General features: G+C 33.8%; 6 protein-coding genes and 1 long non-coding RNA gene across 14 annotated transcripts; 3 read left to right on the forward strand and 4 right to left on the reverse strand.

Annotated features, from left to right (window-relative positions):
* Positions 1 to 9,389: 9,389 nt before the first annotated feature.
* Positions 9,390 to 10,199, reverse strand: LOC114754708 (B3 domain-containing protein At2g31420-like). The gene has a single exon (XM_028943520.1). The coding sequence runs from the start codon at positions 10,197 to 10,199 to the stop codon at positions 9,390 to 9,392; it is 810 nt and encodes a 269-aa protein (XP_028799353.1).
* Positions 10,200 to 21,264: 11,065 nt separating this feature from the next.
* LOC114754706 (endoplasmic reticulum-Golgi intermediate compartment protein 3) lies at positions 21,265 to 62,333 on the forward strand. The gene is made up of 12 exons (XM_028943519.1): positions 21,265 to 21,346; positions 21,733 to 21,857; positions 22,117 to 22,199; positions 23,212 to 23,287; positions 23,414 to 23,481; positions 26,460 to 26,544; positions 47,050 to 47,171; positions 47,254 to 47,337; positions 58,792 to 58,938; positions 60,959 to 61,067; positions 61,147 to 61,266; positions 62,061 to 62,333. The coding sequence occupies exons 2-12, from the start codon at positions 21,770 to 21,772 to the stop codon at positions 62,132 to 62,134; spliced, it is 1,056 nt and encodes a 351-aa protein (XP_028799352.1). The 5' UTR covers positions 21,265 to 21,346; positions 21,733 to 21,769; the 3' UTR covers positions 62,135 to 62,333.
* LOC114754707 (uncharacterized) lies at positions 29,464 to 46,205 on the reverse strand. The gene is made up of 4 exons (XR_003741239.1): positions 46,195 to 46,205; positions 42,030 to 42,036; positions 35,999 to 36,001; positions 29,464 to 29,734 (listed from the first exon to the last, which is right to left on the reverse strand). It is a non-coding gene; the product is annotated as an uncharacterized LOC114754707 (long non-coding RNA).
* Positions 62,334 to 63,582: 1,249 nt separating the features above from the next.
* Positions 63,583 to 82,231, reverse strand: LOC114754712 (protein root UVB sensitive 4). 8 transcript variants are annotated; one of them, XM_028943524.1, is made up of 11 exons: positions 69,965 to 70,122; positions 69,770 to 69,875; positions 67,720 to 67,866; positions 67,338 to 67,484; positions 66,266 to 66,328; positions 66,072 to 66,148; positions 65,716 to 65,821; positions 65,050 to 65,152; positions 64,801 to 64,952; positions 64,627 to 64,692; positions 63,583 to 63,979 (listed from the first exon to the last, which is right to left on the reverse strand). In XM_028943524.1, the coding sequence occupies exons 1-11, from the start codon at positions 69,982 to 69,984 to the stop codon at positions 63,737 to 63,739; spliced, it is 1,230 nt and encodes a 409-aa protein (XP_028799357.1). In that variant the 5' UTR covers positions 69,985 to 70,122; the 3' UTR covers positions 63,583 to 63,736. The 8 variants fall into 8 exon arrangements, with proteins under 8 accessions (XP_028799357.1, XP_028799360.1, XP_028799356.1 ...); XM_028943527.1 differs by lacking the exons at positions 69,770 to 69,875; positions 69,965 to 70,122 and adding an exon at positions 82,220 to 82,231 and having other exon boundaries at positions 67,720 to 68,189; XM_028943523.1 differs by having other exon boundaries at positions 69,770 to 70,889.
* Positions 82,232 to 102,820: 20,589 nt separating this feature from the next.
* Positions 102,821 to 105,444, forward strand: LOC114754709 (uncharacterized). The gene is made up of 10 exons (XM_028943521.1): positions 102,821 to 102,967; positions 103,066 to 103,339; positions 103,434 to 103,545; positions 103,637 to 103,764; positions 103,874 to 103,958; positions 104,062 to 104,197; positions 104,307 to 104,464; positions 104,559 to 104,679; positions 104,817 to 104,990; positions 105,169 to 105,444. Exons 1-10 carry the CDS (start codon positions 102,821 to 102,823, stop codon positions 105,442 to 105,444), a joined length of 1,611 nt encoding a protein of 536 aa, XP_028799354.1.
* Positions 105,445 to 107,071: 1,627 nt separating this feature from the next.
* Positions 107,072 to 113,443, forward strand: LOC114754711 (uncharacterized). The gene is made up of 7 exons (XM_028943522.1): positions 107,072 to 107,201; positions 107,318 to 107,560; positions 108,523 to 108,627; positions 109,283 to 109,358; positions 109,454 to 110,379; positions 110,484 to 111,695; positions 111,786 to 113,443. The coding sequence occupies exons 1-7, from the start codon at positions 107,072 to 107,074 to the stop codon at positions 113,441 to 113,443; spliced, it is 4,350 nt and encodes a 1,449-aa protein (XP_028799355.1).
* Positions 113,444 to 124,631: 11,188 nt separating this feature from the next.
* LOC114754703 (VQ motif-containing protein 22-like) lies at positions 124,632 to 125,644 on the reverse strand. Its single transcript, XM_028943516.1, has one exon. It carries the CDS (start codon positions 125,570 to 125,572, stop codon positions 124,862 to 124,864), a length of 711 nt encoding a protein of 236 aa, XP_028799349.1. The 5' UTR covers positions 125,573 to 125,644; the 3' UTR covers positions 124,632 to 124,861.
* Positions 125,645 to 144,179: the final 18,535 nt, after the last annotated feature.

Raw genomic sequence — 144,179 nt, forward strand, 5'->3', positions numbered from 1 at the left:
TAATGTATCAAATCGTGAAGTTTGGATATACTAAAGATTTTGAGACAGTAATAATTATTTTAATTATATTATTTGATCTTTTCATTTGATTTGTTGTGTTTCTTTAGTTCTTTTATGCTAATAAATTTAAATTTTCTTATTTTTGAACTTACAAATTTTTGATGATGAATGCTCCTACACTGATGAGGAAATTGACATTACTTGAGATCGTTTGGCAGAACAATTTCTCCAAGAGTTTTATTCTCAGAATAATACATGAGGTTAAAAAAGCTTAGATATGTTAGGAACCTTTAATGCCATTAAAGATTTTTGTATAATGTGTTAGGGGATTCTTAAGATTTTATGGTTAGATAAGTTAGGATATTATATATTGAGATTTTATGTATATTACTAATTTGCTACTGTTGTTGTACTTTGTTTTAATTATATATGCGTTTTGAATTGTAAGCTAACAAAAACCGGCTATATTTGCAAATTTGTAAAATATTTTTTACAAAAAAACACAGATGCTCATCTGTTCTCCAGAACAGACGAATATGTTGACCATATATTCGTTTGTTCCAAAACAAACAAATATCTTATTATTATCTACGTCTCCTCAGTCTACGTCCCCCCTTAAACAAACAAATATGAAGCTCCAGAATAGATGAAAATGATTGTTGTTTTTTTTTAGTAGTGATACTTGCACTATCAAATAAGAGTTAAGATGCAAATTTTCCTCGGAAGCTTTCACTTAGGAGCGCTGGGCACCTAAAAAAGTTTTTTTGGGTTCAATATTGTGTTGGAAGTTTAAAATCATAGAAAATTTGCCCTTACCATTGAAAATAAAAAATCAACATCGGCCGTTAGTGATATTGACTATTAACATCTTTAATGTTAGAGAGTAAAATTGCTATGAATTTAAACTTCTAATGCAATATTTTCCAAAAAAAACTTTCAAGTTCTTAACACTTGTAAGTGAAAACTTTTGAGATAGATTTGCATCGTAACCCATTAAATAATTCTATCATGAGCTAATCACTTCTTGTTACTTTGCTTCTTATCTGGCACTTAGCATGGTAGTCAATCAGTATATATGACCAACTTTTCCTTTGATTTTTGTTCCTGGACTAAATGTCCTCCTCGGATTTGACTTTCTGGGAACAAGTGATCCATATGTGGTCATACAAATGGATTCTCAGACCGCAGAGGGTATGGTCCAATGGGATGAGTACTCATCATTATTACCTCAGGCTATTATTTTATAGCTCAAGATACTTTAAAATTTTCAATGTTCTTAGCCGTACATTTTGCTGGAGGATTTGTACGACTTTTACTCTTGTCACTTTTTAATAAGTTACCTTGTCCCATCAACCATTGCTAAAGTATCTTAAGCTTGGACTTTTTTAATGGTCATTGAGTGGCAAATGAGAAATAAGAATTTGTCAACGTAATCCATAACTAAATTGATATATTAAATGATCTTATCGTATATGACGCTTAATACTTAACGGTTAAAGAAAAAATATCAAATAAGTTGAGGTGGAGATTAAAAAATATATATTTTACCGTTATTATAAACAACCGTTAAATACTAGAGAAATAAATCTCATGGTTAAATATAATAACCATCAAATATTTATTATGAAAGATTAACATAAAATTTTGAAACATTTATTTCACGGTTGAATCAAATAACCGTCAAATAAATAAATGACTTTTTAAAACATATTTAACCCTTTCACTCAAAAACCATCATATTTACGCTTTCAGCCATCAGCCCTATCAATCGAATCTCATCCTCATCCTTGATGGTTCTACTCAAGTTGAAGCTCTTTGTCTCGGCCTCTCATCCACCCCCTTCCCTTTCCTTAAGAATCTAACACCGCACCAAGGAGGAGAGATGTTGGAATATTTTTAAAATGAAGAGATGTATTTTTGAAAAGTCAGATCCTTGTATAAATATATTAAATCAATAAATTTATATAAAGGTTGTGCTCTCATATAAATTAATATATTTATATGAAGGGTTGTGTCTTCATATAAGCTAATAAATTTATATGAAGGGTTATGTAGAAAGTTACAATACTAAAAAACCCTACATATTAAATATCTTTTATTTATTTAAATATGTTGGTTCATGAACCAACATATGGTTGTGTGACTTTTTAGTTAATGAGATATTATTTCAAAAGGCATTTCTTCAAGGTATCATTCCATGATTTATACAAACCCCTCACCATCACTTCATTTAGGCATAAAACAACACAAATATAAACATACTAAGACCAAACTCATTGCCTTTGTCTTTGAATTCACGCAGAGATATAGTCAAATTATCACTTTGTAAAGGTCATTATTGTCTTGGCTTGAATCCTAGAAGTGCAATTCATATTCAAGGGTCTTTATTGTATCTTGAAGGAAATTCGTCAATCAACCCAAGTTGTACCTTATAAGATAGGAATAGATGGGGGCGAATTAAGCCCAAAGGAAAGTGCTGCCCATGCATTAAAGACATCGTGCACCACTTTCTTTTTCATCTCTTCTTCTTGTACTCTTTAGAGAACTGTTCCACCTAATAATCTTTAGGCTTAGTCTTCACAATTATAAATTGCTTCTTTGGAGAAGTTGACTACAAATGTTGTGAAGTTGGAAAGATTTGAAGGAGGCAACTTTTTGATAAGATGGTATGATCTTGCTTGGTAGAAGAAATAGATGGTTAGATCCAAAGACTTTACAGAGAAGTCATCTCGCATAAATTCATATGGTCAATGGAAAAGGAGACAGATGTTTTGATTTGCCTCTATTTATTTCATATGGTTTGTAAATGAATATAATTTATAGATTCATGAAGTCTATTCTTGATCTAGTCTGATGCAATAATTTTGCCTTAAATCACATGGGTTTTGCATGTGAAATCATGCAATTTTAATCAGGATAAAGGAGCATAATAGATTTTGATTTTATTAAATTGGTGATTATCATAAAATTCTATTGTCAATTAGATGGGTTGGTAATTATTGTATTGTTTTCTAATTTGATTGGAATATTGGTGAAAATTTTATTGTAAAACATATATGCATGAAATTGAGCATGTTTTGATTAATTTTAAACAATATGCATATGGGAGAATCTATTATTATCTCATCAATCATTGACAAATTTCCTCCTTTACAAGGAGACTTTCAAAAGAGTCTCATAGCATTAAGGAAAGAAAAAGAAGATTCTCTCTTGAGCAATTAAGAAATTATCTTGTCAAAAAGATAGATTTGGTAAATGAGTTTACATGAAAAATACCAGCCAATGCTTATGAGAGAGTACAAGTGATGGAAGAAGGGTGGCACATAAGACCTTAGTAAATAGAGAAAAGGATAAAGATAAAATTCATATTTTATTTATGATGGGAAATTTAATAGAAAATGTGTCATGGTTTGTTTGTATATCCTTGACATGAGAATAATTTTGATTTTGTTATGTTTCTTCATTATTTGACTATGGTATGAAGTTTATACTAATTCTTATTCATTATGATAGTCAAATATCTGAGTTTATAATGTGAAGTTGTGACATATTAGATTAAGATATGGTTCTACGAAGTATGTAATAATAAATGGAGTCATTTCCATAAGTTATATAAGATCTGAATTAATTATTGCAAATTCTTTGACCAAAGGTCTAGCAAAGGAAATGATATTGAAAACATCAAAGGGGATGTGATTGAAGCCCTATAAACCTTGATCACCAATAGTGGAAACTCAACTCACACTTGACCTTCATATCAAGTCTTGAGTTCAATGGTGAAAGTATGCTATTAGAGTGATTGCAAGTGCTTGACATTTTTTATACATTGCAAGATTGAAAAGTACTTGGTAACTATGAGATTAAAAGGGAAAAGGTTGAGCTTTAATTTCACTCTTAATGGACCTATAAGCATATATTTTTTGAAGCATTAATCGTGGTAGTGTTCTTGACAGAGCCTACTTATATAAGAGTGAAGTGGGGCTGTTTCTAGGAGTTTAAGGGCTTAACTCTAAAAATTCTTCATGAAAAGGATACAGACACAAGGTTATAAATGTAACACCCCACATAATTTTATCAATATACGCAATAAAATATTTAATTTAAAAGTCCGTACATTTCTAATATTGCAAACAAGTCAAAATTTCAAAACATTTCTAACATAACTTAACAGCATAAACTATTAAAGTCTTATATTCATGGCAAATAAAAATATAACATAGCATGTGCTTGAGGAGCACAAAAGCCTTCACGGCTCACTCTATTGGTGCCTTCCCTTGATTCCTACTAGATCCTTCGCCTGAAAATTGTTAATATAGGGGGTGAGATCAAACGTCTCAGTAACAACTGAAATTCTAACCTATACAAGCAAATCATATATGATAAACCAAAAATCCGTTTATATGTGTATATAAATATATTAAAAATCACGGATTTGAGACATTCAATTCAATTTCATTTTTTTTTCAACAATATACCAATATCATTTTTCTAATATATCCAAAAATAATGTAATATGCTGCCTCCCTTATATCACCGTCCACCCTTATACCGCTGACTGGAGTCATAGGCTAACACATAGTCCGATAGGAATTAATCCATTTTATTGAATTATTCCAAGCTCACCGATACTAGAGATATATCCGGCCAAAGATATAGAGCTCAAGCTCGGACTATGGCTCCCTTCCTTTGTGAATAGGGAGGTGTCATATGTCCCACAGCTCCAACGAATTCCCGGCCAAAGGAAAACATGGAAGAAGGGGCCCTGACAAGTGCCATCCACTGTGCACCGAGTGATGGCATACCACGTGGTAATTTTATATCCATACAATCTCCTTCTATCCTTAACCCAACAATGCATGTCATATGCAAATAATAGTACATCATAAATATATTCTCAAATATATTATTAAAAATAAGATAGCAATAAAATTCATATATCTTTTAACAGTAACTCATGATAATTTCATAGCTATTAATATGTTTAAATATTGATCATAATTACTAGCAACAAATCTTAATAAAATCAGGTAACATACCAAAACATTTATTTTACAAAGAAAATCATAATATTATATTTCAGTAATATAATAATTAGTAAATCCACAATATAATCATACACAATTCACATGTACAAGAAAGAATTTTCAGAGTTACTTGATACTCTAGCTTACAAGTATTCACAAAGAGTACTCCAAAATTTTCAAGAGTCTACAAAATTGCACATTAATATTTATTAATATAAACTCAGAACTACTCCAAAACTACTCTAAAATTCTAGGACTACCCTCTAAACCAAAATTACATAAATATATTAACTCTCAAATCTAGGCATTTATAATAGATATAATATTATTTTGAAAAGTATAATTTTACATATAAGGCTATTTAAATTTAACAACTTTAAATATATTTTTATTACTCAAAATCTAAATATTTTATATTAGAATTCTGAATTATTTATTATAGTCTCCTTTAAAATTTTTCCTCAAACCAAACAACTTCTTTTTAAATTATAAACAAACTGTAGTTTTATCTAATTTTACAAAGTTCTCAATTTATAATTTTTCAAGCTTCCAAAATTCATTTCAAAAAAAATATATCTTTAATTTATTCAATATTTAAACCGATTAAAACCTCAATAATATATTAAATAACTGAAATAAATTATTTAACTTAAATTTATTCAGTAAAAATATTCTATATCTTCGAATAACAAATTTTGCAACTAAAATCTTAATTTAAAATTCTCAAAATAGTCATTGAGTAAATATAAACCGATTAAAATTTCTTAATAATGTATCTTTAAATTTATACAGTCATACATTGTCAAAACTCCATATTTACTCTATACCCAAACAGTAAAATTTTCTCTAAACATTATAATGATAATAATAATATGAAGCTATAAATATATAGGAAATATTCATAAAGAAAATTTGATAAAGAGAAGTATATTTGTATACCTAAATGATCCCCAAAACTTGTCCCAACTTTCCAATCACGTATTGCAGCTCAACTTCTCGCTCTCTTCTTCTCTTCTCTTCTCTCTCTCTCTCTTTCTCTTGTCTTTCGCTCTCTCTCTCTCTATCTCTTTTCTTCTGGCTTGAAAATATAACTGGTGAGGACGTTTAACACCCCCTCTCATTTATATCCCTCCATCGCTTCCTCCTAATTTTTCCACTTCCATCCGCTTCTTCCTTCCTTTTCCTTCTTCATTTAATACCCTTCTATTGTTTTTCAACCTTACCCCGTGTTTTTCTTTGTTCTTCATTAAATCTTCTTCCAAAATTCTTTCCTCATTAATGCAACCACTCTCCCTCCCCCATCTTTTCTACCGAATTCGGTGGAAAAGATGACTTTTTTTTAAAATAATAATATATTATTATATATATTTAATTACAATTTTTTTTATAGAAAAAAATAGTACGTTACAATAAACGTGTCATTTTGAGTGGCATATGGTGGTTCGAGAACCCATACGCGAGTCATGCACACCTATTCATATAGTATAATTGGTTCAAAGCTTAGTTTACAACATTATTTTATATGGGTGAAACCATGTCTTGCTTAGGTAAAGATTTAAATTTTTTAGATATCTATACTGAAAACATGATATTTCTGAAGTGATAAGAATTTGGGTTCATTTTAAAAATAGTAGAGGATTGCTAGAATATTTTTAAAATGAAGAGATGTGTTTTTGATAAGTCATGTCTTTGTACAAATTTATTAAATTAATAAATTTACATGAAGGATTGTGTTCTCATATAAATTAATATATTTATATGAGGGGTTATGTCTTCATATAAATTAACATATTTATATCAAGGTTTATGTACAATACTAAAAAATCCTACATATTAAATATCTTTTATTTATTCAAATATGATTATTCATGAACCAACATATGATTGTGACTTCTTAGTTAATAAAGTATTATTCCAAAAGGCATCTCTTCAAGGTATCATTCCATGGTCTATATAAACCCCTCACCATGATTTCATATGGACATAACACAACATAATCACAAACATACTAAGATTAAACTTATTACCTTTGTCTTTAAGTACACTCGAAAATATAGTCAAATTATCACTTTGTAAAAGCTATTATTGTATTGGTTTGAATCTTGGAAGTGTAATCCATATTCAAGGGTTTTCATTGTATGGGTCTTCATTGTATCTTGAAGGAAACTCGTCAATCAACCCAAGTTGCACCGTATAAGATAGAAATAGGTGGGGTGAATTAGGCCTAATAAAAGTGCTGCCCTCACCTTGAAGATATCGTGCACCACTTTCTTCTTCATCTCTTCAGAGAACCATTCCTGCTAACAAGAGAAATCAAAATTGACCTCTTCCTCGCCCTCGATCTCTCTATTGCTACTGAAGCACTCTCTCGTCCTCATCCTTCTTCCCTTCCTTTCCTTTGAGAACCTAACAACATGAAGGAAAGAGGTCCAAATTGAACTTGTGTTAGCTGTCGCTCTTGCTGTAGATTATATAGGGGGTTGGTTGATTTCATTCTCATGTGTTGCAAAGAATTTGAGGAAGAAGACTTTTGTGCTAGGGCATGTAATGCTTCTTTTGTCACTCACTTCGTTTCTCACTCTTTCCACTCTAAGGTATCATCTTCATCTTTTTTATATATTACATTGTAATTGTTCTCCCTATTTGGTTAGTCTTCTTCATATTTGTTGAGCAGTAGGAAATTGCAAAACAAGGGTATTCAAGGAAAATGAAGAGGGTTACTAGGCCTAGGAAGAAATTAAAGGCACTTTGATGCAATTATTTAGGAAACAAGGGTCGAATGTTGTTTGGATATGAGATTGTTGATTGTATCTAGCTGCAATACTTACGCCACTGTTTTTTGCCACTTTGTCTCTTTTGTAACATAAAAAAAAAAAAAATCATACCCAAAATCATAATTTTTTTCCTTTAAAAAGGAAAGGGGTCAGGATGGGACTAGACGCGGGATGAAAATCCCTTCCCGTCCCTGTTCACCCAGACAGGCATATCTCGGTCTCATCCCATCTCATGAACAGCTCTAATTTGCATATTGCATCCTGTTCTTGTTATGTGTGTTTGCATTTTTTTTTAGTCATTGATTAAATTTTTCTTCCTGGCTCTCTTTATCTTCTTTTTTCTTTTTTGGGTTTATTTTTTTTAATTGTAAAAGATTTAGACAGATATTACAAGTTTTGAATAGTTTAGAAAAAGACCAATTTAAATCTAGTACAATAGAACATCCTTCTTTTCTTATGCATTTTGCCTCTTTTAGGCAATTTGAGGCAATAGAAGCCATATTTCTTTACACATTGCATTCACTGCTTTTATATTAAATATTGCAACTATGGGTGCATATGTAAAGAATAGAGCTTGGACTACGATGTTTGTTCAAGAACTAATTTTTAGGAATTTTTAATTAACAGAATTTTATTTTAGAATTGGAAAGATTTATAAGAGAATGTTCTTTCGTATGACGAGTGCTCAAGTAATTGATTACTTTCAAACTACATGATGTTTACATATAATGTATTGGATTTTAAATTCTATAAATATAATTATTTATTTAATATTATTCTCTTGTTATTATTGAATGATTATATTGTATATTGTAATAAATATTAACAGTAAAAAAATAAATAGAAACAAATAATTTAAAATAATTATATAAAATTAAATAAAGCTACTTTATTTGATTCTTTTTTAACCTAACTTGATGGTTATTAATGAAGAACTGTCAAATAAGATGACCATATTTGATAGTTGTAAACAAAGAACTGTCAAATAAGGTTACATTATTTGATTGTTATTAACTAAGAAAATTTGATTCTTCAGAACTGCTAAATATTTGTTCTGAGAATATTTGATGTCCTCTTATTTGATGGTTCTAAATGGTCAAGTATTTTTAATTTTGTAGTAGTGATGTTGTGCCTCCTTTTTTCCCCCTCAAATTTTTCAAAGAGTGCATGTAACTTCTAGAATTCTATTAGCACATAAGATTCATTATTATGTTAAATTAAGTGAGGCAGGACGGAACAACTAGCAGAGAATGAAGAGTTTGCTTTTAATATAAAGCAGCCTCCAACTAAACATTCTCTTTCTCACACGCACACGCAAGAGAAGCCTTCTACATATTTGAAGTAACACACACACAGTACTCTTTATACCTGATTGATATGGAAAACTTGCATGCATAAAAAATACCCTTTTACGTGGTAATAGCATAGAGGAAATTGTACTCGTGTACATAAAAGCTAAAGTGGGCTGAAACCTAACTGTAAACAGAGAACATATCGAGTCCGAAAAGGAAAGGCTCTCGAGAAGTAAAAATGAAAATAAAAAAGTTTGCTTTAACTCTACTATCGTTTTGTTTGTTGTTCTAGATCTGGATCATTCCCGTTTGATGAGTGCCATGCAAAGCATGTCCTCGCTATCTCTGAATGCCCAAACATCAATTGTATGGCCCTTTTCGAGTTTGTCTTCAAAAACAATCCTGTTCCAACCACCATTCAATACATATTGATAGCTTATTTTTTGAGGGTCATTGTCACTTTTATGCAAATCCCATTGTTTGAAGGTCAATGTGGTCTCACTAAGAGGAGGAAGAGCCACTCCATTATCCTCCTCCTCCTCCTCCTTGGGTTTATGAATCAAAGGCACTTTAATATCTCCTCCTAGCCTAAGCCTTGTAATCTCATCATCTTTCATGAATTCAAAACTCTCTATCTTGTTACAACACATGGTGAGTCTCCCATGTTGTTTGTTCACATCTGTGCCATATAAAGTCTTTTGGTAGATGTGGATGATTTGATTTGGCCTCGTTCCGCCGCATTTCTCGATGATTCGTGCTTCAAATTCCTCCGGCAAGGGTGGCGCGTCCAGAATATCTTCCCTCCTCTTCTTTTCTGTGAATTTCCTTATCCATTCTTCAGAGGTAATCTCAAGATGATTTGTTTTTGAATTATTACCATTATTATGCGTGATGACAGAGGATTTTTTCCTCTTTTTCCGCGGTGGGACTGGTTGGGCATTATTTCCTTCAGCTAATGATGATGATGATGATGAGTAAGCCTCAGAATTTGCTTTGTTCCTGAGCTTTTGCCGAGCAACTTGTGCAACAACTACCAAAACTTCAAAGGGAGTTGCATTTGGATTCAATTTGATGTCTTTGAAATCTTCAAGAGTTAATTGATTAGACATTCTCACTTGAGCGTCACCTTTGTGTGTAAATTTCATAAAACAATAATTAGTGCTCTGATTCTAGTTAATCATAATTTAAGAAGATAATGTAAATTGTGTTATGAGCATATATAAATGCTCTAAACAATGATTATATATGTCATAAAATTTTTTTTGGCAACTCTTATATATGTCAAAAATGCACTGTACAGTGTCCAATGCAGCCACATATTTTTATGAAAACTAGACAACTTTCGCAAAATTATACAGAACAAATTAAAGTGAAACCTTTGACTCTAAAAAAAATGAAAAAGAAAAGACAGAGAGAGAGAGAGAATGAGGCAATAATTTTCGTAAAAAGAAAAAAAATATGCACTATGACAAAATTTAAACATCACTAAAATGAAATCTCTACTTTAAAAAAAAAAAGGAATAGGAAAACGCTGCGATTATCACAAAAAGAAAAGGCGTGTTCAATTTATATACTTCCATTATGAAGGTTTCTCATCGAAAAACTTTTTTCATATAGCGATTTAAAAAAATTAACATATTCAATCTCAAATTTTAAAAAATAAATATGAAACAAAGGCATATGAACACCCACATATAAAAGGTCAGTGTGATAATACCTCAAGACGAGATGAAAATGCCGATGCGCGCGAATTAGGACCGCAAATCTGGGAAGAGGAAAAAACTGAGTTAAAAAAAAAAAAGAAAGAAAAATTAAATACAACTTTAATTATTTGAATAAAATGAAAAGGGAAAAAAAAAAATCTAAGAGTACCTGTTTTCTTCAGAGATTACAAATGACTTCACTTCGATACTTGGTAGAGAAAGAGTGCTCGTGAATGACTGAAATACTAAAGGAGGTTTAAGAATAAATAGAAAAATTTAAAGAAGTTTCAATTGAAATAATACAATATGTGATAATTAATATTTATCTTTTTTCAACTAAGACGCAAATTAATATGTTATTTTAAACTTATCATATTTTATCTCATGATCTGTATTTAAGATCAACTAGGAATAGGATAGACTCGTTTTAAACGAAATAAAAATTATTAATGTTAAATTTATTATATTTTTATAGTAGACTGTATTTATTTATTTATTTATTCCAACAATTTATTTATTTTTAAATATAGGATAATCTAATTTTAATTGATTGTCAAAAAGATATGATATAGTGTGCAGAGAAAGTAAACCAAACCCAAAAGATCTAATGACATTTTTTTTTGGGGGTTCAAAAATGACCTCGGTTAAATAAACAGATGATATGAAAATATCTTTAAAAATTTTTAAAAAATTAAAATAATATTGTATATTTTATTTTAATAACTATTATATAGTTCAAAATGTCATCGTATGCTATGATAAATAACGTCAGTTTTATTTATATAAAAAATTTTAAATATATTGTTGGCAAAAAACACAATTTTTAAATATATGACAACTCTAAGACTCCCAGGACTTTAAATAAACTTAAAATTTACTATGAGCATATATACGAATTTTTGTTATATAGTTGATTATTAATATTGATAAATCAAGGATTATTCATTCCTATTTTTTAAATAAAAATATAGCTAATTATAACACCCAAGATCGATCTCCAATTTATTTTACAAAACAAATTAATCTATGCTCAGTTTATTTTCTAATTAATTTTGATTTAAAATAATGCTTGTTTATAGGAATAAACAATAATTAAATACACTGTACATGCAATAAATATTAAAAGAAATAAGGGAAGACAAAAAAAAAAGATACTCTTCCGGTCCTTAATATAAGATCCATATATCATATTTATTATTTTTTCTAAATTACCCCTATGGATACTCCCTCAACCATAATCAAGTAGAAGAGGGAGAGAGGGTATTAAAAAAGATGATTATGGTATTTTAGAAAAAATGTGTCATTTTTCTTATAATTAACTAACTTATCTAACTTCTTTAATCTAATCAAATTAGTTAAATGGGTATTATATTAAGGACCGGAGGAGTATATAATAAACAAGATTAAACCCTGAAAATATGAAACCTAGATATAGATGAATTTTCATTTTTAGAACAAGGATGCTTATTAATACTAACAAATTAAAATGACTGGAAAGATTAAAAAAAATTGAGTTGAAAAACCAAACTTAATTATTTGAATAAATACTAAAGGGAAAAAAGAAAATCAAAGTGCGCCATATACCTGTTTCCTTCAGAGATTGGAGATGACTTCTTCACTTAAATTAACTGCTTAATAAAGAAAGAATGCTCGTAAATGACTGAAGTAGTATTGCAGAAGATTTTAAGAACAAGTAAAAAAGATTTAAAGACATTTAAATTGAAATAAGATAATATGTGATAATTATTCTTTTTTTTAATAAGAGATATATCATTATATGGATTTAAGATCAAATAGGAATATGATGGGGTCATATTAAACGAACTAACAATTATTAATAAAGTGAAATCTGGTAGTAGAAAAGTGATAAAGAATGAACAGAACATTAGAACATCTTTCACAGTTTCAAGAATATATAAAAATAGTTATTATAATAAATTTCTTGCATGAACATGATTCATCACCTTCGTGTGCGTGGTTAAAGATTGATCACCAAGATTTGAATAATGCTTGTCTGTGTGTTTTCTGTCATCTCTTTTCATTTTCTTTGTGTTTTGATTATTAATTATTCGTTTTTTGTTTTCAAGAATGCATAAAGAAATTGATGAAGCTGATATGAAATAAGAGAGAAAGAAGAATTAAGAGAACAATGAAAAACTCACCGAGATCTCGGCGGTGATGGAACTTAGCAGACATGCAGCATTCTGCAGAAGAGAAGACCGAAGCGCATTACAATGGAAACTGAGAGGGAAATGAAATGCAGAAATTGAAAAGATGAAAATGGCAGAAGGAAGCAGGGAAAGACGAATACAGAAAGCAGAGAGCGTTTCATTTCTGGCAGCAAGAGCCTTGAAATCCCTTGAAATCTTCTTTATACTTGCAATTATAAAGAAAACACACACACGCACACACTTGTGAAGTACAACTTCTCATAAGGCCACTATGTTGGTTATTTTTTGACAAAAAAAACTCAGCTAGTATTAGTTATATGTAAAAAAATTCTTCCAATAATTTCAATAATTGCTCGGTGATTGGTATAGTAGTTAAGGTAAAAGTGCAATTTGGACGTTTTAATTCTATACAATATTTCTGTTATTAATTTCTTATTTTAAAAAAATATATATTTTCAGTTCTTTAGGTCTTATATAATGCTAGGTGGTGTGAAATAATGATTTTTTTAATATAAAAATCATTGTTACTTTTAAAAATTATACTCAATATGTTAGCATTTAAGAAAGTTTTGTCTAACGTTTAAAATTTCAATTTCTACATCTCTTTGTTAATGGCGTTTGCCTTAACGGTTAATATTAGTTAATTTTTTTAAAAAAAACTCTTATAATTTTCGAAAATTATTGTGTTATTGTTATGATCTAAGTAGTGTGCCCTTAATTCTTTATTTTCCTACAATGTTTCATTTTTACCCTTTAATTTATAAAGTGTCTTCTTATTCTTTTTACCTTAATGTTATGTGTGTGTATGTATGTTGAAATTTTAAATATTAACAAAACATTCTCAGATATTAATATATTAAATTTGGTTTTCAAAAGTAATAATGATTGGCATAAACAAATCGTTTAAGACTAAATGTTATTAGGGTTGAAGATTGAAATTAAAAAATAATTTATAAAATTGTGAGATAAATTAAAATTTTGGACAAAGTCAAAGGACAAAATGGACACTTTTTCACCTAATTTATTGTAGGATGTAAAAACCATTAGTTTAGTTAAGAGTGAAGAAGACAAAAAAAGGTTAAATTTAATTAAACAGTTTTATATTCAGACCCAAAAAATAGGATCTTATAAATAAAAGTGGAAGAATAATAAAAAAATTAAGGAAAAATTAATCTTTTGGTCCCTATAGTTTTCACTAATTTATAACTCAGTCCCTATACTTTGACTCGGTGCAATTCAGTCCCTCTAGTTTTGACGCGGTTGTAACTCAGTCTTTGAAATTTGACTCGCTGCAACTCGATCCCTATAGTTTTAACCATTTTATAATTTAATCCCTCTTTTTATTATATATATAATTTTATTTTTCAAAAACACAAGGACTAAATTATAAAATAGATAAAACTATAGGGACCGAGTTACAGCGAGTCAAATTTCAAAGACTGAGTTACAAACGAGTTAAAACTAGAGGGATTGAGTTACATCGAGTCAAAGTATAGGGACTGAGTTACAAATGAGTAAAAACTATAAGGACCAAAAGATTAATTTTCCCAAAAATTAATTTACTTTATACCCATTGCTACATTAACTACTGCGCATAATTGCGTGACTGCGGATGTTTGATCTGTGCTTCCTCCAATATAACTTTTTTACGTAGTTGGTTACCTATTCCATATCTATGCAACTCCTTTTGCTTTAACCCCTATTTGTGACATTAAAATTTGTGTGGAACCTATGCGATTTTTGTCTTCTTTTGAATATGAGTAAAGATTTTTAAACACCTAACACTACAAAACAACAGCTGATTAGTGACAGAATTTGCAACAGAATTTTTTTTGTTGGAAATTTTCGTCGGTAATTCCGTTACTAAATTGTTTGTCACAGAAGTTTTTGTCGCTAATCCGTCACTAATTTTAAATTTTATTATTTTAAATTATAACCTTACAAAAATTTATATAATAACAATTAAGAATATAATGATTTAAAAACATTTTTAATTATAAAATAAATTGATATATTTGTGAAGTTGTTGTTAATGAAGATATCGTCATCATTCATGTCATCATTATGTATATACTAAAAATAGAAAGACAATTTCTTAGAAAACTTGTTTATATTTTGTTAAAATAAATTCCTCTTGATTATTAATAATAATTAAAAAATACAATAACAATATTAATAACTTTCTTATGCAAACTGATATAAGAAAGAAATAATTTTATCATATGTATAATATATTGAAATATATAATATATGATAGAAATTCAAAACCAAAAAATAAATTTATATGAACACAAACTAATATTGAAGTAAATTTTGAATTTCAATCATTAAACAATAAAACTTAATCATGATATAATTAATACCCATGATATAGATTGATTTTGGTCTTCAATACAAAAATAAATTGGTATATACAAAGAATTTTAAGAAAATAAATTACATAGGATATATATACAAGTAAGATAATACTGTTTATTATAATATATCCAAATCATTTAATTTTTTATATAGAATACTTTATTAGATTTTATTATAGTAGTTATTTTTTGAATAACAAGATTTTTTGACTAATTGTAAATGATTTTCTTCAAATATATAAAACACATATAGATAATATAATGTAATATAATATAATACATATATAATTAAATTATATATCTTATCAATGTTAATTAAAAAATAAATTTATAAAATAAAAAAATTATTTATGATTTAAAATTCAAAATTAGTGTCGTTAAAATTAAAATTATATTAAAAATATTTTTTTAAAAATAAAACATTATAAAACAAATAGTAAAACAAATATTTAAAATTATTTTTTCATTAAAATGGTTATGATTAAAATTATCATATAGTATATTTTTAGTTTTTAATAATATATATGTATATATAATTGTTTGTGTAAAATAATATTATATATATTTAATTTTACCTAATAAGTCAACAGGTTCATTGCAGCTCAATTGGTAAAACTGCACGCACACACATGGGAGGTCTGGGTTTGAGCCATGGAGAAGTCACTTTGAGGAGGAAATTATGTGGTGGAGACACGTGGGAGGCAAAGGTGACATGTGATGTGGCAGACAGAGGTGAGGTGGCATTGCACGTGACAGGCAAAGGTGAGGTTGCAGCACACGTGGAGGTGGTCACCGGTGATGACATGACGATTGGTAGAAGTGCCACGTGGCATTTAAATTTTTTTTTCAAAAATCAGGTTAGTGACGGATTAGAGACAAAAATTTTTTGTCTATAATTAGCCACGAAATTTTCCGTCACTAATCTGTTTCTGTCGCTAATCCGTCGCTAAATTCTGTTGCTAAAAGTATGTTTTTTTTGTAGTGTAATGCTTTTGAGTAAAAACTTTCGGGACAAATTTACACATTAACATAAAAAAAGTGAAGTGCATGCCATGTGGGACTGCCAGCTTGTAACATTCTAGTTTATAACCATGCTAGCCTGTAACACCTTATTTTATAACCATATATGGAATCAAAACATGTCAAATGGAACCACATTACATGGCATTAGGCTTAAAAGACCAAATTTTGAAAAATAACTTTCTTGGGGTACTATTCATTTGGTAGCTCTAAAATTTTAGCAAACTTTGAAAATTCATAATTAATTCTAAAAAAATCAAAATGAGATGATTCCAAGTTTTATTTGAAACTCATTTATTTCTCTCCACTAAAAAAAATACTCACTTGTTAATTACATTTACTAATTGGGTGCCATTTTTCGTGTCAAAACCACAGTTCATTTGGTCAATTTTTTTTAGCTTTTTATCATAATTTCAAAAATTCATAACTTCTAACACATAGCTCCAAATTAGATGATCCACCACTCTATTTGAAGGTTGGGATGTGAACTTTAAGCTCACCAAATCTCACAGCTAGATTCCATCAGTTGTTCAGAAACGTCATCATTAAAACATCATGGTTTTCAAGTAACTCCAACCTTTTTAATTGCATTATCTAATCATATACTTAAGCACAATGATAGCTCTCAAAAGGTGGGAGCATTATCCCATACAAGTCTTTATCAAAGTTTACCTAAATTACAAATTCTACTCAAAGTTCATAATTACAAAACATAATCAAGCACAGTTTTACATGACAATTCATGCAAGTTTCCTCATGCTTTCATATTCTTTCTTTTATCCTTTGATAAGCCAGTCCCTATGGTGTCAATTAGTTATAAAATGGGGTGAGATTTTAAAGAAATCTTAGTAGCAAAGAACAACAATTATAATGCCAACAATGCAAGGTCATATAATGCTATATGTAAATCAACATTTTCATGCATTATCTTGCATTATCATGTCATGAAAAGAGAGCACATAAATATACCATTAGACAACTCAACTATACATATTGTCAAAGCATAAATGCAAGGAGTTAAGCACATTATAGCTAGTTCAACCACATCATGGCATAAAACACATAGCAAAATGACTAATGCAAGTTGACATTAAAATTGTAAGTTTTTGCTGTCTTGCTCACACCCTTGCCTTTTGTTTTCTTTTCTTTGTTCTTGAGTTTCCTTTTGCTCAAGATCAATGCCTAATAATCACACAATAAAGGCTTTTAAATTTCATCTCAAACAACTTCATTAAAAACTTAACCTAAAACTCTACTTCTTTATCTTTGATTTTAGGGTTTTTGCATCATCTTTTTTAATATTACGTATACATGCTTTTTCTACATGATTTTTCATATATAATTCATATTTAAACATATATTCATCAAAATCCAACTCTTTCCTCTAAATTCAAGCTTGGCCAAGACAAAGGGTCTTAGGATCCAAAAATTTCATTTTCAAGTCTAATACTTCCAAACACATTTTCACAACATAATCCTACACAATGTCATCTTTTAAACTCATGAGAAGCATCACATCAACTTGAATCAAATACTAGTCTCATAAACCTGACTGAAACATATATTCCAATATTACAAGTTGAAATTCTTTCATAAACCAAGTTACGACACAATTTTCTAATCATTGTCTATCCTCTAGTCCCTATGCCATCTTTTAACCATTCATATCAAGTTATATGGCATTTTAGGCAGCATGTTACCATAGGGTTTTTAGTCATTTTTCTTTATCCAAATCAAATATGAAACACACTAGTCAAGGTAACTAGATTCTTAAAAGAATCCTTAACTTACCTTGGATGATTGCTTGAAGTTAGCTTTCGTTTCCTTCAACTCAAGAGTAAAACCTTCCTTCTCTAGTTTTCCAAATTTTGGCCGAATTATCACTTATGGGCAATATTTATAGATAAATTTTTGGCCTTGAATTTCCTACTTTGCCCTTAGTAAAATGTTATAATTCCTTTGTCTATGATCTTTTCTTCCCCTTCCATGATCATGCCATATGTCATGCCACTTATTATCCATGTGATTATAAAACATTACTTTATTATAATTTAACCTTTTTCAATTATGCCCCTTAACAAATAGAACAATTTCATCCATGTCCTTTTCTTCAAAAATGGTGCCCAAAATGGTAGGAAAATGGGAGGAAAATTGTCCCACCAAACTTCTATTATTTTAAAATATAATTTCACCGTGTCAATTAAATTTTCCTTAATTCTATCCAATCTAATAGCTTTAAAAATTTATTTCTCTGTACCAATAACACCCTTTTATTGAGAGAAGTTTGTCAATTTTTTTAGGTCAAAATTCAACCCGTACCTCTTGTCATTCAAATTTTTTCGAAATCAGTTTTTTACCAATATAATTTAACTTTAAATATTTTAAAAACTAATCTTTGCATTTTTAGATGTTGAAAATAATTTTGAAATCTGTTATAAGCTCCAGCTAATTTTTTTCTCATTTTTTCTGAATGATTGAGGCCTTTGTATATTTAAAATAATTCACTTTGGCTAATGTTCTCCTAATCAGCTTAAAAAAACCAATAATTACAAAAAAATTCTGTCATAAATTATTTTTACCTTTTAGGCCTCAAATGCTATTCTAGATATTTTACTATATTTTTCATGAATTTTCATAAATTTTTAGAAATTTCGTGCATAATTTCCAATGCTGCCTTTCCTTAACCGGAATTTTTCAAAATGAGAGTCTGGTTTCTGTCTGGGTTTCACTTCAAGAGTTGTTCCATCTCTGTTTGTGCTAAATTGTCAAGCCCTCAGTTAATTTTAAATGCTCCATTTACCAGGTTAAAATTAACATAATATGACACAGCTTAGCATATTTGATTAAGTAACAGTCAAACTTAACCTAAATAACGATCATGGCGACATTGCTATAATTTGAAAACTTCATGGTAATATTGAGCCCCAAAAAAAAAAAGTTTTAGATACCCAATGCTCTTGAGTAAAAGCTTTTAAGATAAATTTACACTTTAACCCTTCTTTTTACTATGAGTTGGGTTAAACAGCATGGGTTACCATTAAGGCCAAAATAGTTAAATTTGTTATTACTAACTTACATTATAGAATCCTTAAAGCATTTTATCAACAAAAAAAAAAAGAATCCTTAAAGCAAAAAAAAACCCTCTTGGTTTGTGTAATAACTCCCCTCAAAGATAACATATTTAAACTTAGCCAAATACAACATATTAGACACAAATTAAGATAACCAAACAAAAACTCATGCAAGTGACAAGGCCAACACTATCTAATACACAACAATCACAATAAAGAAGGATACTAAATAATTTCTAATAATAATTATCATAAGAATAACCCTTTAATAACTATTCAACCATATTACCTCAAACATTCCAGACTATAGTTACATCCGCATGAAACATTCACCATTGGATTCACATAATCACATATGAAGTTGTTTGGGTCAACTTTATAAAAAAAAAGCTTTTATGCTTTATTAGATAAAAATCCTCATGTATTTATCTCATACAGGGTAAAATTAATTCTCCATTACTAATCCAAATTAGCACTTTAACTAAAATAAGTACAATCACATTATGTCTTGGCTAGTTACAAACATGTTGGTTTTAGACCTTTATAATATAATTAGTTAATTATTAATTAATAATTCATATTGGAATCAAACCAATTTGGCTTATACACTTTCTGTGTGTTGGGTCCCTGGCTCTCCAACAACCCCTTGGCATCTTGTAATTGGACAACCATTTCAGTACACCTCTTGCCATATGCTCACTAATAAAAATTTAACAAAATGATGGGTTTATTAAAGGAGGAAAAGCCTTTAAAATAATTGGGAGTTTATTGGTTCGTTTGGGGTGATTATTTACATTTTAGATAATCTTTCATGTATTGCAAATAGTTTGACTCCACCTTTTAAATATTTTTATTTCATACAAAACCCCGCAATCAAAATAACTTCTCTAATATCTAACATTTTACAATAAAGTTTATTGAATTGTGCCCTTGTATCAATAAAATTTCATATTATTAGTTTTTGTCATTATTTATCACAAAGTTTAAGAGATTTATCTGCACATGGCTTAAAGTTTTAGGAGTTATATGCATTAAAAAAAATAAAATTTAAGATATATAAAATTGATAGTTTGGGTTTATTTGTATAAATGTAAAAATTTATAGAAATTTATTGTAAAATTTCAAAAGTTATGAGAGCTATTTATATGTAATATTATCTCAAACTAATTTGAGTAGACTATAAAAAATAGTTACGTTAATCATTTATAACAAATATGAGTTAATTTTTTTAAAGTATCTTTTTTAATCATGACTATACTTGGATGAAAACCCCTTAATATGTGTAATTAATAGGATTGCTTTAAAGAATGAATTACAAATTTAAGGAATAAAATAGATTAATACTCCTCCGGTCCTTAATATAAGACCCATTTAACTAATTTAATTAGATTAAGGAAGTTAAGTAAGTTAGTTAATTATAAAAAATGTGACACATCTTTCTAAAACACCATAATCATCTTTCTTAATACCTCATTTCCTTCTTTTATTTGATTATAGTTGATGGACTATCTATAGGGGTAATTTAGAGAAAATTGATAAATATGAGAAATGGGTTTTATATTTAGGATCAAAACCAACTCAACAATTGGGTCCTATATTAAGGACCGGAGGAGTATCTTATATTTAGAATTAAATTTAATTGTCAATTAGCTTTTATATTAAATACTGGATGTGGTATTTTTATAGCAGTTTTCTATAATTTAATCTAATAATAATAATAATAATAATAATAATAATAGCAATAATAATCATAAAATAATTGCCATCATTATAAATTAATCTCTGAGAAGATCGGGAGGGTAGAAAATGTCCGTAAATAAAAAAAGGATGACAAACAGAAAAGGAAAAATAAAAGAAACATCATGGACCGGGGTCTTCAAAGGCAAAATTTTGTGTTGGCTGGTTCGGGCAGATTTTACCGGGCTCCGCTTCTGGTACTCTTCCTCCATTTGAATGATTCTACCAGATTCTTGTTTTGTTTGCCTTTTCAGTTCGTCGCAATTCGCAAATCATTTTTACGGATCATGTCCTTCACACCAGTTTTATGCCTCTTAGAAAACTTTCGTATTGGGTAGAATTCTTCACGCCACGATTCACTCGTGAATCACGTTTTTATAAGTAGGATGCAATTTCGCTGTAATCGCCGTATTTGCACCAAAGAAATCTCCAGTATTTTGGAATTGAGCGTTTCCCTTGTTTGCTTCTTTCACATTCAGAACAGAGTCCCCTTGTTATTGCGGATTGATTATTATTGCATGTGTGCCTAACTTTTTTGGTCAAATTTGATGACCTTATTCACATGCCGCATATGGTATCACAGGATTGAGCTTTGAATAGGGTTGTGTAGCAAGGTGAAGATGGGTGTGAGACAGGTCATTAAGAAACTGGACGCGTTTCCTCGCGCAGAAGAGCACTTGTTGCATAAAACTAAATCTGGGGCGCTTGGTATGATACAAGAACCTTTTCATGTTTTTCTCTTATCAGGCCCATCTATCTTTTTCAAAGCCGTAGCGAGGAGCTATATATCTTTGTGTTCGTTTTTCTCAATTTAATCTAGGAAGTCTTAGTTTATTGAAAATGGAAGATTTTTGGAGTTAGAACTATGTCAAAGATATGTAGCCTTAATGCTATTTATAAGGTCCATCAAATTAATAGTTTGCGGCTCTTTTTGTTGCTTCATCTTTTTCGCTTCCTCTTTCTGCAGTCTCTATAATTGGTCTAATCATAATGGCCACATTGTTTCTTCACGAACTGGGTTATTATCTTACAACATACACAGTCCATCAGGTTTGCATTCTTTCTTATTACTTTAATTTTTCCCCCAGGTTCTCTCTTCCAGACTTATTTTACATGGGGAAGGAGTTAAGTCAACACATCTCAATTTATGTTCATGCGCTTGTTAATAATAGACTTTTCTTGAAGCATTCAGCTCTTCTAAATTTTCAAAATTAAACACTCTGTAAAGTTTCAAACTTCTAATAACTTATATGCTCCTGTCTAGGAAGTAAAGTGACAAAAGGTGCTAGGACATTCTAAACAGTGGCAAATTTTGAGGATTGAAATTTCGTAACTCTTTCCTATCTAAGTTTTCTGCATTGAATAGTAAGTAAATAATGACTAGTAAGAACTGCTCATTGAATGTTGTGTGGGAAGCTCCAGCAGGCTTGATATAATCTAGGATGGAAAGCCTTGATACCCAGCTGCAAGGTTAATGCTAATATTTTTATATGCTTTTGGAAATTCTTTGCTAGTTCCATGCTAGTGCTTTGCTGGATCGAAGTATATGGAATACAGTATTTGGCATCTCTAATAGCAGTGCGTTTGGATGGTAAACTTTAGATATTTGTTTTACCTATTAACTTCAAGGGTTCTGGGAGCGTTAAGACATGTGAAACCCTTTTGTAGTTCTCTGGTTTTGAAGGCATGTCTTTTGTCTTTGGTTAGAATAGCATGCAGGAGTCTCTAAAAGGATTTTGACAACAAATTTTCTTTGGAAATGACTATTTTCTTCGCCTTCCTGGGAGCTTTCAGCTAGTTATTTGATTACTTTGAGATGATTACATGTGTCCCCTATTGAGGTATTATGTTTTCTTCTCTTCGGCCAAAACTTTCCATAGAGCCCATGACGATAGCCTAGTCCTACCTGTCTGTTGAACCTCTTTGTTTGTTGGGGTAGTTTTCACTTGGTTGATCACTCAAGTTATATACATATACACATATATATATATATTTTGCTTTTGAACAAAGACCACTCAAGTTATATGAAAATAACCTTTTCAATTATTATCATCTTTTGCAGATGTCAGTAGACCTGAAGCGTGGGGAAACTCTTCCAATTCACATAAATATGACATTTCCTTCTTTACCTTGTGATGGTTAGCATGGTCCTTTATTCTTCTTGAAGTTCCCACGTGTTTCTTTTTGATCTGTGTTTTATACATAATGTCTTATTCCTTTATCATAGTGAAGATTCTGAACATATTTTTTATTACTGTGGGCAGTCTTGAGTGTAGATGCCATTGATATGTCAGGCAAGCATGAAGTGGATCTGGACACAAATATATGGAAAGTAAGGCAGTCTGTTGGTCATAACATGTCGTTTTTAATACATCATCAATTCCTTGAATCAGGTTCATTGTTTTATTTGGTCAAATTCTTTCCATGTTGAGGAATTATGGACTCCCTGAGTCCCTCTATGACATAATGAATAGGTCAAACAGATGCATTGCTATTGATGATTTTGTTTGGTGAAATACCAGAGAGTTGACTATCTCTGTTCTTCTCTTATGTCTTTCAATTTTCTAGAATTCAAGAAATAAATAGAGATACAAGGCTTATGGAATTGGATTATAATCCCAAAGATATAGGACCATGATGCAAAACAGAATAACAATACGCAGAAAATGATAACAAAGATATTTCAATAACCTTAGTAACAGAACATCTTTTAGAATTTTATCATGTGATGCCTAACATCACTCCCTTTCAAGCAGGATAGTGATGTTTAGCATTCTCAGCTTGTCTCTCTAATCTTCAAACTTCACTCTAGATAAAGCTTTGTGAGGATATCTGCTACTTGGCATTGGGTAGGTGTTGAGGCAGGCCAATGATTCCAGAATCAAGCCTCTGATCAAGTCCTGGTCTAATTCCTTCTGTTTAGACATGATGATGATTAAGATTTGTCAATGTAGAGTTTTCCATTATTAGCTAACAAGATGATGCAGATTATATAAACTTTTGCCGCCAGCCTAATACCCCAATGACTCTAATAATGCGTCACTTTTTGTTTATTTATTATGCATTCAGTTTCACCCCAATGATACCCCAAATCTGAAATATCTTTTTCATTTGGGATATCTCATTAATTGTTAATCTGATACTTCCAACTTTATTGTGAAAGCCAAACACTATATGAATGAAAAATGCATTATCATGCTGGAAATAAAATTATCAATATGAAGTTATCGCTAGGTTAGATTGAAGAAGAGGGACATACTATTTTTCCCGTCATGAGTGAGATAATTTCTCATCTGATAAGCCTGTTTCAAATCGGAAACAGTGTAAATGTGAAATAGCATTATGTTCTTTTCCAAATATTGTATTTACTAAATGTAGATTTAAGTTCATCAGAATCAAGTGGAATTGCCTAATAAGCTGTTTTCATAAGATTGTCTAACCATACATTGGTAAGCTCTTGTTCTGCTGGACTACTGCTGATAAGGAAAAAATATGACTATCCATGGAGAATCACATGCTTCACGTATGCATGTAACTATCAAGTATTCCACTGTGGACAGTGGTGAATCAAGTTCAAAATGGTAAGAAAATCAGAGAGAACTAGGTTCAACAAATGGAAACCTTGGTTTATAAAATATGTTGCTGGAACTGTAGATGAAATTGCAGTGCTTAATAAGAAATACTGTTGAAGAATATTCAGACCTATTCCTTTGGTGATTATATAGGTTCGTTTAGCTGATCCCAATCATTTGAAATTTAATATTTTTGTTCAAATTCATCATCATAGTTTGGGGATATCTGAACACAGATGATAATTGTAAATAAGTAACATTTTGCAATGCATAATCAACCAACATAATAATTTGATTGCACCGACATAAATGTATTGCTCATCTAGGTTCTTATAATGTAGGAATGGAAATACTAAAACAAGGATATTGTTGAGTTAAATAAAAAGGAATATTCAAAATTATAATATCTAACAAATATTATTGATTCAGCTATAACTATAGCAATTATCCCTTCCCTTTAAAGGAAAACTATTGTGATTATCACTAGCATGAGACAATTTATGACCCCTCTTTTTTCTTCTGTTTTTGGGTGAACATTGACTCTAAATATTATATAATTTAAAATTAAAATATGAGGTCTGCATCAAAATCACCTTAATCGGTCAAAGTCCCTCAATATGCCTATTAATCAGCTCCCAAATACACCATATAAGGGCACTCACCAACTCTTCAACTAAACAGAAAGTTAGCCACCATTATAGTGAGAAAATTTTGACAGGAAGTGTGATATTTAGAAAGAAGGCACTGTGAACCTTCAATGGTTAACTGGATAAGTGAACAACAAAGTGATGGTCTTGCCAAAGAAGAAAAGACAGAACTTTAGAGGGAACAAAATGCAGAAACAGAGGATTAAATGAAGGTGAACGATAAAAACTAGTGGTCTTGGAAACTGATGCGTATGGGTTATGTATTTGGTGGAACTCACTGTTTTATTACCGAATAACTAGGATTCAACAGTACAGCCCCCTTAATGAGGTAAGGAAGAGGGAAAAAATGTGACAATGGACTGGAGTTCCAAGCTACTATTTTGGGAAAATAGGAATGACCGCAAACAGTGATAAAAGACTATATGATTGATAAACAGTAAAGGTAAGGTCTCCCCTGAAATTCTTGAGGTCAGCAGCCCTCCTAACCCATCCACATGCTGCTTGTCTGCCTCCCTTACGCACCCAACCCTAGAAAAGTAATTGGGATGATCATTGGGCTGGGTCTGAGCTGCCTTTGGGCCCAATGTGGCTGGTTGCTCTGGCTTGGTTTGGGCCTCCTTCTACCATACACTGCCCTCATCTTAGTTCTAGGCTCATCAGTATTTCACCATGCTTAATTTACTCCCCTACTCCTTGACTTTTGGAAGGCCTTTGCTTCATAGCTTAATTGTTTACATGGTGTTAAAAACTGAGAAACAACTACCTAGCCACTTGATGTTGGTTATGAACTTCTTACTATGAACGGTTTTAGAGTGTGTAATGATGATTACAGCCGTTTCAGGTGCTCAAACTCTCTTAGTTGTTAAGTATAATTATTAATAATTACTTATGTTTTGGGTTTCAGTTTCTTTAGATGAATTATGGCAGGACTGGAGTCTTGTTAAACTTTGTTTTTCCCCCTTGTCTTCTTTTCTTTATTTTTGTGGTTGTCTTGTTGGGATTTCTTATCCTCTGTTTTTATCTTCATCATCTTTCTTCCCCCAAACGTCTTTTCACTTATCATTGCATTAACTAGTTTGGAGTTGCTGCAGCTTCGCCTGAACAGTCATGGCCATATAATTGGCACTGAATATTTATCAGACCTTGTGGAGAAGGAGCATGCAGCACACAAGCATGGTAATTTGTTATTTCTCTATTTATGTAAAGAATTTTTAACTCGTTGAAAATTGCCATGCACTTTTTGTTCTTTGTTGTATTCAATTCTGGGTTGTCAGATTGCTGATACTGAAAAAATGCACAGACAATAAATGCTTATGCCTATCTGACAAGCAATACTTTTGTTGAAATAGCTAACCATAAATTTCTGAAGAAAAAGGGCTGATGTGTGAGAGTCTATTTACTTTTGGAGTTACCTATTTGATATATTTATTAAAGGTGAAGAAATTAAAGAGAAGAATTGGCTGAGTAATTGATGCTTAGCTTCATAGTTTATTCAATGAGATTGTCCAATACATATAGAAAAGCAAAGGATAAAATCTAATATCTTGAAATTTAAATTGAGATAAAATTAAATCCTATCAAATCTAACTAATTCTAATCTAAATAAAACATTAATAACAAACACTGAATAATAATCTAACTAATCTGGGCTCCTCTAAGTGGGCTTGGGCTTTGTCTTTTAACACTTTCCCTCAAGTTGGCAAATAGATGTTTATCATTCTCAACTTGTAAGTGAAGCCTTCAAACTTTGCAGTTCATAGAGCTTTAGTGCAACTTGTTGACTCGACTAATGTGTATGACATTAATAGTCTCCTTTTCAATCCTCTTTGATAAAATGTCGATCTATCTCAACATGTTTCATCTTGTCATGATGAACTGAATTATTTACAATCTTTATAGTAGCTGTATTATCACAAAACACTTTCATTGGGCCATCATGAGCAATTTTTAGCTTCTTAAGAACCCTTTCAAGCCACATGCCCTCACATATTCCTTGAGCCATTCTTAATTCAGCTTTTGCACTGCTTCGTGAAACAACTAATTGTTTCTTGCTTCTCCATGTGACTAAGTTTCCCTAAACAAATGAATAGTAACCTGTGGTAAATCTCCTATCTACTATTGATCTGGTCTAGTCAGCATCTGAGTAGATCTCTATTCCTCTATGATTTGTTTTCCCAAAGAATAGCCCTTTCCTAGTGTGGACTTTAGATGATGTAATATTTTATAGATTGCTGTCATATGATCCTTATTAGGATTGTTTGAGAATTGACTTACCATTCACTCATATTGCATATGAAATATTTGGCCTTATGCGAGTTAAGTAAATGAACTTACCAACTAAACGTTGGTACCTCCCCTTATCAACAAGATGATAATTTGGCCTTATTCCTAGCTTGAGATTAGTTTCAATAGGTGCAGATGCTAGCCGGCTTCCTGTCATACTTGTTTCCTTCAACAAGTCAAGTGTATACTTTGGGAAACAACAATACCATTCTTGGATCTTGCAACTTCCATACCTATAACGTATTGCAATGAACCAGGTCTTTTGCCTCAAATTCCCTAGCTAGTAGTTTCTTTAAGCTTTCTAGCTCATAAGCATCATCACCTGTGATAATAATATCATCAACACAAACTATTAGAATAGCCAATTTTCCATTGTTATGTTTGACAACGAGGGTATGATTTGCTAGACACTGATTATAACCTTTCTTCTTAACAACACTTGTAAAACTATTTAAAACAAGCTCATGGAACTTGTTTAAGACCATAGAGTTTGAATCCTAGAGAAATGTCCATGCAGCTTTCGTTCTCAAGATCACCATTAGGGAAGGTATTTTTCACATCAAGTTTATTTAGTGACCAACCACAGTTAGTTGCTAGTGAGAGGAGCACCTTGATAGTATTGAACTTTGCTATTGGGGGCAAAGGTTTTGTGATAATCAATTCTATATTACTGAATAAATCCCTTGGCCACCAATCTAGCCTTGTATCTGTTCAGAGTTCCATTAAGGTGATACTTCTTAGTTAATATCTATTTACATCCTATCATAAATTTACTTTTGAGAAGCTTGTTTAACTCCCATGTGTCATTCTTTGCTAGTGCATTCCTTTCTTCATGAATGGCTTTCCTCCATTTAGGAAATTCCAAAGCTTCATTAACAGTTGTTGGAATATCATCATATGAGATTCTAGTTGAAAAAGCCTTTAAAAGAGGATGCTTAAGAGTAAAGGATCTGACCCCTTTTCGCAAGGCAATAGGCCAACGAAGGTCATCATGTGTAGAATTTGAGGCTGGGTTGGATGATTGGCATGAAATATTTGATTCTTCATCTCTGGATTCTCGATCTGTTTGTTGTTCTTTCATATTTGGATTTTGATCCTCAGGTGCATCATTAACATTCAACTCATTTTCCCATTAGTAGCAACCTGTTCTGGGTTAATTTTCAAGGTTTTTGGTACAATGAGTGGTTTAAAAAATGATGACTTAACATAGGGTTGGCCAGTGATGATTCGGTTGTTATCGAAACCTCATCAAATGGCCATTCGTGATTACAACTGCTAAGATCCTTGAATGGGAATTTGGGGAAGGCAATATTGCTTCTCATTAAAAGAAACATCGAAGAGACAAGATATTTGTGTGTAGGGGGATGATGGCATCGATAACTCTGTTGAGTGAGAGAATAACCCAGAAAGATACACTTCAAGGTGAGTTTGGTTTCATAATGAGAACACCATGAAACCATGTTTGCCCAGATCAAGGTAAACATGGGCTCCAAATCAAGGTAAACATGTCCAAAAATGCTATAGATGGTGTGGGGGAACTTTTCTTAATTCTGTTGGTTCTTGCTGCTTGCCTACTTCATTAATCGCTTTTGATGTAATAAACTGCTCATAATTAAGTGCTATTTTTTTGACCTGAAGTTAAGTGTTTATTATATTATATAATATAATTTTTTTTTTTAAAGTGAAGCTACTTATAAACCATGAACAATGCAGCTCATCACTGAAATATGATGAGTGAGAAGAATGGCACAAACACGTTTTTGGTGGTAGACCTTTCCTTCTCTACTTATAGTTTTGGAAAAATAGTGAAGAATCTAATGATTCTGAAGCTGTACTTTATTCGAATAGAATAGTAGACTTAAATAGATACAATTCCCTCAACGAATAAGGTGATTAGGCCGAGATTTTAGGGATTAGGCGAGATACTAGGATCAGGCTGAGATTCTAGGAGTCTAAATCAAATCCTAAGATATATCAGGAAAGGAATCATGATCTCTCTAATAAACAGAAATTTAAAAGAAAGAATCACACAGATTTGCACATCTGCACGGCCCATGGCCCAATAGAGACTGAATAACCAACACTCCCCCTCAAGCTGGAATGCAGATGTCAAACATTCCCAGCTTGTCTCTAAATTTTTCGAACTTGCCTCGATCTAGTGGCTTTGTAAGGATTATGAGATAGGTCAATGATTTTTGATGCTGATCAATATCAACATGCTTTGTTCTATCGTGGTGCACAGGGTTATGAACCATTTGTAGTGCTGACATGCTGTCACACCATAACTTAATTGGTGTATTAACACCGATTCTGATTTCTTTTAGGACATAGTATGATCCACATTCCTTTACAAACACCATTAGCTAGTGCCCTTAACTCAGCTTCTGCACTGCTTCTAGAAACCATAGTTTACTTTTTGCTCCTCCAAGTTACCAAATTACACCAAAAAAATGTAAAGTACGCCCCTGTTGACCTTCTATCAACAAGGGATCTTCCATGGTCTGCATCTGTATATACTATTATGTCTTTTGACGCTCCCTTTTTGAAGAAAACTCCTCTTCTAGGTGTCATTTTCAAGTATCTAAGGATATTATATATTGCTCCTACTGCATAGCTAATATCTGGTCTTGTATGTGATAGGTAGATAAGTTTTCCTACCAATCGTTTGTACCTTTCTGCATCAACTGGTACACCATCCTTTTTGTATTCAAGGTTGACAAAGGGATCCATAGGTGTTGATGATGGTTTAGCTCCCAACATGCCATTTTTTTTTAAGTAGGTCTAGCGTGTACTTTCTTTGTAACACTGAGATCCCTTTGTTTGATCTGGCAATCTCCATTCCAAGAAAATACCTTAGACTCCCCAAGTCTTTCACCTCAAATTCTGTTGCCAAAATCTTCTTTAATCTTGCTATTTCGTCGCTGTCATTTCCGGTTATAACAATGTCATCTATATACACAATTAGGATAGACACTTTTTATTGGAATGGGCCGGACGAGAGCCCACTTAGTTTTACCATTCAGTTTTACTTCATTATCCAGTTGTTTCTTTAGTTCCTAAGATCTCGGCTCATATCTTTAGAATTTATCTGATTATTATCTTTCATTATCCTTTTTCGATTCTTTGTATCCGAACTAGTCAAGGATCAGTGCCTATAAATGTACAGCGATGGTTTCATGAATAATATATATAATTTCCGCACTAAAACACCTACATGGTATCAGAGCGGTGGTACCCACGATGATTCGATTCGGCTACGGGTTGGATCCACCGATCCAAGGCGCGTCGCTCTCTTCGGCGCTAAATTCATCAACGACAGGGAATTCGACGACGAACCATCAAGTGTCACCGGAAACCCAGACCTCGGCGATAACCATTCATCGCCTCAATGGCCAGAATTATTTACAGTGGGCCAACGGTGTTCGACTATATGTCACCGGAAAAGGAAAACTGGACTTCTTGACCGGGAAACAAACCAGACCGCCAATATCAGATGAGAAAAGATACGCCGAATGGGAGGCAGAGAACTCTATGGTTCAGTGCTGGCTCGTGAATTCCATGACTACAGAGATAAGCGCCAGCTTCTCGTTATTTCAATCTGCCAAAGAAGTCTGGGACGCGGCTCGAGATATGTTTGCCTCTATGAATAATCGAGCCGCAATCCTTGAGATAGAGACTAATCTTGATAATCTCAAGCTCGGCAACCTTACCGTTACGGAATACTGGACCAACCTTCTAGTTCTATGGCAGCAATTGGACTCATACGAGGTATATGATTGGTCATGCTCTACCGACGCTACTCTGTACGCCAAGATAAAAGAAGAAAAAAGAATCTACAGGTTCTTACTTGGCCTTAACTCCTCGTTTGATGCAGCTCGTGGACGAATTATGAGCCAAGAGCCCCTCCCAAGCATCCGAGAGGTATTCTTTATGATAAAACAGGAAGAAACAAGGCAGAAGCTCTCCTCTCCAAAGATGCCTACCTTAAACGATGGGGAACCTGGAGCCTTTTTCTCCAAAGGGGGAACCCCTGGAGAGAATAAGAATAAGAAGAGTGGTCGGTGGTGTGATCACTGTCAGAGGTCGGGACATACGAAAGACATTTGCTGGAAGCTCCATGGCAAGCCACCGAATGTAAAGGGCAGAGGAAAGCAAGAAAACAGGGCCTACACAACTAACAGAGAATCAAAAATCGAATGTGATGACAAATTGAGCAGGGAAGAAATTGACTTTCTTCGGAAATTACTAGACAAGCACGAGACTCACAATGCCTTGGTAGCAACGGGTAATATAGCCTATACAGGTAATGCTGTCTTGGCACTTAAAAACTCGGTTCATAAAAGGGATATGTGGATAGTTGATTCAGGAGCCACTGATCATATGACTGGTAATATCCATTTAATCCACAACCTACAACCGTGTCAAGTGCCTATGTTCATTAAGGTTGCTGATGAAAAATTTATTAAAGTACATGGAATAGGAGAAACTTGTCTATTTGGTTGTCTGGTTCTTGAAAGAGTATTATATGCCCCTGATTTAATGTGTAGTCTTATTTCTGTCAGCAAAACTACCCTCACACAATGCTGCCATGTTAACTTCTCTGCTACTATTTGTGTATTTCAGGACTTGGAGTTGGGGAAGATGATTGGCAAAGCTAAAATACTAGAGGGGCTGTACTGTGTTCAAGAAGGAGCATGGAAAGAAAAAAGGGCACTTCAATCTACCACTCATAACCTGCCTGTTAAAATTCCCAAGGAAGAATTGTTGTTATGGCACTATAGGTTAGGCCATCCAAATTTTCAATACATGTCAAGATTGTTTCCTGAATTAAGAAATAAAATTTCTACTTCTATTTCCTGTGAAATTTGCCAGTTGTCAAAACATACAAGAAGTGTTTACTCTCCTCATTCACATGAATATTCCCAGCCTTTTTCACTCATACACAGTGACTTATGGGGACCTTCACGAATTTCAAATTTGACCCAAACAAAGTGGTTTGTCACATTTATAGATGATCACACACGAATGACATGGGTATACTTACTCAAGGAAAAATCAGACCTAACCCAAACGTTCCAAAGCTTTCATAAAATGATACAGAATCAATTTAATGCCTCCATGAAAATTCTACGTAGTGATAATGGCACAGAATACACCAATTCTATCCTTAGATCATATCTTGAGCAACATGGCATTATTCACCAAACTAGCTGTGTATACTCCCCACAACAAAATGGGACAGCTGAAAGAAAAAATAGGCACCTCTTAGAGGTCACTAGAGCCATTATGCTCACCACAAATGTTCCAACATTCTACTGGGGAGAAGCCATTCTTGCAGCAGCCTACTTGATTAATCGGCTACCTTCACGAACCTTGGGTTTTAAAACTCCAATCCAATTTTTCACCGAAACCTACCCCACACCTCACCTATTTCATTCCCTTCCACAGAAAATATTTGGTTGTGTTGCCTATGTTCATAATATAGGAGGTGGAAAGTTAGAACCTAGAGCCCACAAATGCATCTTCTTAGGGTACTCAAACTCCAAAAAGGGGTATAAATGCTACTCTCCAACCCAGAAAAAATTCTATGTCACCATGGATGTTACCTTTGCTGAGCACCAAAACTACTACCCTAAAACACCCATTCAGGGGGAGAAAGGACAAGAATGGGAGTTTGTTGAGTCAGTTATGACACCGGTACTTCAATCTGAATCCAATAACCAACCTGTCATCCCAGAACATGAACCTGAACCTGTTATTTCAGATCAGACTCCCAACTCTACCCTTCAACCTATACCCGATTTAAACATGGAAACAGAAACAGAAAATGAACAGGAAACTCAGGAGGAAAGAATACAGGACAATGAAGAACGTGAGCATGTCAACACCTCTAGTATTGAGCAACGTCACTCTTCAACCTCAGCTCCAAATCCTGATGATCTTGGGTGGCCCATTGCCTTGAGAAAAGGGGTAAGAAGGTGCACTAAGCATTCCATTAGCTATTTTGTATCTTATGAAAAATTATCTACTACGTTACAAAGCTTTGTTACTAGATTGGATAATGAACAGCTACCAACCGACTTTGATAATGCAATCTGTGATCCCCATTGGAAAAAGGCTATTGAAGAAGAACTAAATGCACTATATAAAAACCAGACATGGCAGGTCACTGAGTTGCCTAGCGGTAAGAAGACAGTGGGATGTAAATGGGTCTTTACAAAGAAGTACAATCCAGATGGCTCAATTAACAAATACAAGGCTAGACTTGTGGCGAAAGGGTACTCTCAGACTTATGGCATAGACTACCAAGAAACATTTGCTCCTGTTGCTAAACTCAATACCATTCGAGTACTTTTATCATTAGCAGCCAATTTGGATTGGCCTCTCCATCAACTCGACGTGAAGAATGCCTTCTTGAATGGTGACTTAGAAGAGGAAGTTTATATGGAAGTTCCGCAAGGACTGCCGGATAGGGGAAAGCCAGGAATGGCTTGTAGACTTCACAAATCACTTTATGGTTTAAAACAATCACCAAGGGCATGGTTTGAGAAATTCACCAGAGCAGTAAAAGGAGTTGGATTTACTCAGTGTCAAGCGGATCATACACTATTTGTCAAACATTCAAGAGGTAAAATGGCCATCTTAATTGTATATGTTGATGATATCATCTTAACAGGTGATGACGCATTGGAAATAACAAAGCTCAAGAAGTCTCTTGAGAGGGAATTTGAAGTAAAAGACCTAGGAGGATTGAGATACTTCCTAGGTATGGAGGTAGCCCGTTCAAAGAAAGGTATAGTAGTCTCTCAATGAAAGTACACTCTAGATTTGCTAAAAGAAACTGGTATGACGGGTGCAAAACCAGTAGACACACCAATGGAACCAACCAAAAGATTGGATAATAAAGAAGAAGAGGAAGAAATCTCTCGTGACAAGGAAAAAGAGAGAAAAGCCAAACCAAAGAGGGACCAAACACCTGTGGATGCTGAAAGGTACAAACGGTTAGTAGGTAAACTACTATATCTTTCCCACACTCGCCCAGACATAAGCTATGCGGTAGGAGTAGTAAGCCGGTTCACCAATGAACCCTTGGAAGAACATATGAATGCTGTGTATAGAATATTGCACTATCTCAAAATGACTCCTGGTCGAGGATTGTTCTTTGCCAAAGGAGAATCCAGAGAGATTATTGTATATATAGATGCAGATCATGGAGGTTTTCTACCGGACAGAAGGTCAACCTCAGGGTATTGCACTATGGTCTGGGGGAATCTTGTGACTTGGAGGAGCAAAAAGCAAACAGTGGTATCCAGGAGCAGTGCAGAAGCCGAACTGAGAGCAATAGCTCATGGCGTGTGTGAAGGTCTCTGGATAATACGAGTTCTAAAGGAACTGAGACTTACTCCAACTAGCCCTATACAACTAAAGAGTGATAGTTTGTCAGCCATTGGGATGGTAAGAAATCCTATTCATCATGAAAGGACGAAGCATGTAGACATTGACAAGCATTTTATCAAAGAGAAAGAAGATTCAGGGATCATAGAGATTTCCCATGTGCCTTCTCACTGTCAAGTGGGAGATCTGTTTACCAAAGCATTGCCAAGACCATTGTTCGAAGCATTCAGAGGCAAGTTGGGAATGATAGACATCTATTCGCCAACTTGAGGGGGAGTATTGGAATGGGCCGGACAAGAGCCCACTTAGTTTTACCATTCAGTTTTACTTCATTATCCAGTTGTTTCTTTAGTTCCTAAGATCTCGGCTCATATCTTTAGAATTTATCTGATTATTATCTTTCATTATCCTTTTTCGATTCTTTGTATCCGAACTAGTCAAGGATCAGTGCCTATAAATGTACAGCGATGGTTTCATGAATAATATATATAATTTCCGCACTAAAACACCTACACTTTTCTTTCTGAATGTTGGACAAATAATATATGATCTGACTGGCACTGCATATAACCATATTTCTTCACTACTTTGGTGAATCTTTCGAACCATGCCCTTGGAGACTGTTTGAGACCGTAAAGGGATTTATACAGTCTGCATGCAGCTTTCAGGTTTCCATGTTCTGCTAGTCCTCAGGAACTCTCATATACACTTCTTTCTTGAGATCCCCATTTAGGAAAGCATTCTTAACATCAAGTTGGTGAAGGGGCCAATCAAGGTTGGCTGCTAAGGACAACATTATTCTTATAGTGTTTAGTTTCGCCACTAGTGCAAATGTTTCTTGATAATCAATCCCCTCTATTTGAGAAAAACCTTTAGCCACTAGTCAAGCTTTAAACTTGCTTATAGACCCATTTGGGTTATATTTAATAGTGAAGACCCATTTGCACTCCACTGTCTTCTTTCCATGTGGGAGGCTGACAATCTTCCAAGTCTGATTTTTATCAAGTGCTCGCAGCTCCTCATCTATAGCTGCCTTCCACCTAGGATCCCTAGCAGCTTCATCAAAAGTTCTGGGTCCCTGTCAATGCTAGTAACAAAATTCCTCATGCATGATGATAGCTTATCATAGGATACAAAATGGCTAATAGGGTGTTGAGTACACTTCCTTACCTCTTTTCTAAGTGCAATGGGCCATCTAAGATCATCAGGTTGGGTTGATTCTTGGCTTTGCCCAGAACCTCAAGAGCCTCTACTGTTTGCCTTATTCTCCTTATCAAAATCTGCATCTGTTTGGTCATCATCACTGTCCCGTACTGCATTGTTAGGCATCATGCTAGGGTTAAGTGTATTTAGGTTGGTTTTGGGTGGAGTAGAACCAGTGTTAAAGTCTGTTTCTGGACATACAGAATGCTGTTGAGGATCAGGTACAGGTGTAGGAGGTGCTGTTAGGGGCATTTCGGGTTCTGTTGTGGGTGTGTCAAGTGTAGGAACTTCTGGTTCTGGTGTGGAAGTGTCTATTTCTAGTGTTGCAGCACTGGTAGGTATGGTAGGTTGGGTGTGTTGTGGGTGTAAAAGCTCCCATTCTCTGAAAGTCTCCCCCTGAATGGGAGATTTTGGATAGTAGGCTTGGGTCTCATCAAATTGAACATCCATAGTGACAAGGAACTTACGCAGGGATGGAGAGTAGCATTTATACCCCTGCTGGGTAGAAGAATAGCCTAAAAAGATGCACTTTAGGGCTTTTGGGTCAAGTTTACTTCCATGGTTGTGATAAATATATGCTACACATCCAAAAACTCGCAGGGGAAGGTCACGGGTAAGGGAGTTGGGGGGATAGGCTTTGGTGAGAAGGTTTATTGGGGTTTGGAAACCAAGGGTTTTGGATGGGAGTCAGTTGATCAAATGAACAGCAGTGAGGAGAGCTTCTCCCTAATACTGTTTAGGGACATTATGTGTAAACATAAGAGATCTGGTAACCTCTAATAAGTGACAGTTCTTGCGTTCAGCAGTCCCATTCTGCTTTGGGGTGTCAACACAACTAGTTTGATGAATAATCTCGTGTTCCTGAAGGTATTTCTATAGGGTTTGGCACATGTACTCTCGTCCATTATCACTTCTCAGGATAAGAATTTGAGTTTGAAATTAAGTTAGGATCATTCTGTGAAATTTGATGAAAGTAGCAAGTAGGTCAGATTTTTCTTTCATTAGGAACCCCGAGGTAAGTCGTGTGTGATCATCAATGAATGTAACAAACCATTTAGCATGAGTGAGAGAAGGTAGGCGAGATGGCCCCCATATGTCACTGTGAATGAGATTAACAGGCTTTGTGTATTGATGTGAGCGAGGTTTATAAGTTGCTTTGGTTTGTTTTGAGAGCTGACAGACTTCACACATGAAGGATAAATCATTCTTATTTGAAAATTGAGGAAATAACTTGGACAAATAATGAAAATGAGGATGCCCTAGTCTATAATGCCATAACAAAGCATTTTATTTTCTAAAGTAGCGGAAAAAACAGAGGAATGTGTCACAGAATTGATGATATTTCCTTTGTGTTGATTCTCTTGAACTTCCAAACAGTAGAGGTTTTCTAGGATCTTAGCTGTGCTAATCATCTCCCCTCGCTTCAGATCCTGAAACACACATTGAGTAGCAGTGAAATGAACATCACAGTTCTGATTTTGAGTAATAGTAATTATAGAAAGTAGATTGCATTTCAATCCAGGGGTATAAAAGACATTATGTAGAATTATTTCTGGGGTTATATATGCAATTCCAAGGCCCTCAACCTTTAGGGCTTTACCATCAGCTACTTTTACATAGATATTTATGGTACGTGGTCTTATTTTGGTCAAAAGTTCTCTGTTCCCAATCATATGATCTGTTGCACCTGAATCCACAATCCAGAGTCTTGAATGATGTATGTCAGCTTTTAGTGCTAATATAGTTTTACCTGTGTGGGCAACATAACTTGCAACAAGGATTGTTCCCCGGGCATCATCTTTTTCCAGGAATTTTCTGAGTAGATTCAGTTCTTTGTTGAATTCTGGTTCATTCTTGTTATCAGTTGTTCCAACAAAGCCTCGGCCATCCTGTCTCCCCCTTTTTAAAGGTTTCCCATGTAGTTTCTAACACACCTCTCTAGTGTGGCCTCTTTTTCTGCAATGGTCACACCACTTGCTCTGTTTTCTGGAGTCATCTTGAGGACCCCCTTTTGACATAGGCATTCGGTTGACTTGGTTCATTCCTCAATTCAGTGGAAGTAAGTCTTTTTCTGCTTTCTTCATTCCTAACAGTGAAGAATACTTCCCTTAGAGATGGCAATGTGTCGAGTCCCATTATTCTTCCTCAGACTTCTTCAAAGCTGTCATCCAATCCGAGTAAAAACTTAAAGACCCTTTTCTATTCTTTTATCTTTGCATAGAGAGCTGCATCTCCTGTACACTTCCAATCATAGGATTCATACATGTCCAGTTATTGCCATTGAATGACTAGCCAACTAGGTTAGTGTAGTACTGAGTTATAGAAAGACTTCCCTTTTTGAAATCATGAAGAAATCTTCTTTCTATTTCCAGAATGACAGTTTTGTTCTTCAGTGCAACGAACATGTCCCTTGCAGCATCCCAAACTTCTTTTGCAGTCTGGAAAATGTGAAGTGAGCATTGATTTCAATTGTCATGGAGTTTATCAACCAGGCTTGCTCCATGGAATTTTCAGCTTCCCAAGTAGGATACTTTTAATCACCTTTAGCTGGATTCTGGACAGAACCAATGAAGTATCCATATTTGCCTTTGCCCATAATATATAACCGAACACTAGATGACCATTGCATATAATTTTCACAGTTGAGTTGATGAATTGTGATAGATGTAGGGCTTGACTCGGTTGTGTTTTGGTGGCTGGTAGAACCAGTTGCTGTTGCCATCAATCTGATTGAATTCTGGTGGCTGGTAGAACCAGTCGCTGTTGCCATTGGCCCTGCTTGGCTGCTTACGGAAACCCTAGGGTTGTTTTGGCTATCATTGTTGAAGCCCATTCCAAACTGGATCATTTCTGCTCTGATACCATGAAGAATCTAATGATTTTGAAGCTGTACTTTATTCGAATAGAATAGCAGACTTAAATAGACACAATTCCCTCAATGAATGAGGTGATTAGGCTGAGATTTTAGGGATTAGGCCAGATACTAGGATCAGGCCGAGATTCTAGGAGTCTAAATCAAATCCTAAGATATATCAGAAAAGGAATCATGATCTCTCTAATAAATAGAAATTTAAAAGAAAGAATCACATAGATGTGCACATATGCACGGCCCATGGCTGAGACTAAATAGCTAACAAATAGAAATTAAGTTTGAGATAAACTCTTAATGAGAGAAGATAGTTCTATGACTTGATAAAATCCGCAACTTGCACAAACATCTCATGATGAACACTATGCAACCTTGTTACAAACAAATCCAAATTGGAGAACAACAAATTAAGATAAAAAGAAGTCACTCTTGGAAATTAAGCAGCATTCTTCTTTTAAAAGTTGGTGTTTTTGATGTACCAGACACTTTGGGCACTAGCTATCCCTTTCTTAGGTGACTCTTTCCTCTCTTTGGGTGCCAGTTTGGCTTGTTTTCTGTTTTCACTTTGGAGTCTAGTGGTCTTTGATCCTTTGGGAAATCAAGCAACATTTAATTTAGTTAACTTTCAATTGAATAATAATCACAAAGGTTAATTTAAAGTTGAAACGGTCACAAAATTTTGATTGCACTTGCTTCATCCAGCAATTTACATATTTTGAAGTAAAAAATTACCCACAAAGATAAATCAGCTGATGATGAGTTTAGCTATCAATTAAATTTAGTGAAATTGCGTAACTGAAAATCATCAAATAAACTTAGATATTAAAGTTTGGGAAGATTCATGAGAAATTTGGAATAATTAGAATTAGAGAGAAAAGCAGGGACTAAAATGAAAGTATGTAGGGACCAAATTTCAAAGAATTTTAAAATTTTGGAGCTTTAGGGTAATGACAAAAAATTGAGGGGACTAGTGAAACGAATTCATTATTTGAAGATGGTCACAACATTGGCAAAGTTTGTTTCCATGGTTAAACATTCGTAATTGGATCTGTGTCCATGGTTCAGATGTTGGACCATCACTTTGATGATGAAGATAAGGTCGAAATACCTTGGATTGTTGCAAAGATGAGATTGTCAAAAAATTAAAATTGCCTATAAGTTTCTATATTTAAATATTTGTGATGTATTGATCCTTTTAGAAAGCAAGATTTGGCCATTTTGTAACCCAAAATTTTCTTTGTCACTTAGAAGAAAGAAGAGAGGAAGTAGCAGTAGTGTTACCAGAAGGAAGAGAAGAAGAAAATACTAAGGATTTGAGATAATTTTCTATACTGTTAGCATTTTACAAGATGATCTGATTTCCATATTAAAATCCATGGCTTAAGGTAAGTCATTGGAATTGAAGGTATTGATGGAGAGAAATTGTAATTTTCTGAATAGTACGCTATATATTTCACTGAAGTTTGAACAAGGGTTTACGTGATATATAGGATTTCACTGAGTGAGGGTTTACATGAGATATAGGATAAAGAGAATAAACATAATTAATGTAAATCTGATCACATCCCCTAAATTCCTCCTAAAGATAAGGAAATAATGATAAGAGTCAGATTTTGTCATAATCTGACCGTTACAAAAGATACACCTATTTAATTCTAGGAGATTAGGTTAAAACTGATTTGTGGGCTTTTTGGCAGCAGGCCCACTTTCCCACAGAAAACAAACTAATTAAACAAAAGTCGTGAGTCCTCTATTCATTCTCCTATCAGTTTAGTTTGCAAGAATTCCATAATTAGCTAGAATATGAGCCAGATTTATCTGGTCATGATTGATAACGAAGGGTGATGTTCTTGAGATTCTTGGTAATAAAACTTGCATGGGAATGAATAGGAGACTCATTTCTTTTGTTCAATTGGGTTGCTTTCTCCCAACCAATAACTTAAATCATGAAGAATTGTCTCAAACATTGGATTTTTAATATGCAAATCAGATCCTCTTACAAATCTTAGTAAAGAAATGACGTCTTGATATCTTGGCAAAAAGCTAATGATATAGAAAACTTACTCAGATCTGCAGTATTTTCTTCCCCCTTCTCCTAGTAATGTTATTGCTGCTTCCTCTCTTCTATCTTTTAGGTGTAAAAGGCTAGGGTTGGGAGTGGATATAGATAAGTATAGGCAATTTAATATTTTATGAATCTCTTTGGCCTTATTTATCTATTTTAATGCTCTGGGGTACTTTTGACTTTATATATTTTATTTAATGACTTTCGTTCAATATTCCTCTCAGCTTGCTTTATTGCTGTCTCCAAAATTGTAGTATTTGTTGCTACTTGATCCCTACGTATATTCAGTTCAGTCCTTAATATTTTTTCAAATTTTGATTTTTTTTTTATTTCCCCGAATCTTCCCAATCATTTTTACAAGTAAGTGTTTGGGATGTTACATCCAGCATCTCAAAACGTGTTATCAAGGTCACGGATGAAATTGGTGGTTGTGCATCCACACACAGCAGAGTGATGGTTTATGGGGAAGAATAATGTTGGACTTTCATCATCTCTCTTGGACTGTTCATAGGGTTTTGAAGAACTCGAAGAAATTTTTGGGCCAAAAGGTATTTAAGTTGACAGAATAATTTGTCGGATAATGAAATCAGAGCTATAGCAGAGAAGGAAGTGGAAGCTCCCTCGGATAAGTGGTTGGAGCTCTGAACTTTTTGTGGTTAATATAAAAATAATTATTAATTATTAATAGACAGATTTTAGGGGATTAGAGTAGATTTGAATCATTCCTATTATCTCCTCCTATCCCGAATATCTCTGTGTAATCTCTCCGTATTTCCTAGATACTCTTCTGCTGTATATATACACTGTACCGTATACGTGAATGAATGAATAAGAGATGAATTTCACTGAATAGCTTCATGGTATCAGAGCCCCACTGGTTTTGGCCACGTCATTCTCATTCGTCTCCCCTGTTCGGCTGTTCCCTGTAATCGGCCACGTCTAGGTTGATGGATTCCCCCAAGTCTTCCTCCACGTCAGACTCACCCTGTGTCGAGCATCATTCTGGATTGACTACTAATGGCGACTCATCTCCTATGGTGATCGTCTCGGAAAAAACTCACGGACAGCAACTACCGTGAATAGGCGCAGGCGGTATGCTTAGCCATCGGAGGTTATGGAAAGCTGGGTTATATCACAGGTGAGTCAAAACCTCCGTCTGACCCTGCGTCTCCCGATATGACCAAGTGGGTCACCGAAAACTCTGTGGTATCCTCATGGTTGATCAATGCCATGTCTTCCTACCTCAAACAGAGCTTCATGTACCTGCCGTCAGCTAAGACATTTGGGATGCTGTGAGAGATTCATACTCTGATGGTGAAGATCTCTCCCGTATGTATGCCCTCAAAACCAGGACTTGGAATCTTAAACAAGGCATTTGGAATGTTACCGAGTATTGGCTTGAGCTTGTGGCTGTGTGGCAAGAACTGGATTTACTCGCTATTGAGGAATGGTCTTCCTCTGCTGATGCGGCACATTATTGACAAAATGTCAAGAAGGAGCGGGTATTTCAATTCCTCGCGGGTCTCAACTCAGAATTCGATGATGTTCGTAGCCGTATCTTGAGCAGTCAATCCTTGTTGTCTACGCGTGAAGCCTTCTCCGAGGTTCGCAAGGAAGCCTCTCGTCATCAAGTAATGTTACCTGAACCTATTTCTTCCCTCTCTGACTCCTCTGCCTTGGTTAGTAAGGCAACCGGTTTGGCACCTCCATCCACCAAGCCTAAGGTCGTTTGTGATCATTGTAAGAAATTTGGTCACACACGTGATCGTTGCTGGGATCTTCACAGCAAGCCTGTTGATTGGAAGTCTCGTAAAGGGAAACCTTGTGGTTATCATGTCTCCCGTGAGCCACCTACGGCTTCCACTGATTCTTCTCCCGTTGCTCTCAATGCCCAGTTCACTCAATTACTTGACTTACTAAAGGGTCTTCAACCCCAGCCACAGGTTGCTTCTCCTGTTGCTTCTGCCTCTGTTGCCAGTAAAGGTAATGGTCCGTTTGCTCTTCATTCTTCGTTTCCTTCTACCAAGTAGATTGTTGACACGGGCGCTACTGATCATATGACTTCTGATGCCCGTATGTTTGTCACTTATTTCCCTTGTGTTGGTCATGAGAAGATCACAACAGCTAATGGCACTGGCTCTACTGTTATCGGGAAGGGCACGGTTCATATTTCTGATTCTCTAAAACTTGAATCTGTCCTGCATGTCCCACATCTGGCTTGTAATCTTTTATCTATTAGCAAGTTGACTAAACATGCGAATTGTGGTGCTTATTTCTTTCCCACTTATTGTCTATTTTAGGATCTCTCCTCGGGGAAGATGATTGGCACAGTTAAAGAGCATGAAGGTCTCTATTATCTGGACATTTCTACCATACGAGCATTGTGTTCCCGCATGCATGGTTTTGTCTCCTCTTCTGATAATGATATTTCCTTATGGCATAAAAGGATGGGTCATCCTTGTTTTTCCTATTTGCAACGCTTGTTTCCTCAATTAAGCATTAATAAAAATTCTTTTCCTCTTGTGACTCTTGTGAATTTGCTAAATGGTTTGTTACGTTCATTGACGACCATACCCGTATGTCTTGGGTCTACTTACTGAAGGACAAATATGATGTTTCATCTATTCATGGATTTTCACAACCTCATCAAAAATCAGTTTAATTCCTCTATTCAAGTCTTGTACTCTGACAACTATACTGAGTATTTCAACTATTACCTACACCATTTTCTGAAATCCAACGAGATTGTTCACCATAGCTCTTGCCCGAATACACCCTAACAAAATGGTATCGCGGAACGCCAAAATCGCCATCTACTTGAGGTTGCTCGAGCTCTTCTCTTCACATGTAATGTACCCAAATTCTTTTGGGGTGATGTCATTCTCACAGCTACCCATCTCGTCAATTGTATGCCCTGCCGAGCTCTTTCCTATGTCTCTCCTTTAGACAAACTCCGTGAAACTCATACTCTCACATCTTGATCATTCCCTTCCGCTTCGTGTCTTCAGTTGCTCAGTCTTTGTCCGTCTCCATCATACCCAATCCAAATTTGATCCTCGTGCTGTTAAATGTATCTTTCTTGGCTATTCTTCGACTCAGAAAGGGTAAAAATGCTTTGATCCAGTTTCCAAGCTTCCTTTGTCAATCACGATGTCACTTTCTCTTAACACAAACCTTATTTTCCTAAGCCTTCAATTCAGGGGGAGAGTTGGAGTGAATATCAGCCTAAGAAAAATATGCCTGAACCAATACCTCGCTCGTTGAGTCTGTACCTCCGCTTGTTGAGTCTGTACCATCACCTGAAGCTATCCCTTCTTTGACTCCTTCACTTGACCCTAACCAAATGCCTAAGGCAGGGGGAGACACAACCAAAAATAAGTACAACAAGGTCTACTCTCGAAAAAATAAAGAGATAATAGAGACTAACATGCCCATGGCAGTGCCAGAATCAGAACCGGTGAAAGATTCTAGAGAGACTGAGTTGAGGATTGAAGATGATCTGCCCATTGCTTGAGAAAGAAGGCACGCTCTTGCACCTCACATCTTATTCAAAAGAGTGTGTCCTATACCACACTATCAAAACATTATCGTGCTTTTGTGACTGAGCTTGACAGGATCAATGTACCTAACAACGTATATGAAGCACTTGAACATCCAGAATGGAGGAAAGCAATAATTGAAGAAATGGTGGCATTGGAAAAGAATGGAACCTGGGAAATAGTTGACTTACCAAAGGGAAAGAAAATGGTGGGATGCAAATAGGTATTTACCCCAAAGTATAATGCAAATGGCTCACTAAACAAGTTCAAAGCGCGTCTGGTAGCAAAGGGTTTCACTCAAACCCATGGAATAGAATACAATGAAACGTTTGACTTGGTAGCAAAACTAAATACCATCAGAGTATTACTGTCTATTGTAGCTAATCTGGATTGGTCACTGCAACAGTTAGACATCAAAAATGCATTTCTAAATGGGGAATTAAAAGAAGAAGTATACATGACTTTACCTCCAGGTTTTGACAAGGGAAGAAGAAACCAGGTATGTAAATTAAAAAAATCTCTATACGGTCTGAAACAATCACCAAGAGCATGGTTCGATAGATTCTCCAAGGTTCTAAGAGTAGAAGGCTATAAGCAAAGTCTATCTGATCATACAATGTTTGTCAAAAAGAATGGGATGTTGACAACAATCCTCATTGTCTACGTGGATGACATCATTCTTACTGGAGATGATATAAAAGAAATGGATAGAATAAAAGGTGCTCTAAACCAAGAATTTGAGGTCAAGGATCTAGGCAATCTAAAATACTTCCTTGGAATGGAAGTTGCAAGGTCACAGAAAGGAATTTATGTCTCTCAAAGGTAGCATATTCTGGATCTACTTGAGGAAACTAGTATGCTTGGATGTCGACCAAGTAAAACTCCTATAAGTACCAAGAAGAGCCAAAACAAGAAGAAAATCATGACTGAAGAAGAAAAACAGAAGCAAAGGAAAGATGAGGAACTAGTAGATACTAGAAGATACCAAAGGTTGGTTGGAAAGTTAATTTACTTATCACATACAAGGCCAAACATAGCTTTTCTAGTAAGAGTGGCTAGCCAGCACATGCATTCACCCAAGAAAAAACATATGGATGCAGCCTACAGGATCTTAAGATACTTAAAAGAAACACCTGGGGGAGGACTGTTCTTTAAGAAAAGTGACTCTAGAACAGTGGAAATTTACACTGATGCTGATTGGGCAGGAGCTCGAGAAGATAGCAGATTAACATCTGCGTATTGTACGTTTATATGGGGCAATCTTGTAACACGGCAAAGTCAAAAACAAAAAGTTGCTCCAAAAGCAGTGCAGAATCTGAGTTAAGAGCCTTAGCACAAGGTATCATGGAGGGTTTGTGGCTGGAGAGAGTAGTTGCAGAAGCTCATTTATAGATCAGTGGACCACTAAAACTGTTCTGTGACAACAAAGCTACCCTAAACATGGCTTTAAATCTAGTACACCACAGCAGAACCAAACATGTTGATGTTGACTGGTATTTCATTCGAGAGAAAGTGGAGGATGGAATTATATGCCTATCCTACGTACTCTCAAAACAGCAACTAGCAAATATTCTCTCATCAAAGGGCTACCGGAAGACATATTTGAAAATTTCATGAGCAAGTTGGACATGATTAGCATCTATGATCCAACTTGAGGGGGAATGTGGTTAATATAAAAATAATTATTAATTATTAATAGACAGATTTTAGGGGATTAGAGTAGATTTGAATCATTCCTATTTTCTCTTTCTATCCTGAATATCTCTCTCTGTGTAATCTCTCCATATTTCCTAGATACTCTTCTGCTGTATATATACATTGTACCGTATATGTGAATGAATGAATAAGAGATGAATTTTACTGAATAGCTTCACTTTTAAACTAAGTGATGATGATTGTCGAGGTTTTCAAGCACACTTCTCTGTGGCAACCCATCTTTTGTCCAACTTGTAATGGGAATGTTGAAAGTGGTACATTAATTTAACTGATTAAATCTCTGTTTAATGAACTTCTACTCAACTTTGTCCTCTGTCCTCAATGTCTGGTGCAATTATGAATAGCTTGTAGTTTGTTCAGAAGGAGAGAGATTAAAGGGTAGGCTGCAGGTTCTCTGGCTGGATGAATCATCAATAAAATCACAACTATGATACCTATTCTGGGAATCTATTGCAAATGACTAGTTTTATGGCTGGAAGGAATAGACATCCAAGAATAATTCCATATTTTAGGTCTTTGCTATTGTTCTTAGTATGAAGTAGCATGTTAAAAGAATGATACCATAGTTTTATCATGTATAATAACGTATATAAATTTCACATTTGAAACAGATCATGGAAAAGATCATCATGAGGGTTCAGAAAATAAGATTCATCTACAAGGCTTTGATGAATCCACTGAAAATACAGTCAAGAAGGTGAAGGAAGCAATAGCAAATGGGGAAGGATGTCGGGTAAGAATTCCACTTATCATGTCATGGACCATGTCTACCTTTTGAATGGGAAAGACTGAGTTTTAATGTGTTTCTTTTGTAGGTTTATGGTGTTTTAGATGTCCAGAGGGTTGCTGGAAATTTCCATATTTCAGTTCATGGACTAAATATATATGTTGCCCAAATGGTAAGATTTTGTTCCTTCCTCATTGGTCTTGTTAGTGTCTTTTTTTTTAATATATATTGAAAAAGTCAAATACATTATTAAAATAAAGAAACAGCATACATTAGTGACACAACAAACAGACACGCATAGATAGACATAACATTTTGGGCTCCTTCATACGTATCAAACTGGAGCCTGAATAAACATTGTAAAACCATAACACACTAGTGGACAACAGCAAATGAAAGACATATCTGAGGTGAAGCCCAAATCATTTGGAAAGTGCTCCAACCTGGATGCAAGTCTTGGTAGTTATTTTGTTTAGTGATTTTAAATATACATAGAGGAATTCTTGTCAAATTTCACTGTTCTGAACAGTACATGTGACTAGAAGGACTACATCACATATTTTAATAGGTAGTATTAGTCTCTCTAAGAGGCCATGGCCCAAGGTGCATGGCTCCAAGAGACAAATTTCTGTGATAGAGTAAATGGCACAGATGATATTAAGGATCCATAGAAAAGGATTTTTATATCCGTCCTCAGACCTTATATCAGAAGAGTAAATATCCTATCCAGAGGGGGGAATAATCTTTTCCTTTTTACATTACCGTTCTAAGGAATTATTTGGGGGAGTGATTCCATGCTTGTGGGTGGATAATAGTGTTGACATGTTTAGAAAGAGTGAAATGAAAAGAGGAAACGGATGTATATAGTTATAAAGGCTGTCATGGTTGGTTTAACTAAAGAGTCGGTGAATTAGCTGCTAGTTGGATCTGGATCTCATCCTCGTCTTTTGCTCTCCTTTTCTTCTCATCTCATCTCCTTCTTTGAGAATAAAAATTGAATAGTTGAGACTTAATATCTTATAAAATTATATTAAAGCACTATGTAAAAAATAAAAAATACTATTAGAATTTGATTTGGACAATTCACAGCTATAGACTACCTAAAAATAGAAAAACAATGGTTTTGCAAAATACTGAGTATCAACTGTTCATTTTCAATCCAATGGTGGGAATGGGATGAGGAGAAGAAAAAGAGGTGACAGGAGGATCCTGATCTCCGTTAGTTTGGTCCATTTAACTATTAAAACTGGACAAAAAGAAAACTGGTAAAAAACATTAAAACCAATCAAAACTAGACAAATTGTGAAATAAACTAAAATACAGGCTAACTAGTTGAGAAATAGACCTCAGAACACAGACCTGATGAGTGCCCAAGTACCCTGGCAGGTAGTGGAGGAGTATTAATGATCTATTTGAAGTTGCAATGCCTTCTCTCCTTGTTTTGGATGATACGTGAACAATTTAATGCCAGAAAAGATTGCTTTATTTGAAATGACAGTGTATGATACTTATAAGAATAATCCTAGGTTATTAGAAGATTCTAGGATCAGTCGATAATTACATAATTAGAGGAGAATTAGGAAAATTAGCAAATTCAAAATTCAAAAAACAAGAATCTTGTAATTCATTGAATAATTCATGTATATTACTTTATGGGAATCGATACAAGTATATATAGGTGACGAACACTTCATGTAATCTAATTACAATCAATCAAAATTAAAGAAAATATTCCTGCCATAAATTCTAATGAAATCGCACAGAGGGTGGTGAGAATCTTGGATACTATAATAGGAAAGAAATCTGATTTCCACTTAATGACCAACGGTCATATGTGACAGCCTATACCTTGTGATTTTCTAACACTCCCCCTCGAGCTGGAGAATATATCTAGCATTCCCAGCTTGCTTCGTAATCCTTCAAACTGTACCTTGGCCAATGGTTTTATCATGATGTTTGCAATCTGATTGTGTGACCTGATATAGGAGAGATTGGTTATTCCCTCTTCAAAGCCCTCAATTCTTCTTCTATGGCCCCTCTCCAATTCAGATCCCTTATGGCTTCTTGGTAAGTAGCCAATATGTGTTCATTTGCTAACCTTGTAACAAAGCTAGGAATGGAGGATGACAACTGGTCATATGAAACAAAGTTACTGATAGGATGTCTAGTACAGGATCTTACCTTTTTTCTTAAGACAATAGGCCATCCAAGATTATCAGGACTAGGAGTTGAAGTTGAGTCTTGGTGTTGCTCGAAACTAGAGGACACTTTATTGTGCTGATTTGTCTCGACTTCACTCTCTGTGCTTTCTGTAGATTCTGGAATCGCTTCTTCACTTTTGAATTCTGGATCATTAGGGTCCATTGTACCAGATTCCTCATTTATGGCATTACTAGGCTTTTCAATTCTGTCCAGGTTTGAATTCAAGTCTGGGTTTATTGGAATGGGTTGGAAAGGCTCGGCTTGAGGTGGATTTATGGTAGTTTGGGGTTCAGGTGTAGATGTGGTCAAGTTTCGAGGAGTTTGAAGTTCATTTTTAGGAAGCAAAAACTCCCATTCCCCTTCACCCTCCTCTTGAATGGGTGTTTTGGTATAGTAGGGTTGAGTTTCTTTAAAGGTAACATTCATTGTGACAGAGAACTTATTAAAGCTAGGAAAGTAACATTTGTACCTTTTTTGGGTGGAGGAATAGTCAAAGAATATGCATGTAATGTCATGAGGGTCAGTTTGCTACCATGATCATTGTGAACATATGCTATGCACCTAAACACTTTTTCAGGAATGTGAGTGAGTAGATGCGAGTTTGGGTAGTTTTTAGATAGAACTTGGATTGGATTGTGAAAGTTGAGTGTTTTGGATGGTGGGCGATTTATGAGATGTGTGGCAGTCAAGAGTGCTTCTCTCGAGTAAAATTTGGGCACGTTATTGGTTATCATAATGGCTCGGGTCACTTTAAGAAGGTGGCGATGTTTTCTTTCAGTTGTCCCATTTTGTTGGGGTGTATTTACACAAGCTGTTTGGTGTATAATCCCATGTTTTTTGAGGCAGGCTTGAAGATTTGAGTTCATAATTCCCTCCCATTATCACTGTGCAGAACTTTTATTGATGTGTTAAATTGATTCACAATCTGTGGAAGTTCATGGTAATTTGAGTAAGCTCTGATTTTTCTCTCATGAGAAACACCCAAGTAACCTGTGTGTGATTATCAATTTGTGTTGAAACCATTTTGCATTTGCTAAGGTTGAAACACAAGCTGGCCCCCAAATGTCACTATGCACAAGGGAAAAAGGGTGAGAAAATTGATGAGGATGGGCTTTGTAATTGCTTTATGTATGTTTGGACAGTTGACATACTTCACAAGGAATGGAAAAAGCATTTTTATTCATAAAATTTGGAAACATTCTGGACATATAATTAGGACTTAGATGGCCTAACCTATAATGCTATAAAACAGCTTCTTTATTCGAGAGTTGCTTGATGGAGTTCCTTTTTGTAGCAAAAGTCACACCTTGAGTCTCTTTGCTTTGATGATGATCCACAATATAAAGCCCCTATGATCATAGCACTAGGACAGAGTAGCTTTACTAACAGAAATTAAGTTGCACTTTAGATCAGGAACATATAACACATTCTCAGTATCACATCACCAAATAAGCAAACCTCATCAATTCCATAAACTTTATGAACATAAGCGTTTTACATGCTTTAACATTTTGAAGAAGATTAACGTTAACGGTCATGTGATTAGTGGCCCTAGAGTCAACTATCCATATTTGATTATGATGAACCCCAGTATTAAGGGCTAGGACTGCATTACCTGTGTAAGCTATATTACCTGTGGCTATCAGCTTCTCTTTGTTGTCATGTTTCTGTAGTAATTTTCGAAGGAATTCTAGTTCCTCCTTGTTTAGGTTGCTGCCAAGATCTTTTGAATCTGTCTTCGCAACTGTATGGGCCCTTGCCTCGGGTTTACCCTTTCCTTTTTGGTTGCATGGTTTTCTATGTAGCTTCCAACACACATTTTGAGTATGTCCTGATTTTTGGCAATGGTCACACCATTTGCCATTCTTTTTGCCCTTAGCCATTAAGGCATTTGCTTTAGGTTCTGCTCCACTTGATTTCCTTGGAGCATTGAGCTTCTTTTGACTTTCTTGTTTTACCTTGAAATACACTTCATGAAGGCTTGGTGGTTTTTCCTGGTTCATTATCCTCTCTCAAATTTCGTCATAGGAAGGGTGCAGTCTAAGAAAGAATTTATATATCCTTTTCTCCTCTTTGATCTTGGCATGCAAACGAGCATCAGCTGTACACGACTACTCACGACTACTCATAGGTGTCGTATTGATCTAGTTGTTGTCACAAAGTAACTAGATTAGTCCAATACTCAGTAATATTAAAGGTGCCTGGTTTGAGTAGGTCTAGTTGAGACTATTTCCAAAATGGCTGCATGATTGTTTAGAGAAGCAAACATGTCACGAGCTGCCTCCCATACTTCCTGAGCAGATTTGCACAAGGTAAAACTCGTATTGATCTCTGTGGTCATTGAGTTGCCCATGATTGTATCATGGAGTCCTTTGCTTCCCACATGCTGTATTTTGCATCTGTGGGGTCTGGTTTTCTTGTTGCTCTATTTAGGTATCCGAATTTCCCTTTTTTGGTGGCATATAGTTGGACACCGGCCGCCCACTGGAGGTAATTTTGTCCATTCAAACGATGGATAGTGATCTGAGACATGCTGGCATCATTTGGCACTTGGTGGTTCACAGCTGGGTTCATCAACGACGCGGTGGAGTTGTGTGCCAATGAGGTTGAAACCCCCTGGCCTTCCCCATCCAGCCCAAAGCCGAATCGGATAATTGCTGCTTTGATACCATGGACAACTTGATGCCAGAAAAGATTGCTTTATTCGAATGACAATGTACACTATTTATAGGAATAATCTCAGGTTATCAGAAGATTATAGGATCAGTCCATAATTATATAATCAAAGGAGAATCAGGAAAATCCGCAAATTCAAAATTCAAAAAACAAAATCAGATCTGCCATGATTCTAGGAGATTGATAGGAAATTAAATCTGATTAAATGCTGCTAAATAAGGAAGGCCCAAGTCCAAGTAGCGTCAACAATATGGAACTGTGACTTTGTCTCTTTTGGCTCGTCTGACCTAAATTACCCACCCTACTCTCCTATACGTGGAGTTACATTCAAAGTGGATTAAGGTTTTATATTTAGGATCAAATTGAATATCGAATTGGCTCTTATATTAAGGATTGGAGAAATATATAAAATTTAAAATATATTGATTGTATTATGACCAGTTTCATCATGCATGGTTTGACTATGGTTCGACCATTGAATCCTTAGCTACTATCTTGATTGGTTCTAGGATTGGTAACATTGGAAATAGGAAAATTAACTAATACCTTAGAATATATGACTGTGGTCACGGAATCAGAAGTAGACAGTTTAGTTGTTGTATGCCAATGCTATACATGAGGAGATTAGGTAGTTTTATTTTATTTTATTTTAGCAGCAGTTTTGTTGAGAGATTAGATTGGTCTTATGTTGCAGTCAACAACTTTACTTGGAATTTAAGCTTCTTACGGATGATTTTATGTGGATTAAGTCAAAGCTCTGGGTTCTATAGCGCTACCATTTTTCTTAATTCATATTCAGATGTCATTAAAGAGTATTGTTAACAATCCTTAAGGACTTCAGTTTCTTTTATTTGTTTCTAAATTAATGATTAATTATATGGAAAAAGTCTCTATGTTCTGGCATGCTTTCTGGGTTTATCTTTCATTTTTAATATGTGGTTTAAAACTAACGCTTTGGCAAAAGGGGTGAAAGATTATGAGAGAAAGCAGCTCTAAATTTTATTCATGAGATAGCAATTACATATATAGAGGAGTAGAAGAGATGTAATCATATCTAATCCCCTAAAATCCTCCTAGAATCATGGGATACATAAACTGAAATAATGCGTAATAAATGCAGATATGATCCTAGGAAATAATCAACATATTCTTAAATAGGAAAACTAGGTTAACCCATAGGAAGAGCCCATGTGATAACAGCAAGCCCATTACCAACACTCCCCCACAAGCTAGGGAATAGATATTGATCATTCCTAGCTTGTTTATGAAACTGTCAAACTTCTCTTGTGTGAGAGACTTTGTCATGACATCTGCCACTTGTCTTCCTGGGGGAATGTATGATAGGTCAATCACCTTTGCATCTAATTTTTCCTTGATGAAATGTCGATAAATCTCCACATGTTTTGTACGGTCATGATGTACAGGATTATTTGCAATTTTGATTGCTGAGATGTTATCACATCTTACTTTGATTGGTCCTCCCGTGTTAATCTTGAGCTCCTTTAAGAGCTTAACTAGCCATATACCTTAACAGATTCCTAGAGCTAAAGCTCTATATTCAAATTCAGCAGAGCTTCGAGAGACCACTGGTTGTTTCTTACTTCTCCATGTTACCAAATTTCCCATTACATATGTGCAGTAGTTGGTGGTAGACCGCCTATCAGTCTTTGAACCCCCCCAGTCAGCATTAGTAAATAGCTCAATGCCTCTTGTATCTCTTTTTGCAAAAAATAAGCCTTGCTTTGGAGTTTTCTTTAAGTATCCTAGAATCCTGTAGACCGCTGTCATATGCTCCTTTTGAGGGTTACTTGAGAATTGACTAACCACACTTACTGGGAAACATATATTGGGCCTGGTGTGAGAAATAAACGAGCTTCCCTATCAGCTTCTGATATCTTTCTTTGTTCACAGATGTACCATCAGGTCTGATAATTAATTTCTGATTAAGCTCTATTGGTGTGTTGGTTGGCCTTGCCCCCTACATTCCTGTCTCCTTTAATAGGTCTAAAGTGTACTTTCGTTGAGATACACTAATCCCTTTTTGTGTGCATGCTACTTCCATGCCCAAAAAATACCTTAGTGTTCCAAGATCTTTGATTTCAAATTCAGCTGCCAAATTTTCCTTGAGCCTAGTAATTTCTTCTGCATCATTACTGGTCAATACAATATCGTCAACATAAACAATAAGGGTGGTGATTTTACCTCCATGATGTTTAACAAACAATGTATGATCAGCCTAGCATTGTTTATAACCCCAAGTCTTGATTGCTTTGGTGAAGTGTTCAAACCAAGCCCTAGGTGATTGCTTTAACCCATACAAGGACTTGTAAAGTCTGCAGACTTTATGAGAATTGTCAGAATTTCTTACTCCCAAAGGAACCTCCATGTACACTTCCTCTTCAAGATTTTAGTTTAGGAAAGGATTTTTAACATCTAATTGGTAGAGGGGCCAATCTAGATTAGCAGCCACAGATAGAAGAACATTTGTTGTGTTAATTTTAGCTATAGGGGCAAAAATATCTTGGTAGTCTATGCCATAGGTTTGAGTGAAGCCTCGAGCAACTAATCGGGCTTTATACTTGTTCACACTCCTATTGGGGTTATACTTTACAGTAAACACCTACTTACTGCTCACAACTGATTTTCTTTTTGGTAGATCAACAATCTTCCAGGTTCTATTTTTATGCAAGGCTCTTAGTTCTTCTTCTATGGCTCGTCTCCATTTAGGGTCAACCACAACTTCCTTGAAACCTTTGGGTGTAGTCTTTCTTTCAACATTTGCAACAAAGGTTTTTAAACGAGGGGACAATTTCTTGTATGAGATATACCTAGCAATAGGATGTTGTGTGCAACTTCTTTTTCCCTTCCTTAGGGCAATTGGCCAGTGGAGATCCTCAAGACTTGCCTCAGGAGCTGAATCATGGTTTGGTGTAGGTGTGGGGATGGGTTCTTCTCCACTTTGTTGCTGTTCTGTTGTAGCATTAGGTTCCTCCACCCTAGTGTCGGACATGGCAGGTTCAGAAAGGGTTTCAAATGGGTTTGTGTCCTGAAACTCAGATCTGTATGAAGAATTTTGAGGTGATTTAGGACTATTTTCAGTAGCGGAGGTATGATGTTCAGGTTGTTGAGTTCCAGGAAGTAGGCTATTTGGAGAGTAGGGAATACCAAGGACATCTGGTGACATTTGGGATCCATTGATATTTTTTCCAGATTCAGATTGATGATCATTCTCACAAGCTAACCATTCACTTTGAACTCTCTCCCCCTGAATGGTGGGTTTGGGATAATAGGATTGATTTTCTATAAATTTAACATTCATAGTGACAAAAACTTTGTTTGTGGTAGGATAGACGTATTTGTACCTTATTTTATTTGAGAAATATCCTAGAAAAATGGTTTTAATGGCCTGAGACTTTAATTTCCCACCCCCTTCATTGTATACAAAAGCTGTACACCCAAAGACCTTTTGTGGAATAGAAGTATGGAGATGAGAATTAGGATAAACTTCACAAAATTTTTGAAGAAGGCTAGCAAATTGCAAAATTTTTTAGGGCATACGATTTATTAAATAGGCAAAAGTGAGCATGGCATCCCCCCAAAATTTGTTAGGCACATGTGTTTCAAACATAACAGCTCTAGCTACTTCAAGTAAATGTTTATTTTTTCTCTCAGACACACCATTCAGTTGGGGTGAGTGAACACAAGTAGTCTGATGGTGTATGCCTTGTTCTTTCAAAAACAATTTAAAAGATGAATTTAAATATTCCTTTCTATTGTCACTGCGAAGAACCTTAAGGTATGAAATTGACTTTTAATAAAGGTGTGGAATTTTTAAAAACAGAAAACACCTCAGATTTTTGTCGCATTAGAAAAACCCAAGTTAGCTGAGTATGATCATCAATAAAAGTTACAAACCATCTAACTGTGGAGTTAGTTTCAAATTTTGATGGACCCCAAACATCACTATGTATTAATGCAAAGGGTTGCGTCGGTGTATGAGGATGAGAAGTATAAGAGGTACGCACTTGTTTGGCAAGGTGGCAAGTATCACAATGAAAGTCTGAAATAGCTTTATTATTGATATGTGGAAACAAAAACTGCATACTGTGAGGACTAGGGTAGCCTAACCTAGAGTGCCATAACATAAAATCTTTATTTGTCATAAAAGAATAAACAGCGTGAGAACGTGATGTTGATGAACCTTGAAGATAGTAGGGCCCATTCCACACTTTAGCCTTCCCAATCATCTTCCCCAAAATCAAGTCCTGAAAATCACAGCCATGTTTATCAAATATAACAAGGCAGTTTAATTGAGTTGCCACTTGCTGTACAGATAACAGATTGCACTAAATTTTTGAAACATATAAAACCCTTTTTAAAATGATGTTTTCAGATATAATCACAGTGCCTGAGCCTCTTACTTTTGTATACTGTCCATTTGCTACTTCAATAGTCTCATGTTCAGAACATGCAGAAAAATAAAAAAAAAATTTCTCAGATGTGGTCAGTTGCTCCTGAATCCAAGGTTATCAAATCAGGATACGAATTGTGAATCAGAAAACCTATTTTTCGAATCTTGAATCGAAACTTATCATGAATTTTAAGATTCACGCATAATTATTAAAGATGACATGTAGGTAATTTTATAGAAGAGAACATCAAAAGTGTGTAGATATTAGGTTCTATACACCTTACAAAAACTAACAAAAGCCAATGTATATCAAATTTCAATGACAAATAATCCCCAAAATCAATTAGGAAATAAAAAATTAGGGTTTTGATTGATATTTGATAAGCTAAAAGTGATAAGTACATTAGGGAGTATTTATACAACAGATTGTTTCCTATAAATAACAAAAAAAAAAAATAAAAAAAAGAAGACATGGAAAAGGTTTTTTAAAGTGTTGAGTTAGATCAAGCATGATTCAACACTGCCTGAATCACATGATTCTGTTGTGAATCGCACGATTTAGGCCATAAAAAGATATAATGGGAGATTCGTATCTTTTATTGTCTATTTTGTCTCAAATCGCAAGATTCGAATTGCGAATCGTGGGATTCTAACCATAATGCCTGAATCCACTACCTTAATATCTCTGGGTTTAGCTATACCACTAAGAGCACGAGTTAGGGCTGTACCTGAATGAGCTAGTGTAATAGAGGGAGTGTTCTTCTCACACATTTTTGAAGAAGTCGAGGCATGCTTATCTAGTATCTTACGTAAGACTTGGAGTTCTTCAGTACTTAGGGTACTTCCTTCAGGTTTTGTGGAACCTACCATTAGATCCTTTCGATTGTTTCTATTTTTCTGTTTTGAATTTTGGGGCTTGCCATGTAGTTTCCAGCAAGTGTCCTTGGTGTGTCCACTTTTATTGTAGTGATCACACCATTTGTCAGACTTTTTCTCCTCTATATCTCCTTGGTTCCAGCAAGCAACTAATGCAGATCCTTCATGAAGAGTAAAAGGGTTGCTCAAAGTTAATATTTTTCTTCTCTCTCCACACCGAACCAGGTTAAATGCTTCTTCTAATGAAGGAAAGGGCCTCATACTCATGATGCAACCTCGTACATCTTCAAATGAGTCATTGAGGCCAAGCAAGAAATCATAACACCTTTCACGATCACTCACTGCCGTGTGATATATAATATCCTTATGACAGGACCACTCATAAGTTTCATAGAGATCAATTTGTTGCCAGAGTTTCATCAATGCACTGTAATATAATGTAACGGTTTGTTCTCCTTAAACTAATTTCTGTAGTGATCGCTTTACCTGGATAACAGTAGCTATGTTTTCTCTAATTGAGTAGGTCTTCTTTGTTGAATCCTAGAATTCACAAGCCACGCCATCACCATATTATTTTCAGCGCTCCAGGTCTCAAACTCAACACTTTCAGAACTGGGGGGTGATCCAATCAAATACTTCTCTTTGTTCTTTCCGCGAACAATCATTAGAACATTCCAGGACCATTGGAGATAGTTGTTACTGTTGAAACGATGAGTGATCATCGCATGTGGATGAGAATACGACACGCTTCCTGGCATCCCAAGAAGCGATGATGAATTCGCTCCATGGTCTCCTCCACGTGACTCGGAACCAATCTCTTTTGAGCTCCCTCTAGTCGATAATGGACTAGTGTTTCCATCATCAACAGTGAAAGCTCTCGGCTGATTCATTAGGACTGCTCTGAAAGACATTGAGCCGATGACCACAACTCTGATACCATGAAAGATTATGAGAGAAAGCAGCTCTAAATTTTATTCATGAGATAGCGATTACATATATAAAGGAGTAGAAGAGATGTAATCAGATCTAATCCCCTAAAATCCTCCTAGAATCATGGGATACATAAACTGAAATAATGCGTAATAAATGCAGATATGATCTTAGGAAATAATCACTATATTCTTAAATAGGAAAACTAGGTTAACCCATAAGAAGAGCCCATATGATGACGGCAGGCCTATTACCAACAAGGGGATCCTTTCTTTCATTTGTTTCTATATCTTTTGTTGTTTGTTTTCTTTAGCTAGGCAAGAGTCTAAATTGAGCTTGAATGCCCTGGATTTTTATTTGGAAATTAATTCCTATTATCTTAAAGTGGATTATTTACTCAAGTTGCTTCAGTGCGATTTATGTTAAATTCTTTGGGAGCTTATCAAATTAAATTTGATGCGATAAATTCTCACCCTTTTTTTGTTTTACAAGATATCAGAAGTCTTATCCAATCTTACTGGTTTTCTGCAGATTTTTGGAGGATCAAAGAATGTGAATGTAAGTCATGTCATCCATGATTTGTCGTTTGGCCCCAAATATCCAGGACTTCACAATCCACTGGATGGGACGACGAGAATTCTGCATGATGCGAGTGGGACATTCAAATATTACGTTAAGGTTGGAATACTGGCTTGTCTTTTGAATAATCAACAACCTGGTCTGCATAACATTCTTTCTATAGATTGCTATTCTCTATACTTTTAGGCCCTTATTGAACACTCTTTTCTGATATTGTTTTTCGGAGAATGGCAACTTGTATTTCTTCTCATTTTTTCTGCTCTCAATATTGATAAATCTTTATAGAACATTAACACTTATTTTTGGGTATGTTTGACTCCAGGAAACATTGCAAAGTCTAGCCTACATGTGTCTGATTAAAAAGTATAAATATTTTAATCTTAGACATGGCTTGTACACAATTGGCCCCAAAAAAGCTGGAGAATAAGCCAATGGTCCTATGACCTAGTGGCATTAATCTCACTTCCATATGTGGGTTTGATCTTGATGGAGTACCAGTTATTGTGGGATAATGGGTAATGTGGCGAGTTAGGGAAAATCAGGGATAAATATTATTTAAAGTTATTTTAGATATTTTTTATTTAATAATATTACTTAGGTTGTTGATGGGATCAATTTATCTTGAATATTTGATAAGAGATTTTAGGAGTCAAACAAGGATCCATATTGTTGTAGGTAGGATCCGGTTTGTTAATGGTTTATTCGCTAGTGTCAGTTGTAAGATTTTAGGGATTATTTCTGGATTTTATTTGATTCTTTTAGTAAATAGAAGCAAGTCATTGAGCACTGATATTTCAGTTTCATTCCTTTGGAGATCCTCCTAAGTCTTTGGCTAGCAAGGGAACGCTACTTACCCTCTTTTTCTGATTAGATATTCCCACCTTTTATTAATTTGTGAAGTTAGATTCAGATTTCATATCTTAATAAAGATTTTTCTTCTTTCTTTCTCTCTGCCTATCCTGTATAATGATAGAGTACTAATTATTGTGGGATGGTGGTTGATGTGGGAAGTTAGAGAAATATAAGTGGATAAATATTATTTTAATTTATTTTAGATATTTTCTATTTAATAATATTATTTAGGTTGTTGACAAGATCAATACTAAGGATCTGCACTATAAAATGAGTCTTATATTTAGTATTATAAGAGTAGAAAGTAATTACTTTATTATTGTATATTTGTTAGATTCAAATCCTAAGATTTTAGGAAATATTTCTAAATTTAATTTGATTATTTTGATGTAGTTATAATTTATAAATAGACTAATCTCCCTGCAAGTAGGGATTGAGTAGTGGTATGTCGGTTTTATTCCTTTGGAGATCCTCCCAAGTCTAGCTGGCAAGGGAGGGTTGAGCAAGATGCTTTACTTTTCTTATTAAATCTCCCTACCTTTTATTAATTTTTGAAATTATATTCTAGGAGGCTAGTCTATTTATATACTGTAATTTCATTAAAATAATCAAATAAAATCAAGAAATAATCCCTTAAGTCTTGGGATTGACTCTAGTGGATAAAGCACAACAAACTGGATCCTATCCACAATAAACTGATCTTATGAACAACCTAAATAATATTATTAAAATTAAAATATCTAAAATAATTTAAAATAATATTTATCTATGATATTTCTCTCACTACCGGCATCACGATGATCCCACAATGATGCTAGTTTCGACTTGCCCCTTGTGCTAATAAAATGGAGAATAATTTGACTAATATAGAGCACTGACTTTTTGTTCGGTAGAATTATAAAGTCGAATAGTTTAAGGTACTTAAACTATAGGATGGTACTGATCACTGGAATGTCTTTCAGGTGATGGAAAAGCGTGCGTAATATACGTTAGAGCTATGTCGTAGGAAAGGGTAGGGCTGGGTCACCTTTAGAGAAGTGAAGGAGATTTTCATTTTGACCCTGGAAAAATGTAGACTAGAATGAGTTGATGAGTTCATGGCGATTAGCATTGTTCTCTTTAGTCTGCCATCTCAGAGAAGAAACGGAGATGCTATATTACCAGTTGGATTGATTACGAATTTTTGTGGTTAAAATATCAAATCACTCATATTTTTGCACTTGAAGCTGCTTGAAGATATATTAAAGTTTTGGCTGTTGTAATGCAGGTTGTTCCCACTGAATACAGGTACATATCAAAGGAAGTTTTGCCTACTAATCAGTTCTCAGTTACAGAATACTTTTCCCCCATGAACGATCAAGACCGGACCTGGCCAGGTTGAGCTTGTGTTTAGGGTTGACTATGTTTATTTCTGACTTTTTGATTCTGATCATCTCTTCTATTTGTTCTTTGCAGCTGTCTACTTCTTGTATGATCTGTCACCTATTACCGTCACCATTAGAGAAGAGCGCCGTAGTTTTCTTCATTTCATTACTCGGCTTTGTGCTGTGCTGGGCGGAACCTTTGCCTTGACAGGTTTTTCTCTTTAATCACACTCTGATTATGCTCCATTTATAAGAGTATTCATGGGTTCGGTTTGCTTTCAAACCAAGGCTAAAATTCTGCTCCAACTTAGTATGATCTATCTTGCATGCCATGTTATTATAACTGCAGTAACTCCTGAGTCTGGAGTGTTATATTTTGTCTCCCAAAAAATGACTTGGTCAAAATTTGGGAAATTTTATGAAATATGATGACTTTTATTTTTGTGAAATCGGACCAAAAGTACTCTCTCTTGAGATATAACTTTATTATATGCTGACATCTTACATGATTAAAATGAGAACATACTTTCCCTGAAATTATATATATTTTGTTGAAATGTAAAATAATTATCTTAAATGGTTAAATTTTTTTAAAGAGAACATTTTGGGAATACCTTTGTTTTCAATACCTATTAGGTACTTTCTTTCAAATAATTTTAAAATTGAAATTGAAATTTTTTCATTCATACCAAGAAGAATATATTTTATCTTTATAATTTTATAAAAATAGATATGGCAGTCCACCTGAGAAAAAAAAAATAGATATGGCTGTATCTAACTCAAAATGAATTCAGTTATAATATTTTTTAATTATAAAAGTATATATCTTTTTTTTTATATTATTCTCTTTTAAAAATATTTGAATAAGAAAATATTTTGACTATTTAAATTAATTGAATTTAGTTTTTTTTTTTTTGTTTTGAAAAATGGAACCATGTGCATCTCTTGCATATATTTGTGATTTTCTTGTTTCATGTGTAAAAATTATAGTGTTTACATTTATAGGGATGCTGGATCGCTGGATGTACAGACTGGTCGAAGCTATAACTAAACCAGCCTCCAGAAGTGTATTACGGTAGAATCGAAATCCTTGCATCATCTTCAGGAATTTCAGGCATGACATCGACATTCAAACCCACCTTGTGATTTAAAAGATGGGGGCTTATTTAAAACTAAATTTCCCTTTTTTCTTTTGGAAAAAGGAAGGATATGTGAACGTTCACATCATATAATATAATCCTTTTTTTGTATTAGCTGACCTCAATGGCTAGCTTCTAATTGTGTTTGCAGTGGAAATCATTGTTAGTTTGTTGCTTGTTTGACCTATGTTTGTAGGGGAAAGTATTTTGTTAAGACGAGAGCCCAACTCAGATTGAGAGGCTATGAAGGAATTATACATATTATAAAGCACTTTTAGCTACTTCAAAAGAAAGTAGTTAAGTGTAATTTGTATCATTTTAAAAATTAATACTATCTTTGATTCTGTATATAAGAACTAGTTTGATTTTTAACTCTAGCTAATATATATTATTAGCAAAGGTGTTTTAGAAAAAATGTCTATTTATTACAAGTAACTAAAGTTTTTTTTTTTAATCTACTCAAATTAATCAACCAACCTTTATATATTAAAGACCAGAGGTAGTATTATTTTTCAAGATTCACTTGCAATTAAAATCAACTTAAAGAGTCTTTAATTTCTAGTTGATATAATCTCTATCTACAATATAATTAAGGAAAAATCACAAAAAAAACCCACTGAGATAAAAAAAATTACATATAAGAATCTTTTCACAAAAATTATCAAAACCCATATTAATATTATCATAGGTCTCAATTTCCAATTTTTCTAGTTTGGTTATCTGTTTTGCCATTTTTCCTATAATTAATGATGGTATTTATAAAAAAGAATTTAATGTGTTAATATTTTATTTTATGTTTTAACATTTTCCAAAGTATTTTATATTTATATAACTTTTAAAAAATATTTTACATTAAAGTTGAGGAGGGAATAGGCAATGTACTATATGAATCAATACAAAAATAATAAACTACATCATTAAACTTGGTAGCTAAAATGGAGGAAGTGGGCACATGGCTACACCGGCGAAGGGGCTCTGAAATTGTGGAAAATTCAGAACATGGAAAAAGTGAAGTACGGAAAAGGAAAGAGAGCAGGACACTATCCACTGCTTTATCAACTCAACACCACATTGCAAGGATAACCAAAACCATTATGAGAATACTCAGCTATTCTTGTTCACCGTTTATAAAGATTGGCAGGCTGTTACCATACAGAGTCTTAATTTTGTTAACTAAAAATCTTCCCATAACATAGGAAGTAAATTTTGAATTCTTTATCAAACTCCATCTCAAACAAAAGGTGGAAGTTGACGAGGAAAGCTAAACAATATCTTGTTTGTTGTACTTATTTTCTACTGGGCTAAAAGATTTCAGAATTTAATCAAAAAAATTATCTACTAAAACAGAAGACTTGTCATGTTGGATGTCTATCATATCTTCATTTAGGGGCTTGGCAATGCTATTCTTAGTATTCCTAGTATGAGGCATTTCTGCAAAGTTCAATAAAACATCAAAAATCTAGAAGTTGTGGGTCAACTCAATTTTGACTCCACAAATGTAAACCTAAAATACTCCCACGTTATGGAGGAGCCCAACAAAATTCAATAACCACAATTGAAAGTGAATCGAATCATCTCCGTTCCTGATAACAAAATGTTCTTGACTTCCCAGCCCTTCTCCAAAATTTGTTCCATCAGACAAGGCAGATCCCTTTTGGCATACGTCTTGCTATCCTCAATGATCATAGACCAATCATCAGGGGCTGAGTCTGACTCATAGCTTTCCCCGACACGACTCTCCCACCTACTCCAATCTGCAATGAGGACCCTCCGGATGGAGCAAGCCTAAGCAGCAAATCCCACCCCCCCCCCCCCAAAAAAAAAAAGGTCGTATCAAGGATAATCTACACAATCAAAACAGGAATAAAACACGAAAGGGGGAAAAAAAAAATAGAGAAGCTTTCTACTATACCTAAACCAAGTGAGGCAGTCACTGCGTGTTTGGTTTTGCACCAACGTTTTGGTGAAAACAAGCGGTTACGTACTTCCATCAAAAATCATGGTTTTGATTATTTCTAATGTGAAACTAAATATGTTAGTGCGTGTCTGGCTAGTAGTTCAGGAGGTTCAAATTGACTTTCGGAAAATCTTGTTTTGCAAACACTTGTTTCGGTCGCTCAAAGCTGACTTTTCTAAAACAGACCACCTGACTTTTCTAAAACAGAACGTTACCCTGAAACTAGGTGCTGCTATTTAAGAGGGGGGAAAAAAAAATAATAAAAGAGAGTCACTCTCAGGAAACAAGGTTTTACAAAATGGGAACTGGGTTTAGAAAAACTACTGCTCAAGCACACACCAAAAAGAAAGAAGAGAAGATAGAGAGACCACCTAGTCTAGCCAAACCAAGTGAGATGAGATGCATTCATCATGACATTGATCCAAATAGTTACCCAAAAAAAAAAAAGGGAGGAAAAAACATTAAGCAGTCTCACCTGAAGCAAACCCATTATTATATGCAATGCTCCAGCTCCTTCACGCAAGGAAAGAAGGACAACGGGCTGGGTGGTTACAAAGTAATCAGCATAAGAACACTTGTAACACAGAACTGTTCGTTGGAAGTTTAGGAAGCAAAGGAGCTCCAAAATGAGTTCATTAGCAAAGCTCACCTCTCCAATTCTCTTTAATCTTTTGGAACAGATCTCCACACATATGAAATAAAAATCCTCTGCAGTTATACGTTGCATTGCTTCTATCGACCACCAGGCTATTTGGTTGCTGGAATTTAAACACCCTATTCTAATTGGCCACGATTTTTGACCTGATCAAATTCTAGTCAATTGACTACAATTTCTCACAATTCAATTGTATGAGTTATAAAGCATTAAATACAACTAAAAGAATCAGCAGCATATCACCTCCAATTCCCAGAATGCTAATTCCTTCTTTTTCGCTCACCTCTGCAGGGGTAGGAACGTATCCAGACTCAATCCAAGTATTGAGTATAATTTCAAGTCTATCCTAAAATAATAAGAATAAGACATCAAGCATGAGCAACATATTCCCAAACAGGTTTACAGTAAAATCTGAAAAGAGGAACTGAGAAACTCAATAGGCATGAAGGTGGAGGGGTATCATGACCTAGTTTATTACCCCCGCCCCCGGGAAAACATGTTCAAAATTACAATCTTTTTCACTAGATTATAGCGAACTTCAAAGGATTTGAATCGGAAACTGTTTATAGAAATCAGTCAAAAGGGAAGAAAAGAAGGAGGGAAAACACCCATGGTCAGCTATTTGAAGCAAATGCGACTGAACGTCTGTGTCATCAGAAAGCAAAACACATTTAAATGAAAAAAAACCAAGATTACCTGACACAAATCCAGAGTAGAATGATAGTTTCCTTCAATAATGAGGCAAGTGGCACATTTAAATTAGTATTTTGAAGATCTTTTAATTGGTACTTATTGCTTAACTTGTCTTAAAACACTATTGTGTCCATCAAATCACTTTGTCCCAAGAAAGTAAAGAAAAGTACCCTTCATCCATAGGCAACTTGTAATTCAAGCCATCATATAACACACCTTAGTCAGAGTTTGTAGGTGGACATGCTTCAGGCCTTGATATATCCCAAGAAGGTCCATGCCAGCAAAAATGAGATAAATAATGAAATGAAGACCTACTTGTCGTCTACCTAGCCAGAAAATCAACAAGGTAAATAAGAAAACAGATTCAAGTATTTATTCAGAAAATGTGAAACCTTTTAGTGTACGTATATGAAAATAAGTTATGTGTTTGTGTACACACACCCATACATGTGTGTGCGTGTGTGTGGACACAGGAAAAAAAATTATAATTACATCATTGTTTGATGGGACAGACAACTTTGACATTTCATACTCGAGGTAAGAACATTTAATGAATGACAATAAATTAAAACCTTGGATAGCTCTCAAACAACATATTTAGAAGTGCAGCAAGCAAGAGGCCAAGGTTGTCAAAGCACACTGTTTGTATCTGACACACACCAAAGTGAAGAATATAATTATTAGGATATATTGGAAGAAAAATAACTACGTAACCCAGACGGGGGGAAAAAAAAACAAGAAGAAGAAGAAGAAGAAAAAGACTAACCTGTGCCTTTGCAGAAATTTCACCGAGATTGTCTGCCACAGCAAAACTTTGAAGGACAGCAGACTGTACAAACAGAGAACATCAGCGAAACAAAGCACAACAATTACTAACAGATTAGAAACGGGGAATGATTGCAAAATATTTCCTCTGAAAATGTTAATGGAAAAAGGAGTAAATACCAAGATAAATCAATACAAACCATCCGAAAATAAATGGAAAAATAGGTGGACCATCAATTGAAGGCTCAACGAAAAGCAAACCAAACATAATAAGGAATTGTTACAGTTGGCACTCTCTAAGTTTATTCTGTAAAGGTTTTTTCCCCGGCAATGCACAGGATATTAAACACAAGCTATAATACACCAACATGCTTTATGCATTTGTAAAGCATAAATATTATGTTGGGAAGAAAAATTCGACAACACACCAAAATAAAGCTGGCAATTAGCATGAGAACATAAATCATGGGTATCAAGCAAAACGTCACCAAAAAGTCTCACATATCGTATTGCTCTCAGACAGGAAAGTATTATTTTTGAACTATTATGTATTAGGGGCAAGAAAAGGTTTTCTCATTGATTTTTTTCTTTTTCCACCTTGTTTCTATCACATCATCATATCATATCAATAAAACATAAAAGGAAACTGTTAGCGTGTCAGCCTACTATAATTTAGGAAATTATTATAATTAATTTATTCCGTATTTAACTTATTATTATTATTTTTTTTCTGATTTACCAGATTACAGGTATCTTTTAGTTATGATAGAATCTCCTATTATCTAGGCCAAAATATGGGATATGACAGCTGTTAGCATCCCACCAACATTGTATACGATAGGACTCATTCCATCTGATTCAATGAATAAGATTTTCATTCTCCTATTGCTCAGAAACATAATAACAAAATGGGTAAATAAAGTTGGCTTTCTTTGTTTGACTATCAGATTGATACTTTTCTCATCGAGCAAGTATAACATGGAATACCATATCCTTAATAAAAACAACCTTTAAGATGAAGACTTGAAATTCCATATAATATCGATTTTCAAATTTAAGACTTGATAGCTTACCCGAGTTGCTAAGTAGCATGCCAGGCTTATTTGCTTGGCAACGTTGGCAATAGTTGCGAGCAGGAGGAAGTATTGTGGGAATGCAGGAGTAAGTAACTCAAGTCCAATGCTAGCAACAAAAACAACTGACGTAGAGAACCTGACTCTCTTTGTGAAAGAGAAAAAATTTTGGGGGCAAAAAGAAACGAAGGATGGAGAATTTTATCAGATTTCTTATACCATTTGTAGTAACACGTAAATAATTAACTGCAGTTCAACTATTATGACTTCACTGTACATTGGATTAAATGCCCAAATACAGTATCGGCAATTGCAGATAAAGGAAAAACCTTTGAATGCAAAAGCAAGACTAGCAGTGTAAATGACTTTTAAGGCCACATACCTTCAAATTGGTATCAAACGCAGATGCTAGACTAGCAGTGTAGATACATCTGCTAAGTCTTCCAATGCCATCTTTTAAAACCCAATTAAGAGCAGCAGATGATGGAAGTGAATAGGAGTGCCCAACTCCTATGGCCTTGAACATAGCCTGAGATCAATCCATTCTGATATACTCAGTTGTTATGCAAAATAAACTTCTGTAGCGAGAATAGAAGAATTCTCAATTTACAGAGAACAAATTGCAACCATCAATTCTTATTTATAAAAGCAGTTTCTGAGTATGGCATGTTCCTATTTATAAGAGATACCTAGAGGTTGTCTCCAATTTTTTGTTAATTTCCCATTTTACCCCGATTTAATTACTCATATTAATAGCATTGCATTTATTATCAAGGTAAATCACTTTCCCTCTTTCACTCACACACTCTCCACCCATAAATAAGGGTATTTCTGGAAAAAAAAAGTTACATTCTTCACATGTTTATTGTCTGTAACAAATTTTAACCAACATTTTTTTTATTCAATGTACAGTGATTAGAATTGGCATAGTACAATGATTCACAAAGGACCACATGATGGATAAAGAGGAGATTAGAATTGAATTCCGTTATTTAATCCATCTATGATCTATGCATATGTATATTTTTAATCCACTTCATGCGAAAACCATCTCGAGCACCATCAACCTATGAATCATCCAGAATGTTTCTACTGCATAATAGGTTCACTTCTTTGCATGAGATGTGGTGTGACAAAATACCAACAAACCTAGTGATACAAAGAAGTAGATCGAAAAGGAAAGAGAAATAGAAATAGGAAGTATAGAGGAGTCAATAGGAAAACTGAATGGATGCACCATTCTGATCATCAACAACTGAGTACAATAGCTTTATAAATTTTATTTATAGTCCATGGCCCTCTAACTACCCTAATGACTATTAACTGCCTGTCTATTTAATCATATATTTCCATAACAATACCGCCGTCCCAAAATTAGGGGAAAAAATTCCCTCAAGGGCTGGGAGCATGAAATTCTGGAGATTGCTTCTGCAAATTAAACAATGACACCCATATATAGCCTATTCATCAAGAAGTCTCTTCCATTGCACCAAAACTTCAGAAATAATCCTCCGTTTCCTCTTTGAACCCTCTTATTTAGAATCTTCTCAGGAAATAAGAATGTTGAAGCAGCTGGCCAATCTATAGGGGGTGCCTCTGTTTAACAGTAGGATATGGGCAATGTTGGATGGATTCGAAATTCAGGGGGTAACTCCAGTTTGTACGCAATGGGACCAATAATTTCCAAGACTCTATACAGCCCAAGTTTCCCAGTGCTAACTTTTTGTAGCTCCTGAAGTTGAATGGATGCACCATTCTGATTATGAACAGAGACCCAGTACAATAGGATTATGAACAACAACTGAGCACAATAGCTTTAGGGACTTTATTTATGGGCCACGGTCCCCTAAATACCTTGATGGCTATAAACAGCCTGTCTCTTTAATTATTTATTTCCATAACACCTAGTTTGAGTTTTCAACGAGAATACAAGCCCTAGCATCAAAAGTTGATTCTTGGTAGACTACTAAACAAAATCCAGAAAGAAGCAAGTTGGGCAACTTTCTGACTAATTTGATCATATGGCTTGCCCAGAATCTTGCATTGTGGTGGTTTATCGAATCTGTAAACAAAACAGTTACTTGGCCAACCAAGTCTTCTTTAAAGTGGATCTCCAGATGAAATGACTCTCTGGTTGTGTTCGAACTTAGATGCTCTTGCTAATAGGGAGGGAATAAGGCTACTTGCTTTGCGACAGTGGATTCCTATTAGTTGTCTCACTTGTCTGTGTTTAGCACTTACTTCACTACTGCTTATGGTTTCAGTTTGCACTTACATCAGTGATACGCGTTTAGGACTTTAAATTATTCCCTTTTTTTTTTCAATGGAATGATGCTTTATAAAAAATAAAGGCGCAAAAAAATATGTAGGAGAGCTGAACCACGTATGATAGAAAATCAGTTGTCACCAACAGATATAAGAATTTAATACACCTGAGTAGCAAGAACTTGAAGCGCAGAGCTGAAAACACGATGCAAGAACTTCCACCTCACGTAATCCATGTAACTATCAGCAACTTGCTGAGGAATGAGAAAATCCCTAATAACAAAACAGCATATCCTGAACAATTTACGATACCCACTGTTGTATTCGAACTTGCAAGACGACGAGTCACCATCAACACTAACCACTCGTAAACAGTCCCCATCCCAGAAGTACCTAGAGACGTTCGTAGAGCTCCGAATCACAAAGGGAAGGCTAACTGGCAATGTGGACCGTGGTCCTTTTTCAACCCCTCCATCAGATTCACTATCAAGACATGTTCTCAAAGAGGAATAGGCAGTCGCTGGTTTGAAAAACAGTTTTGATCTATTGAGTATTGATTCGCTGGATAAGTCGCAAGTTCCCGGAAGTTTCCATGATAAATGATGATGACGCGTCGAGACTGTGTGAAGAGAAGATTGCATATCAAAAAGTAGAATTAAAGATTGAGGTGAGTCACGTTTCACGCCAAATTCAAGTATAGTTTAAATCAAAGTGAGAAAATTTTCAGGCGAAATCCGTCCCCAAAGCAAGAGCACAACTTCTCAACCTCGACGACTAGTAACTTATGTGACAAAGCTTTAAACTAGACGAAGAAAAAAGATAAGAGCATGCTGACGTCGACAAGGCCAGAGGGAGTTCAATGAACCCAAAAAAAAAAAAGGCAGTGGGAGGAAGCTAATTGCGCCACAATATAAGGTTTCAGTGAGTAGTATAGGAAGTAGCGAGCTAGAATCTATTGCCAGACTCCAACGCACGTATTTTCTATGCTAGAGTCTGCCGTTTAGGGAGGAAGGGAGAGAGGCACAACAGCTTGAACCAGTGACATCCCTCGTCGGCGATGCCCGCCGTTCGTGAAACTGAGCTGGTGGTGCCCGTCGGATACGCGAAGGGTCAGAATCGTCGGGTGACGAAGCTGGCGGCGCACGGCGGAGGTCGGCAAAGATGGTGGCGGAGGACAAAAAGCAGTGGATGCCGAAGATGAAGGAGAGACGGAGGGAATTTGTGAGAGCATAAATTTATGCAAGTCCGACGCATGGGGCCATAAATTTGTGGGTGGGAAATGTCCGGGTGCCGAGCTCAATAGCCACTTGGGCTAATCATGCAGGAGTAGCGTTTGATAACATAAGCCTGTTTTGGAGCCCTAAGATTTGGATTTTAAGTAGAAAGTCCGTTTTGGGATTGCCGCCCACCCTATCCCTACTCCAGTTAGGCTGTGTTCCCTATTTCAGCTGTGCATGTGTGATATTGTGGTGTATTATTTTGTTTCTAGTTATACCGTATTATCCACAGGAGGATCTCTTGATGTACCCAACAAAAAAAAATAATTTTCATTAGCAGTCTCGCCATTTTATTTTACTTTTTAAAAAATAAAAATGTAGAAAGGTAAAAGTAATTTTTAAAAATAAAATTAAAGCAGTAATCATAAATTTTTTGGATGTTTGTTTGAGAAAATTTTAAAATAAAAATCATAAATATTTTGCAAAAATAAAAAATATATAATTATTATTTTTTAATTGTATTATACTAATTCAAAAATATAGAATTTTTGAAATTCCATTTCTTTAAAATTAAATTATCCGTTTCACTTTTGTTTCATTAATTTTTAATAAGTAGGGACATTTTCAACATTTTATCCCCTTATGCTTGTTAGTTAGACCCTATTTGTTTTGCAAGGAGAATCAATCAAATATATTAATTGTTATCTTTCTAAATCAAATTAAAACTTTTCTGAGATATTTAGGTTCTTAGAACTTTCTTGAATATTTACTTGATTTTTGAATTTGAGATATTCCTCCATAAATTCGAGTTGCCTATCTGTTGTGCTTATTTACTAAAACTCAAGTCATGTTGTCTGAACTCTCAAGTTATTTCTTCACTTGTTCTTATCCAACTCTAAAATCTCGTGTTTGCCTAATGAAAAACTCAAATTATGATACGCTTCATTCTAATCAGTATTTTTTGTTTCTTCCTTAGATATATTGGCCTAATTTATTTTACTCTAATCTTTTGACTATTTTCTAAGTATTTTAAACGTTAAGAGAATAAAAGATTTAGATTATATACAAAAGAAAGCCAGGGGATTAGGCATAGTGAATGTCATCAAGCTATTTTTTATCAAAGGTGTAACATCGGTTATCTCCAACTTTTTCAAAATGAAACAGCAGTTATCTCCAACCTGTTACTAACCTTTTTAAACTCCAAATTTAATAACACTAACCATGGTAGAAAAGAATCTTAGTATAATATTTGAAAAGGCTACCATGGTTATAAAAAGAAATTTGATTCGCCAAGAATGTTAATCATGATAGAAAAGACCTGAACTAATTATTCAAAATGTCTATCATGATTATAAGAGTTTTGCTAAGCAAATTATATGAATACCGTAACTAATAATATTTCACAATAACTGGGCCTTGGGCTTTGCAAAGCCCAGCACATCACAATTCATCTCTAAGCCCATAACATGATATTTTCAGAATAAAATTTGTCCAAACCAACAGTAGTCAACTACTTTCAAAAGTTATTGTGGGTTCACAGCTTACAGACCCAAGCAACCCAGCAACAAAAGTAACTAAGACCATAAGTCTCGATTAAATCAGAGTATGCAAAAAGAGCTATATGTGGCAATATACAATACTCATCACATGACTAAAAAGAGGCTATACAAGATAAACTTGATAGCTAAGCCTTCGCTGCCTTCCCTGACGGACCAGCCCTAGAGCTATTATCTGAAAATGTTAAACCACGGGGTGAGACAAAAGCCTCAGTAACCAACAATCCTACTCATTAGGCATACAAGTAAGTGCTTAAGAGGTGTCAAGTGGAACAGTTACTAAAATCATAACATTAACAATTGTCACATGGTTATATATATATATACATATACATATCAAAATGCAATATCTCACTCTCAATTCCACCTTATTTCCTCACACCTTATTTCCTCTGACTGAACCCATGGGCTAGTACTGTCCCATGTGACTGGTAGTTCAACATAATAAGCTCACTGATCAAGTGATGTGAATAGGCCAAAATCCACAGAGCACAAGATCAGACCATGGGTTCCCCCTCTAGTCCACTAGCGGGGTGTCATACGCCCTACAACACATGACAGGGCCAAAGGATCAACCAGTGTACATCTGGCGTCCTCCCACCTTATTACCTCTATAATATGTACAAAATTCACCCCCTTATTCTCCCTATAACATGTCTCCCACCAATCAACGTTCACCGTCCCCTCTCGTATTTATACTCATGAGAATAGTCATTTACTAATAACATAATAACTTTCACATTTACCAAAATCGAGATTTCGAAATTTCACTAATCAACATCAATCCTCAAACCATTTCTCAATAAATTCTTGTTCCACATGACAAATTTATAAATTCATAATTTCATACTATTTTTCAATAACATAAAGTATCTCAAGGCAATTTCAACAATGATGCCTTTCATTGTTCAAATAATAATTCAATGGCATTTCAAGAATCTCATATAATTCGAAATCACTCACAAACATCATACAAGCATACATAACAAGTGGAAAGTGGTTACCTTTCACCAAGGCTATAAAAAGAATTACTACAAAGTCAACCCCGTGCTCAAACCAACAATCCAATAATCAATCTACACCATTAATATAACCACAAATTAATATTAGCTATTTAATTAAGCTTATATATATAGTTAAATTTCTAATTTAATAAATTTTACTCTAAATTCCCACAACTCTCATAACCTAAAATTAAGTATTTTAGAACTAACTTATAAATTTTTCTAACAGGCTAAAATATTCAATTCCATCCTCTGGATTATTTACTTTAATAAAAGGAATTCTCCAAAATTCTCAAATATGAAATTATTATATTTTACATTCTAAAAAAAAACTCTATTTAAAGTTTAAACCTCAAAATAAAATCATCAAAAATTCAATAGTAATGCAAATATTTATAAATAAATAATCTACTCAAAATTCTATTAGTATAACTATTATATTTCTTTTTCTCCACAAATAATAAACTCTTTTACCTAAAATAACTGTTTTAAAATTTTCAGTCATCCAATACTAAAACTAAACCGATTAAAATCTTAATAATATGCCAAATAACTCAAATAAATTATTTAACATAATTTTGATCGGTACAAATATAATATATCTCATAAATAACAGATTTTTCAACTAAATAAATTAATTTAAATATTAAAAACCAACAAATAGGCAAATCTAAACCGATAGAAATGATCTGCTATAATAGATCTATAATACTGTGGTTAAAACTCATCAAAACTCAAAACTTATCCCATATATAAGTCTCAAAATTTTTTCTAATTACTGTAATAATACTGTTATTGGAAAGCTCAAAATATATAAGAAATATTTATGAAGAAAGTTTAATGAAAAGAAGTAATTTTATGTACCTAAATTATCTCCAAAACTTGCCTTCTCCTCCACAAAGACCGCAACTCTGCTCTTGCTATCTCTCTCTCGGTCTCTCTCTATCTTTCCCTCTTTCTCTCTTGTGTTCTCATCTTGTGCATCCAACTCCTCCTTTTATTTTCTATTTTTCAACTACCTTTCGTCCTTTCCCTTATTTTCTTCATGCTTCATTTATTCCCCCTCCCAAAAGTCCTTCTTCCTAAGTCAATATTCAATCTTTCCACCGAATTCGGTGGAAAGATTACCCCTTTCTTGTTTTTTTTTTTTATATTAAAATATTATTATTTTATTATATTAATAAAATATTATTATTATTTTTTTTTACTTTTTTTTTTAAAAATCCTAAAATAAAATTTAGGATATTACAAAAGGCATCTAATGCAAAAATCTAATGGCTACTGCTATCTGTAACATGAAAATTGGCATCTTTAACATATACCTACAATCTTGACTCAAGATAAGTTATGTTAGAATGACTAATCATCCAAGAGGGAGTGAATTGGGTGTTGATTAAAATGAAAAACCTTTTCACAATGCTTAGTGAAAACCATAGGAAACTTAGAGTGAAAAAAAAAATAATAAACAACATACGTGTAATCACGCAAGTAAAATAGTTTGGTTGGAAATATAAAGAGGTAAGGAAAGAGAAGATGCAAACTGTAATTTATCCTGGTTCGGTCTTTCCATAGACCTATATCCAGTCTCCAGGCTCCACCTTAGATTTTCAATGCACTATCTCCCTCAAGTTTCAATTGGGTACTTGAGAACCACTATAACTCCCTCAAGTTTTTCATGGGTACTTGAGAACCACTCCTTTTTACAACTTGTAAGGTTACAATTTGTTTCCCACTCATGATCCCTCTATCTTGAGCAACTCTCACAAAGATTGATGTTTACAATGGAAGCATTCTTCTCTCTATGGAGCAGATTTTCTGAAACACTGAAGCATGATGAGAAAATGATTTCGTAGCTTTGAATGTGAAAGTGAGAATCTCAGAATCTTGACATTATGAATTGTTCTCTCTTCATTTTTTTAATTGAATGCCTTCTATATATAGATGATATTGAGCATTTGACCGTTAAGCATCTTCTCCCTGTTTGGCTTGAAGAATATGACTGTTGAAACTAGCCGTTACAAGCTTATGACAAAATATTGATTAGTAACGTCATCAATCCGTTGTGGCTTAATAATCACTTGCTAAACATGTTGTTAGATGATATAAGATATTTCCATAAGTATCAAACATGTTTAGATAGAGTGACAAAAGATTTAGACCTGATTTCAAATCCATCAGAAAAACAGAGTATGGAAAAGTTATCTTTGACTCAAATACTTATTCCAGTAAGCATATAAATTTAGAAAGATATCACCTATTTTTCTTACTCTTACTTGATAACTGACTCAAATATGCCTTAACTTGATAACTTGTTCGAGTATGAAGTAGAAAATAGAACTTCTAGTCTTTGACATTTAAACTCTAATGCAAACAGAATGAAGGTCAATTTTGAATGATCATAAATCTTCAAATTCAACTCCAAATATTGCAAATGACCTATCATCAGAAAGTTCTTTGAGTTTACTTTCTAACACAACAAGTCCCACTCCAAAATTCTTTATAGTTTTAAAGCTATGTTTATCACAGTGACTAAAGGTCAAGGATAAGGCATGAAACCTTAGTAGCAAGTATTAAGCTGTATATCTCCTTCATATGAAACTTATTGTAGTTGATCTTGGTGTCTATGAACTGTGTTCTATGTTTAGTTTCATATGCAACAAGTTTCACCTTAAATGGATTTATAGTTTAGGAGATATTGTAGAAATACCAAACATATGTCAAAGCTAAATGAAGAATAGAGTATAATATAGTATGTGATTTCTCGATAACCTGTTGGAGAAACATAGAACTCAAAAATGCACTCGAGAAACACGTGAAAATCATATTTGAAGGTTATATTTGAGCTTAGATGAGGGGTAACTCGAGGTATGTTGACATAACTTCCAATTGGGCCACTTTAACTTCCAATTAAGCACTCCAAATTCTTGTTAAGTGTAATAACCTTCAATATCAAATTTAAAAACTTAAATCTTAACATTTCCATTTGATCTTGCAAGTTCTTTTTTTTTTTTTTAATCTCTGTTCTTCTTCTTTTGAATCAATCTTATGATAACTCCTTTCTTTTCTTAACCAAACTACATAAAGTAATCACATTAAGTATAGTAGTTAGTCAAAGCATGAGACAAACATTTGATGCAAACTTTTTGCTCTAATATTTGACATCATTAAAACTAATCATATCTAATAAGTTACTCATAACTTAAGGTTACAAACTCACCATCAAGTCTACTAGCATAGGTTAAATATAGAGTAACACAAGGTTGAGAATGTAACAACATGATTTTCAAATCCTACAATTTATTGTTTTTGAACCTTATAACTTGAAGAAGGGATAAGAAGGTAGGTTGTATGGGTAGACAAGTCTTAGGAACACAGAAGATGAGATTCAAGTTGAATCTACGTATCATGTTTTTTTCTGTGTCATTCATTGAGGCATGTCCTTGTCATTTGACTTGGCGAATGATGCTGTTTGTCATAATGAACACGTGATTTTATGAAACAAGAGACGTAACTTCATAAGTTTTTGCAAAACATTTGAGGGAGAAACATTATGCCCAAGTATTCATAAGCTTCTAAACTCACAAGCAGATCTAATGCCTCTTTTGCTTTGAGTACCATAAAGTTAGGTTTTGAAATTGCAAATTGGGAACTTCTTGAGAATCAATCATCTACCCATCTTAAGCTCTAATTAATGTTATAATTCAAGTAGTATGGCTAAAATCAAGACTCTATTTGATTTAATTTACAGATCTAACATAGTTTTCATATACATAAATATGAACTCTTAAGGTGAAAAGAGGGGAGTTAGAGGCTATAGATTGAATAATAGTCTTTCCAAATGATATAAAAATAACATATTACTTTTATTTGTAGATTCGAATCTTACTTAGATGACCTTGAGTACAGGGTGTAGACTATGGCTCTAAGATTTGGCTTGGTGACAAGTAACCTTTTTCATATTTACTACGCATGCTTAGGTGTCTCTATGAATAGTTTTTGAAATGCAATTTGAATTAAAGTATACTGACCCTATGAGTTATAAACTCTTATTTTTTTGTGAAATTGTCTTGTGAGACCTGACACTTGAAAGTTGCATAAGACTTGATAATTATTGTACCATGAAATATGCTTTGAAATATGATTGGGTTGAATATATGTCAACTTGTTATACATGTATAAACTATAGTTGGAGGGAGAATTGTTATGGAGTATTATTAGTTACCATATGATATGGTTGCCATGTGGTACTTTATGGCTAGCCATGCCCTTTTCCATATGTTCATAAGGGACTGTAAAACCCCACCAATTTATGAGAGGAAACCCATGGTTCGTCCCGTGCTTTGTGGTACTTTGGTTAGTCTATACCACATGAACGGTGAGCTGCTCAAGTTACGAGTCAAATGGACAAGACTTAGTTCATGTGTTTGGTTAACAGGAACAAAGAGGATATAAAGTAATAATTGAATAAGAATTTATTCTGAACATGTATTGTGATATTTGTGATTTTTAAAATGTGTTGTATTATAATAATATTTTTATTTGTTGCACACTTGACACCTCACAATCATTTATTAGTTTGGGTAGTATTTAGGAGATTGGTTATTAAGATGTCAGTCTTCCTCCCTTTTATTTACCATTTTTTAGGAGATAGTTCAAGGGTGACATCTTTAAGGAAGGCATTAGAGGAGTACATCTACATTAGTAGATTATAGCGTATTTACTTTTAATTTATGATGAATTTATGTTTACTGTCACTTGTAGGACACATTTGCATTTTTAAATTATGGTTTTTAATGAATAATATAAGTGTTTCGCTTGCTTTGTTGATACACATAATATTAAGGAAATTTAGAATATGTCAGAGTTTTAGCAAAATCTTTATCAAAATGTGTTTTCACCCTTGATAAGAACATTGATTTACACATTCTTGGTGTATCCAAGACTTATGCAACATCATCATTATTTGAATGCATACCTATGATGAATTTCAAGGACAAAAATCTGCCAGATTGCCTCTCGTATAGATATATACCTAAAGTTGATATATTGTTTTGAATTTCATCAGCTGGTCATTCAAGATTTCTATCTTGATTATTATCATATATTGATACAACTACTCTATCATTACCCTTGCTAATGTCCTTAAATAAATACTTAATTGCAGTTGACTCATTACACTTCTCAACATTGATGTGACATTGAAATATGGACAAAAGTGTTAGATTATAGGGGACAACAAATCGATTATCTAAAGGAATATTTTTGACTTCTATTGTCTTGATGTTACCTCTCCTTCTATATGTAGGATACCCATCTTCATCAATCATTGTCTAGTTATAGAATTTCCTAGGGAAATACTTGTTGCATTTATCGTGCTTCATGCATGGTGATTGAGCATTAGCGTGACTATAGTGACCATGAATCATAAATCTCTTCATTAAGGGGGTGTTTGGATGAAAACCAAACCATGGTTTTAAAAGTGCTTTTACGGTTTACGAAATAAATATGTAGAGGAATTTGTCTCGTTTTGCGGAAATGTGTTTCTCAGAAGCACTTTTTTAGGTTGCCAAACACCCCATAAGTCATACAAATTAGGATTCACATTTCTTTTAGAATTCTCTACTAAAATAATATTGTTAACATCATTCGAATCCTTCAGCTAGTCACGCCCATTAAAGCCATAATAGAATGTAAACACCTGGAAATCCTCTTTTCTAAAATTCTATCGTATATGTCATATCCTATTAATTTTAAACTAGTAAATGAGTAATTTAAAATTAACAAAGGGCTAGACATTGTAGTAGAGATAGATGATAAACAACTTTTGAAGTGAAACCCGGGCAAGAACCGAACTGTCATTTTGAAAAGTTCCGGTCAAAAAAAGGTAATAGTGAAAAGTATGCTTGAAATTCCTAAAAATTTCCAAAAATTCATTAATAATAGAATAAAAGATCTAGAATAATATTTGAGGCCTAAAATGTGAAAACAGAATACAAATAATTTAGTTTACAATTTTTTATATTTTGGCTAATTAAGGAAAAATTAGCCAAAATGAATTATTTTAAAGGGTTAATATAAACTTTAGTCTTTCAAGTTTGCCTTCATTTTTGTTTTAGGCCCTTAAGGGGCAAAATGTTTCAAGTTTTTATTGGATTATAGGGACTAATATTATAAATGAAAAGAAACTTGAGGGATCAAGACTAATGGTTTAAAACTTGAGGGATTAAAAACAAAATGAAGGCAACCTTAAGGGACCATAATTTGTATTAACCCTATTTTAAGTATACATAGGCCTCAATAATTCAAACAAAAATGAGAAAAAATTTGTTGAGATGTTATCACAAATTGTAAAATTATTCCTGATCCCTAAAAGTACAAAGGTTAGCTTTAAAAATATTTAAAACTGAATTATGTTAATAAAAGCCCAATTTTGGGAAAAAATGAATAGAAGTTACAGGTTGAATTTTGACCTGAGAAAATTAGTGAACTTATCCTTAGTAAAAATGAATTATTGGAGCAAAAAAAAATAAATTTTTAGAGATACTAGATTAGACAAGATCTAGAAAAAATTTAATTAGAATGATGAGATTATACAATGGAATAACCTAAAGTTTGGTGGAACAATTTTTTCCCAAATTTTTTGCTGTTTTTGGGGCCAAACATGAGGAGGAGGACATGGATGAAATTACACAATTTGTCTAACAACATAATTATAAGAAGTTAAATTATAATAAAATATTGCTTTATAATCACACGGGTAATAGGTGACATGGTCCCAAGTTGGTTGTAACTCTTGCATCATTTTCTGTTGTTTCTCTAATCAATTCATTATTATTTGAATTGGGTCAACAGGGGGTCTATTTTGTTCTTCCCCTACTTATGTATTATGTTTTGTTCTCACCATACTTGTTGTGTCTTCTTAACTACAAAAGGAACAACATTATTATAAAACATTTGTATACATACAAAACATCAGCATAGTTCAACCAGTCACAACCAATCACATCAAGAGTAACATATAGTACAACTATCTAAAACTATCTAGGAAAAGTAGAAATAACAAAGTCTTCCAAGACATCGAGCATCTGCTCAAAAGTATATTCGTCCATGTTGTCACAAATGGACGGTATGGATTCTTCCCAAATCTATCTATTTGGAAGAGTAGATAACAATAGCACACCCCATATGTCTGCATCCATAGTCTGGCTTTCCCTATTGACTGCCGTGCACAACAGCCTAACCTAATGAAAAAAAAATGAAGGCAGACTGTAGCATACTGATTTTTATTCCTCTTGATATGCCTACCCAAGTACTTGAATTCCTTAATCAGATCATCCATCGAATTAAACTCTTTAGGTGCTGATAATAATCTCTTCTTTAAAGACATCATTCTACTGGGGCCTGCCTCATCATCATTATTCCCTGATCCAAGTACCAGCTATGAACATAGGGTCAACTATGTACTTGGTGCTGGCCGTGTATTGGATCCTGCATCATCCTCATGTAGCTCTAATTTGATTGGAGTTTAGTTCCAAATGTATATCCTCAATCTCACTAAGCAGGTAATAATACCCTGGTGGAGGAGTAAGATCGTCGAGATCTTCTACCAGTGGGAGATACCAGTCTGGTTATGGTTCCCTAGGCATCCTTTGATCGATGGATTCCACCCTCACAACATGCCATACTTTCTGGTTTCTGTACTTTCTTCATAACGCAGCAAATGAAACAAAGAACTATAATACTAGGCACATAGTACAGTACAGTGCTATATAGTGCAACATAGTGCAATATTATACTAGTACAATAATCATTAGACAGCAACTCAAAACTTTTGTTCATAACAATCTTAACACATAATTAGAGCATGCGACACATTTACCAAAATCTTTGTTTTGATACCAAAAATGTCATATCTTACTTTATTACTCAATTTTATATTACATGGGAGTATTTGGAACTATTTTCCAAGTCATTAAGTTAGAGAATTTTTAATTTTTAAATTTAATTCCCTCAGTTACTATTCATTGCAATCCTAAATTTCTCTAAACTTTGAATAATCATAACTAATTTTAGAAAAATCAAAATGATATGGTTTTAAGTCCTACTTGAAGCTTGCAATGAGCTCTTAAAGGAAAAAATAGATTCAGAATATGAATCTAGATCATGTGTGCCTAGTTTCAATGACAAAATATATTGTTCATTTGGTCATTTTTTCAATTTTTCAGAATTTATGCCCGACTTTGAAAGGGTATAACTCGTTGTACAAAACTTTAATTTTTTTATAAAATACTACTTATTTTAAAGCTAAAAATATGATCTATTAGATTGCTAAGTTTCAAATCTAAACTCCATCACTTGCTCAAAATTTCATATAGTCAAACTTTGCCCTTAATTTGGTCAACTTTCATCCTTTTTATGCAAAACTTGCCAAAATAGACCATAACCATTCTCAATATAATTCACCCACATATCACAACATTTAACAAGTAATTTTTCATAATTTATATCTCTTAAAGTTCATTAAAACACATATCCACATGAATTACAAAACTTCTTCACAAAGTTCAACATAATTACATAGTATTTTTTCTTCATGGAGACATCATCTCCTTATCATTGGCCATACCACTTGAAGGTCCTATTGGTGTTGTTTAAACATAGCGAGAAATGAGATTTCATAGAAATCTTAGTAGCGAAGAAATTATAATGGTAATGTCAAACAAGCAAGGTATACCGTAACAATTTCATAAACACTTATTCACTTTTATGCCATGTAAGTATCATTACAATCACTTCAAAATTAACATGTTAATGCATATTGCTAAGGCATACAATGTAACCAATCAACATGTCATTCTCGTCAAATAAATTCAAATACAATAAAGCATATGTTCAAGGAAGCAAGTTAACATTAAAATTGTAAATTCCATGCTACATCTTTCCAATTCAAGATTTTTAGCCTCTTAAGTCCCTTTGGGCTCCTCCTTGTTCTTTTGCTAAATGCCTATCAATCGATGCATAAATACATGCCACATTATCAACCATAATACATAAAATACCATTAGGCATCAAGATAACACTATAACCCTCTTTTTTTTGACTTTTTGACTTTAATTTCCATCTTTGTTTTGACAAGTTCCAAGGGTCATTCCTAGCAGTTTTTCATGTAGAATCCAAATATCAACTTGGTTTTTATCAAAATCAAACTCTACCCTATCACAGTAAGCTTGGTCGAATTGAAGGTAGTTTAGGTTAGAATTTTTATTTTTGATTCCAATACTTTTAGACACTTTTTCTTAGTATATTCCTACACAAAAACATGTTCAATATTTCAAAACTTGGACAGCATAATACTTTATAATTTTGTCACCAAATTTCACTTGAAACAAACTAGAAACACAGTCAAATCAAAGCTTTACCATACCTTAATTGATCTTTGATTCTTGCTTGATAAGTTTTGGCTTAAACCTATGTGGTCTTGGCTCCAAAACTTAGCTTTTTCTAGAGTAAATTTCAGTCATCCCTTGCCTCCAAGTATCCCATAAAAATCTGAAGATAAAGGCCATGTGTACACCTTAAGAAGTTGTAGAAATTCGGGAGTGCACAAGTGTCTCTTGTGTAATAATGTTTTGGACAAAATCATGTGATATTTTACATTATTTTAATCCATAATCATGTGGACCACTTGAGCCATTAATATACTATTCATTCTAGGCCCAAAATCAAGCCCAATGGGCCAGAGAAAGAAAGAAAAGTATTACATTTCATCTCCATACATTTTTCCACCTGATTTGCCGTATCGGCTAAAATTCCTGTCTAGTTTCTAATAATATTTCTTGAACTCCAAAAATTTATTTCTACCATCAAAAATCATATTTTAATATAGGAAGGTTTCCTAAATTTTTTCAGAATTTATCTCAACCTCTAATTGCTTATTTTGAATTTTCTCCAAAATTGGTCTTTATCGATAAGATTTTGGTAATAAATATTCTAAAATTAATCCTTTCACTTCTAGGGCTTGGAAATAATTTTCTAAACCAAAATGAATTCTAAAATAATTTTTTTCATATTTTTCAGAATTATTGAGGCCTCTACACATTTAAAATAGTTGTTTTTGGCTAATTTTTTTACTATTTTTTAGGGAAAACCTCTGTTTACAGAAAATCCTGTAATAATTTATTTTTATGCTATTTCCATCTCCATGGCCTCAAATAGGGTTCCAAACTCTCTAATTTATCTTTTTACTATTTTTAGGAATTTCCTGAAATTTTTCTCCAATTTTCCTATTTTGCCTTTCCTAGACCGATAATTTCAAAAATATCAGTCCAAACAAGAGTCAGATCTCAACTCACAAGTTATTCCAGTTTTGAGTCTACTTTACTACTTGAACCTCTATCTAATTAATCATTCACACTCCCAAAGTTAAAATTGGTGGGATGTGACATGGCAAAATGATGGAGGGAAAGAGTTGATCAAGAGCCAAGTGGTCGTAGAATTTTAGGGTTTCCCCAGGGCAAAACAAGAAAATTCAAGGAAAAAATTTGTATATAAATACCCTATATTTGAAAATAATTTGGTGAAATTAGAGAAAATAGGGAGGAAAGATTTTGCTCTTGAGTTTTAGGAAAAGGAAGAGAAAAAGAAAGAAGAAGACTAAGTTAGCTTCAAGTAATCATCCAAGGTAAGTTAAGACTTTCATTAAGGATTTAATTGCCTTGATTAGTGATTATTTTGGGATTAATTTGGATGGATAAAAATGGTTAAAAACTCTATGGAACCTTGATGCCCAAAATGCTATATAACTTGTCATGAATGATTTGAAGATTGCATAGGGATCAGAGGATAGAAAATGGTTAGAAACTTGTGTTTTAACTTGGTTTATGAAAGAATTCCAACTTGTAACATATATGTACATGTTTCGGCTAAGAGAGGATCATGAGGCTAGGGTTCGATTCATGTAATGTGATAATTCCAATAAGACTAGAAGATAAAATTGTGTAGGACTATGTTGAGAAAATATATTTGGAAATATTAAAATTGAAAATAAAAATATTAGATACCCTATGTCTCAGGCAAACATAGAATTTGGAGAAGGATTTGGATTTTGATAAATCTAAGTTCAAATATGGATTGTACATGAAAAATCATGCGGGAAAAATATATGAAAGTTACGTTAAGAAAGATGATGCAAAAACCCTAAAATCAAGGATAAAAGGTTAGGGTTTTAGGTTAAGTTTTTAATAAAGTTATTTGAGTTGATATTCAGAGTGCCATTATTGTGTAATTGATAGGCATTGGTCTTAGGCAAGAGAAGACTCAAGAACAAAGGCAAGAGAACAAGAATCAAGGATTTAACCAAGGTAGCAAGAACTTACAATTTTGGTGTTAACTTGTATTAGTTGTTTTTGCTATGTGTTCTGTGCTATGATGTGGTTGGTTAGTTATGATGAAATGTGTTTAATTTCTTGCATTTATACCTTGAAAATATGTATATTTGGGTTGATTACATATGACATGAAAATGTTGTTAACATTATGATTGTTGATCTTTGTGAGATTTCTTTGAAATCTCACTTTTTTTATATTTAATTGACACCACTAAGGGTTAGCACTTCAAGGGAAAAAGACAAGAATGTGAAGGCTTAAAGGAAACTTGTATGGAGTGTCATGTAATTATATGTTTGACTATATTATGTAATTAAGAGCTTTGAATATATTTATGTAATGTTATGTAAATCTTGATGAATAGATGTATGGGATAATGCCCCTACCTCTTGAGAGGTATAACGATGTATAATTATATGATGATATAAATGGTAAACGGTAAATATGGAGGTTATAGCCTAAATTTCATAAGTTAATGCAATTAGAAAGGGATAGAAATTCTTGAAAAATCAAGCTCTTAGGGCCGTGACTTTTCTAAGCAAATGAAGGAATCTAATCATGAGATTTGGTGAGCTTAGAGTTCACATTCTAAGCTTTAAATTGAAAGTAGATCACCTGATTTGGAGTTTTGCGCTAAAAGTTATGAATTTTGAAGTTTTGGTAAAAGCCTGAAAATTAAAAATTGACAAAATAAACAGTACTTTTTGGGAACAAAATAGAGCCTAAATGGAATAAATAATGGACCAGTAAATATTTTTTGTGTGTAAAGAAATGAAAAGGCTTCAAATGAAACTTGAAACCATCTCATTTTAATTTTTCTAAAATTAGTTATGAATTTTCAGAGTTGGCCAAAATTTTAGAATTACCAAGTGAATAGTAACCTGAGAATGTGATTTTTCAAAGTATGATTTTCTAAGCCTAATGCCATGCAATATAGTTTCATTTTACATGTTTTGTCTCCATATATAAATTAAAGTATTATATTTTTGGTATCAAAACAAAGGTTTTGGCTTAGTATAGTATGCCCTGTTGGTGTGTTAGAGTTATTGTATTCGTTATATGTGAAAAAATTGCAGGAAATTAGCAAAATGGCTAATGTAGAGGGAGGTAATTTTGAAGAGATTGTTAATTAAAGACTTCCAAATGAGCTACTCTGTCCATGGTACTAAATAAAGGAAGACCCTGAAGATCTTACTACTTCTCTAGGGTACTATTCCATAAGGCAAGAAGTGGAAGGTATCTGTTCCTCTATGGTATCTAATAGAGTAGTTGATCTTAATCTTAGGGATGATGTAGAGAGTCTTTCGGTACTAAGGCCAGATAACAAGGCTAGACTTAGCATGATGGTGCTACTAGTGAAGTTGGAGTTTTTGACATGTAATGATCTGCTGAAGGAATTCAAGTTGTGGGCTTGGCATACAAAGCAAAATGAGAATCAGCTAGCCTCAGTTTATCTTGAATTTCTATATCAGATCAAGGTCTTATATTATGCAATTACTTATAAGGACCACATACTAGATGACACGACTTGGATCAATACTCCGATTCCAGTACTTCCCTATATGGATATATAGTGTAAAGGACTTTGTGATTTCTATAACATGGTGCTAGTTACCTTTAAGTAGATGGTTGAGGCCATAAAAATCTTTGTATTAGTAAACTTTTCATAGATGGCTGTTAAGTTTAGTTAAACTTTTGAAATGTGATGATGTGTGAATGTTAAGTACTATTTCCGATCCTTAATATAAGACCTTGTTTGACTTTTATTTTGGTCCTAAATATAAAACCCCAATCCATTTTGTCTCTCATATTTATGTATTTTTTTCCAAGATAGTCCTTCTAACAATAATAGTTCTAACTAATAAACTTGATTAGTAAGGATATTTTAGGAAAGACAATACCTATTTATTACAAATAACTAAAAATTAGTCAACTAGCTCTTATAAATAGGACTGGAGGTAGTATATGCATAAATAACTTTCGTTGCCTTACTATATAAACTAATAGGAATGAAATCTAAGTTTCATATCTATAATAGCTGTATTCCTTTTGTAGTATGAAACGATAATAAAATAGTTAGAACCAGAAGAAATGTCAGAGTAGGGGAGCAACTGGAAGAACCTAATAGGCTCCTTGTAGATTCGATGTAAGTAATTATGAACCATTTAGAGGAGAAATAGAAGACTATGGAAGAGATCTGAGTGAACTAAGCTAGGCAAGAGCAAGAGTGAGACCTTATGATAGCAGCAGTAATGGCAGCAGCGATAGTAAACCTACAACAACTTAAGTAGAGAATAGCCAAGGTGCCTCTATAATAAGTCTAACCTTAAGATCAGTTAGCTGATCAAGCAAGACCGATGGCGAAGTAGGATATTCAATACTGGATTAGTCGCTTCTATAAGCATCATCCACATGCTTTTGAGGAGACTTTTGATGTGCAAGTAGTTGGGGCTTGGATTACCTGGCTAGAGAAGATATATAAAGTTATGGATTGTCCGTAAAAAACAAAGGCACAAATGGCCATATATAAGTTAGAGAAAGAAGCTTATTGGTGGTAGAAGAACACTAAGCTAGTTTTCCAAGCCGATAGCACCTCAGTCACATGAGAAGTATTTAAAGAACAATTTTACTAAAAATACTTTTTGCAATTGATAAGGGATACAAAGGAAGCAAAATTCCTTACCTTGAGGCAAAGAGAGAGAGAACCTTTTAATGAGTACTTAGCCAAGTACATCAACTTGTTTCGCTACTTCACTTACCTGCCATATTGAAATCATGACCATTGGTTTATTAAGAAGATGGTTAGGGGATTAAAGCACGCGTTGAGAGAAAGAGTAGCCCCTTGATAGATTGAGGTGCTTAAATAGGCCATAGAAGGATGCTAGATTCCTGAAAAATAGTTAGAACCAATAAGATCTAACTAGGACAACCTCGAGGATTGAAAGAGCACCTATGAGAACTACACAAAAAGGGACCTCCGGTGATGGTAGGAGGTACAGATCGACTAAAATCAAGTAATGAATAGACAGTTGATCTAGGTAAGACCTTAAGAGAACTTGTCTCTTATAACCCTAGTCATAAAGATACCACAAGGTTGATCACTTCTTTAAAACTATCAGGTATTCTCACAAAAATACGAGAATGCAAGCAAGGCTCACATAAAAAGTAGTAAAATTTTCCATATTACTAATCATTCTGATCATCTCCTACTGAATAGAGTGCATACAGAATTATTTATAAACTAAGACTCTTGAAAAACTTAAGATGAAAACCCTAATTGATAACCTAAACCCTAACAGCCCATTATAAGCTATTAGAGCCTAAAATACTAACTAAATAAAATACATCAAAAATAAATACGAAAATACAATAAAAATAGGAAAATCAAAATATCTTCGAGAATACCCTAACTTGCTAGTCAAGATAGAATAATCTAGATCACATACTATCTAAGAGGATCCCAACATTAATGAGAAGGATCTTATTTGACTCTACTAACTAATAGAATACATATTAGGTAAGTCTTTACCTTCAAGAAACAATCAATACAAAAATAGAAAATTGTAAAATAGGAAACTAAATTAAAACAAATAGAATCCTATTTAATGTCATATAAGATTGCTCTTAATGCTTATTGAATCTTCTTGGACCTTCCAAATAGTTCTTCATAAATGCTATTCACGTTCATAAGCATGTGTGGGCCTTTTAGATATCCATTTGGGCTTGAATCTGGGTGAATCACGTTCTGGAACTTCCATGGTCCATAACATAATACATTTGAGCCCTAATCTAAAAGATTATGGCCCTAATTGACTCCTCAATGAACATGTAATTGTGTTGGGCCTTTAATAATGTGGGAATTAGCTTCAAATGTTCCTTTTGAGCTTTAAGAACATGCTCTTGTCTTTCTCAAGGTCCAAGTATTCATACTCCAATGATTCACATGCCATAGTGGCTTTGGGGGTGGCCTTTCACATGTCACTTCAAGTTTTGTATTTGTAATTATCCATATCATTATCCAAGCAACAATCCATGTCCTCTTTCATACAAGCATTCTCAAGCTATAAATTCCTTGAACACTCTAGAGAGGACGTGTTGGGCCTTTAACTGAATGTGTCCTATTTGGACTTCATGACCTCCATATTGAACGCCTCTTAGTATGCTATCGAAGAGGCTTGGCTTTGGCAGAAGACCCAGTATAACACCTTCCTTTTAGACCACATAACCTTTCAAGTAAAACCAATTGAAACCACTTCTCAAGGCCTTAAATTAGAAAAATTCAAGTTTCAAAAATTTTAATTTCAAGTTACTATTTATTGTAACACTAAACTTAGGTCAAACTTTAAAAAACCATAATTAATTCTTAAAAAAAATCAAAATGAGGTGGTTCCAAGTCCTACTTGAAGCTCTTAACATGATTTTTAAGGGAACAATACTCTCTAGTATCAAGCCCTTGCTAATCATTCCCAGATTTCACACAAGGAAACACCGTTCATTTGGTAAATTTTTAATTTTTCAGAATTTACGCCTAACTTTGGACTAGCATAACTTTTTTGTACAAAAATCCAATTTTAATTAATTACCCCTTTTTTTAAAGCTAAAAATGTGATCTATAAATTTGCCAAGTTTCAGCTCAAAACTCATTCATTTAGCTAGAATCACAGTGACATGAAAATTGGCCATTTTTAGGGTTATTTCATTGTATTTTTATACCTTCTCTCAACCACTACCCTTCTTGGCATCATATAATTATCCCATTCATATAACACATGTCCAAGCACAATATTATCAATCCTTTATAGCCACTAAAGTCACAAATACAAGCATCCAAACTTCATGCATAATTATTACAAACTTGCATCAACAAAAGTTCATGAAAAATATAAACATAGACATCTTCATCCCAACATGATCTCTTTGCCCTTCTCCTTGGATGATCCAGCTCCTAAATTATTGATTATTTAGACATTAAAAGAGTAAGATTTTATAAAAATCCCTATAGCAAAAACCATAATAATCATGCTAAAAATGTCATGCTTACTAATATATCCTTATACCATGGAAAGGGAGCAAATAAACATACCATCATACCACTCAACATTGCATATAGGCAAGGCACATTATGCATGGAGTTAACACATCATCATCCATTTAGCTCTACCACATCATAGCAAAACAAGCAAGGCAAGTTAGCATTCAAATTACAAGTTCATTACTACCTTTTTGATATTCCAAATTTCGACCTTCTTCCTTTCTTCTTGCTCCTCCTTGTAGGTTTGATCAATGCCTATCAATTCATACACAAATATATTCCATATTATCAACAATGCCACATAAAATACCATTAACTATCAAGACAATTTCATAACCCTTTTTTCTTTGATTTTTGACATCAATATTCTACCTTTGTTTTGCCAAGTCTCTAGGGCCACTCTGACACAATTTTTTATGTAGAATTCAAATATCAACTTGGTTTTATCAAAATCAAACTCCTCCCTATTCCATTATCCTTGGCTGAGAGGTATGTAGTTTAGGGTTCAAAGGTCTATTTTTTATTATAATGCTTTCAAACACTTCCTCTTAGTGTTTTCCTACACAAAATGACATTCTAAACTCATTGGAATCATCAAATTAATCTGAAATAATCTCTAACCTCTTGAACTTGGCTTGGCTGAATGGTTTCCTCAAGTTAGAAAATTTGAAGTTTCTTCCAAAATCAATCAAAACAACAACCAAACAAACTAGCTCAAGTCTTTAATCATGATTTCTATCCTTTCTTAATCATTCCTTAACATTTTGAAAATTTGGACAGCATGTTTCTCAAGATCTTTGGCCATTAAACTTTACTTGAAACAACCTAAAAACATAACCAAATGAAAGCTCTTACATGCCTTGATTAACCCTTGATCCTTGGTTGATGATTCCTTATTATTTGTGGTGTGTTCTTCCTCCCTTCAAATAAGTTTTTCAGGAGCAAACCTTCCCCTTTTAAGTGGCCAAACAACCCAATATGAAGGGCTTAGAGGGGGTATTTATAGACAACAATTTGTTCTCCCCCTTGCTCCAAGTATCCCTTAAAAATGTGAGGTTAAATATCCATGTGTCCCTCTTCATATGCTACAGAAAATTTATGCATGCAAAGTGTCCTCATGCGCTTAGGTATTTTGCTAATCATGTGATCAAATTATATATTTTATTCCTTAATCTGTTGGGCTGAATGGGCCATAATTTTTCTAGGCTCCTCTAGCTCAAAATCATGCCTAAATGGCTAAAGAAAGAAGAAAGAAATGTAACCTTTCAAATCCTATGCCTTTCCTTAATCTAGTTTCGTCGTATCGGCTAAAATTTCTATCTAATTTCTAATAATAGTTATGAACCTCCAAAAATTTATTTCTACCCATAAAAAATCTTCTTTTAATATAGGAAGGTCTCCTGAATTTTTTTGAAATTTATTTCATCCTCTAACTACTTGTATTGAATTTTCTCCGAAACCGGGTCTTATCGATAAGATTTCAACAATAATTATTCTAAAATTAATTCTTTCACTTTCAAAAGCTAGAAATGGTCTTATAATCTCAAATAAACCTTCAAACAATTTTTTTCATTTTTTTTGAAAATTATTGAGGCCTTTACATATTTAAGATAATTAATTTTGACCAAATTTTCTTTGTTTAACCAGAAAAATTCTGGTTTATAGAAAATTCTGTAATAAATCATTTCATGCTATCTTTACTTCGGGGGCCTCAAATATAGTTTTAAACACTCTATTTTATTTTCTATTATTTTCCAGGAATTCTCTGAAATTCAACTTTCTTATTTTACCCTTCTTGGATTAATAATTTCAAAAATGCCAATCCAGTTAGGGGTTAGAATTCAATTCAAAAGTTGTTCCAGCTCTGAGTCTACTTTACTATATGGCCCTCTATCTATTTTATTACTCATATTCCTAGAGTTAAAATTGGTGGGATGTGACAGCCAGCAAAGGAGGTAGCCGAGGAGGTTTTGATAAAACTAGGATGGCTAAAGTATGCGAATGATGTGGAAAGGACCATGGAGATTGGTCATCCTTGATGGTTCAAAATGTGTGCTATCGATACAACAAAGCTAGACATTTTGCAAAAGAGTGTCTGTAAAGTAGAGACGATTCAAGACCTCAAGCATAGGGAAGAGTGTTCGCCCTGACACAAGAGTAGGCTCGTAAGTCATCCTGTACATTCAATGTTTGACTCAGGCGCAAGCTATTCCTTTATATCATATAATTATGTTGGGCATTTGGGTCTCGCTATCAATACTTTGCCATATAATTTGACTGTGTCTACTTCCACTGGCATTAGGTTTATAACCTCTAGCTATGTTTGAACTATATTATCCAATATGAGCATTGTTACACTACTCTAGACCTAATATGCATGTCATTCATTGATATAGATGTTATTATTGGCCTAAACTAGTTGTCTTCCCATAACATACTCCTCAATTATAGAAATAAAATCCCTATCCTTCCTCTGAAAGAAATCATCCCATATACGGAATTGAAGTTAAATTTTGTGATTGAGGCTCAAGCTGATAGGTATTTCAGAAAGGGTTACTAAGAATACTTAGTATTCTTCTTAGTACAAGCAAAAGTAGAAGAAGAAATAGAAGAGATTTCAGTAGTGAGAAATTTTTTAGAAGTCTTTCCAAAAGAAATTAAAGGACTACCGCTAGAAAGTAAAGTAGAATTCACAATTGACATTGTACCAAGAGCAGGACTAATGTAACACCTCTTTTAACAACCCTACATACTTCATGTTCCATTATTAGCCACTAGGACTTATTAGGAACTCTGTAAGCTTTCAGTAATAAAATAACTTAAAGAAGTTTTAGAATCATGGCAATTAAATATAGACACACACATATTATGGGAGTAGGGTAGGGCCTTCAAGGCTTACTCTCTTAGGCCTTCCCTTGGGCTTTCCCTTGACTCCTATATGACCTTACACCTAAAAATGTTAAGATAAAGGGGTGAGATCTAATGTCTTTGTAACTATGGGAATCCTAACATACACAAGCAAACCTCTACACAGTGCAAAAATAGAGCCATCTATAGTTACATACAAGCTTATATAAATATATTAATTAGATATGTCATATTTATCTCAAACACATGTTTAATTTATCAAGATATCACCATCCATATTCCATATAAAACATTAAAGATGAAGAAATGCAACATGACTCCCTTATATCACCGTTTATTCTTATATTGTCGACTAGAACTAGAGGCTAACACATATATTCTAATAAGAATCAATCCATGTAACTGGATCGTTCCAAGAGGCCAAAGGCCTGCTTAAGTCTAAACTATAGTTTCCCTCCTTAAAAGATAATACTAAGCAGGTGTCACATGTCCCGTAGCTCTAATGTAATCCTGGCCGAAGAAAAATATGGAAGAAGGGGCCCTAAAAAGTGCCATCCATTGTGTATCGAGTACCGGCATATACCACGTGGTGAAAGATTTCATCATGTGCCAAACTCTTTCTCATCTCAGCCCATCAATATGAATGCAAATGCAATGATAAATATACCAGATACACTACTGAACATAATATCATTTTGCATGAAGGTGCAACAAACAACCATTCAAATCATATTTTATCTCGTACAAAAATATGCTATAAAAGATCCAAAGACACTATAAGCAGGTCTGGTATTCACAAGCATTCTTGAAAATATTGAACTAAAATGTAGATACTATAAACATTACACACATTTCTAATTCAACTCACACACACATATATACAGAATTCAAGTTTATCAATATAAATTATTATAATATTATTGTGACTTAATTAATGTACTTATCAAGGAATAAATTATTATTAATTCTAATTATTATATTAACTAATGATATAAACTGCAAATGAAATAAAAAGAATTTACATAAAACTTCAACTGTTAGGAACATGCATACTTGTATATTTTTATAACTCTAGGCTTGCCAAATTATAATTAAGAGAAAATCAATCACCATACATTTACATATAGTTCACATGTATATGGACGAATTTCCAAAGTTACCTATCACTCCTCAGCTTACTTATATTTATCAAAGAGTTACTCCAAAGTTCTTAATAAGAACCTACAAGGTCATAGATAGATATAAATATTTATTAATATATTATTCAAAAAGTATTCTAAGGTTACTCTAAGAATATTCTATACTTTTAAATCTACTCTCTAAAATTCAATTCCTAACCTCAACTTTAAACCTAGATTCGTATTATACTTTTGTATATTAACTAGTGCAAATTAAATTCAAGATATTTATATTTGAATTGAGATTAGTTAAGTTTAGAAATAATTACCTTATATATCCATCATAAGGAAGCGGAAAAGATGCAAAGAAGTAATACATGTTTACTTGATGCTGGGTAAGGTTGAACGACCATGGACAAGTTGATTTATAAAAATAACTTGAGTAGATAGACGCAAATTGATTAAAGGACTTGAGGTTGCAATATAATATTTGATGGTGATAGGCAACATATACTTTTGAAGAAAGAACGTGGCATGCATATATATAATTGATACAGTGAGGCAAAGCTAGACTGGGCAGGGAAAAATGAAAGGATATAAAGAAATGAAGGAGGTGATTTAATTCAAAGAAATAGAAAAGGTTACAAAAAGAGATGGAAAACAACACAAGAAAATTGATTAAAGGAAGTAGCTTGAATAAATAGAAAGTCGGGAAGATGATAATAGCAGAACAAAAGAGAGTAGAGGCGGCGTGTGATTGCTGAAGGAGAAGTCTAGGTTTTGTCACTATATTATCCAAATATATTTTAATATATTTCATTTGTTTTATAAATTAGAATTTAATAAAAAATCTGATTAAATATTGGAAATATCTGAACAGCTTTACAAACTAATCATGATCTTTTAGATTCTTAAAATTTTTCTAATTATTAATTACCCTATAATATGTAGTCTACTTCTAATAATATATATTCAAAATAAATTAATTCAATGAGACATTGTATTGAGATTTTTTTACACTGTTTTTTTTATAAGATTTTATTTTAAAATCAAGGACATTTCTTATAAACCATAGTATCTTCTTAGTTTATATCCAAGTCACAACCAATTTTCAAAAAAAAAAATCCTCTACAAAAAAGTAAGATGTTGCAATTGATATCTAAAGCCCCATACCGGATGGCTCCTAATGAAATGGTAGAATTAGAGAAGTAAATCATGGAGTTGCTTTCAACCCTGTGTCTCCTCATAGGGTGCTTCGATATTGTTCATTAAAAAGAAAGATAGTAGTCTTAAATTGTGCATAGATTACCAAGAGATGAATAAAGTGATGATCAAGAATAAGTATCTACTTCCCTAGATTGATGATCTGTTAGATCAGTTAGCTAGTATAACTATATTTTCTAAAATTAATCTGAGATCAAGATACCACCAGCTCAAAATTAAGGTAGGAGAAATTCTGAAGGCTTCCTTTTGGACCTGATACAGACATTATGAATTCCTAGTGATACTATTTGGTTTGACCAGTGTATCTATCATCTTCATGGACTACATGAACCAGATTTTCTGATTGTATTTGGACCAGTTTGTCATAGTCTTTATCAATGATATCTTGGTGTACTTTAAAACTCTGGAAGAACATGAATAACACTTGAGGATTGTTTTGAGTATCGTAAAGGAGCAACATTTATTCATCAAACTCAGCAAGTGTGAGTTCTGACTAAATGAAGTAAAATTTTTAACCCACGTGATTTCACAAGATAAAGTAGCCATTGATCCCAGTAAAGTAGAAGTGGTGTTGCAATGGGACAATTTTAGAAATTAGAACCTTGCTTGGATTAGCAAGCTATTATTAGAGGTTTATTCGAGACTTTTCTTGTATTGCCCAGCTGCTAACCAAACTTACCAGAAAGAACCAACCCTTAACTTGGGGCGAGAAGTGTGAGACTAGCATTCAAGAGCTGGAAAAAAAAAAGGATGACCTCAACTCCTATACTAATTGCCCTCGATCCTACATAGGTTTATGTCGTGTACATTGATGCTAACACACCTAACTTAGAGTGCCTTATCTTCTTCATATGAGTTTTTCTATTTTATTTCTTCCAATCGATGACTAATTCAATCTTCAAGATGACCTTTGGGACGTATGGTGCACTTAACACTGCTAGTGATTCTAAAAAGGATGAATAGTTAAGCACACCAATTATGGTGCCTTCTATACCTCTGACTTATAAGCCACAAATCCTCTTTATTACTACCCGTTGGTTCAATAGGAATAATTACTTGCAGTGGTCACTAGAGATTCTCATGTATGTTGTTGGCAAAGGCAAAGAAGATTATCTTATTGGTGTAACAGCTGAACACCTAACTTAGATGGAAAACATAAGGTTTGATATGCTAAGACTAATGTGGTGAAGTACTAGCTTATCAATTCCATGACTCTATAAATTAGCCAGAATTATTTACTTTTCCCTATGACTAAAGGCATTTAGGATGCTATTTGGAAGTGTTATTCAGCTTGTGAAAACATAGCTACTATTTTTTAGATTAAGGGGTTCATCTGTGAGATGTGACAGGTGATTTAGATATGACAAGATAGTTTAATGGTCTAATCATGTATTAGTAATAGCTTGATCTTTATGATACATATCAATGGCATTATAGTAAAGAATGTTGGAACATATCACAAGATCTTAGAAAAGGATTGTATTTATACTCTTTTACTTGGCATTAATCTTATCTATGGTGATGTAAGAAAGAGGATTATGTCTACTTGACCTCTTTTTGTTAGATGAAATCTTTTCTAAACTGAAATAGGAAGAAAGTAAAATGGAATTAATCTCCAAATACACTCTAACTCTACCTTCACTACCATCTATTAAGACATCTATTATGACTACAAAATGCCCAACAATTCTAATTCTAAAGGTAAAATAGGTGAAAGACCCATCTATGAATATTGCAAGAAGGTTGGCCATGTCAAAGATAAGTGTTGAACATTGCACAGTCAGCTAGCTGACTTTAAACCAAAGCAACGTGGATTTAGAGATTTAGCAATCATGTTAGACACCAAATCACCTCAACAGAGTGATGTCAATTTGACTAATGCTGATTTATTAAATATTATTCAATGATTACTTATTTCTTAGACCTTTAAATCTAAGAATGGCTCAACTGTTGACTCCTGCAATACTGCTCACCAAGGTAACAATCCCCAAATTCTTAGATTGTTAACTATGGTGCTATTCGTCACCTGACAAATACTCTATTACTACTCACTGATTTTGCATGTAGTTCCTCTCATTCCTCTGTAAATGTAGTAGACAGTTCTAAGATAGACATAGTCAAAATTGGCAACGTCAAACTTAATGATGACTTGATTCTTAATAATGTTTTTTATATTCCTACTTTGGATTGTAATTTAATTTTAGTTAGTACTCCTACACCATAATCTAAGTACACTACTTACTTTGATGAATTTGGTGGTATATTTTAGACATTAGAGATAGGAAGGAGGGTTGGCACAACTAAAGAGTATGGTGGTCTCTACTAGTTTATAAGTCTAATAAATTTTACTGTTGTTTCTTCTATTCAAAATAATGATGTTGTTCCCTTCTCACAAGTACATACTATACCACAACCACAAGCCTGCCCATATGCTTTAAAGGCTCAAACTCATTCTATACTTTGCGTAATATCTTGACTTTTAAGTCTAGAAGTACCAGAATCAATAAAACATAAAATAGTGTTCCACCCAAGCCGATCAATAGTATGCGGCTTCAATAAGGCTTATCACCTAATTCCCTGTTCATAAGCTGTTCAATTTCCTGTTCATAAGCCGTTCAAGTGCTGTATTCGCCGTTCAATTTATGGGCTGCGTGCAAGCCATTATTGAATGATGTTTATGAGCTCTCTGCAAGCAGTCATGTGGTATTTGGAATTCAAATTCAAATCATCTATATCCCGCGTTTTGTTAGCCAAAGATGGATATAAAATGGTCAGTACAGCGAAGCAGGGATATCATATTTCTTTCGGCCTCTGTTTCTTTTTTATCATCTTCTATATTGTTTTTTTTGTTCCCTCTTGCATTTTGATTACGATAAATCATTTCTGTCTTCTGGAGAGATCCGATCAGCCTTGCAGATCTAACGTGTGCAAGAAGTGAGGCTTACATACTGGTAAAGCTTCACTGCAATTTTTTCATGGAGAAGAGGCTATTTGGGCGTGGTTAGACGGAAGCTTTGAACATGTTGGCCTCTGTCGATCATTTGCTATTTCATGAAGTGATTTATGTTGTTATGATTGTATGTATTTGTTTTTTTCGTCCTTCACAAATTTTGTTTCCTTACCTGGTTTGATTCTTCTATTTTATATGCACCCCAATGAACAGGGTATTTGGATGCCGCCAACCATGGGAGACGATGAAGTTTTGGAACGTCTGGTTGGAAAGTTTAGATAGCGTCGACCTTACAGGATCACAAAGTTCTTTGTCAACATGAATGGACGACAGGTTAGCTCTACATACCTTGATAGCTTTGGGGAGGAGACGAGAGTCATAGATGCTTGGGACGTAATGAAAAGCAGAGTCATTCATCAAGAATTGATTTAAACTTCCAGTTTTATTTCGAACTGTTTTTCAGATGTGTCTGGATTTTTGAATCAATTTTGTGGACCATGTGTTACTGAAGTAAATGGTGGATATTGCAGTGAGGTTACATTGGCTGATCGACATAGGCAATCTGAGGGAGAAGGGTTACATTGCATGATAATGAAAACCCATGAAACAATTTCCACTGTAACAACAAAGAACTGAAATTCGCAGAAACCCAGGAAAAGGAAAAAAATAGAAACGCAAGTTCGAAAGCCAATGACCGCAGTAATTAGTCGATCCCTGATTCATCAAGGAAGCATTTAGAAATCGGTTCTGGCATTACCCCATAGATAATCATAAAAAGAAAGAAGACCCATAATAGAAGATAAGTTTATCTCTTATCGAAAGCAAAAAACTTCAAGTCTTTAATCTGAAACATAAACAAAACGAAATAATTTCAGGCAACAAGAGATAAAAGAATGAAGGAACAAGAAACTTTAATCAGTGGGGAGAATGAGAATCAGATGGAGAAAGAGAAGAAGTACGAAGAAGGTTCCCTTTCTATCAGTAACTTTTTAAAGGCCAAATACCAATAAGTACGAAGAAGGCATTACCCCATAGATATTATTGATTACTGATTATTAATAAATAACTTTTTAAAGGCCAAATACCAATAATTAATATATATATTTAAAAAAAGCTAAATCAAACACCATTTTAATATAAATATGTGTGTGTTTAAAAAAAAAGTAATTTTGTTACTAAAATATCGTTTATTAATCTCTTATTGATAATGAAGTGTTAATATGAAAGACTAAGTGAACAATCAGAATCTGATTCTTACAAACTGAACAGAAAATTAACAAAATGAATAATCTATAATTGAACTGTGGTTAAACTATCTAGGAAACATGAACATGAACCAAAAACAAAGTTAAATAAAACCCAAGATATGATATTTTAATGTATAAAATATATTCAACTGAACTAAATATCTGATTAACATATCATTTAATTATTTAATTATAACTTCTCAATTTCTCTTCAACCGTATTTGAAACCGATTAGATCTCTTCCATACACGGAACAAAATAGAAGTTCAACTAAAAATTCCATAAATAAAATTGCTCAATATATATAATAAAGTTATATAAAAAAAATTGAAATTGTCAAGAGCTTGCAATGAAGGAACATTCAGACGAGATATAAATAAACTATTTTCATTAAAGTACTAGAAAAGACACAACTTAATTTATACTTATCACACACAAGGACACATTAAAATAGTAAACAGACACTTCAGATAAATTAGGAATATTCTAGAACTAAAATAAGACCCTATATTTTTATAAATAATAATAATAAATAGTTAACTGATACTTAATTGGAGCTAATATTTACTATTTGTTCCTAATAGATAAGTTAATCTATATTTCCTACGAAACCTAAATCTTCACCCAACTCTTGAGCCGAAGGTAAGCTGACGGCCGACCCCATCTCCTCATCTTCGATCTTAGTCCATGCCATCTTCTCCTTGCCTATCTGTTTCAATCTGAGGTTAGACCAATCTATTTGGTCTTCGATCTTAGTTGTTGGGTTCTTCTGCTTCGGTGTGTCGGCTAAGATGAGGGCAGACCAATAAATTTGTTCTTCAATATCCGTCGCTGGTGTCTTTGCCTCTGGTATGTCTGGTAGGTTGAGCATAGAGCAGTACAATTCTTCTTTCAGTTCGGCTGATGGTGTCATCTTCTCTGATCTGTCTTCTGTTCTGCCTCTGGTTTCAGTCAAGGCGAGAAAGTATCGAGCGAGGTTGTTGCTTCGTACTGGGAAGATCTTCATGTACGAGGTTGTTAACATGTTGTCTATCAACAATGAATGATTCATACAATCTGGGACTTGAATAGAAAGTGAATTCTTATACATGCGTACTGTGTGCAAGAAGAAGCTTATGTTATCCAGATTGTAGCATTCTGAGAGATCCCATTCTATGTCGTGGAAGCCCTTATTCCTAAGAATCCCATAGATGCATCTGAACACTATATATCGTTGGCCGAACCACTCAGCGCTGCCAACTTCTGTCATTCCTGCTTCTATAATCTTTCTGGTAAGGCTGAGATTTGCCATATTGACTCTTGCTGCTATTTCCAGAGGGCCGCAAATGATTCGAACGAACCTAATTCCACACTTCCTCCAGTTCTCAAGTATATTGTATAATAAGTCCTCTTGAAATGCTGTGAAGAGGGCCATGATCACAGATCGATGACACTAGCGATCACTGTTTTTTTTTTGCAAACTAAGCATATCAGAAAGAGGAATGAATAAGTCCTATATAAAGACATCCGAACATCAAATGTAGTGGGTTATGTATATTGTGGTGTGGCCCGAGGAACTGAGATGTATTTTCTATTTAGTTGATTGGTTGATTACTTTATTGATCTTTTGTTTCATATCTTTTTATTTGTTTATGTTGCACTCAATATCTTTTTGGTGGGCTAATATATGTCATCATATTTGGCAACAGTATTCTGACTATGCCACTAACTATTCTCCTTCTATGTTTATAGTACTTTCTACATTACAAATCATGCCCATACTTTCTCAGTGATTGTACTATCTGTATCCTTACTGACTATGTATGGTATTGCTTGACTTTCATCTCAAGAAGGTTTTTGTGTATGGTATTGGTGAACTTTCGTCTGAAGGAGGTTTTTATCATGTATATTTATTTAGTTGTGTATATGCTTCTCACAGACTTAATCTTTTTCTCACAGACTAAATTTTATACCAAACAATTACAAGATCTTCTGCGAAAGATCTTGACTGAAAAGCAATGGATTGCTTTTGATTGAACTATCTAGATGACTGATGCGAATGTACTTGACAGGTATGTTTATGTTATCTACATTTACATTTGATAATATATATGATCTTAAAATTATCATTTTAGTTTAAATTAACATTATATTTCATATAAATCATTATCATTTTAGTTTAAATGAACATTATGTTTCATATATATGATCTTATGTTTTATTATCCGACATAAATCATTAGTTACTCTTTGTGCTTAGTCTTCAATTCAACAAACTGCTTTAAAGTTGTTTCATTGTATTTATTTAGCTACTCTTTGTGCTTAGTTGTCCTTTACTTTCATATTTGTATCTATTCAGTTCTCAAACTACGCATGCCAACCTATAATAATATCTTTATGGGTTACTTATTTACCATATCAATTGAGTTGACATGCTGCTCATTCCAAGATGAAAGTAGTATTTCAGCTACTGTCAGTGGGAGGTGAGTCTCTGTTCTTTCTGAACCATTTAAAGTTGCATATCTCAACACATCGTCGGTATGGCCTTTTGCTTGTAAAAAAATCTTCTCTCATAGATCTTCACTGATAACCATTTCTGCCTGCTCATTTTTCTGTACAGAGTACGATTGATTTTCTTGGACTGTATAGTTTTGTGAACTTTTGAGCATTACGGCTGCCTCGAATAGTTTTGTGAACTTTTGTAAACATCCTCAATTAAAATGTAGTGAGTTGAGAATATTGTTGGATGATTTCAGATTGGACTTTGAAGGGATTGTACTGTTTTTAAAAAAAAAAATAATTTTGACAATAGCAAATATAGATAAAAAAAACTGCACCCAATAGAGCATAAATTGACAGAGGAAACAGAGCAAGACAGGGGACCTTGGTATGACGAGGCAAATCATGAAATATTAAATTCTCTCTCAGTTTTATTTTCACAGGGAAGAGATAAGCTTTGAGCCTCAAAGGTAAAAAAGTTGAACATCATTATTATTATTGTCCGCTACATCATACAAATGTAATACAAAGTTTGAGGCCTTTCTCTTTTTGAGCTACGGATTATATTGTTATTGGACCACACCTCCAAACTGACTATTTGCATTATTCAGCTGTATCATTTATCTCCATCGTACAAACTGCAAAACGATTTCATATAACACATGTATTGAATGACATCCTGCTGAAAAGGAGATGAATGTAGTATTTTAACATGATGTAAGTAGGGACTGTGTCTATTATTTCTGAATCATCATTTCAACCTGCTCATCTAAAGATATCTTTCGTACAGTTTCTTGCTTCTAACAATATCTTGCTTGACATCTAGGTAAGTATAACCTCCTTCTCTACCTATGAATAGCAGTAGAAGTTATTCTGAAACATTTTTTACCATTGAAGTACTTGCAGTTTTTTATTTTTAGTATCATCTTCCCGCTCATATTATCCCGCCAAAAAACATGTATTCTTCATTGAATTTTAGTGGTTTGTTTTCCCGCTTCATTTTTACAATGCTATGCTTGTGTATAAATATAACTTACTTCCTTCATGCATGCTCACCATTGAAACACTTTGAATTTCTATTTTAAGAGTCTTTCAATCTTCAACCTTTTATTTTCATCACACTTTCTCAGTTTTATTGAAGATGCCACGTATATCACTCCTAAGACATTTGAATGATGGAACCGATAGGTGGCACATAGTTGCAAGAGTTTTCAGGAAATGGAATGTCTTCCATAAGGGATCATCTGCTGATATCTTCTGCGTGACAATGGTTTTATTAGACAAAGAGGTCTCTTTATCTTTACAAATATTAACAAATTGCATATGTCACTTGTGGTTTTTTTTACTAATGCTTTAGTTTAATGGAAATCATTATTTTGTTTACAGGGGGATAAAATACAAGCAAGTGTTCTAACCAAAAGTTTACATGACAAGTTTCGCCACAGTATCATTGAAGGAGAGACTTATTTCTTTGCTAATTTTGAGGTCTCTGCTAATGTTAGCCAATATAGAGCTACCACTCATCCTTTCAAGATCACTATAACTCCACGAACACATGTTGCTGAGAAAATAGCCATTGTGCCATCTTATTCCTACTCTTTCTTTCCACTTGCTGAGATAGAGAAACTCAATGAGAAGCATAATATTGAATACTTGATAGGTATTTGACATCATTTTCATTCATTTTAATAATAGTATTATCATTTATGTTGTTACTGAATTATTGACACTTCATGTGTTGCTCTATTTTCCAGACGTTTTAGCATTTGTCAAATCAATTGGCACTCTTGAAGAATATCGGCGGGACAATGAAACCAAGAATAAATTGAGGATGGTGCTGAGTGACATTGAGTACAGAACCTTTCAGTAACTTTTGTTTCGTTTTTTTCCTTTACTGTGCAACGACTTATGTAGATACTAATGATGATAATTGATAATTCATGTTCATGCATTTCAGCGGAATCAATGTAGAATGTATATTATTTGATGAATGTGCCAGCGATGCTTTCATGTCTCAGCTCCAGAATACACAGACACCTGTTGTGGTGTTGTTAAACCTGGCTAGGGTTGGTTTTTCAGAAGATGGTAAGATATATCATAATCTTTAATGACCTTATATATAGAATACTTTTTGTTCTCAAGATTTATTGGCTGTGACTAATTATTATTTCTTCCATTACCTATCTAAATATAGGAAGAGCACAGGTTTGCAATTCTTTTAATGCCACAAGGGTGTTTTTCAACCCACCCATCAAGGAAGTGCAACTAATGATTGATAGGTTTGCAAAACTAACAAATAAACTCAATCAATTCAATCAAATTGCTCAATTAATCACTTAATTGATTATATAAATTAATTTGTTGGTGCTTATTATATTATAGTTCAAAAGACAATGGCTCTCCAAGTTTGTCCTTCCTTAGCCAGCCCGTACTAACTCCACTGAGTCAACAGTCACGTACTAGCATCAATTGCAACCAAAGCCCGATTGCTATATCAAACATAAAAGATCAACCCATGGTTAGTAAGGTTTATGATAGTTATACTATCTAAATCTAATTTATAATTTATAAATTCAATATTGTATAAGTTATTTTAATCAGTATAACTTTGTACATTTGTATGTCAGGGAGAAACTTTTGTCATTAGGTGCATTATTCAAAAGTTAGAGACCAGATATGGTTGGATCTATCAAGGTTGCTCCAAGTGTGGTACAAAGCTTCGTTTAGAGAATGAGAGTTGGATATGCCCATCATGTCAGAAGAAACCAGAGTTTATTGACCACAAGTATATTTTGCACTGGTTAAAAATGGTAGTTTATGCATTCTTAGATATTTCAGTATATAAACTACCTTATGTATTACTTTGTTTATGTTTTTAGGATGAAGCTTCATTACACTGTGAAAGATGAGACAGGAATTGCTTCAATAATATTCTGGGATAAACTTGCGGTTGAGTTAATTAAAAATTCAGCCGCTGAGTTGAAGGTTATTCTAGATGAGGTATAACAATCCTTATAATTTGATATATGATATGTTTACTAATTTGTTGGTATACTGAAATATAAAATAATGTTGATTGATTTAGCCTCATTAAAATTGAAACCTTATATCTGATTGAAGGATTTGTGATGGATTAGGATCCTGAGGAAGTTGATTTCCCCAAAAATCTGGACAATCCTGTTGGGAAGAGTATGTTGTTGACTCTTAAACTGAATGACTACAATAAACGACATCCAAGTTCCAGTATTAGTGTAATGCAATATCATTTATGTGAAGATTTAATGGATCAATTTACTGAGGCATCCATTGAGGTATTTGTTTAATTTGATTAAATCATTTTTTACATATTGTAAGATATATTCACCATTTAAATGCACTATTTTGTGAGCAGATTGAGGAAATTAAGGACCCTTCAAATTCTGATTTATATGTTTAAATACCATCAATTGTTCTGATATTTATAAATTATGTTGATCATGCTTTATTCAGTATTCACAACCTGCTGTGGAACAAAGTCAGGAACATATGAATGTTACTCAAGGAGTTCCTCTAATTGCGGAAAAAGATTTAGTTTCACAATGTGTTGCTGAAGAGGATGTCACACTTTCAAATATGGTCAACCGTGTTAAAGCTCCTCCAGTTAAAGGGAGAAAAAGAAGCGTCGTGAGGAAGAATGTTGAGGATGCTATTGCTGAGGGTACTAACACTGGATCAAGCTCAAGTAATGAACAGAAGCATGTGAAAACTATCAAGTTGGAGAAGTAGTGTAACAGATAATGGGTGTCTTGTCCAATATTATATGTGTTAAGTGTATTACTTATCCTTTGCAGTTCTTAAAAGTTGTTCGTGTGGCTGTTCTGTCTGTTGTCGGTTGGAAGTTTGTATTTCCTTTTAGTTAGTTCTGTGATGAAGTTGTGTTTGTATCATTTATGTTGTTTACCTTAGTATGTGTCATTATGAACCTTTGTAAGTTTCTATTTAATCAAAGTAGTTTACGTTTGTGTTGTATTTTCATGGTTCAATTGCTCTCATCTCAAGTTAATGATTCTATTTCGTATCTTTATGAATGATTGACTTCATCATATAGGTTATTGTGGGAACAATATTAGTATAAAATACAATTTATACTGGGATTCACTTTAACTTTACTGTTTTCCCATAAAAATTCAGACTAATAGGCTAATTACATTTTTATATTTTAATTTTAGCTTAAAACAATTATTGGGTGGCAAAAAATGATGTTTTATTTTTCTACTTGAAATTTTAAACATTCACTTTATCTTATTTGAATATCCAGATTATAAAAAGTTTGAAGTTATATTGATGACACACACACATATAAATGTATATTTCAGATCTTGAGGACACATCCTCTTAAACATCAGGATTATATTTAAGGATACGTTATACAGAATCCATTGACAACAAATGTTGAAATGAATTATGCAATTTCTTTTGCTCGCGGAACAAAACTCATATCTTATGAGCTATTTGAAAATAAATACACAAACTTCATATAAAGCTTAAAAACTTATGAAACATATTTTTTGGTATTGTAATAGGATTAAATATTTATTTGTTACTCCTCCGATCTTTAATATAAAACCTATTTAACTAATTTGATTATATTAAGAAAGTTAGATAAATTAGTTAATTATAAAAAATATGACATGTTTATCCTAAAATACCATAATCATCTTCTTTAAACATAATCCTGCCTCGCTCTTGTATTTGATTATAGTTCAGAGAGTACTCATAGGGATAATTTACAGAAAATATAAATAAATATAATAAATATGTCTTATATTTAAGACCAAAATTAGTATCTCTAATGAATAATAAAAATGAAATAAAATTTAGATCTTGGTTTTGCTATCAAAGTATCTTTATTCGGTCTGCACAAGCATATAGTATATATAATAATTAGAATTGTTCTATAAGATAATATAATGCTGCAACATTTATTCCACACGGCACGGATACAGCGTCGAAGTGAATACCATGAGTTTTCCACAGTCACTTGCCATCAATTTGCCACAGTTACTTCCCATCAATTTCCCACACATTTGCTATCAATTTTGTACAGTGTTAGTGCTGTTCACTTAATAATATGTATATGAAAAATTAATATTTAATAAAAGGAATGGCATGGATAGACAGTGAAGTAGCCAATGAGATTGAAGGAGTCGGATTGAAATAAAACTATCCAATGGTTATAAACTAATGTCAAGAAAGTTGTTACTATTCATCAACATCAACATCGTCTTATATATATATATATATAAGAACATACACATACCTGTTTCTATTGCATTAAAAACAAAGTTGTTTGCCTCTCATTTTAGATGCTACTATTGCTCGAATATTAGAATAGCTTGTATGTTCTAAACCCATGTCTTCCAGTAATATATTTGAGCGCAAGCTCCATTTGAAATCTACCCACAGATATAGCGATAAATGCGTAACATCATCTTCACCATCCATGGGCAATGGATCATATGTTAATGGATGCTTTTCGTCAGGTATTATCTTTACACATGAAAAAGAAATTCTTATGATAAGGATAATTATAGACATATGTTCCTATTTCCTGTATTATGTTCTATTTATCATGTCCTAATTTCTATGTTCTTATTAGGATTAATCAATTTAGCTGAAACCCATTGTTCGAGTTCATCTTCTGCTGGAAACAATAAAGAAGACTCACATACTTATATGGGAGTTGAAAAAAATCAGGGTTTTGGCGACATTTTAGATGATATCAATACTCAATCATCCACTGATGTTCTACACAAAGAAAGAAAAAAACCTATTATGCTGCAAGATATAACAAACGTATCTTCCAATCTAACAGACAGATTTCAAAGGAATATGCTCACAGGTATGTGTTATGTTTCAATATCTATTACCAATAATTCTATTTAATCCTATATTTGTATGACACAGGCATTTGCAACTTTCAATTTGTCAACCATAAAAGACCACATTTTGGAGTGCAACCTCTAACCCGAAAAAGTGCTAGGAATAGAGGTCTGGAAAATAATGATGTCAACAAACCTCCATGTAGAAGAAGAAAGACAAGTAATCTACAGCAAGGTTAGTCAATGAAATTAATTTCAAACAACATAGTTAAGAGTCACATTTGTTTCTAATGTATGTAACAGAGCAAGGTATTATTGGTTTGAATATTAACAATTACATAAAGCACATGGGTTTAGATGTAACAGATGTTTATTCTCCAATAAAGTATATTTGATAACAGATAACTTGAATAAATATCATTAACGTACAAATTAATAAATTTCACTAAACTCAACCTGATTTCCTTTAAAGTTTACAAGTTATGTAAAAATCAATTAAAAATATATAAATATTGTTCAGTGATATAAAAATTAAAGTTTTCATTTTTTTATGTAATATTTTAATTTTAATTAAAATCTACAATGGTTTTAAAAATAATTTCTTTTAAACAATAGAAAACTTTGATTTTTACTTGACTAAAAAATTTTTGCATATCTTTTCATTGATTTTTACACATGTTGTAAATTGTGAAAGAAAGTCCGTTTAATTTAGTGAATTTTATTAATTGATATTAGTTTTAAAAATAAAATGTAGGAGAAAATATAGGAGAAAGTGTAGAACGTTTGGATAAGGACAATATAGTGCTTTTAAATTTATACTTCAATATTTGGTTCTTTTAAATAAATTTAATTGTTATCATCTCTTTCCATAAATATCACTCCCTCTTGGTTGTTCTTTTTCATTCTCCCTATAATTAATTCAATTTACAAAAGTGATGATGGGAGTTTTGTACATACATGATAATTTCCTTTTTTCTTGTAGATTTCACACCACAAGAAAAATATTACAAGGACATTCATCTGATGATTGATGCTAGCGATAGAGATGATTGTGAAGATTATTTTCCAAACACTGAAAATGTTGCAGGTTACTACGTGTAATTTTGCTGTTATATTTGTTATTATTTCATATTTTCACATATATGTGTGTGTGTACATGTATGGATTATAGTATATATGATAGTTTTGTTAAATATGACCATATTTTGATACGTGCCACTCAGGTAGTAATTCTGATTTAGATCATAGTACCAGAAGAACATGTTTCCAGAATGATATTAATTATGAAGGTAATCTTATTTCCTTTAAATTTGAATCTTCACGCCATAATTTATTCCTCATATAAAACTAATTCACTTCTTATCTTTTATTAGAATACATTGATGAGGGAGATCCAATACATAAATGCAAATTCTGTGGAGCCCTACTTTGGTATAATGAAAGAGTGAAGAAAGATAATAAAAAAAGGGTGGTTAATACATTTTCAATGTGTTGTATGAAAGGCAAAATAGTACTACCCCCTTTGAAGGCACCGCCTGTTCTCTTCCAAGAGTTATTTCTAGAAAAGGATACCGCAGACTCAAAGAATTTTCATACAAATATAAGGCAGTACAATAACATGTTCTCTTTCACGTCTATGGGAGGAAAGATTGATCATTCTAAAAATTCCGGTGGAGGTCCTTACTCATTCATATTGTCTGGACAAAATTATCATAATATTGGCAGCTTATTACCAATTGAAGGTTCACAACCAGTGTACTCACAACTATACATATTTGATACTGACAATGAGATCTCAAACAGAGTTGCTGCTGTCAGGTATTACTTGCTACTACATTTTTATTATTTTATCATTTGAATTTTTATTATTCATAAATTTAAATTTATGAACTTCATATTTATCTTTTTTCCAGTAAACACCAAAGGGAATCAACAATTGATAGAAGAATTGTTGCACAAATAAAGACTCAATTGGATGAAGTTAATCCATTTGTACAACAATATCGTTTTGCTTCACAATTTTTAAGTACAGAACACCGTCAAAATTTGAGATTATGCTTGATGAGTTCAAGGGCAAATGATGGGCGAACCTACAATCTTCCCTGTGCTTCTGAAGTTGCAGCATTGATTGTCGGTGACATAGATATTATGTTCAATGTCAGGGACATTATCATAGAAGAGCAATCAGGGACACCACAGCGAATTAATGAATTACATCCAGCATATTTACCTCTACAATATCCTCTGCTGTTTCCTTATGGTGAAGATGGATACAGAGATGATATTGAACACAGAGAAGAAACTCTTCCAGTTACAAAGTCAAGAAAAAGGTTAAGCATACGAGAATTTTTCACATACAGACTTATGAGAAGAGAAAACGAGATGTCAATATTGTTACATGCATCAAGATTACTTCAACAATTCATTGTGGATGGTTACACTATGATTGAGTCACAAAGATTGCTTTGGGTTAGAACTCATCAAAAAGAACTTAGAGCTGATTTGTACCAAGGATTATCTGATGCTGTTTTAAGTGGTGAGAGGAATGCTTCACTTACTGGGAAACGTATTATATTACCCTCATCATTTACTGGTGGAGCAAGATATATGTTGCAAAATTATCAAGATGCTATGGCATTATGTAGATGGGCAGGCTATCCAGATATATTTATAACATTCACTTGCAATCCAGCATGGCCAGAAATCACAAGGCTTTGTCAACAAGATAAAGTAAATCCTTCAGATCGTCCGGATATATTGACTAGAGTTTTCAAAATGAAGTTACGGTCATTGATGAAAACATTAAGGGAAAAGAAGATTTTTGGAACAATACGTGCAGGTTAGTGTTTATTATTTTTGTAATGTCGTCAAACATGTAAAATATTTATATAAATTTAAAATTTATTTATTATAATTTGTTTTAACCAATCTTAATTTTTACAGAGGTATATACTATTGAATTCCAGAAACGAGGGTTGCCACATGCACATATATTATTATTTCTTGATCCAAATGATAAGATCAATGATCCGGATGCCATTGACAAAGTTATTTCAGCAGAGATTCCAGATAAGCATTCTTCACCTCTCTTATATGATTTGGTTAAAAAATACATGATTCATGGTCCATGTGGAGCTGTTAACCCAAAATCACCATGCATGAAAGACAAGAAATGTGGCAAGTATTTCCCAAAAAAATTCAATGATAATACCACAATTGATGATGATGGTTATCCAACATATAGAAGAAAGAATGATGGAAGAACAATTGAAGTTAAAGGTGTTCCTTTAGATAATCGTTATGTTGTTCCATATAATGCTACATTATTGTGCATGTTTCAAGGACATATAAATGTTGAGAAATGCAATCAATCTACTTCAATTAAATACTTATTTAAATATATTAGCAAAGGCAATGATAGAGTTGTTGCTACTATATTTGATAAGGACAACAATCAAGAAGAAGTGATTGATGAAATAAAACAATATTACAATTGTAGGTATATCTCTGCATGTGAAGCATCATGGCGCATGTTTGGATTTGATGTCCACCATCATTTTCCTCCTGTTGAAAGATTGAGTTTTCATCTACCAAATCAACAATATGTGATTTATTCTAATACTGATGATGTTGCGGAGTTATTAGAAAAACCAAGAATTTGTGAATCACAATTCTTGGCTTGGATGAAAATCAATAAAGATGGCGGGTTGGCTTCAACTCTTACATATGCTGAATTTCCTAATTATTACGTCTACCAAAAAGATAAACGTCAATGGAAACAGCGAGAAAGAGGTTTTGCCGTTGGTAGGATCACACATGTGTCACCATCATCTGGAGAATTATATTATCTTAGATTGTTACTAACTACTGTAAGGGGTCCCACCTCATTTGATGATATCAAAACTGTTGATGGTATGGTTCATGATACTTTCAAATCTGCATGTTTTGCTCTGGGACTCTTACAAGATGATAATGAATACATTACTGCAATCAAGGAAGCAGCCATATGGGCATCTGGAATTCAATTAAGGAGGCTCTTTGTAAGCATGTTATTATGTTGTTCTTTACAACAACCTGACATTGTATGGAAGGAAACCTCAAAGCTACTCTCAGAAGATCTATTTTACATATCTTATAATGATCCAGTCTCATCAGGTTCGATAACTTTAATTTATATTTTATACAAAGTATGTTTATCTATGGAGAATATTCACGTTTCTATTACTGGTTGGTTATCTTTTGTAGATATCCATATCTCTCTATCTGAAAAAGAGAATGCTGCTTTGAAAGAGATTGATAATCTACTTCATGCAAATGGGAAAAGTCTACATGAATTTCCTTCATTACCGTTACCAACAGAAACTGCAACAGTTGATCTACACAACCATCTCATACTGCAAGAATTGAGTTATGATAGACAAGCCTTATCAGAGGAAGCTAATACACTTTCCCAGAGTTTGAATGATGAGCAACTACTCATATATAATATCATATTGTCCGCAGTTAATCTATCTGACGGTGGGTTTTTCTTTGTGTATGGGTATGGTGGAACAGGCAAAACATTTCTTTGGAATGCATTGATAACAACATTACGTGCAAAAGGTGAAATTGTACTTCCAGTTGCATCAAGTGGAATAGCTGCAACATTATTACCATCTGGCAGAACAGCACATTCAAGGTTTGCAATCCCCATTCAAATCACAGAGTCTTCTGTATGTGGGATAAAGCAAAACTCAGCACTAGCAAATCTGATTAAGTCCACAAAGTTAATCATTTGGGATGAAGCACCGATGGTTCAGAGGTATTGTATTGAAGCATTTGATAGAACGTTGAAGGATATTATGCATTCTAATGCACCATTTGGTGGTAAATGCATTGTCATGGGTGGTGATTTTCGTCAAATTCTTCCAGTCATACCAAAAGGTACAAGAGCTACAATTGTTAATGCTTCAATTAATTCCTCATACTTATGGAATCATTGTAGAATTTTGAAGTTAACAAAGAACATGCGACTGACTTCAACTGCTATTCCCAGTCATAAAGAAAAGTTAGAATGGTTTTCAAATTGGTTGCTACATATTGGTGATGGAAAATTAGGTGAATCAAGTGATGGTGTTGCAGAAGTTGAAATCCCTAAAGAGTTGTTGCTCACAAATTATAACAACCCACTTCATGCGATTGTGGATAGTATATACACAAATCTCCTTCATAATTTAGCTTCTGGTGAATACTTCAATGATAGAGCAATCTTGGCCCCAACAATTGAAATGGTTGATCGAATAAATCACTACGTCTGTTCTTTGTTACCAGGAGAATCATTTGAGTTCCTCAGCTGTGATTATGTGTGCAGATCTGGTCAAGAAAGTGATACAATGGACAGCCTCTATACCACAGAATTCTTAAATAGTATTACATGCTCTGGAATGCCACCACACAAGTTACACTTGAAAGTAGGAGCACCAATTATGCTATTGCGAAACATAGATCAAGCTTCAGGTCTGTGTAATGGGACACGACTTCTAATATCTCATCTGGGACAAAGCGTGATTGAAGCCATAACATTGAATGGGTCAAAACCCAACCAAAAAGTTCTAATTCATCGAATGGATATGAATCCTTCTGAAAGTCGTTGGCCGTTTAAAATGCAAAGGAGGCAATTCCCGATAATGTTATCATTTGCAATGACAATCAACAAAAGTCAAGGCCAATCATTAAGGCATGTTGGTCTATATTTGCCTAAGCCTGTTTTCAGTCATGGACAGCTATATGTTGCGTTATCCAGAGTAAAGAGCATGGATGGTTTAAGGATTGTTGTTGATGATAAAGATGGTTGTTTGAAGAGAACTACAACAAATGTTGTGTACAAAGAAATATTTACAAATGTAAATAGTACAAATATTTAGTCTGTAGTAAATTATTGATTGTCATCAATGCTATAAAATGTAATTATACATTTCCGTGCATCGCACGGGCGAGTAAAATCTAGTTATCTTAAAAGGGTAGGCTATTAGACCTCTTTTAGCAGAAGTTTCAAAAGTTTCCTAGAGGGACAGAGGGAATCCCAGGGACCAAATCGCAAAGTAAAGTTTTTGGGACTGAGAAAAGAAGAAGATAGAGACTCAGATGATCTCAAGACCCAGGAATGATAAATAGAGATGAATATAGGCCAAAGGTTATGCTAGAGGCCTCAATGAAGTGAATTAGGGGTTAAGTCAACCAGAGGCAATCAATAATTTTGTAAAGTTTTAGGCCGGTAAGGGCAAAAATAGAAATTATGCCCAAAATTTTCAAAAAAAATCTCAAAAAATGGAAAATACCATGCTAAGGGCTGTATGTGAAAAAATTACAAAATGCCCTTGGATTGACTTTAAATGAATTTTAAAGATTATGACTCATTTTAAGGTATAAAGCTAGATTTAATTATTTGAGCCATGAAGAGACCTCATAATTCATGAGTTAAGAGTTACAGAAATTATAAAATTAGTCTCATCCCTAGAAGGCTAGCAAAATGGCTTTAAGAATATTTAAAAGCCAGTTTGTGCTGAAAAAGAGAAATTTGTGGGAAATTCAAAAATAACTACTTATGGATTGAGTTATGGCATGGAAAAATTCACATATTTCTCCAGAATTTAAGGAATCTTATGATATTTTTAGATAAATTTTTGAAGTTATGGATTGAATAAATGTTTAGTGAAATGTTAAATAATTTTTGTCCTCTAAATAGGAGAGAAATCAAAGAATATCCAAAATAATGATAGCGCATTTATTATGTTACGCATTTATTACGGCACTGAGTCAGCGTGCTGAGTCACCAAATTTATTTATGACGTAATTATGACACCTAGGAGTCATCATACTGAGTCACAGGGGATATTTATGGACAGTAGAAAAATCAAAACGTAGTACGGGTACATTTTAGATAATCCTCTGCCTACCTGTTATAGTGAAATTTCTATTACATGACTCAGTAAGGCTAAGTAGCCTGTCAGTGGAGCAAACTATTTTCTTCTATGCTCCTCTAAGATAGGGCCATAGTAGACTTATTTGAGATGAGAAATGGTACCAGAACATGTTCTAATGGTACCAAGTAAGTTAGGACCTGAAAAAATACTCGATACGGTACAGAATGGCAGGATAGGTGGAGGAATATCTAGGGGCTGCATTTTACACGAATTTTCTATAATTTTCTCTTTATTTTAATGCCATAATGACAAAGGGACATGTAAAGGATTATGTGTACGATTAGATGGGTCAAGAAAATATCACGTGTACAGTTGGATGAGAGACACGTTGCTTGATGATGTAAGCATAATTTAAGTAAGGTGATGTAAGCAATCTAAATTCTAGATACTTGGCTTGATCAAGATGGAAGATAAGGGATAAGGGACACATGACAAGATCATAAGGAAAGATTAAATAAATGGCCAAGATTGAGCCATACATACACAAGATCAAGCCAAGATTTAATCTTGCTTACTATAAATACGCCCTCCCCTCCCTTTAGGCTTTGTTTGGTTCAGCAGAGGGGAGGGGAGGGGAGGTTAATTAAAAGAAGAGGAGGGGAGGGAAGAGAGGTCATGGGTTTGTTTTGGTTGGAGGGGGAGGGGAAGAGAGGTCATGGGTTTTGTTTGGTTGGAGGGGGAGGGGAAGGATGGGAGATTTCTTATTTAGTTTATATTAATTATAAATTGACAAATACGCCCTTATCTCTGTATTTAGACTACTTTATTCTTTTATTACAATATTCATATTAAAATTATTATTTCTTAATTTATTAATTTCAAAAAAAAACCAATTACCTCAATTACAAGTGATAAAAAAATTATGATAAAACTAAAAAAAATTAGGAAATATGATAAAAAGTTTAACATTCTATCTCATTAATTTTATAATTATAATACACACACGTTATGATATGTATATATTAATATATATACATGTGTGCAAACTATCTGAGATTAACATATATGCATGTTTGCAGCCCATCTGAGATTATAATATACACATGATATATAATTATAATACACACACATTATGATATGTATATATTATATAACTATAATACACTACCCTCTATTAATGTATACTTATAATATTATATTACAAAAAAAAATTGATGTCATGTAGAAATATTATATTATTAAATATCATTAGTGGCTAAAAAGAGAAAAATGAGAAAAGGGTTTCTAATAAGATGGGCAAACTTGGAATATAGAAAGTTAGTATGGGTAGTTTAGTCAATATTAGATATAATATTTCTCTCCCCTCTAAAAAATCTCAAATTTGGAAGGGAGCAAAAGGAAGGGAGGGGAGTACTAAAAGACAAATTTTTTTCCTCCCCTCACCTCTATTTTTCCCAACCAAACACACTAATCCCATCCCCTCTCCTCAACAATCCTCCAACCAAACAGAGCTTTAATCCGAGTTTCGACCAACTTGAAGAAAGAGGGAGAGGAAGCCGTGGAGAAGAAGGAGGAGAAGAGGAAGATCAAGTGATTCCATGTAAGATCAAGCTGCAAAATAAGGTATGTTCATGATTTTCAATGTAGTTTTCACCACCCTTGTTGTTGTTGAGCTTGGTTATGGAGTTTAATAGTCTCAGGAGCTTGATGTCACATCACGAAATTTTATCTGGACATAAGGAGTTAAAAATTGGGATGAGGACCAATATAGAAAGAAGACAGAGGAATGAAACAACTTTTGATGTGAAACCTTGAAACCGGGCTAGCATTTTTGAAATTATCGGTCTAGAAAGAGCAAAAGAAAAAATTGAGAAAAATTCTAGAAAATTTTCAAAAAATGAGAAAAATATAAGTTAGAGGTTTTGGAACCTCGACGGAGGCCCTAAAGGGAAAAATCATGTGAAAATGAATTAGTAGTATTACATAATTTCCTGAATACGGAGGTTTTTCAGAAAAATAGAGAAAAATCATAGGAAAATAATTATTTTAATTAGTTAAAGGCCTCAATAATTCCAGAAAAAATATGGACAAATCATCTAAATATTTGATTGAATTTATAAAATTATTTTTAGGCCTTGGAGGCCAAAGAATTAATTTTAAAAAGTTTATTTTCTCGTGGTTATACTGATAGAGGCCTAATCGGGAAAAATTTAAAATAAATATCTAGAGGTGGAGAAAAATTCTAAAATTTTTAGATTATATTGTTATATGAAAAAGGAACTTTTCATGAAGATAAATGAACTTTTGAAGGTCTAGAAAAGTTATGAAATATTACAAGTGAATAGTAACTGATAAAGTTTCAAGATGGTTTGGGATTGTGATTTGGTTTGTGGATTATCTTTTTGGACCATCCTAAACCCTAAGTGGGCCCCACATCATGCTTATAGGAGGTCCAAATTCGTGCATAATCTGGACCCTTCCAACTAAAATAAAATCCAATTTTTACATAAATATCTTGGAATATTCTAGGAATTAGACACTTGGCATGATTTGAACTTCTTTGACACTTGATGGCAGCCAAGTGCCCCTCTTAGGTGGCACTTTGCACGTCCAAAACAAGGGGAAAGGGGGCAAATTTACTGGTGTATAAATACCCCCTCAAAATATCCAAAAATAGGTAGAAAATTTGTAAAATAAGGGAAGGTGCTACCAAAACGTTTTCTTAAGCTTCAAATCTCAACTTGTTGAGTGCTTTTGGACAAGGAATCATCAAGCTTTAATCAAGGATTCACCAAGGTATGTTTGAGCTATGGTTTGGTTAAGATTAAAGCTTGTTTTAGTTAGAATTTTGAATTAAAATTTAAGGTAAAGTTGCTGCTACAATTCGGTCAAACAAGCATGCATTAGGGAAGGATAGAAGCCTTGAAGATGAATTGGAATTTTCATGTTAAAGTGATGTTTGGATTGATTTTTCGAAGAAAATCGAGTTAGGGTTCAAAAAGGGGTATTTCGGTCATGATGACTTCTTGATGTAAGAGTTTGTTTTGATATGTTTTAATAATTCTAATAGGTTTAAAAGGTGTTTTTGCATAGGGAAACACCAAGAAAAAGTGTTTAAAATCATTGAGATTAAAAGTAGAATTTTTGAAAAGTATACACCCCAATTCGGCCAAGACTGAATGAAAGGGAATGAGTTTGATTTTCATAAATCTGATTGGATATTTAAATTCTACATGAAAAAATTGTGTAGAAATGAGCTAAGAGATTATTGATTCCAAACAAGAAACAATTTTGTTAAAAATAAAAAAAAGGAGGGAATTAAGTAGGCTAAGTTTAAAGTATTATGTTTAAGTTGTATAATTGTTAATGTGGTTTACAATTATACTTGAATTGATAGGTTTTGTGGAGAAGAATCAAAGAGAACCCAAATTCCTTGAAGAGGCCGAATTGATTTAAGTTTAAGAGATAGCATTGAACTTATAATTTGATTGTTTATCTAGCTTGTTTGATGTGTTATGTGGATTGCTTTGATTTAATATATTTATATTGTGGAAATTGTTGATTTTATGACATTTCATATGCTTTGGCCAAATGCATGCTAATATGTTAATGTGAAAATGTGTTTGATTCCTCCTTTGATTTGATGTAAAATGTGATTTTATGTGACTTGAGGATGTCTTGAAGTTTTATGACATATCATATTATGCATTGCTTGATCAACATGATGATTATAGTTCATTACTACTGAGATTTCTATGAAATCTCATTCCCTCCTATGTTAAATTATGTATCAAATAGGGAGTGGATCAAGTGTGGGCAAGGGCAAGGAGATAATGTTGGGCTAAGGAAGCTATAGGAAATTTTATGACATTGTGTAAAGTCTATGTAATGCTTTGAAGAACTTTGACATAATTATGTAATGAATTATGATTATGGTGTATCTAGAAACTATGTAATTTTAATGTTGGATTGCTGTATATTAATGTGGTCATGAGCATGGTTGAATAGCATGGTAAAGAACAGAGTAAAGAAATTCAAGATAAATGGATTAGGGGATAAAAATACCCTAAAAAGGGGTAATTTTGTGGCACATAAAATAATGAGCAAACAGATGAATTTGGATATGAAATTTAAAATAATTATAGATCTCATTTTTAGCTTTAAAACAAGTAGTGGATCATTAAATTTGAAGTTTTGTGCTAAGAGATATGCCCTTTCAAAGTTGGGCTACAATACTGAAAATTTAATAATTGACCATATGAACAGTGCAACTTGTTGAATTTTTTGGCTCTGTTTTAGATGGATATGAAGCCAATGAGTATTTTTCCTTTAAAGAAGGCATAACAAGATTCAAATAAAAATTAGAATCACTTCATTTTAATTTTTCTACAATTAGTTATGAATTTTCAAAGTTGGTAAGAATTTTAGTGAATAGTGAATGGCAACTCAGAACCTAAGTTAAAATTTTGAAATTTTGTCCTACTTAAGGCTTATCTAATGTTTCTGAATGGTTCCAATTATGATATAATGAAGTACTAAAGGAGGTGTGACACTTGAAACCTTTGGGGGTATGCTGCACGAAATTCCTAAGTATAGAGGAAGATGAAATTGATATTAGAATAATGTTTAAAGACTTGAAAGGAACAAGAATCAAGTGGTTTTATGCTGAAATTGGTTGAATTTCATGATTGTGCAATTAAGTAAGATTTTGGTTAGAGGTAGTTTTTGGGACTAGGATTGGATTTTGATAATTTTGATACTTCTAACATGTTTAAAATGAAAAATTACACAGGGTACAAGTGAGGAAACAAGTTTTGAAGAATTAAAATTGAAAATGGAATTTTGAGCCTTAAGACTCTATGTTTAGCCAGATCAGTTGAGTATGGATGAGTTTGATTTTGATAATTTTGAGCTTGAAAATAAATTCTACCTACAAAATTGTGTGGGAATAGCATGTGGAATTAATTTTTGAAAGGTTAGAAATCAAACTCAAAAGTTAGTAGTTAATATAGTCCAAATAGAATATAATACTGATGTTGGTGATTACTATAGTTCTAATGAATGAATGACAATTATATGGTCATACATTTAAGGACATGAGACATCAAGGAAGAGGAATAGTAAAGGTTAAACAAGTAACCTCAAGGTTGGTAGTAAAGGGAGCAAGAGAAAGTAAAGAGAAAGTTTAAAGATATAAGGTAACAAACTTTACACTACTCTTGTGTGCTTGGTTTTGCTTGCACAAATGGCATGTTTCTATGTTTATACGATTTTATGAATTCATACATTGTGATTGTGAATATATTTGAAATATGCCACATGCCTATTTGTTTTATGATAAATGCATGATAATTTCCAAACATGTCATTATGTTACAAAGATGTTAAGTTGCAAGCATGTTATGAATGCCAAGCTTGCTATATATATTTGGGTAGTTATTGTTTGCTATTGAGATTTTCTTGAATCTCATCCTCCCTTAACCAACCATAAGAGATGCAAGAGCATGGGTAAAGGAATTAAGAAGTGAAAGTAAGGAAAAGAGGAAAAGAGGAAAAGAATTGTATTGTATTATATTGCATAGTTTGTATGCAAATGTATATATGAGCATGCTACTGATGTTATGTGATGTTAAATGATGACGATGATATGTAAAATTGGATATGATAATGTACGGGAATGGTTAGTGCATAGATAGAATGATAATACATATGGAAAGAATTAATTATGAATTATTAATACAAGTTAGGGGATAAGTTATCCCTAAATGAGCCACAAAATGATGGCAAAGTGGAAGAAAAGTAAATGATTAAATCTGCCCATGCAATTTGGTATGATTAAATTACACATCCTAAGCTTTAAAACAAGTGGTAAATCACTTAAAATGAATGTGTGTGCTAAGAGTTATGCTTGATCAAATTCAAGACAGAGAAATTGTAAAGTACAATTTTTATCAAATAAACAGTGAACTTCAATGAATAAATTGTATGAATTGGCAAGGGTTTAGTCCATTTTTACATTTCTCTCCAATAGAGAACTGAAAGAGCTTCAAATAGAATTTTGAACTACCTCAATATGATTATTAGTTATGATTTTTCAAAGTGGGACTAAAAATTTGGAATATAACTAGTGAACAGTAACCCGATAACTAATTGTAAATTTTCAATCCACGGGCTTGTTTCATGATCCACTTGAACTGTAACGATTCCAAATGCGTACTCTGAGGGGCTAAAAAAAGGATGTTATACTCCACCACCACTATCATCGAAAAGCTTAATGGCAATGTGATCCTTGCTGAATCATACCATAATCACATATAATTAGCAAATAAGACACACATTTAATCGTAATAAAAACCACAATTTAAGGAAAAAATTTTTTACAAAACATATTCACTCAACTCCTTTTCTGCAACCATAAACACCATGTAACGGGTATGCATACCCCTATCCCTAGTAATCAAAAAACACCGATCAACTTAGAGGTAAAAAAATGAAAACCTGCATCTATTTTCATGTTGAGAAAAAAATTATGAACCTCTTATTCGGTACCTCGAAGACTACTCCTCCCTTATCGCTTGAATAGGCATGAACTTGAAGCAAACAAGCATTAAATGATGTGATACCTATGATGCATACCCCTGACCAAACAAGAAATGTTGTATGAAATAGCACTTCTCATCAACGAGCACATTGTAAAAACGATCAATCATCTCATCTCCATCTAGCCAAAGCAACATCCTCATGCTATTCACCAAATCTAAAAAAAAAAAAAAGAGTAGACTAAAAATTTGAAAACGGAGGCCAAAAAAAAAAAAAGCAGAAACATTTCCTACTACCTATTTGTCAAAAACAATCATGTCTAGTGACACCAACCTCTTCAAATAACCACAGTCCCTTTTGTATAGATAAGCAACTGTCATTGGAAAAACCTTCTCTACCCTCACCATAACCCACCAAGTCTTAATCGAAGTTAACAAATTGGCAAGCCTGTCATATTTCTTGACTGTGGTCACAGTGTAAAAGCAGGGGAAATAGAGGGCGTAAAACAATGAGACAGCAAAAACTAAAAAAACTAAGGAGGCAACAAAACAGCTTCCAAGAATGAATAAAATACATAAGTTGCTCATAGTGAAAGGGGGTCTAAATAACCAAAGAGACCAAGGATGGCATACAAAAGGGCTATACTGAAAAAAAATGGATCATAGGGCTTTTCAAAAACATTAAATACATTAGACAACACACAACCATATGCATATATGCAATACTACCTCATGAATGATTACCATTACATTTCAATAAATGAAAATCATCCTATGATAAGGCACCTATAAAGAAAATATCATTATGGTCATGAAGCCTACCATGTACAGCAAACAAAGTCTAATAACACATATCTTACCTAGACCTGTCGCCTTCTACAAGAGCACTTGCACAGTTTCCACAAACAATCCATGGGCATGCACTCAATAAAAAACACACTTTCATCCCACGTGTGGAAAGGCTTACTTAAAGCTCCACAACCCCACCACACATATACATATTTGCACCTAGCCCAACAAAAGCTATTGAATTAAACAATAAAAAAAGTGAGCAAAATAGTACTCAGCTAGGTTGCATTAGTCTTAGGCTCTGCGTAACCATGATTAAGATTTCTTACTTTATATTGATTACATGGTATATAATAAAAAATATAAAAATTTTGATATGTCAAAAACCGTGAACTTTAATAATAATTTTAACTCCAAGTGAGTTGACAATTAAAATATGAAATATTATAGTTCTTAATTTAAATTTTTAAAGGTTAGGAAGGTTATATGCAACTGGTTGAACTATAAAGAGAGTTTTTGATATTTTGGCTTATACCAGTATATTATATTCTTCTTATAATCTCAACAACAATTATTATATATTTTTCGAAGAAATATAAAGTATTTGTTATGATTGGCCAAAAAAGAAATATTTGTTGTGGGGTGGCCAAGAAGTCGACAATGAAGGCATATTGAACTAAACTACCACTTCGTTGAGTCTAATACACGTGCACATCAGCTTACCTAAATGAAAGTGATTTGGCTCGTTTTTAGATTTACTTTACCTTTTTTTTTTCTTTTTTTTTTCTTTCTTTTATATTTTGAAGTTTATACAATAAAAGGAAAGGGGAAAAAAACACGAGTCTAGGAGGTGCAGAGGACGAACAGGCACTATAAAAAAAAATCACAAAAGCCCCTATAACACAGCTTCAAAGGTACACTTGGATAGGACATTTAATGCTCAAATTGTACCTGCACATAATTTTTTAAAAAAATTGTAATAAAATCCATTTGTAAATTATTAACATTTACTGCTTATTTTATATATATATATATATATATATCTATATGATTTCATTTCATTTTTTTTTTAGTTTAATTTTGTTGGCTTAATTATCTTAGATCATCCGTCAAGCCAAACAAACATGAAACACCAACCAAACACGAGACCATAGTTAAAGAGAAAACGTTGAATTCGTTCAATTAAATGTTATTTTTTTGTATAAAAAAAATTTTAGATGAGTTTGATTTTAGGAGTTTACGAAGGATAAGAGATGCCTACAGAATTAAAGAGTGTTTAAAAAGATATTTATAAGTTGGCTATCAAAAAGGTCCTTATATCAGCAACAAAATTAATTGTAATTAGTCTAACATAATGTTATCACTGATTTAATCGTGGGTTTAATTTGTTTTCTTGGAAAAAAATTGATAATACTAATTGAATTCCTTGAATTTTGATTGTACGTGTGAGAATAATCATGGGCTGCTTTAAAGTCACAAGGCCCATCATAATTTTTACGAATGGAGATACAAGGAACCAAGTCAACTTACGTAAAAGCGCTTGTGAATACCTACTCTTTATTTTCTTCAATTATTTCTGTTTTTCAGCTGGCTACACGTTTGAAAGTTACCCCTTTGCGTCCAAACAAATCCAAAAAAAATAATTATGATATAAATATTACAAAATGATTATTATTATTCTCTCCCAAGGCACAATTCTTCGTTTATATGTTATGAAAAAGCAATATAAAATTTTATCCATAAAAAGAAAAGCAATATTATAAGATAGAAAAATATGCCAATCCTCATATTGAATAGTTTGTAAATAGTATAATTTATTTTGTTAAATCCATACAAAACACAAGGATTCACCAAATAAAATAGAACTTATAAAAGATAAAACTTTACAAGAGTTATATTGTTTATGAATCAAGAGTAAAATAATTTATTTATCACATTCTTTTATGCCTAGATAGTTTTATCTATATAATTAAAAAAAACTCAACATAACATATAATTAAAAAAATTGTAATAGATCATATTTTTCACAAATTAATAGTATAATTTATTTATTGACTTCATGTAATGAACAGAAAAAAATCTAATAAAATATAAAAAAGTTAAAGTATACATTTAGTCATTTAACTTTATAATCCATTAATCTTAAAATTGTCAACAAAACATGATGATACTGAGATTTTAAATATTAATAAAGCATTTCAAATGCAAATATAATAAGTTTAATTTTCAAAAAAATTATTATTGTTACAAAAAATCATAATTTAAACCTAATGATTTTAGGTTGAAGGACCAAAGGTATAGTTTATAAAGTTAGTAAACTAAACTGAAACTTTGTATGAAATTAAAGAACGAAACATATACTTTAGTCAATATAAAATCTATAGGTTCTATTGTTTCTGAATTACCATAAACACCGTAGTTCATTTATCGAGTTTATGTAAAACATCTGAACGCACCTAGTCATTAACACTATCCATGAATTAAGCACAATTATAATTATGATTATAATAATAACAATAGTTAAATCAAGTTTTTAATATTTATTGTGTTAAATTCTCTAATCACATAAGATAAGGTGTTCTATTTTTGAAATATTAGAATTTAATATCATTTCGTGATAAATTCATGTAAAACAAAAAAAAGAGACACATGATGATTAGAGAACTTGATATAATTAATTTTAAATAAAATACCAGTGCTAAACATTTATTTGCTTGATAATGTGTACATTTAAACCGGGGAAAAAAACCCCAACACCTTTATGGCAAAGGCATCTAGAAGCATAGCCAGCTATTTCACCCAAGAAAGAAAACCAATAAATTAAAGATAAAAAAAGACCAATTTAGAAAAAAGAGAAGAAAAGATTAAAAAAAAAAGTGTGCACTATAAATAATTATATTTTACAGAGGTTGGTCAACAATTCTCCCTAAGTTAGCACCTAATTGTCTGCTTTATGTCACTCTCATCCATCGACACCAAAGCAAAATGCCTTCCCCTTGTTCCCATTGAACAAGACGACCTTTTAAGGGTTCCTGAACAGTAAAATTTCATCTTCTTCGTCTTCATCAGATTTCTCAGAATCATAATCATCATCAAGAGGTACTTGGGAAGAAACGACCTAAGCTTCCATGATCCATAACAAACCCACCAATACCAAGATCAGTTGCATTATTGGAAGCTCTTGGATTATTATTATTATTACTACTACTGTTTAGTCTCTGAAGAAACCTACTCTGATCTCCAGCCTCAGGGTTACTACCGTGGAATGCCAAGTTTTGCTGCTGAAACAGCTGTGGCTGTTGCTGATGCTGCTGAAGATGGTAGCCTGCAGGTGGGCCAACCATGAGCCCGCCGGTCGGGCCTATGTGGGCGTGTCGCGGCCCGAAGCCGAAGCCCAGACTGGCCAAGCCTGATGATGCCGTTGATGATGGGGTTGGAGCATAGGGTGCACTTGGACCGCCGGTGAACTGCTGCACCATCGCGCGGAAGTTGGTGGTGTCTGTGTTGAGCAGAGTGGTGGGAGTTCGCCGGGAAGCCCGAGACCGTCGCCGGACGGGCTTCGCGACTCGGCCCTCTGGGCTGAGGTGGTGGGTGGACGTGGATGCTGAGGAGGTGGAATTGAGCATGCCGGGCAGTAGTGGTGGGCTGGAAGCAGTCACGCCCGCAGTGGAAACGACGGTGGTGACCGCGGTGGCATCGGCGGAAATCGTAGACGAAGGCACGCCATGGAAATCTTGCTGTTGTTGGTAGAATTGGAACCAGTCGTTGGAGGCAGACATGTTGTCACTCATGGTCATGGCCATGAAAGTTGAGAGAAGAGAGAAGAGGAGGTGGAGGAGGAGGAGGGGTTGGATAATGTAATGGGTAAGAGGGCAGGAAATATGTGAGTTGCGGTATTTATGGTTGTTGGTCAAAGGAAGGAAAGCTAGGGAAGATCCTGACCGTTGATTTAGGATGACCAGTAGATTCCAAGGCGGCAGCACGTGATGTGGCCCGTGGGGCTGTGGCCCCCCAATAGAAGAAAATGAAATCAGAACTGAAATTATTCTTCAGGATATCCATAAACAGTTGAGTGAAAAAAAAAATCGATAGATTATATTTATATTGACTCTCTAAATTTTTTAAAAAATAAATAATTAATTAAATTTAAGTTTTAAATTTTATTTTTGTAAAATTAATTTTGTTTAATTTTAAATTATGGTAGCATAAAAGTTTGATGTACTCATTCTTTTACTTATAATCTCAATTATATGTTTGATAGGCCTGCATGAAAATAATTAAGTCATGTCTTTTAGCAAGTTTGCACGCTTTTCTATTATATTTTTAATTTTAAAATTAGGTCGTTATATCTTTTTTTCCAGAAAAGGTACAAAATTTCTAATTTAATATTTTAAAGCACAAGTTTTTCATTTGCTACTTATATTTTCTTTTATAAATTTCAAATAACTAAATTACACAAAATTAGTTCAGGATAATAATATATAAAAATATAACTTATTTTTTCAAAACTCCCATATTTATGAAAAGTATGAGTGAGAGAGAGATTGAATTAAAAAAACAGAGGGACGTAAAATTAATTATAAATAAAAATAAAAATATTAAATATTAATGCAATTTTTACAGTTTTTAAAGTGTAATTCGTAAAAATGATTAGACTGATTTAAAAAAATTGAAATTTATAAAAAAAATGAAGTATGAAAAAAATTCATTTATTTTATGTAACTATTAAATGATAATGGGAATATCCAGGAAAAGACATTATAGAAGTCCACTAATTTAGACACACAACAGCTTTTACTTTAAACTGCATTAAATTGATGTCAACTGGAAAAAGATATACTGAGAGTCAAAAATTATTTATAAGAAAAGGATCTTGAAAGACCTGTATTTCAGATTATCAAACACTACATATATAGTAATTTTCTTTTGATAGATACTTTATCTTAGTTTAGTTCAAAAAAATTCCAAAACATGTGTATTTCTATGAACCCCCGGAAAAAATTCAATGCGGTGAACTTTTATTTCTGTAATAGTCCTTTCAATTCTTAAAATATAAATTAGTTTGAAAGTTAAATTTAGTTTTAAATACAAAATATCCATTTATTTTATTTCTTATAATTATCATTTTTTAAAATTAATTTAGCTAAACCATAAGTTAACACATGTAATTTTATATTACACAATGATGTTTAAAAAGATCATATTACATGTGTTATAACTAATAATTGATTTACTTTAACTTTTTTCAACCTTACTCACAGTGATTATAAGGATTGAGAGTATTTAATTGTCAATTCAATAATTCGTCATCGTCATACTATTCAAAAGGAAAATGAGAAACAAAGATTGCCATTTTACAGAGAACTTCTAGAAGTCTTATAAAGTTGATTTGACTTAAACGGTGTCGTTTGGTATGGAGCAAAAGAGGGGATGTATCTCCCTCCAGTTCGCATTGCGCGGTTCGAGGAAGCAACCCAAAAGACGCCAGCTAGGTCATGCTGACGTCATACAAAGAAGTGGGCCTCATCGTCATGTGGCGGTAGGTGACCTAGTCTTCGTCCACAAACGATTGTGGATCAAGACTTGCAACACCGAAGCTGCGAGGTACCTTCCCAAGTGAATAGATAATGGAAAGCTAAGCTTTGTGATTTTACCGTAAAGCTGTCCGTGAATGAAAAATTACTATATAGGCGACAATGGAAGAAATTCATAGTTATTTAAAGAGTTAAGGCAATCTCAACACCTCTAAATATTTTTTCAAATTCATCCAAAATCCTAAAATTATTTATGATATAATTTTACTCCCAAAGTATTTAAAATGGAGCAACCTTATCTAAAACTAACAGATTAGTTAGTTTGACTGTTAACATACTGATTGAGCCCAAATTTGACCTAAAAAATCCTACTTGGCATATTATATAAGCGCATGACGTGGTGTTTTTGTGATTGGAATTTTTTATCCATTCTATAAAAAAATTTCCAGATTTCTATCTAAGAAAATATCACCAAAAGAAAGCTAGGATTCATTTTTAGTAGGGAGAATGACATTGAGGTCCCACAGAAGCCAAAATACAGCAAAAAAGTCCCCTGAAATGTCATAATTTTTCTGAAGTCCCAAAGGGACTTAGATGCAATTTTAATAATCCACAAATTACTCTCTTGCCCCTAAAGTGAAATCCGTTGGAGCTCTCCACTGGGAAGCCACACACAGCCGGCTATGTTGGAGAAGTTGGAAAACGCAGCGTTGAAGGGAGAAAAGCTGTGGAGACCTAAGTGTTGAGAACGACGGAGTGAGAGGAGGCGAGTTTTGAAGGACGCAAACAGAGAAGTTGAGTTCTGGGAACAGAGGGCGCTGAACGACGGAGTGAACGACGGAGTGAGACGAGGCGAGTTTTGAAGGACGGAAGCAGAGAAGTCGAGTTTTGGGAATAGAGGGCGCTGGACGACGGAGGTAGAGACGGTGATTTCTAAGAACAGAGGTAGCTGAACGACAAAGGCAGAGATGCTATTTTCTGAGAATGGAAAGTCATTGAACGACCGAGGCAGAGACACTGATTGATCGGGAACGGAAAGTCACTGAACAGCGGGGCAGAGACGGTGATTTCTGGGAACAAAAAGCCACTGAACGACGGAGAGGAGACGCTGATTTCTGGGAAGGAAAAGGGACTGAACGACCGAGGCAAAGACGTTGATTTCTGGGAACGAAATTTGAGTGAACAACGGAGGCAGAGAGGCTGATTTCTTGGAACATAAATTCACTGAACGACGGAGGCAGAGATTACGAATCATGGTTTGTTTTTCCAGCGTTTTTCCCTTTCATTCTCTGCTGCCAGTTTGTTGTTTAAAGTATAATCCACTTGCAATTCCCATTACCGAATACTAATGAGGGAATGAGTAGTGCTTGAGCATGGATAAAATCATAAATGTAGTAATTTAAGTCAGTTTGGTGACAACACGAAATGGATTTGGAGAAGATGCATTGAGCAAAAATATGATTAAAAAAGAAACTTGCACATAATTGATAGTTTTGTACAGCGTGATGACATGCATTGGAAGATCTTATAGATTTTTTAACGTGTATCCCTCCTGCTTTTGCTGATTTTAATGGTCTGGATAGTTTTCTCGAACTAGTGTTAATAGTAGAAGAACTTTTTAATACTTTTGATACAGTATGCTTCTTCAACGCAATTTTGAAAGTGGCACGGACAGTAGAAGTGCTTTTCCATTTGGAAACCTTTACCAACTTGGTATTCTTCCCCTTCTGCTGAGTTATTTGGGTCCTAGTAATCTTCCAGATTGTGTTGGTTCCCATTACTGAATGCTATTAATCAGAATTCCTTTTTTTAGAAATTACTAAGTACATTGAGCTTGATGTAGTAAAGAAACCAACTTAGATAATAATCAAGACAGAGTTGGGAGCTGCTGTATTGGGCAAGTTATGTGATGCTATTGTCTTTTTTGGTAGGTTAAGAAAATGGGGAAGGATGGAAGCAATGCAAGTGGACAAAGGAGCTCTAATTTTTCTGGTTATGCCTTGTTCACAGAGGAATTCTATAAAAAAACCTCGAGCAAGTACAAATCCCTTGAATCAGGGAATCCACATGTGAGGAAGGCCTGGGATAAATTATCTGAAAAGCAAAAAGAGGAATATTGTCAAAGGGCTAGGGAACAAAGAGCTCCTACAAAGTCCAAGAAGTATATAGTTCCTTTCTACACAAGATGTGCACCTAAACAATTTGTACAAGTTTGCAAGCATGTCAAAGAAAGGAAGGACCTGATGGATAGGCTAAAAAAGATAGGTTTTGACAAGTTGGTTGAATTATGTTGCCACACAATTCAAAGAGAATTGTGTGGAGAGTTTATGTGTGCATTTGACATTCCTACAAAAAGCATTTCCATAAGAGGGAAGAGAAGGAAAATGGGGGCAAATGATGTGCATGACTTTATGGGGCTACCATTTGAGGGGGAAGAGATTAAAGCAGCTGTGAGTAGTGAAGATGAAGTGTTCAAGCAATGGAGGACTGTGTATGGCAATATTCCATACAAGAAGATAGCTTCATTGTTGACCGAGGAGAAACAAGATGAAAATTTTGAGATGCTGTTTGTGATGTATGCATTGGGAACGTTGCTGTGTCCTAATGCAAGTATTTGTGTTGGTGATTATTTGTTGAAGGTCATACTATCAACAAAGGATAGATTGGGTAAGTTTGATTGGTCATCTTATGTGTTAAATGAACTATACAAGGGCATTGGAGTGTACAAGAAACAATTGGAAAAAGGCAAGTTGACTGAGAAGAAGAAGAATATTCCAGGCTGTCTATACTTCCTACAAGTAAGTGCTATTATAATTTGTATATTTCTGTTGTCATTTTATGGTCTGAATGTTGTCAATGGCTGTTGTTAACTTATCATTCATGTCACATGCAGATATATTGTCTACAAAAGTTTCCATTGGGGGAAACAAAAGCTTCACATGTTAAGGATGCTCTTGCATTTTGGGATGAAAAGAAAGTGCAGGAAAGAGTTAACATGGAGAAGGAGAGTGATCAAGGATTATTGCATCCAGCTAGTCAAGCCACCAGTTTTGATCCAGAAAATTTAACTCACCCGGTATGTGGACTTGGAGGCTTAATGGAACTTTCTTTTTTTTTTTTGCTGTTGCTTAGAGATTGAAGTTCTGAATTTAATTTGTGTAGGAGATCAAGAGAACATATGCCCGATTAGTGTCAATGCTGGGAGAAGAAATGATGTCCCTTCAGTCAAGACTAATGAAGGACAGTGATAATGTAAGTGAGGAGGAGAAAGATGAGGAGGAAGAACCTGAGTCAGAGGAAGAGGAAACTGAAGAGGATGGAATTGAATCGGAAGATGATAAAAATCAAGAAGAAGAACAAGAAATTCGATCTGAGAAGGACATGGGTGGAGAAGAAAACAAAAGAGAAGAAGAGGATGAGGAGGAGAAAAAGCAAGAAGAGGACAAAGAAGATGAAGAAAATAAAAGAAAAGAGGCTGAAGAGGAAAAAGATGATGAAGAAGGAAATAGAAAAGAACAAGGGGATAAAGAGGACAACCAAGGGGAAGGGAAAACATATGTGAGAAAATCAACAAGGGTGATAAGTAAGGGTAAGGCTCTTAGGTCTCCATTTCTGGAAATCAAAAGTAAGCCTGGGAACAAGAGAACAATTGATGACAGGCAAGCTTTATTTGACATGTGTACAGCTAGGTGTGATGAAGAGGAGCAAAAGCAGTAAGTATTATGTTTTGGTGTCTAAATTTATATTATGTTGCAGAATTTACTGACTTCATAATTGTTTTATTTGCATTAGATACTTTGTATCGATGTATGGATACTTCCTAACCCGTGGTGAGCTGCAATATCTCCAACGTAGAAGATGGATTAACGATAGGGTAAGTCACATGTATATAGTTAACATTAGAATGAGTTATTTGATGGTAAAGAGTTGTAATTTCTTTGTATTGTAATTTCAGTTTATGACTATGGTGGCAAAGACGTTTGTTGGAGATCAAAAGGATAAAGAGGGGAGGGTGAACCGGCATATATTTTCTGCGGATTTCATGCAAAAGATGGTAGCCAATCCTTTAAGATGGAAATGGGAGGACCATGAAAGGGAAATATTACCTAAATATATTGGGTACAACATAGGGGATTGCGATTTCCTTTTCGGTCCTACGTTATTTGAAGATCATTGGTTTTGTTATGTTTTGGAGACAAAGACCATGACCTTCTACGCCCTTGACTCCTTGGTTGATAGCATCACGTTTATGAGACTACAAGCAGAGGAAGAAGAAGCAAAGAAGAAGGGGGTGAGCAGCAACATGATGTGAAGAAGAAAAAGAGGACAAATAAAGGCCACTTCAATCCCAAACACTTTATGGCAACACAGGCTGTGTGTAGTTATTTGTTGATGTTATACTTGTCGATGACTACTCTTATAGTTGTCACTAGCAGCCTGCGTAGTTGTCATTGCATGCTCTGTTAGTTGTTACTGGATGCTTTGTTAGTTGTCATTGCATGCTCTGTTAGTTGTTAGTGGATGCTCTGTCTCTTGTTAGTAGATGCTGTGTTAGTTGTCACTGCATGCTATGTTAGTTGTCACTGGATGCTGTGTTAGTTGTTACTGGATGATCTGTTAGTTGTCACTGGATGCTCTGTTAGTTGTAAGTGGATGCTGTTATTTGTCACTGGATGCTCTGTCCCTTGTCACTGGATGCTGTATTACTTGTCACTATATGCTCTGTCCCTTGTCACTGGATGCTGTATTACTTGTCACTATATGCTGTCCTTTGTCACTGGATGCTGTATTACTTGTCACTATATGCTCTGTCCCTTGTCACTGGATGCTGTATTACTTGTCACTATATGCTCTGTCCCTTGTCACTGGATGCTGTATTACTTGTCACTATATGCTCTGTCCCTTGTCACTGGATGCTGTATTACTTGTCACTATATGCTCTGTCCCTTGTCACTGGATGCTGTATTACTTGTCACTATATGCTGTGTCCCTTGTCATTGGATGCTGTGTTGTTAGTAAAGCCTTTTGATTATGTGTATTTTTTTCCAGATGAACTGTTTCCATACGATGTTGCGTGCTGTTAAGCCGGAATTGTTTGCCAATGAGGAGAAAATTGACAACGAAGTGAAATGGGCTAAAGTTTATGTGCAGAATGATACGTAAGTGTAATTCTTCTGTTTGATTGTGTTATGTTGTGTTTGTTCACAATAAAAATTGCATGCTGCTTACATATTGAATTTGCTTGGCAGTGATTCATGTGGAGTTCATGTCCTCTCTTGGCTACAAGAGTGGGATGGCACTGCTCGTGATGCTGCAGGATATACCATGCCACGATACTCTAATGATGAATTGCAAGAGTTGAAAGTTGGCTGTTTGTGGTGGTTGGTTACCCATCCACATAATGAACATAGGGATGAAGTGATGTCAATGCTATCGGACTATAACAAGAGCAAGAGAAGGAGATAGAGGAGTCAATTAATTTTTTGTTATGTTATGCCAGGATGTGTTGTGAGATGATTGGCACCTAAGGGTGTAAGCCATGAGTGGCAATACCTTAATGGTCAATAGGTCCTTTTGTAACAAACTGATCAAATTATGTTTATAATATTATTACCTTTGTTATTAGATGTTATGATACCAATTTCTTGGGCACAAGTCACATTTTTATTTTTGTTATTTTATATCTTTATTGATATCGATAAATTTATGTAATATTAATAAGTAATATAACATGAGTTAATGACAAGTGATATAACAAGTTATGTAACCATTAACAACTCACATTGGCACCAATGACAAGTCCGTGTGCCACCATTGACAAGTCATGGTGCCACCAATGACAAGTCAGTGTGCTACCATTGACAAGTCACATTGCCACCAATGACAAGTCCGTGTGCCACCAACGACAAGTCATAGTGCCACCAATGACAAGTCAGCGTGCCACGAACGACAAGTCAATGTGCCACCATTGACAAGTCATAGTGCCACCAACGACAAGTTAGTGTGCCACGAACGACAAGTCAGTACGCCACCATTGACAAGTCATAGTGCCACCAACGACAAGTCAGTGTGCCACGAACGACAAGTCAGTGTGCCACCATTGACAAGTCATAGGGCCACCATTGACAAGCCACATTGGCACCAATGACAAGTCCGTGTGACACCATTGACAAGCCATGGTGCCACCAACGACAAGTCAGTGTGCCACCATTGACAAGTCACAGTGCCACCATTGACAAGTCACAGTGCTACCATTGACACTTCATTAATAATGATTATATATGACAATATAACCAAAAATATAACATGACACAGTGATTGAGAATATCGTATGTTACTAAAACAAGTTATGTAACTTGAATTCATATTGTTGACAACTTACATCAGCAAATTAATTGACAAGTGACAGTGCTCCGTTGACAAGTCATAACAGGTCTAATGACAATACAAGGTGCAGGTAATGACAACTTAAATGACAGCAGAATCTAACATGCCAATTCATAGTCAACTTTCATTTACACCTTCATATACATGAAACTACACCTAATTCACAACCCATCCCAAAAAAACACAGGGGTTGCATGTAATTACGAGAAACTAACTATTGGTGTGTATCCATTTACAAAAAATTCCCTTCACACCCATTTACAAAATATTCCCTTCACATTCATATACAAAAAAGAGCTGATTTCATTATGTTCTCATATGGGATTTGGGTTCTTGCATGTCTTGGCAGTGTGTCCAGGCTCTTTGCATCTTCCACAATGATAAACCTTCTTATTTTGAAACTGAGATTCTATTCTATTAATCCTTGGCCTTCCTGGAGGCCTTCTAGTTATGGGTGGATGCAAGAATGTTTGAGTCAGCATATGAGTCACAGTAGGCGCATCCGGCTGTGGGCAATCATGCGTTGCAATTGGCCTCATGCTATTTTCATATATTTTCTCCTATGTGGACAATTTATAACAGTCATCTATATAATCATACACGCTACGGTGAACTAGCTTGATTGCTGCACATGCATGTGGACAAGGTATTCCACTCATTTGCCATGCCAAACATGTGCATCTATGAGAAATAAGATCAACAGTCACATAGATGATGCGTCCCTCACGCATTGTTTGCACCGAAATATGGTCATCACCATAATATGTTGCCTCCATATATGCACCTCTTGCTATTTGTTCCGACAACTTTGATTCAATATTAGGCCCTATACCATTTTTCCAGCTTCTCATCCCCATTTTGCTAGCAACCATCTTCTTGGCCAACTTCTCTTGATGCTCTTGTATCAAAACCGGCAAGGCATGCTTCCTTTCTTTTAACATCCATGCATTAAAAGACTCAGCAAGATTATTGGTGATGTTATCCCATCTCTTAAAAGGAAATTTACTTTGCGACCATCTATCCACATCCCCATCAGATTCAACCCATTGTGCCAATTGTAGACAAAACAATCTTAAATTTCCCATTGCAACATTAAACTCATTGTCATGCCTTGCATATGCAATTCCATCTAGTAAATTAAGTGCGTTCTCCTTGTTATTTTCTGAGGTCCGTCTCACACCTCTATTGATTTTCACATACTGCGCACTATAATTTTCTTTCACATGTCGATAGCAAAAAGCATGTCTCTCACCATCAAATACTGTTCTAACAGCACCGATGATAGCATTACTCCGATCTGAGACAATTGTCACTTGTGCTGATCTGGTTATCTCCTTCAAATTCTGTAGAAACCAAGTCCACTCATCAATTGTTTCTCCGCTAACAATACCATATGCTAAGGGAAACAACTCATTGTCTGCATCAAATGCACAAGCAGATAATAAAGTTCCTTTGTAAGGACCACTCAAATGACATCCATCTATATAAATAATTGGTCTACAACCTTGCACAAAGCCTTTAACTGAGCATCCATATGCAATGAAGAGCCTCTCAAATCGGTTGCTATCTGAGCCTTCCCATCTTGCAACTGTGTCAGGATCAGTTTCCATGAGTCTCTCACACATCCAAGGGATTACCTTATAAGAATCTTCTACTCGACCATGTAATTCTGTTAGTGCTCTCTTCCTGACCCTATATGCTTGAATATAGTTCAATTGCACTCCATATTCTTTATACAAGTCCTTTCTAATTTCATTAGGACTCTTGTCAACATTGCACCTCAAGTCATCAATGACAATTGAAGCAGCTAAATTTGACCCTCCTGAGTGGGAAACAATTAAGGTGTCCTGTGCATGATGAATGTGTTCACTTTTGTATGTTCTGATAGTTAAAAACTCAGTATCTTGATGTGCTCCCATTGAATATGCACCCATATACCATGGACAACCATCAACCTTGCACTTCACAATGATCTTTTGCTGATTATTCTTAATAAAAAGGTATGAAAACTTCTGGGATAGGCTATACTTGTATAATGTTTCTCGAAGAGCAGTGGCATTTGGAAATATTTGTCCTTCTCCAATAATCAAATCCTTCCATTTTGTGGAATTCATTTGTGGTGTAGGTGTTGGGATCATTTCAACAGCACAAGGAATTGATGATGGCTCCCCAATCACATCAAATGAGGTAGGTGGAGACATAGACAATTCATTGACACCTCCAAATGATTGATCAATCCTGCAGGAAATGACAAGTCAGGGTGCATGCATTGACAAGTTGATAGCAAGACAGTAACAACTGACATACCAAGAAATGGCAATAACAGATTTCTTAAACTAAACTTACACATCTTGCTCCTCCATTGTATTATCCCTTGTTGCTTCTGTGTGGTCCTTATTTCCAGTCTCTTCTACATACACATGACCGCTTTCTTCATTGAACTTTATCAAATGTTCCACCCCATCATCATCTACCAACTCCACAAAAGTTTTTTTATCAAACACAACAGAGAATTTCAGAAGAAATGAGTTGCTTTCTTTTCCAATAAATGATGATATAATCTCCTTCAATTCTTCATAACTTGTGCCCTCTTTTACATTGGTTGTTCTTACACTACCTCCCACTATCTCATATTATCTTCTCCATCATTTATAAACTTTCCCCCTATGTGAACAAAGCAAAATAGATGTTTTCCAGACGTAGTCGCCATCAGTAACTTAAACCTGCATCAACCAGCACGCAACTGTCATTGACAACTTAAGGAGCTACATTGACAAGTGTAGGGGCACACATTGACAACAATCGCGGCCTGATTGACAACACAATCCCATTTCGTGCTAAGGGTTTCTACCCTCACTAACCTTTTATCTTTTTCTTCCTTTGCCACTAAACTAGCATCAGAACAGAGGAAAACCACCCAAAAACAACCCAAAAAGAGCACCCATTATCATTCTACACACCCAACTTAAATCACAACACACACCAACCAAAAACACAGCTTTTCCATTCATTAACTTCTGAATCCTAAACCAAAAACAAAAGCTTTGAAATACCATCAGTAACTTAAACCTGCATCAACCAGCACGCAACTGTCATTGACAACTTAAGGAGCTATATTGACAAGTGTAGGGGCACACATTGACAACAATCGCGGCCTGATTGACAACACAATCCCATTTCGTGCTAAGGGTTTCTACCCTCACTAACCTTCATCTTTTTCTTCCTTTGCCACTGAACTAGCATCAGAACAGAGTAAAACCACCCACAAGCAACTCAAAAACAGAGCACCCATGATTATCCTACACACCCAACTTAAATCACCAACACCCACCAACCAAAAACACAGCTTTTCTATTGATTAACTTGTAAATCACATTTCCAAAACCACCCACAAGCAACCCAAAAACACAAAAACAATTTTTTGATTTCCCATTTCCAAACAAAAGCACAATCTATCAAGAAAGGTAGGAGAGAAGAGGAAAGAAAGTTTCACACCTGAAAGTTTGTGGAGATTCACATGGAAGCTCTTTGGAGTTCACTAATGGTAATAGAGAGGATATTTCATCATCAATGGCTGCTTCCCTCTTTCCCAATGTCTTCTTTCTCAAGCATATTGCGCGGGAAGTCTCACCCAAAATGAAATGCTGCTGCTTCGTTTCTGATGGCTTAGGGCAGGGCAAGAGAGTAATTTACAGATTCTGAAAATTGCATCTAAGTCCCTTTGGGACTTTAGAAAAATTATGACATTTTAGGGGACCTTTTTGCTGTATTTTGGCTTCTGTGGGACCTCAATGTCATTCTCCCTTTTTAGTAATCACATCCATGGTACGGTGGAACTTTTAGGCAGGTTCGCCGCCGCTGCCGCTGTAGAAATCGACCATTGCTGTTGAAATTGAGTTTTCTTCACAATATCAACCACTCTAGTTCAAAATGGTGAATGGGTGAAACGTCCTTCCTTTTACCCTTTTTGTATACATTTAGAAGTATTATGATTCAAGTAAATCAAGAAATAAGTCCGTAAATTGAAAATTGAAAATTTAATTCTCTGGTTACTGGTCAATTTCATATTTCAGATTTTAAGACCAAATTTGAAAATTCATAACTAATTATAAAAAAATCATATCGAGATGATTCAAGTCTCCATTTAAAGCTCATTTAATTCTCTATAGGAAAAAAAATAAATCTGGACTCAAACCTTTTCAATTTATACAGTTAATTCGTGAAAATTTATAGTTCATTTGGTCGAACACTATACTTTTTAGTTTCTGTATCATAATTTTGAGCAATCATATCTCTTAACACACATGTTTATTTTAAGTCATTTACTACTTATTTTAAAGTTTAGCATGTGCTCTAATTGCTTACCAAATTTCATGGGCAGATCCAATCGTTTGTCTCGTTTTCATTCTATCACAAACTCATGGCTCTTTTAGGGATAGTTTATCCCATTTTACTCGAATTTAACAACTCATATTCATTTTTTGCTTACATATAATCATTCTAATATTGCATAAATCATACTCATATATCATCATATTCAATCTTACATGCCCATTTTTGTCACATCCTGAAAAATTTTATCTGGATATAGGAAATTAAAAATTAGAACGAGGGTCAATGTAGGAACTAGACGGGGAGATAAAACAACTTTTGATGTGAAACCCTAATAAGATCTAGGCTAGCATTTTCGTAATTATCGGTCTAAGAAGGGCAAAACGAAAAATTTTGAAAAAATTCTAGAAAATTCCCAAAAAAATAGGAAAAGTACAAATTAAAGGTTTTGGAAACCTGATTGAGGCTTGAAAGGTGAAATTATGATGAACATTAATTGTTACGGAATTTCTTATAAACGGAGATTTTTCGGGAAAATATTAGAAAATAAGAGAAAAATAATTATCTTAATTAGTTAGAGGCCTCAATAAATTTGGAAAAAATATGGATAAATTATCTAAATTTTTATTTGAATTTATAAAATTATTTTTAGGCCTTGAAAGTTTAGAAATTAATTTTAGAAAATATATTTTCTTGCGGTGACACTAATAAAGGCCTAATCTGAAAAAATTCAAAATAAATACCTAGAGGTGGTAAAAATTTATGAAAATTTTTAGATCATGTTCTCATATTAAAAGGTGAATTATCATAGAGAGAAATAAATTTTTGAAGGTCTAAAAAAATTATAGAATGTTACTAGTGAATAGTAGTAGATAAAGTCTTAAATTGGTTTGGGATTTTATTTTGGATTGTGGGCCAACTTTTTGGATCAGTCCAAGCCATTTGAGGGGCCTACATTAAGCCCAATAAGGGCCCAATTTCGTTGCTTGCTGCCTACTCCAAGAATTAATTAAAATAAATGCAAAATTAAGTAATAAATCCTTGGAAAAATCTAGATTATGGCCACTTGTTCAAATCAGACCTCTTTTAGCATTCAATGACTGCCACATAACCCTCATGAGGCGGCAAATTTTGGCCAAAAAAGGGAGAGGGAAGGTAGATCAGATTCTTCTATATATATCCCTTTGGAAAATACAAATAAATGTTGGAAAATTGGAAAATAAGGGGAGACTCTGTCATTTTAGCTCCAGCTCCATTTGGCTGAAATTCTTGAGTGTTTTGGGCAAGGAATCATCCCCCAACACCAAGAAAACATTAAAGTATGCTAAAACCCTCTTCTCCCTAAGCTTTAAGGTAGTTTTGGTTGAGTTTTTGACATGGAAAATTAAGGAAAATGCTTCCAAATTTTCGGTGGACCATGGAAAGTTTAGAGAAGGATAGAAACCTTAAATACCAAATGCAATGAGCATGTATAAGTAGTGTATGGATTGGTTTTTGGAAGAAAATCCACCCAGGATTATATATGTGTTTTGGCCTAGCACTGTTCATACAGAAGGAAATTGTTTTGGCTTGATTTGATGATTCCAATGGGTTTAGAATGTGTTTTTGTGTAGGGATATGTTATTGGGAAGTGCTTAAAATCATTAGAATCAAAAATGAAATTTTTGGAAATAAATACCCCCTATTCGGCCAGCTACTATTCATAGGGAAAGAGTTTGAGTTTTGAAAATCTGATTCCATATTTGAATTCCTCATGAAAAATTATGTAAAAATAAGTCATGAGGTTATTGATTCTAAAGGATGAATCATTTTATTAAAAATCAAAGAAAGGGGGAGGAAATGTCAAGTTAAAGTTTAAGGATTGTGTTTAAGTTGTTTGGTTATTAATATAGCCTATGTTTATGCTTGATTTAATAGGCTTTGTGAAAAAAAGTTAAGGAGGATCACTATCCCTTAAGGAGACCAAGTTAATCAAGTGATAAAAGGTAGCTTTGAATTATAATTTGATTGTATCTCTTGTTAGTTTAATGTAATTTGTTGTTTGCTTGGATTGAAAAACTTGTGTTGTGATTTTGGTTGATTGAATAAACTTGATTTATGCTTTGGCCAAATGCATTGAATTGTGTTAATGTGGAAGTGTTGATGTTCCTCTCTTAGCATGAGACTAAGCATGATTTTATGTGATTTGAGGATGTCTTGAAGTTCTATAAGATGTCACATTGTAACTTGCTCTTGCTTGATTTGCATGATAATTGTAATTCAAATGCTACTAAGATTTTATAGAAATCTAATTCCTCCTATGTTAAATTATGTCTCAATTAGGGAATGGCCTATTCATGAATCAAGGCAAGGAATTGGTGCTTGGATGAAAGAGTATTGTGAATATTGTGTTGACTTGGACTATTATGTAATGTGATATCAAACTTTATGTTAAGTTTGTAATGAATTATGAAGGATAATATGGTTTAAAGTAGATCTATATGACATGCCCTATTGTTGGAAATTTGAATGGTATAATGCTAAGAGGATGTGGAATGAGGAAGATGGGAAAAAAATTTAAGAAAATGGAATTAGGGGATAAATTACTCCAAAAAGAGGCTAAATTTGTGATACATAAAATAATAAGAAATTGTTAGAATTTTGACCTGAGATTTTGTAGGCAAATAGATCTTATTTTTAGCTTTAAATCAGGTGGTAAACAATCAAATTTGGAGTTTTGTGCTAAGAGTTATGTCCTTCCAAAGTTGGACAAAAATACTGAAAATTCAAAAATTTATCATATGAACAGTGCATCTTGTCAATTTTCTGATGCTGTTCTGAATCGAATTGAGTCCAATGAATATTTTTTCTCTATATAACTCTTAGCAAGCTTCACGTGAAAATTGAAACCACCTCGTTTTGATTTTTTTAGAATTAGTTATGAATTTTCAAAATTGATCCAATTTCGGATGAACAGTGTACGGACAGAATTAAATGTGAAATTTTGAAGTTGAAATTTTCATCCGGAAACATTTGAAAATACATTATAATGGTTCCAATTGACATATAATGAGGTAATAAAGCAGGTGTTACAATCTTCATTATTCATCATTACATAATACTAATTGGCATGCCCAATTATTTATCAACATAAAGGGGAGTCATTACATAACATAACATAAGAACATTCTTCAATTATTCCCTTTATTCTCTTGATCCCTCTCTTGCATTCTTCTTCCATTCACATCATACCTATTATGGTTGGGTAAGAGAGGGTAAGATTCGATAAAATCTCAATAGCAAACAATAACTACCTAAACATACATGGTGAGTTTGGCATTCATAACGTGTTTGCAACTTAATATCTTTATAACATAATGACATATTTAGAAATCATCATGTATTTATCATAAAACATATAGACCTATGGTATACATTAAACATGTTCACATTCACAATACATGAGTTCATAAAATTACATAAACATACAAACATGTCATACATGCAAGCAAATATTGTAACGTCCTTCTTTTTACCCCTCAGAGTATGCATTTGTAAGCGTTACGGTTCAAGAGGATCATGAAACAAACCTGTGGATTGAAAATTTTTACATAATTACTCAGTTTACTATTCACTGTTTAAATTTCAGATTATAAGTCTAATTTTAAAAATTTACAACTAATTCTATAAAAATTGTATGGAGGTGCTCCAAAATTCTACTGAAAGCTTTTCAAGGGAAAAATATCAAACTGGACTTATTCTTGATCAATTCGTACAGTTTATTTCTTAAAATTTACTATTTATTTGGTAATTTCTGAAACTTCCAAATTCTATGTCTCAAATTTGGAAATTTGTATCTCTTTGTGTACACGTCCAATTAAGGTTATCTACCTTTTATTTTAAAGCTTGGGATGTGTATTATAAGCCTGTCAAATTTTATGGCTTAACTCATTCATTTGGTAGGTCAAACCGGAGCTCAAAACTGACTGCTCCATGACTTACATTTCATCTCTTAACCAATTCTTGCTTTAGTTCTGTTGATTACTTTTGCATGCATAACTTAGGTTTATTCTTTCCCATTCATTTCTCATATATTTTTATTCATGCCATAGACATTCTAATTAATTACATCGCTTCATTAGCATCTATAAACATAATTTACAAAATAAAAGAATTATACATTTAACATTAACTTCATTCATTAACATTAATAATTCTCCACCTTCTTCTCCTTCCTTCTCATACCATTGTTGCCTATCATTGATTGACCTAAATGGTTGGTTAGGGAGGAGTGAGATTCGGGAAATATTAATGGCAAACATTACCATATACATGCACAAGATGAATGTTAATGTATGGTGTGTAGTTTTTCATAAACATAAGTTAGCTAGTGACATGCCATCATGCTTTCTACTTGGTATAAAAATAAATGGCCATGAAAACATATTAAGAATAGCATTTCCAGCAACAATCATCATGTCACAATATCATATAGTCAACAAATACAAATCAACACATAAGAATACCACATCAAGCACATAAAGAGGTAAGTTCACTACCTTGTACTTTAAGTTTTCCTCTCGCTTTTTCTTTGATTCCCTTGACTTCTCAACCACAAGGGCTTTCAGTCAATACCATCAAACATCCTCTTGGATGTTCTAAGGTCCTAAACATAGCTATAATAATCACATAATCCATTAGAACCAAAAGATTACATAAATTTCAAGACTAGCTTTCTTGAACTTAACCCCCTTCTTTTAATTTTTGGATTAATGTTCTAGCTTTATAAAAATTGTTCTCTTAGGCTAATCCTATGCAATTTTACCCAAAAAATCCAAATATGAGCTTAGATTAATGAAAATCCAACCCTTCCCCAAAAATCTCTATTGGCTGAATAGGGGGTTTAAGAAATCCAAAAATTTCAAATTTAATTCCAATGCTTTCAATGCTTGTTCTTTATGTTTATCCTATACTATTTTCTATTTTAAACCTATTAGAAGCCTTAGAATCATCAAAATTACATCCTAAAGTGCATAACCAACCTGGCCGAACACTACACCCAATGTCACATCCCAAAAATTTTCACCTGGTTATAGGGAATCAAAAATTGGGATGAGGGTCAATGTAGGAACTAGACGAGAAAATGAAACAAGTTTTGATGTGAAACCCCGATAAGCTCTGAGCTGGCATTTTAGTAATTATCGGTCTAGGAAAGACAAAACGGGAAAATTTGTGAAAAATTTCAGAAAATTCCTGAAAATGGAAAAAGTATAAATTGAAAGTTTTAGAAACTTGGTTGAGGCTTGAAAGGTAAATTTACAGTGAAAGCAAATTTTTATGGAATTTCCTATAAACAGAAGTTTTTCAGGAAAATATTGAAAAATCAAAGAAAAATAATTATTTTAATTAGTTAGAGACCTTAATAAATTTGGTAGATTGATGGAAAATTCATCTAAATATTTATTTGAATTTATAAAATTGGTTTTAGGCCTTAGAAGTTCAGAAATTAATTTTAGAAAATTTATTTTCCCGCAGTGACATCGATAAAGGCCTAATCAGAGAAAATTCAAAATAAATATCTAGAGGTGGCAAAAAATTATGAAAATTTCTAGATTATATTTACATATTAAAAGGTGAATTATTATGGAGAGAAATAAATTTTTGGAGGCCTGAAAAAATCATAGAATGTTATTAGTGAATAGTAACTGATAAAGTTTCTAATTGGTTTGAGATAGTGATTTGGTTTGTGGGCCATCTTTTTGGACAAGCCCAAACCTTTTGTGGGACCCAAATTGAGCCTAATAAGGGCCTAATTTTGTGTACCTTCCAGGTCCCTCCATTTTTATTAAATAAAATGTGAAATTAAGGGATATTTGTGTTGAAAAATCTAGAGAAAAGCCACATGGTGAGCTCTGAAGGTTTGAGGCACATGATAGTTGCCAACACACCCTCTTATCCATCATTTTAGGTGTGCTAATTAAGGGGAAAATGGCAGATTATTTGGTCTATAAATACCCCTAGAAAATACCAAAAAATGTTGGAAAATTTGGAAAATAAGGGGACTCTTCCACTATTCATCCAGCCACCTTGTTTGAAAATCTTGAGGTGTTTTAGGCAAGAAATCATCAACATACACTAAGAAAACATTAAGGTATGTCTAAGCATCATTCTCCCTGAG

The sequence above is a fragment of the Neltuma alba genome, unplaced genomic scaffold, assembly GCF_004799145.2.
Source record: "Neltuma alba isolate B1F8T4 unplaced genomic scaffold, ASM479914v2 tig00010185_pilon, whole genome shotgun sequence".
Lineage (NCBI taxonomy): Eukaryota > Viridiplantae > Streptophyta > Magnoliopsida > Fabales > Fabaceae > Neltuma > Neltuma alba.

Excerpts from the sequence above, each read along its gene's own strand:
- LOC114754708 (XM_028943520.1), bottom strand. The coding sequence starts at position 10,199 with ATGTCTAATCAATTAACTCTTGAAGATTTCAAAGACATCAAATTGAAT.
- LOC114754706 (XM_028943519.1), top strand. The coding sequence starts at position 21,770 with ATGGGTGTGAGACAGGTCATTAAGAAACTGGACGCGTTTCCTCGCGCA. Across the intron at positions 23,482-26,459 it reads TGGACACAAATATATGGAAA|CTTCGCCTGAACAGTCATGG; the intron begins GTAAGGCAGTCT and ends GAGTTGCTGCAG. Across the intron at positions 61,068-61,146 it reads TCAAGACCGGACCTGGCCAG|CTGTCTACTTCTTGTATGAT; the intron begins GTTGAGCTTGTG and ends TGTTCTTTGCAG.
- LOC114754712 (XM_028943523.1), bottom strand. The coding sequence starts at position 70,243 with ATGCAATCTTCTCTTCACACAGTCTCGACGCGTCATCATCATTTATCA. Across the intron at positions 67,485-67,719 it reads CGTTTGATACCAATTTGAAG|AGAGTCAGGTTCTCTACGTC; the intron begins GTATGTGGCCTT and ends TCTTTCACAAAG. Across the intron at positions 64,693-64,800 it reads GATTAAAGAGAATTGGAGAG|CCCGTTGTCCTTCTTTCCTT; the intron begins GTGAGCTTTGCT and ends GTAACCACCCAG.
- LOC114754709 (XM_028943521.1), top strand. The coding sequence starts at position 102,821 with ATGCCACGTATATCACTCCTAAGACATTTGAATGATGGAACCGATAGG. Across the intron at positions 104,465-104,558 it reads CCAGAGTTTATTGACCACAA|GATGAAGCTTCATTACACTG; the intron begins GTATATTTTGCA and ends TTATGTTTTTAG. Across the intron at positions 104,991-105,168 it reads TTACTGAGGCATCCATTGAG|TATTCACAACCTGCTGTGGA; the intron begins GTATTTGTTTAA and ends TGCTTTATTCAG.
- LOC114754711 (XM_028943522.1), top strand. The coding sequence starts at position 107,072 with ATGTCTTCCAGTAATATATTTGAGCGCAAGCTCCATTTGAAATCTACC. Across the intron at positions 107,202-107,317 it reads TAATGGATGCTTTTCGTCAG|GATTAATCAATTTAGCTGAA; the intron begins GTATTATCTTTA and ends TGTTCTTATTAG. Across the intron at positions 111,696-111,785 it reads TAATGATCCAGTCTCATCAG|ATATCCATATCTCTCTATCT; the intron begins GTTCGATAACTT and ends TATCTTTTGTAG.
- LOC114754703 (XM_028943516.1), bottom strand. The coding sequence starts at position 125,572 with ATGGCCATGACCATGAGTGACAACATGTCTGCCTCCAACGACTGGTTC.